General features: G+C 41.0%; 2 protein-coding genes across 3 annotated transcripts; both read right to left on the bottom strand.

Moving 5' to 3' along the window:
• Positions 1-54,542: 54,542 nt before the first annotated feature.
• MATN1 (matrilin 1) lies at positions 54,543-67,297 on the bottom strand. Its single transcript, XM_072136882.1, has 8 exons — positions 67,138-67,297; positions 65,389-65,735; positions 62,058-62,280; positions 60,059-60,184; positions 59,564-59,968; positions 58,988-59,140; positions 58,824-58,904; positions 54,543-55,623 (listed from the first exon to the last, which is right to left on the bottom strand). Exons 1-8 carry the CDS (start codon positions 67,226-67,228, stop codon positions 55,571-55,573), a joined length of 1,479 nt encoding a protein of 492 aa, XP_071992983.1. The 5' UTR covers positions 67,229-67,297; the 3' UTR covers positions 54,543-55,570.
• A 5,474-nt stretch (positions 67,298-72,771) lies between these two features.
• LAPTM5 (lysosomal protein transmembrane 5) lies at positions 72,772-137,511 on the bottom strand. 2 transcript variants are annotated; one of them, XM_072133097.1, is made up of 8 exons: positions 137,357-137,511; positions 118,381-118,471; positions 97,941-98,017; positions 90,062-90,194; positions 88,696-88,820; positions 85,897-85,986; positions 84,175-84,273; positions 72,772-73,524 (listed from the first exon to the last, which is right to left on the bottom strand). In XM_072133097.1, the coding sequence occupies exons 1-8, from the start codon at positions 137,441-137,443 to the stop codon at positions 73,450-73,452; spliced, it is 777 nt and encodes a 258-aa protein (XP_071989198.1). In that variant the 5' UTR covers positions 137,444-137,511; the 3' UTR covers positions 72,772-73,449. The 2 variants fall into 2 exon arrangements, with proteins under 2 accessions (XP_071989198.1, XP_071989199.1); XM_072133098.1 differs by having other exon boundaries at positions 97,941-98,014.
• Positions 137,512-144,179: the final 6,668 nt, after the last annotated feature.

Raw genomic sequence — 144,179 nt, 5'->3', positions numbered from 1 at the left:
TCACCATCTTTCTGTAAAGATCAGCCCTACTCTGCTGAGACTGGGGACAGGTGACAGTGTCTTGCTGGGGTGACATAAAACTGGCAAAGGCCTTGTAAAGCGTACCCCTGTCAGTGCTGGACAAGCTCCCTGCTCGCCTACTCTCCCTTGCTACTTGTCCCGCAAAAGTACGCCCTCTGCCGCTAGCGCTGTCAGAAGGGAAATACTGTTTCAGCTTGTGCACCAGGGCCTGCTGTTATTCATGCATTAGTTAACCAAAAAAAGAACCTCAAAAGAAAGAGGGGTCATCACCCAATGTACCCACTCGCTCGGCTCAAAGAGCCACTGCTATGCACCAAAAGAAGAGGGCGGGAGTATAATAATCATATAGACAGAATGTAAAATTTCAAAGTTTTATTTGATACAATGACATAAAAAATATATGTAGATGTACGAATTACAAAGACAAATTATCGTATGGAGAAACCAGAAAACATATCACATAAGAGTATGACTGGCTACAAAATGGGTGGATATAGAAGCTACCACAGAGTGTGTGTGCACCTGGTAAGGGACTAATGCCAGAAAACCCATGAGGACAATACCAGTTATAACATGTCCTCATAGATATACTAATAGTATTGGCAAACACAAGGGATATAAGTATATGATGGTACTACTAGAGGTGAAGATATGAGTGATCACCAACAAGGATTAAATACAGAGGTTAGCGGACTGGGGATAAGGCAGTGGAAAAAGTTGCATAATAAGAGAATCTCTCCCACAATTAAGTGCATTAGTCGAACCCATGTATACCTTGTGTCATCTTGCCAGGAAAAGCACAGACACGCCGCGGTCCAAGAACCTCGACGTACGTTTCACCCTGCGGCTTCATCAGGAGGCCCTCAGTCTGCTCCACCCTCGGACTTCCTGCCCTGACAACAAGTTCACCACTGTCTGAAAACCGTGTCTCCTCATCGTCCGAGACCTCTTTACACACTTCTTCCACTACGTCAACAATGTCATCATCACCCACAGACTGTGACCGGTGGAAAACCTGGGCATCGGGAAAGAGCTCAGCAGCAACCGGACAAGTGGTTTGTGACTCTTGGAAGGGTCCAGAAAACAGTTCCTCAGAGTATGCCGGTTCAAATGCCAAATTTTCCTGGGAGGGGGCAGACTGGGGGGAAGGAGGCTGAGGTGGAGGAGCTGGAGGAGTGCTGATTTCGGTGACATGGGTGGACTGCGTGGAAGACTGACTGGTGGACAAATGGCTAGAAGCATTGTCCGCAATCCACGACATCACCTGTTCGCACTGTTCTGGCCTCAACAGTGCTCTACCACGAGTCCCAGTAACTTGAGACGTGAACCTAGGGAGTGTAGCTCTGCGGCGTTCCCCTGCTCCCTCATCAGCAGGTGGTGTCTCACCCCGCCCAGGACCACGGCCTCTGACCCCTGCAGTACTTGGACGCCCAAGCCCTCGTCCTTTACCCCTACCCCTAGTCCTCGGGTTCAATATTTTCAAAATTAAAGTGTAAACTGTAAATTTTTTTTGTGTTTTTTTATTTTTGGTGTTTTTGTATTTTTTTTGTTTTTTGTGTTTTTGTTTAACAAAACGATCAGAAGAAATCACACAGCAACCACAGAAGATGATGATGATTGCTATAGCTAGTTTCTAACCTACACTGACAGCACACAACAGGATTTTGTGCTGTGCCTGTGATGACTTTTAGTTAAATAAAACGTTTGCAAGTCTCCCTGCAAATTCGTCACAATATGGTACTAGCTGCACTACTAGTGCCAGCAAGGCCAGCCACAAGCAAATAAAATAAAAATAAAATATATAACGCTATTGTAGCCCTAACAAGGGCTGTTGGGTTCTTGTAGACTCACTCATGCCTAACAGTAAGCTAATATAACACCCTAACGCTATCCCTGCAGCAGCAGCTCTCTCCCTAATGGCATCCAGACAGAGAATGATGCAGCGCGGGCAGGGGTTAGTCTATTCCAGGGTCACCTGATCAGGCCAGCCAACCACTGTTATCGACGTGTAAGTGTCCCACGTGATGCTGGGTGGAGTGCAGAGTCTCCTGGCTTGTGATTGACTCTGTTTCTGGCCGCCAAAAATCAAAACGGCGGGAGATGCCATTTTCTCGAGCTGGCGAAATATTCGTCCGAGCAATGAGCAGTTTCGAGTACGCTAATGCTCCCCCCCTACCCTTGGGAAACAGCTTCTCCATTTGTCCTTTTCAAATATATGAATAACTCCCCTCACTCGGGATTGGCTGTAGAGCAGCAGGGGGCGTAGCTAAGCTAAGTGATGGGTGTTTTCATATATTTGAAAAGGACACATGGAGAAGCTGTTTCCCAAGGGTGGGGGGGGGACTGCTCCTTTCCAGCCACTCCCAGTGGACGAGTGCCTAGTGACACTGCAGATGCTAATGAAAGGTACAATATAACATATCTTTTTTTCTGTAAAACCAATTTTTAATACAAAAACACTTTGGCAGAGTATGTACTATGCTCTGTGGGGACTGGGGGAGTGCTAAAAATGGGTCTCCTGGTGACAGGTTCCCTTTAAAGGAAATCTACCATTTGATTTCATGCATTTTGAACCGAACATACCTTGAGAATGCTGTAGCTACAATGATGCACAGGCATGTCACAATTTTAAAATTCAGGACCTTGGGAAAGTTGGGCTGCATACTGGCTAACACATTACACTGAGCTTCCAGAACTGTCCAGACAGGACTAATCATCCCAAGCTGGATCACTCATACACAGCAGCTAGGGATGGTGCAGCCATTGATTACTTCTTACTGTCAAGCACATTCAATGATTACATCTTTCTCTGAAGCAGTGTATACTTGATGTAAGAGGAGAAGTGCTGGAGCCAGTCACAGAAGCAACAGAGCCATATTATCATAATTTTATAATAATTTTTTAGCAAAATCACTCAGCACAGGGATTAATATGATTAACAAGATATGATTCTGCATCAAAGTAGCTACAGCATTCTTAAGGTATGTTTGGTTCATAATTAGAGATGAGCGAGTATACTCGTCCGAGTATACTGCTCGGTCGAGTATTAGCATACTCGGACCGGCTCGTTACTCGGACGAGTATCTCGCCGGCTTGAGATCGAGCAGTAAATTAATAAAATAAATTGAATAAAAGTATTTTTATTGTAAAAATAAAATATTACACATGTTTGCAGATGTTTTACTTGTAAGAACACATTGAAAGAACAATATTCTTCACATTCCAGATGTTCGTGCACATCTCCTAATTTAACGGGAGACACGCGTGAACACCTGCAAAGTGAAGAATAGTGTTATTTCAATGTGTTCTTACAAGTAAAACATCTGCAAACATCTGAAAATATTTTTTTTGCACTGTTCTTTTACTGTTCAGTTTTATTAAAAAAATGCTCGAGTCTCCCATTGACTTCAATGGGGCTCGTTATTCGAGACGAGCACTCGAGCATCTGGAAAAGTTCGTCTCGAATAACGAGCACCCGAGCATTTTAGTGCTCGCTCATCTCTATTCATAATGCATCAAATCAAATGGTAGGTTTCCTTTGTATTATAGAGCAAGATGGATTGAGCGTTGAGTTGCGGCAGCTTACATTGGAACTGGGGTTGAAGGCAAAATGCTTTCTGGACTTGTATAAATAATTAAAATAGAAGACAGCTCAGACTCAAACTTTATTTTATATTATGTGATGTCATTTTGTCTCTAAGCCTTTATTTGAGGTACTACAGCTATTAGCAGGGGACTTTTTGTTCGTCAGATGTGCTCCATGTAAACAGGCAGTGCTTGCCTGTAGCTACATTGAAGAGGAGCTTCTGCCTGGGACAACACTGAAATACATAATATATCACAATACTTCAAAAGTAAATGTGTTCTCTATAAACTACCATATTAGAAAAAAAATGTTATATTTTTGGAGTTCAAAAATAAAAAAACATTAGCTTTTCCAAGTAGAACAAACAAAGAACTGTTCTCACAGGTCAGGTAGGGTTGGCGTATCCGAGGTTAAGTGAAAATACACACATTAAACATTCTACATTCACTTATAACTGAAGATAACTCTTCAAGCTGATTATTTTATTTTAACCATATTTACTTCTATAGGATTTTATTTATTACCACAATCTATAATGCCTAATGATGTCTCTCCTTGCAGCAGAGGGATAATGGGACACAGAATCTTTTTTTTTCATTGTTAGTTCAAGTAGAAGTATTTCATGTGAGTAGAATAGTGGATGTTGGAAAAGTAAGGAGCAGAAGTTCGGTGCATTAAAGAGAATCTGTCAGCAACCTTGACCATCAAAAGCTAGACACTTTTGAAATCACCCTATGTGAGTCTGCTCTGCATCTTCCTTAGTACTGAGTCTGGAATATTCCTCCACAGCCATCCCTTACAGCATGAGGGAGGGGGGAATGAGGAAGTTCATTTTACTTCAGCAAATCACACACAGCCAACATCTCTCCCTGATTCCCTCCTTCCTCAGGAATTCTTTTCAGTGAGCCACACACAGCCAAGGACTCCATCAACTCCCTCACCTACCCCCCTCAGGACTTGCACACAGCCAACATCTCTCTCAAAGCATATTTTGACAAATACTTGGAGAGCATGAGTGAAAATTTCCATTCAAAACATAGTCTATGACATTCCCTGGTTCACAGGAAAAGTTTTTAATGGTAAATGGTAAATGCAATGGTACAGATTCCTTTGGTAGCCATACATTCAGATTTATAAATTAACCTACTGCATCTTCCTTGATTACAAAAAAATTCTGGAAACCACACATAGGGAAATGTAACATAAGTAACTATGGTGTAAAATGATCCATTACTCTTCAATTTTATGGGTACATTTCATATTATGGATCTATAATAATCAAGACATCCCTTTGTTATTTTCTTATCGTTAAGCATAGCCATCAAAGCAGGTCTTGCAGTTAGCTGCTAGATACAACACACATCAGCAGTCTTCATTATTTTACATAAAATGCTTAAAAACCCTTTCAATAACTGAAGACTTTTACTCCAGCAACTCAGCAAAGCATTTACATCTTATCCCCTTGGTTTCATCAGCTTCTCTGTTCCTTGTTGTCGGGAGCATACTTTAGGGATCGCAATATATTAAAAAGCAAAACTGAATTCCAATGCCACAAAATCTCAATTTCAAATCATTATCCTACCTCTTATTATGTCCACAGGATGCATGTGAATCATAAACATTATGGCCACTACTAAATTAATCCCAAATAGGATTTCTCTCTCTCCAAGGTGCCTGTCAGAGTAGAGAGAATCCTGCTGACTTTGATTTATGATCCGCACATTAAATAAGTGATATTATCTTCCCTGCCCACAGACCTACAGTTTTATTATATCAATCCCGACAAAATCTTATAATAAAGAGATTTTTGATGGGCTATTAAAAGTAGAGGGGAAGAGATTAAATAAGGTTTTAAATGAAAAATAGAGATTTTTATTAACCACTTCTCTGTGGGTCTAGAAATTAAAGTAGTGCACCAGGAACTGCAGACTGCTGAAGGCTGATGAGTGGTATACAACAGGGTGTGGGTTACCTTATGGCAATAAGTGCAATGCTGCTGTTTCTGATTTTAAGGAGGAAACCGCTTGGAATAACAACTATAGTTACTAGATTGAATCATTTTAATCTTGGTATTTATCAACTGTTTATGGCTAAAATTGAGTAATGGGGAGGCAACACCTATTAACCCCTTCACGCCAGCCATGCATAAATATACTTCCTAATTATAAATGCACTATACAATTAGGACCTATATAATATATATATATATATATATATATATATATATATGAAGCTGGAATTGTCAGTGTGTTGCTCCAGTATGTTTGTAAAATGCATACAGCATTGGTGAAACAACAGTTCCAGGTTGAATTTTGGTACAAGGCAATACTGCTGAGGCAACCAATCAAGCAGCTTGCAGCTGATTAGCCCCAGCTAAATGGCCAAACTGGACAAGTGAATCTTTCTGTGAAGAGATCCTTATTCCTCTGCAGCATTTTCCTACAGTTTTGTAGGGGGGTATGGACAGCTTTGATGGCTGACTCTGGTTGAGTCACTGGTCAAGAAGCCTCAAGAGGGTCTCTCTCTTTCCAGGGTTTGATCAGATTGACATGCTAGCTCTGGAAAGGATTCCACTTCCTTGGTAGAAGTGGAATCCTCAACCATGGGGACTAACACCAGTACACAATCTACAGGTTTGAACTGTCTTAAATTGCCAGACCTAGTATAGAAACTTGCATGTTACTCTTGTGCAGAAAGAAGATGCTCCTTCACAATTGGTATCAACCTGGACAACCTCACCGGCATCTGAGATTTACTCAACCACACTCTTATAGGGCGTAACCTCACTTTCCCAGATTTATTTTACCACATCAAAGAGACCTCTGGGGTTTTTGCCTTGAAGTAATTCAAACCGGGAAAATTCTGTGGAGGATTAGTGAAATTTTTTCAGAACAAAAGATATGGTAAAAGGCAGTCCCAGTCCAGCCCATCCTTCTCTACCACCTTTTTTTTTAGCATGGCCTTCATTGTCTTGTTAAATCGTTCCATGAGGCCATCTGTCTGGGGGTGGTAGACTGATGTGCGCAACTGGGTGACTTTCATCACCTTACTCAGTACCCTCATCACAGACATGAACGGGGTTCCCTGGTCTGTTAAGAATCCCTTGGGAATTCCTGTTCAGGAAAAAATGTTGAAAAAGTCCCTGTCAATATTTTGGGAGGAGGGCTTCTGTAGGAGAACAACTGACTTCACTAAAGGCCCTACCAGTTCCATTGCTATCTTTCCAAATAGGACCGCAATAATTGTTAAAGGGACCAGAGGGCTGTGGAAATGTGCTACTGGTGATGTTACCTAGCAAATATGGCAGGATTGACATTAATCTATGATCTCCAAGTAAAATCCTAACCAATAGTCCTGCTGTAGTACCCCACTCAAGTGCTTTGGCAACCCTTAGGTGACATCTCAATAACTGGGAATGAGCCATTTCCATAACCATATGCCTATATGTCCCAGGGAATAGTAGCTTCTTCACGATCTCATCCTTGATCTTAGTCACCCGGTCCTGATTCAGGGCAAAATGTGGGAACCTGTTGTCTGCCTCAGGTTCTTGAGGTCCCCTATTTAAGGTTAAAGAAAGCATCCCTTTTAAGGTCAGGTCCCTGAGTTGGGTGGTACCAAAATTTGCCAGAAATACATTTAAGTCAGGGACAGTTTCCTATGAAGTTTATTCTTCCTCATTGTCCCCTATTAGGGTAGTCACAGGAAATCCTAGCGTTTCCTGAGGATTCTTATCAACAGCGCTGACTGGGTACTCTGGGGAACTTTGCAGAGCTGCCTTAACTCATAAGTCCCAGAACAGGGGGCAATCATATCTAACTATGACATAATACATCAATTGTTTAACGACCCCCACGTTGCACAACACAGTACCCTGGCCCGTCTCAAGCATAACTTGAGCCACTGGGTAAACCTTGGTGATCCCATGAATGCATGTGACTTTCCCTTTTTTCTAGGGACTATAACATGAGGCAGAGTGGCTGAGATTAGAATGACCCAACTCCTTGAGTTCCACTGATGATCAGGGTACACATGAGACACTCGCATCTGCCTGGCATGGCACTGCTGGTAGGCTGAGCATAAAAGGAACTGCAACAACTGACAGAGCAATTAATGGGCTCTGTGGTGAAGGGACACTGGGCCTCCATATGATCTAGAGTGTGACATCTCCAGAAGATGACCTTTTGGGGTATCCTGTTGGTCACTGGTTTGTGCCTCTTTTGACCTTGGTGCAACCTTCTTAAGGGGTATTGGGTCCCAGTCTCTGACTATCAAAGCCTCCCGGTATGTGGACTTCAGGGATTTCTCAAGAGTGTGGAACCTTAACACCAGTCCCACTAGGTCATCTTAATTCTGGGGGTCACCCTGTGCAGCCAAGCGCTGTATGGTAGGGGGAAGAGAGTACATGAAGCGGTCCACAACCACTCATTCCACCATGTGAGCTGGATAGCAAGTCTCTGGTTGCAACCAATTCTGTACTAGATGCAACAGATCAAACAGCTGTGATTTTGGTGGCTTGTAATTTGGGGTACTTGTTGGAATCCTGCAACACAAAGTCATAATATTCCTTTTGAGGCTCTCCAGTTAAATATGGAGTCAGGGCTGATGTGGTGGCAGCTTCTCCCAGTCAGTCACCCACTCAAATATTTTGAGGTGCTGCTCAATGTCATCCTCTGGGGTCCTCTTCTGCAAAGCTTCCCTTACAGTCTTTCTGATGATCATCATCTTGGTTTGGCAGAGCTGGTCTCTCCCAGGTGCTGGCGGTGTCTGCCAGTAGTGACATCTGCTGGACAAGGAGCTTATTGGTCTTCTGTTGGGCTGCATTAAGAGGGTCAGCGGGGCAAGCGCAAAAGTGCCAGCATATGATAAATAACCTCCTATGTGAGTATAAAAAGTGTATATACTGTACCCATCCTCTCCTAGTTACACCCCTCTAGTGTTTAAACCCACTATAAGGTCATTACTTACCTCCTCATAGAAGCCGGTCAGATTAGTATGACAGTACAAATCCAGTACCAAAAGCCCATGCTGATGCTAAGAAATATACATATGTACAGTGAGCTACTCCAGGATAGTATCTCTAATAAACCCCTCAAATATTTTGCCCACAACCCAAGCTAAACTCGCAGTTCTGTAGTTTCCAGGATTATTTTTTGATCCTTTTATGTATATTTGCACCCTATTTGCTATGCTGTGTCATTAAAAACAGTTGAGAAGATTCAATATTGAATACATTTAATAGACTGTCCCACTTTCACCATGACCCCTGGTTATTCTTCAGAGGGCCCACACTTTACATTTTTAGTTTCTTATCATATATATATTTGCAAAAAATTTGGGATTACTTTTACTTTTCTTGCTTTTGACTTTTTGCTGCATTTATCTGTTTTTCTTTTTACAGAATTTATTTTCTTTTCATACAATCCTGTAATGACTCATTGCTACCGTTGTGATTTAGCCATTTAAATGCCTTATCTTTCTTGTGTCTTATTTTTGAAAATGTCCCATATTTTTTGGGCTTTTGCTCTTGAGAAAATGGTCCCAGTTTATGACATTAAGGTCTCCCCTTAGCTGCGGAAAATATGCCCTCCTGAAGTTGCTGCCCTGTTGTTTTTTGATATTGCCAAAAAACTGCTGCCTTTGTAGGACCTAAAGGTTACTGCTTCCCAGTTTATATCGGGGTAATTGAAGCCCCCATAATAAGTACTTTTCTCTTTTTTGAGGCCACATCTATTTGACTTCATCAGGTCTTATGTGGGTTCAAGTATACTATTATTATTCTTTTTTTCCTCCCCTTAACTCCACCCAACATTTTCCTCACTCATGTTAATCTGCAGGATGGGATTGAGGCAAGATTTCCATATAAACAAACCCCTCACTCTTTTCATTTATACCATCATTTCTAAAAAGACAGTAACCATCTATGTTAACATCCCAGTCATAGCTATTATACGCTCACTGATAACCACTATATCATATTTGCACTCCAACATTAAGGCTACATTCACACTGACGTATGGGGGACGTATATACGGCCGACGTATATACGGCCGATATACGTCCCCCATAGACAACAATAGGCGCATGGCGCCATACAGGAGGGCCATACGGGAGCGGTACGCCGCCGCACACGTGTGGCGCCTTACCGCTCCATACCCCGGAAAAAGATAGGACATGTCCTATCTTTGTCCGTAGTACGGCGCCGTGCGCCATAACTTCTTGTGGAGAGGGGCGGGGGAGAGCTGCGCTCACCTCCTCCTCCTCTCCCCATGCACTGCCGTTGCCCGGTACGGTACGGTAGGGGCGGGCAACGGCAGTGTGAATGTAGCCTAAGAGTTCCAGTTCCTCCATCTTGTTTGTGAAGCTTCTGGCATTGGTGTTAGTGTACATACACATTATATGGTTTTCCCTATCCCTAGTCCTTTGGTTCTTCTTCACTAATCTTACTCTAGCCCCCATTCCTCCCCCATGTACTGTAACCCTTCCCAGTTCCCTATCTACACTGTCCTGCTCTGTACAAGAGTAGTTACCCTCCTTTCCGGTTTCTAGTTTAAACACTCCTCCAACCTTCTAACCATATAAAACAGCTGCACGCTCCACAGTGAGATGCTGTCCATCCTTAGAACCTGTAGCCGAGAGCAAAGTCAGACCGGTACAGTTGTTACTCTATACAGGCACAATTTAATATCCAATGCAATCTATTGAAAAGCTGGAAGAAATACTCCAAATGCAGTAAAATTCACACAAAAAAATGCAGTTGCTCCATTTTCTCATTCTCTTTCTTCTTTGGTCTTTGGGTCAGTACTATGATATAAATTTTAATACCTTTAAAGCAAATGCCATTAATTCAAATTTATTACAAGATGGGAAATGGGGGATTTGGAATTTTTTCTGTCACAATGAATATTTTAATAGATGGACCAATCATTGCTTATGATTGTAACATGCCCCCCCTTACAGAGTCATGCCACTCCATGTTTGCCCGACCAACATAGAGAACATGGCACACACCAAATTGAATTTCTTTGACTTTATTTTAGTGAATATTTCACACAGTGGAGCCTTCACCGTAATAAATGAATATAAATGGTATATTTTTATATAGATCTGAAATAGTTCACGACGTTTTGCTCATCACGACCTTTGTCAAGCATGATCTGGCCTGAAATAAAAGGATATGGGATTAGGTTAAGGCTGAGACACCAACAAAAGTGAACAGCTATTATATATACAATATTTACAAGATATTTACAAAATGTAGCCAATAGCTTGAGTAATTAAAGAATTTAACATATTAAGAAGGTCAGATTATTATGAGGTGAGTACTGACCTACTGAATGTTGTTTACATATGTGTCAAAGAACCTAACGGTCATATCATAGAAGAGGTTCCATCATAGCATATAGTAAATATCAGAAATAAGAGGTGAGAAATGTTAAGGAGGTACTGAGGACAGGGAGTAAAGCGGTATGGTACAGTGGGATGGTGTGGGATGGTAATACTTACAATGTCTGCAGTAGTAGGTAGGAGAGAGGTGAGGCCGCGTGTGACCTGAGCCGGGTCCCGGCTTTAAATAGTGTCGGCGCGTCTGGCGGGTTGGAGGGCGCATGACCGGAAGTAGGGTAGGGGGGAGTCATGGCAACGTGATGCTCTGTAATAGCAGATAGGCGAGACACCTCGCGGCACCGGAAGTGGTGTGTGTCACGATGTGTCGCGGTCAGGTGCATGCCGCTCAGAGAGGAGAAGGTCTGGGAGGCGGCATTGTGTGAGGAATAATGTATAGGAGTGTGAAGGGAACAATGTAGTGTAAGGTAGATTGTAAGATAGAAGCTGAGCTGGTCTTGTAGGGTATGTAACTGGGGGAAGTATGTGTGGACTGGGTAATATATGAAGTAAAGAAGGTAGGAATAGAGAGTTAGGAGCAGAAAATATAAAGGGGGATAAAGAATGAGCATAAGCATGAAAAATATAGTTTCAGCTAGGGATATGATATGCCAGAAAATTGTTGTAATATTTTATCACAATCTATGTGGTGGTTAACACTATGTGTAATTTTTACCATCACCAGAAGTATGTGGAGAAAACACGATACTGGTTCTATGAAGTTCAATCATTGAAGGTACGGTCATAAGCTCTATTGAGTCCAAGAGGTTCGATGGTTTGTAAGGTATGGATCCAATATGCTTCACGGTTGCGTAGTAACGCTATCCTGTTGCCACCTCTCCGAGCGATTTCCACCTGTTCAATAATCTGATAGCGGAGTTGCGAGGGATGATGATGGTGACTGATGAAGTGTGCCGGGACTGGTAGTAGTGTCTGATTTGTCCGTATGGTGGACTTGTGTTTGCTTATCCTATCTTTCACTTGAGTTGTGGTTTCAACCACATATAAAAGTCTACACGGGCATTTCAGAAGATATACAACGAAACAAGAATTGCAGGTAAAGTATCCCTGGATTGGGTAACGTTGACCAGTCCTAGGATGGCAAAAATATTCACTGCGAATGACCGCAGAACATTGACTGCAGTCCAGACAAGGGAATGTACCCTTTTTCGGAGTGACAAGGAATGTCTGTTGGGTTTTTCTAGAGAAACTCCCAATGTCAGCGCGTACTAGAGTGTCTCTCAGGTTTCTCGTGCGTTTATGGCAGATGAGGGGGGGAGTTGGAACTCCTGGATATTAGGATAAGCCTGTTTGAGTAGTGCACAAAACCTATAGAAGCAATTTGGGCTGTAGGAAAGAATGTACAGAGGCACAACAGTGCTCAAAAGTGCAGCAGGGCACAAAAAAAAATGAAAAAAATTTCATATGCTCAAAAATAGCAAGCACTACCAAAAAAGAGGGGGAGCATATAATGCTAAAATGGTCAGAGTTTATTGAGTACAATTTAAAAATAAAACATGTAAACAGGGTGGTTACAAGGCATAAAATATGTAGGTGCAGCAAATACACATATAAAGTTGAGTACATTCATAAAGTGCATGGTGCAAGGCCAAAAAATTGATGCATAGTAACACACGTTATATTGCATGTAAATGGCGATGCATACAAAGTGCATACAAGCTAAAGTGACAAATGTTACCTGATGGCAAGTAGTAATACAGCACAAGGGGTGAGAGGCTGCCCAGCACCTCCCCGACACGTGTTTCGTCTGGAGAGGACTTTGTCAAGGGGTAGTGCTAGAGCAAGTTGCTGGGAGATATATGTGGCTGGCTGACCAATGGATGCAGTGAATACACACCTGCGTCTTATGAACAAGCGGGGAAAGGGTTGTGGCGCATGATCAGCGACTTAGGTGCACGGACGGGCAGGGGGCAGGACAGAAACGTCATCCGGAGCAGTCATGTGATCCGGACGATGCAGTGACCAGCCACCCATCCGCGCATGCGCCCAGCGGTCACTGCGCATGCGCATATTCCACCAGAGTGGTCCGGACGCCATTTTGGGAAAGGGCAATGAGGGAGCATGAGTACAATAATAACTAAAGTGAAGTCTATTACGAACATAGATACAAGACACCATGTTGGCGATACAAAGGGCAGGAACAAAATCTGCATAAAAATGTAAGAAATGTGTGAGGGGCAAAAATTGTGTGTGAAGGAAGTAATGAGGAATGGAGAATAAGTACAGGTAATAGACGCCTGGCTGATGTGCATGGGGGTGCAGTGAATGAGTGCAGGAGTGGGGTGAGAAAGTGAAAAGGAGAGGCAAGGATGGGGTGAGATGGTGAACAAATGTCAAAAAATTGCTGCGCAAAAAAGAGTGAAAAAAAATGATGTGAAAACATGGGGTGAAAAAGGGGGAGAAGGGGGAAAGGGAGTCTTGATGAATCGGTGAAACACAATCCATAAGGAATGTCCAGTTGCTGAGAGATGGGAACGGAGTTGGAGGAAAAATTCAGGTTGATCAAGGGCTGCAAGGACAAGGTCAGTTCATAGAGATGCATCCAGCAAGGTGTTAACGTTCTATAACACAAAAAAGGACAAACATGTGAGTATGTTAAAAAATAAGTAAACATTTTAAAAACAAAGAGTGCACCACAAGAGGCGAATACGGTTATGGCAGAAAGATGCAATTTAAAGAAAAGCAGCAAACCCAAAGTTTTCATTTAGACCTTGAGGGGACACCGTTTGAAGTGTCCAAATCCATTTGGATTCCAGTTGTAGCAGTCTGCGTTTTAAAGCTCCCCCCCGAAGCTCAAGATTAACATGATCAATGCCAGTTACCTTAAAGCCGCTCGGGTCCGAATGGTGGGCTTGTCTGAAGTGCCGGGGAATGTGTTTCAGTTTGAGGATATCTTCTACACCATCCACTGAAGAAGCTGGCAAAATACCTGTGACATGTTCCCGGGTTCTAGTTTTCAGATCACGGGTTGTCATACCAACATAGATCTTCTTACAAGGGCAGGTCGCATAATAGATTACGCCCCTGGTAGTGCAGTTGATGGGCCATGTGATCTTGAATTGTTTGGTTCCATCAGAGGAAAGAAAAAAGAGTAGTTTTCTCCACATTCAGGCACGCTATACATTTGCCGCAAGGAGTGCTACCCCATTTGGGTGGGGGTGCACCAAAAATCCTTTTTGGTGGATCAGGAATGAGATAGCTATGTACGAAAGTATCTCTAAGATTACGTGCCCTCCGGGAAACAAGCGATGGATATGGAGTCAGAATTTTACCCAAAATGGGATCAGAAGTGAGGATCGGCCAAAATTTGTGAAAAATCGCTTGCATGTCACGCCATCTATTATGATAGGTGGTCACAAATCTTGGGGGTTGAACAGTATGAACTGGTTTCTTTGGATACAGCAAAGTAGTGCGGTCCGTGGCACAGACTCGTTTGTATGCCTTAGAGATGCATCTTTTGCTGTAGCCACATTCAAGAAACCTATTAGATAGGTCTTCTGCTTGTTTTTCAAATTCATCTGTTGATGAACAAATTCTTTTCATTCGTAAAAACTGGCCGATCGGAACTGCATTGATGGTTTGCATGGGATGTGCAGAAGTCACATGCAGCAAGGAATTTGTTGATGTCGCTTTCCGAAAGACATCTGTTTGGAGATACCCCAGAGAGTCCTTGATGACCCGAATGTCCAGGAAGTCTATGGAATCAGAGTTGGAAGACCAAGTCAGCTTGATATTGCATGAATTTTTGTTCAGCTCTTCAAAAAAACTTTTTAACTGAATATCGTCCCCCTGCCAGACGATGAAGATGTCGTCGATGTACCGCGCCCTGAAAAGAACGCGACACATCGCATCTCCACCATCTGACAGGAAGAGGTCCCTCTCCCACAGCCCCAGGAATAAATTGGCATATGAGGGGGCACAAGCCGCCCCCATAGCCGTACCCTGGAGCTGCAGGTAGAAGGACCCGTTGAAAGTAAAAAAATTTTGGTTGAGTGCAAACTCGAGAAGTGAAAGGATAAATGAAATTTCATTATCATCGTATTGGGACAAATGCAAGAAGTATGACACGGCTCTAAGACCATCTTCATGTTTTATGGATGTGTAGAGGTACTTCACGTCACACGTCACGAGAAGCTGTCCAGGATCAAGATGGATCCCTTCCAGCTTTCGTAACAGATCGGTGGAGTCCTGTAGATATGATGGGAGAGTCTTGACCAGGGGCTGCAAAATAGAATCAATAAATTTGCAAATATTGTCAGTGCAGTTACCTCGGCCAGAGATGATGGGTCTTCCAGTCGGGTACTCAATAAACTCTGACCATTTTAGCATTATATGCTCCCCCTCTTATTTGGTAGTGCTTGCTGTTTGAGTAGTGGCCAGTGCTTTTTAATGGTCCTAAGTCAGGAGGGGACACGTGGGATGGTAATGATGAATAAAGGGTATATGTTTGGATTTATTTTCAGATCTGATATCTTTTTGTATTGGTAATCTTTTTTCTGTATCTTTGAGGATATTTAGAGGGTATCCTCTCTTTTGAAATTTGGCTGACATTTCGGTCAGTCTCTCAGTCTTTTTTTGAGGATCAGTGACTATTCTGTTAACTCTGTTGAATTGTGATATGGGTAATGATTTCTTAGTTTGTGTGGTTTCACGTAAAGATCAATGGAAATTCTTCCTTGTGGATCTTGGATTACCAGGGTGTCCAGGAAGTTCATTTGATGTATATCATGATGTAAGGTAAACTGTAGTTCGGGTGTAATAGAGTTGAGATAGTCGTGGAAGCTTAGTAGGGAGTCCAGTGAGCCCCTCCATACGCAGAACACATCGTCGATATATCGACGCCAGTATATTGAAAATTGTTGGAAAAGTTTGTTATTGTAAATGTGTTCATCTTCGAAGCAAGCCATATATGTGTTGGTGTATGGAGGGGCTACATTGGATCCCATTGCTGTACCTTGGAATTGAAGGTAGAACTGGTCACCAAAGAGGAAGAAATTGTTGTGGAGAATTATGTGCAGGAACTCAAGAATGAGTTCTTTTTCGTGTCCTGTTATGTTGTTGAGTTCTAGGAGTTTTCTGACTGCCTCTATGTCCTTGTTATGAATAATGGATGTGTATAAACTACACACATCCCAGGTGACCAAAATTGAGGGTTGTGGAAGAGGAGACAGGTTTTTGATGGAATCTTGAAATTCTGAGGTGTCTAGTAGGAAGGATGGAGTTTTTTTGACCAGGGGAGTCAGTATTTTTTCAAGATAGATTGCAAGGGGTGCCAAAATCGAGTCGGTGGAGGCTACAATAGGTCTCCCTGGAGGCTTATCAAGTCTTTTATGAATTTTGGGAAGGGTGTAGAAATCCGGAGTAATTGGATGATGGTTGGTGAGAAACTGAGATCTCTTGAAGTCTATAGTGCCTAATGATAGGTATTTTGTAATGGTGTTATGGATAGAGTAGGCTATCTGAGGTGTAGGGTCCCTGGGAAGTGGTTGGTATGTGGTGGAGTCACTTAATTGGGATTGTATCTCATGGACATAGTCTGTTTTGTCCATAACAACTATGGCACCCCCTTTGTCTGCCGGTTTGATAGTGAGGTTCTTGGCATCTTGTAGGTTAGCTAGAGCTTGTCTTTCTAGGGGACTGAGATTTGAATGGTGTTTGTATTTGTTCTTTTTGATGTCCTCAGTTAGTTTATGTACATCGGTGTTGACCAGAGAGATGTAGGTCTCGACTGGATGTTGATTGGATGGAGGGGTGTAGTTGCTTTTGTTACGGAGTCCCAATTTGTCTATGGTAATGTTGGAGGTGTTGTCAGAGGCTTTGCTGGTGTAGGGTGTCTCTGAAAAGTGGGTTTTAAGATGTAGGGACCGAAAAAAACGGTGTAAGTCGTCCTCTAGAAGGTGATGGTGTTTAATGGGGTTGTGGGACAGAAGCTAAGACCTTTACTCAGGACTGCCATCTCTGTGGGGGTTAATGTCTGTGAGGAGATATTGACCACTTCTTTGCACTCACCTGAGATCGGGTCTGGGATCGGGGAGGAGGTGGTTGTCTTCTTGTGTCCTTGTCTCGTTGGTCGTTTGGGTCTGGTTGTGTGCAAAACTCTGGGAGTTGATGAGAAGTGGGAGGGCGTCTGTGGCCTAATAAACGCTGCTGTCTTGAATCGGTGGATCTGTCGCCACTTGACGATCGTCGTTGGTATCTTTGTCTTTGTCGAAATCCCTGAAAATTGGAATCTTGCTACTTATAGACCCTCTTTTGTTGGTAGTCTTTGGAGTCTCTCAAAAATTTCGCCCTTTTCTTATTTTCTGTTTTCACCCGGAAATCTGTTATTGTTTTGTCGATCCTTTCCTTGAGTTTTGTCCAGTCGTCAGGTGACAGGGACGTGCTTAATTGTTGTTCGATAGATTTCAAGAGATTGGAGGTTTCGGCTATTTTGATTTGAAGAGTTTCAATGGTTAATAGTATTAAGTCGAATGAACATTTGTTCAGAATACTTTCGAATTTTTTACAGAAATCTGTTTCCTCCTTGAAGAGAGTAGGATATAAATTACAGCGAAGGGATCTGTTCCACCTTATAGTATTCTGTAAGGGCTGCACAGTGTAGTTTATATGCCGTGAATTTTCTATATTCTCTTTCAAAATCCCTGGCTCGTATTTCGGAGCTAGGGATTTGGAGAAACTGGCTTGTCAGTGTCACCTTTTCAATAATCTGGCTTACAGCTTCTTAATTGTACGAAAAGGTATTAGTAGACATCTAGGCGTAGGGCGTGCTGGTCCTAGGTGAGAGAACTTGACAGGTAGAAACAATAGTAACCGCACACCATATATGGGTGGTGCTCAATGTAGGATTCTCAATCCATCCATAATCAACATCCTTCCATCCATCCTTCTCACACAGAGCACCCTCCTCATTTAATCAGCTCCTGTGTTCTGCACCTCCTCACTCAGTTATCCCCCCCATTACCTCCAAAATGGCGCCTACTTCAGGTCAAAAATTCTTTAAGACAGATCTGGCTGTAAGATGTCTAAGATGGCATCTGAAGTAGAATCTGACTCTTCTAAAATGTTCTTGGTACACTATAAGATCTCATTCTGTCCCTGGTGTTGTGAATAATGAAGGTTGGGATTTATAGAGAAGATGGTTGTCTAACGTTAGGAAAAAGTTAAAGGGGTTGTGTCACCATAGCAAATGGCTGTAATTGGGTCCAATGCATTGTGACAAGTACTTTCACAATTTACACTTATTACAAAATCTGCAGGCTTACAGAGATAACTCTTTTTGTCCTGGTTTCTTGCGCCCTCTAGTGGTAGCTGTGTCCCGTCCTGAGCTACAGCTGATCTACAGCTGATCTGAGTCTGCGCTCAAGGAATCAGCAGCTGCTCTGCACTACAGATCACTCCACAGGCTCACAGCTCCTCTCCACACTGAGAGATCAGCTGACACACTGCAGCCAATAGGGAGTGAGAGAGGAGGAGGGGCAGAGATTGTGCTGTGATGGATCATAGCAATGTAGCAGCCCTCTCCTCCCTCCACCATTAGTCAGGTCACACAGGAGGCTGCAGAGATAACACAAGTAACACAAGGCTGATCTCTGACCTCTCCTGATGCAGTGCTCCTCCTACTCTCCACCATTCACGGTCCCTCCATGCTACCCTGCAAAGGAGCCCCTGTCCCTGACAGGGCTAAAGATCAGTAACATGTGAGAAGCTGTCACCTATTTATCTATCCAAGTCCTATTATCTATCACCTGTCATCTATCTATCCATCTCATATCTATCCATCTATCTCATATCTATCTATCTATCTATCTATCTATCTATCTATCTACCTATCTATCTATCTCATATCTATCTCATATCTATCTATCTATCTATCTATCTATCTATCTATCTATCTATCTATCTCATATCTATCTATCTATGTATCTTATAAATATCTATCTAGTGATTTAGTTGCAATTCAATGTATTCTCACAGCATCATGGTCGTCAGGCGGACAGTAAAGTATAAATATGTCGGAGGTCTAGAAAAATGCAGGGACGGCAAACTCCATGCGTATCCTCACTTCGAAGTGACTTCCTCAGGGGTAAGTGGCACTTTGGAATGACGATACACGTGGGGTTTGCCTCCCCTGCACCCACCTAGACTTCCGCCATGTATGTCAGCCTGACCGACCATGATGCTGTGAGAATACATAGTACATGTGTACTATGTGCAGTGTCCTGTGTAGTGTGCAGGGGGCGCCAGATTCAGGATTTCTGGTGCACGTTCTTCATGAATCTGGTGCCCCCTGCACTGCTTTGACAGACTCCACCAACTTTTTTTGGTGCACTTTTAACATGGGGCGTATGACACATTTCTATTGGACTTCTATTGGATCAGTAAATGCAGGGACTATTTGAGCACAGCAGGTGGAAGGAGACTCTGAAGGCTGAGCGCTCTGTAGCACTGAGTTGTGCAATAACTGCCGCTGTCAGTGCTGTGCATGTGCCTGGCTAGGCCCCTCCCACATCGGTTTCTGTATGGAGCAAAATAGAGGCTGAACAAGCATCATAATAACAAATAGAAAGGTATCTTTAATTCCAGGTAACCATTACAAATAGATTTTTGAAATATTTTAACCTCTTTGACAGCTTTTTGCAGTCAATTGTTTCGTGGCATAACCCCTTTAACAGTAATCCAATACAAAACCCATACATTTCCATCACAGCTCCAGTTTTTCAGAGGCTTGAATGTTATATCCATCTACACTGCAATGTAGGAACTGGGAATGTGATCGCACAACTACGCAGATTTGCCTTCCAGGGGTTTAAATAGTGGCGGTCACATCGACTGTAATCCAGTTTTACTATAAACGAAAAAAACAAATCACCGGATTTTTTTTAAAGAATTTGACAGAAGACGACAAATAGTGCCTTTCTGTTTTCTGTTAATTTTGTGACTTTTAGGGAGTAGTGGAATGGAAGTCCTCCAAATGGTTGACTATTATTACATAATGTACTGCAAAACATAGCTGCAGCAAAATGATATACAGTCAATGACAAAAATCCTATTACATATAAAACTAGCGTTCAAATGAATGTCAGTTCCTGCTCTTCAGAAAAATATCAGAGATTCTGCCAAAAAAGTACAGTTAGAGGGTATGCAGACTGAGCAAACAACGCAGAACAAAGAAATCCTATTTAGCTTAATGCACTCCTTCCCAAAATGACTCCTGAAAATAGCTTTCTTTCGCACATTTTATTTAATTTTGCAATCAGGTCGTTTCCATATTTCAACATTCATTGCATATGAACAAGCAGCACTGGAGCCAGAATTTTGCTTAACATTACAACTGTTAGCCCAACTGTTAACAAAACAAATCATTAGAACTGGGTGAGGCAATGAGAGTTTTGGAAAGAGCCGGACTCTCTATAATGTCAGTCAGAGGCCAGGAACTGCAATTTTTGAAGACGCCTGGGGTTACAATTATATCATCCCTTCCACAGGAATATTTTAGGGCAGCTGGTGTTTTGTGAGAGGGTCTTGCAATCGATGTAGGACCTTTGGTATTATTAAGATTCTGGAGGGCAGCTGTTTTCTGTAAGATGATATATGGAAGGGCAGCTGCTGGCTTTTAAAAGAATCTTTACAATGAGAGGATAGCTGGCATTTTTAACGAGGATATCGAAATGAGTCTCTGTATGTCAGCAGTACAAGGGTTAAATATTACCCTGTGGCTGCTGCGGTGGCAGTTCGCAATTAAGAGGTTAGCTCCCGATTAATTAGGTGTAATTATTGATTTACATGGCAGTCAAAATAATTGCCTTCCCTTTTATTACATCAATTTTTCTCCCTTCATGGTCTCCCTCACTGCTTTCTTTCCTCCTCCCATCACCAATTGTTCTCCTCTTTCTGGCATCTTTCTTTTCATTGCTTTCCTTGATTGTCTTCTTCTCATATAAATTTTAGCGCCTACAGCACAGATAGGGGTCAGATCCTAATAAACTGATGGCACCCTTTCCACATACGAGCTCTCTTACTGCGCTCTCCTTATCTCGATTGTTGTACGCTTTTAGGATTTTGCAAAGGAAACAAATATAAACCAAAATTCACCCATAGGCTTCTCCAGAACTGCTCACAAAGAGTATTCTGGGAGATCTTGGGTTGCATAGTTCACAGCAATGTCTCTCTAAAGAGCTTTGGATATAATACAAAACTCAAAAACTCAGCGGTTTTTGGCTCTTAAAATGCAAAGGTCACAGACATAGGGCAAGAACAGAAATATTGGAGGTTGTACTGCAGTAACATTGAAAAATAGGAAAAATTGTGTGAAATAATTGTACAGAGAGATAAAAGAGCTAGCTAAAGCACTTTTCTGAATAGATAAGAGGAGATGTGTCAACTGCATGGGGCACAATGTACAGGGTGGTTATATAAATAGAAAGGAGAGGCTCAGTGCGTGGTCCTGAAGAAAAGAATAGACACACTCTTGCCAGAATTAGATCTCTAGACATTAACAATTACAAATGCTCAATTATACCATTTTAATTATATATATATATATATATATATATATATATATATATATATATATATATTACAATAGTACCTCTATCTACCTAGATATGAAAAATAATAAATCCCAGCAAAGACCTATGTGTGAAATTGGAGGGATTTTATGAGATGCGGGAAGATAATATAGTTAGTGATAGAAAAAGATTAGGGGAAATAAGTATTACAGGGGACAATCTAAAGAGCCAAGATTATATCTGGGGATTGTGGTTCTCTGTGTCCATCAAGTGGCCACTGGAGGAATTACAGCTACAGACATGAGTACATGAATACAGTCCCGCAGCTCTCCAGCAGCTGCAAGCATTTTCCATTTGTTTCCTAAGAAAGCAGCATATGTGGATATGACAGACCCTCTCAGCTGAATGACTAGCTTGAGGCAGGGCTCTGGCCTGCATGGTTTTCAGTCTATTTTTCTTTGACTTGTTTCCAATGAAAAATGGTGTAGTCGTCCTCATTGTTTCATGAGTAAGACTCTCAGCATGTGGGGAATTAATTGACAGAGAAGTTGGCTTTGGACACCTTTTCTGTAAAACTAAAATGAAACATTAATCACGTCTAACCAAATAGAATCGTAAAGTGATTGAAACAAAAAGGCAGCCATTTCTCTTCTGGGAGCATTGACGTCTTCTAGACTTACTGAATCAAAAACGTTCAAAAATCTCGGCTGGGTGATGTGTGTTTGTTGACTTTTACACTGTGAGTATAGCTTCAGGTAAGCTGTGAATAGAGTACTTGGTACTGTACTGGAGGTGCCAAGTAAATAATGGATGGAGTACTAAATACCAGGGGCGTAACTTGAGGGGGTGCAGAGGTTGCGATCTCACCCAGGCCCAAGAGGCTTAGGGGGCCCTTATGGTGTCACTTTCCCATATGAGAAGACTATTACTATAAACCATACATTATATTCGGGGGCCTGGCACAGACTTTGCTCTGGGGCCCATCAGCTACTAGTTACGCCACTGCTAAATACTGTACTGGAAGTAACCACTATTTAAACAATGAGTAAAGTACTAAGTACCATACAGGAAGTTCCAAGTAAACAATGAATGGGGTAAAAACAGGAAGAGCCAAGTATATAATTACTGGAAGTAGCATGCAAATTTGCGGCCGCATGTATGTTCCCTCAGACGGCCATGTGAATGAGCCCTAAATCCTAGCATCTGCTCCATGCGCTGAACTCATAACTCTACATCGGAGCATCCCATGAGGAAGATACAGTGATTTTTAAGTGTGACATTCATGGGCACCCTGATCCCAGTATTTACCATTCCATCCCCAATGAGACTTACAGAAGCTAGGATCCGATGATTTCAATGCTTTCAATGCCAGCACCAATGAAATCAATTCATACTGCCTGTGATCTTAAAAGGTGAATATAGCTATGTGTAAAGTCAACATTATGGGGGTCATTTACTAAGGGCCCGATTCGCGTTTTCCCGACGTGTTACCCGAATATTTCCGATTTGCGCCGCTTGTACATGAATTGCCCCGGGTTTTTGGCGCACGCGATCGGATTGTGGCGCATCGGGGCCGGCATGCGCGCGACAGAAATCGGGGGGGCGTGGCCGAACGAAAACCCGACGTATTCGGAAAAACCGCCGCATTTAAAAACCGAAACTGTGTCGCTTGGGGAGCGCTCACCTTCACCTTCTATGGGATGGTGCATTCCGGGGCGTTAAGATTATTTTCGGCGCTGCAGCGCCACCTGGTGGACGGCGGAGGAACTACCATCTTAAATCCCAGCCGGACCCGAATCCTGTGCAGAGAACGCGCCGCTGGATCACGAATGGGCCGGGTAAGTAAATGTGCCCCTATGTCTGAAAGACATGAATTTGAATACTTTGATTATTTTATTGAAGTTTTTTAGGGATTATCTAGACACTGCCCATTCAAGAGATTATTGTTGTTTTTTTAGCATTTTAATAGTAAATAACATTAATGTAATGTAGGTGATAACTCTATAATATACAGCCTCTATGAAATAGATGATTATATGGAAGCACTTATATACTGTAAATGAAAGGACACAGAATACCTACAATGGTGGTCTTGTTTATTCCTATTACTAATATTACAATAAATACAAAGTAGATGTTTTGCTGCATGCTTACACCTTGATCCTTCCATTATCAAATTCCTGCTTGCCTTTCAGAGGCTAATTGAAACTACTATGAGCGGAGCACTTTAATATACTCTTTAATGCACTGTTTAATGTACTCTGCACATCTTGTGCTTAAGGCACTTTACTATAAAAGGTAGGATTCTTTACAACACACATCACACTCATCAGGATGTTATTTTATCTTGTTTCATGATAGAGTTTATATGATGACGGTACCACTTAGAGGGATTTTCTGTTTTTATGCAATTACATCTAATCATTGAAAGCAGATTTGTTATAACTGACCTAAAATTAGACAAGACAAAGCTAAACTAGACACTAAGAGAAGTTTGCCTCACTTCTGTGCAGGGTGCGCAATATTCAATTATCTGGCGCACCCTGTACTGCACAGGCCGTGCAGCAATTTTTTATGTACAGCGTGAGACTAAGCACTTACACGTCCCTTAAAATGCACATTTTTCTTTCTTGTCAGACACGGTACAGCTGCAACACAAAACTGGCGCAGACACTTTATAAATAAACGCGTAATCTCCAAAAACCTTCTGGCATAGCCAATTTAATAGATCTGGAACAATGGGGGACATTTATCATATGCTAGCGCTCGTGCGCCAGCGTATGATAGCCCCACCGCTGCATATTCGCATATCAAGATTATTCTACGCCAGTGCGCCGGCGTGGGGACAGTAACGCCTTCCCAGGGCCGATTCTGGCCTATTTGCTGCCTGAGGCGGAAAATGAAATTGCTCCCCCCCCCCCCAAAAAAAAAAAGCCTAACCCCTGGTCTCCTATTACTTTTGGCTACTACAATCTGATCAGAAAATTGCTGTCAACATTACTAACAATTGATAACAATTAGTGGCATTTAGTACCTTACAAGTGATAATGTTGAAGGGAACTTCCATACGACTTCTCCCAACCATGGTTTATCACTGTTGAAAACACAACCAGATGTATTCAGCTCTGTGCAGCCCATCTCCACACTGTGCCTATAAAATAACACAGTCACTTACAGTATGTCACCTGGATAACAGTGCTTCTAAAGTATGTATACCCCTCACATCACAACTGACTACACTGTCCTCCATATATAGAACTCACACTGTGTGTGGCCCTCCTAAAGTATTATAGCATACAGGCAGTCCCTGGGTTACATACAAGATAGGGTCTGTAGGTTTGTTCTTAAGTTGATTTTTTTGTTAGTCTAAACTGTATATTTTATCATTGTAACCCCAAACAAATTTTTTTTGGTCTCTGTGACAATTGGATTTTAACCCCTTAAGGACGCAGCCATTTTACAGCTTAAGGCTCAGCCCGATTTTTTGGATTCTGACTTGCTTCGCTTTATATGGTTATAACTTTTGAACACTGTTACTTATCAAAACGATTCTGAGATTGTTTTTTCCCCACATGTTGTACTTCATTTTAGTGGTAAATTTTGGCAGATAAGTTTTGCGTTTATTTACAAAAAAAAGAAAATGTGATGAATTTTTTGAAAAATTTGCCATTTTCGAAATTCTAAATCATCACGTTTTCAGGCAGATAGATTTACCAGCTAAATAAGTTGCTGAATAACATTTCCCATTTGTCTACTTTACATTTTCATAATTTCTGAAATATCTGGATAATTTATTTTGACGTCACGCGGCTTGCAAATAGAATATCGCTTTTCCGGATTTTCAGAATTGACTATTTTGGGGATAAATACAGTTTTGAATGAAATTTTACATATTTAGCATCAAAACCCCCTATATAACCAACCCATTTTCAAATCTGCACCCCTCAAGCTATCAGAAACAGCTTTTACGAAGATTGTTAACCCCTTGAGATCTTCATAGTAATTGAATCAAAATGGAGGTGAAATTTAGAATGGTCATATTGTTCCCTTATACGTTCATTTAGCACCAAAATTTACACATTTCCAAAATATAAAAAGAGAAAACCCACCATACAATTTGTTCTGCAATTTCTCCTGAGTACAAAGACCCCCCACATGTGGCCGTTACTTGTTTTATGGGGGCACAGCGAGGCGCAGAAGGGAAGGAGGGCGCTGCAGCTGCCAGGAATTTAGTTTCCTCATTGGCCCCTTTTGAAGGCTATAAAATTTTCGCTTTTTCGTTATTGGGGCCATGTGACGGCATTTTTTTTGCGGGATGAGATGCTTTTTCCATTGTTACCATTTTGGGGTTGGTATCACCTATTGTTGAAAATTTAGGAACTTTTTTTGAGGGCAGGAGTAGAAAAGCATCAATTCTGTACTGGATTTTTGACTTTTTTTTTTTTGGTGTTCACCGTATAGACTAATAGTCATGTTATCTTTATTCTATGGGTTGATACGATTACGGGGATACCAGACATGAATATATTTTCTTACGTTTTACTAAATTTGTCAAACAAAACCCTAATGTGGGGAAAAATCTATAATTTTTGTATTGCCATCTTCCAAGTGGCATAACTTTGTTACGTTTTTGGCTACGGAGCTGGTTGATGGCTTGTTTTTTGCGGGACATGTTGTACTTTGCACCAGTATCATGTCTGAGTACATATGGTTTTTTGGTCGCATTTTATATCATTTTTTGTGGGATTGAAAAGGTAAAAATCATAATTTTTGGAGGGTTTATAACAGTTTTTTTTTACGGCGTTTATCGTGGGGGTTCAATAATGATTTACTTTTATTCTACGGGTTGTTACGGACGCGGTGATACTATATATGTGGGGTTTGTTTTATGATTTAGACTTTTTTTTTGAGTTATATGTCTCTTTATATGTTTTGGGGGTTTGGGGCATTTTTAGTGATTTATGACTTTATTTTTTTATTGAATAACTTTTTTTTTTTACTTTTTCACTTTTATACCATGGGACATGAAGAAGCAATCTTCTGATTGCTTCTTCATGATAATATTCTGCAATACTCATGTATTGCAGAGTATTATCAGTGTCAGCCTATGCACTTGCATAGGCTGGCACTTTGCCAGTAAGATGACGTCACAGACGCCATCTTACTGGCAATTCTTGCTAGTAACTCTGGGGTCCAGATCGGACCCCAGAGTTACTATAGCAACGATCGGCGCCCCCCGAAAACGGTTCGGGGGGGCCGATCGTGGGGGAAAGACCCCCCAGATACTTGTTAGATGCCGCGGTCGCGCTGACCGCGGCATCTAACGGGTTAAGCACCCGCGATCGGAGACAACTCCGATCGCCGGTGTTACACTGGGGTGCCGGCTATTAGTTACAGCCGGCACCCCGTGTTTCCCGATGCCGGTTCGGCTCTGATCCAGAGCCGAGCCGGCATAGGAGCCGTGCGCTACGGAGCTGGTTGATGGCTTGTTTTTTGCGGGACATGTTGTACTTTGCACCAGTATCATGTCTGAGTACATATGGTTTTTTGGTCGCATTTTATATCATTTTTTGTGGGATTGAAAAGGTAAAAATCATAATTTTTGGAGGGTTTATAACAGTTTTTTTTTACGGCGTTTATCGTGGGGGTTCAATAATGATTTACTTTTATTCTACGGGTTGTTACGGACGCGGTGATACTATATATGTGGGGTTTGTTTTATGATTTAGACTTTTTTTTTGAGTTATATGTCTCTTTATATGTTTTGGGGGTTTGGGGCATTTTTAGTGATTTATGACTTTATTTTTTTATTGAATAACTTTTTTTTTTTACTTTTTCACTTTTATACCATGGGACATGAAGAAGCAATCTTCTGATTGCTTCTTCATGATAATATTCTGCAATACTCATGTATTGCAGAGTATTATCAGTGTCAGCCTATGCACTTGCATAGGCTGGCACTTTGCCAGTAAGATGACGTCACAGACGCCATCTTACTGGCAATTCTTGCTAGTAACTCTGGGGTCCAGATCGGACCCCAGAGTTACTATAGCAACGATCGGCGCCCCCCGAAAACGGTTCGGGGGGGCCGATCGTGGGGGAAAGACCCCCCAGATACTTGTTAGATGCCGCGGTCGCGCTGACCGCGGCATCTAACGGGTTAAGCACCCGCGATCGGAGACAACTCCGATCGCGGGTGTTACACTGGGGTGCCGGCTATTAGTTACAGCCGGCACCCCGTGTTTCCCGATGCCGGTTCGGCTCTGATCCAGAGCCGAGCCGGCATAGGAGCCGTGGTGGATATATCCGCCACTGAGCGCTAAGTCACTGCGCTCCGTGGCGGATATATCCGCCGCGGAGCGCGAAGGGGTTAAAAATGTTGTGTTGTCATAAGAATCAGGATTAATAATAAATCTTCATTACAGACGCCTGTGATAACTGTTACAGCTGATCATTGTAGCCTAACAATTGTAACCAACATCCAGGGGTCCGTTTGTAACTAGGGGTCATATGTAAGTCGAGTGTTCTTAAGTAGGGGACTGTTTGTATACTAGATTCACCCTTAATAAATTAAATAAATATTGTAATAAATTAATTTTCCAACATAAAGCCCTCAAGAATAAATTCAAGTATTTACAGCACCCCCTGCTATTATATATACAGGGTTCCCCTAAACTGATTAGATATAGCACCCCCTGATAAATTATTACATATACATCATATACAGAACCCTTAATTAATATATAGCCCCCTAAGGTTTCATTCCCATAATACATTTGCATTGTGTTTTGAAATCTAAAAAAATATATTGTACAAAATTCATCACTACATATAAATAAAAGTTAATTATATAAGCAATAGCATTTGTGTTCCCTTTTAACATTAGTATTAAACACATGCTTTTACTTATAAGATGCATAAGTGTCAAAAAACAGTACTAATATATGTTACCGCAACCTCAATAATATATTGTGATTTTATTAATATACATCCCATTGTTATATATTTACATAAAGCTCCCCAATGAATTTATATAAAGCACCAGCATAATAAATATATATATATATATATACACTCACCGGCCACTTTATTAGGTACACCATGCTAGTAACGGGTTGGACCCCCTTTTGCCTTTAGAACTGCCTCAATTCTTCTTGGCATAGATTCAACAAGGTGCTGGAAGCATTCCTCAGAGATTTTGGTCCATATTGACATGATGGCATCACACAGTTGCGGCAGATTTGTCGGCTGCACATCCATGATACGAATCTCCGGTTCCACCACATCCCAAAGATGCTCTATTGGATTGAGATCTGGTGACTGTGGAGGCCATTTGAGTACAGTGAACTCATTGTCATGTTCAAGAAACCAGTCTGAGATGATTCCAGCTTTATGACATGGCGCATTATCCTGCTGAAAGTAGCCATCAGATGTTGGGTACATTGTGGTCGTAAAGGGATGGACATGGTCAGCAACAATACTCAGGTAGGCTGTGGCGTTGCAACGATGCTCAATTGGTACCAGGGGGGCCAAAGAGTGCCAAGAAAATATTCCCCACACCATGACACCACCACCACCAGCCTGAATCATTGATGCAAGGCAGGATGGATCCATGCTTTCATGTTGTTGACGCCAAATTCTGACCCTACCATCCGAATGTCGCAGCAGAAATCGAGATACATCAGACCAGGCAATGTTTTTCCAATCTTCAACTGTCCAATTTCGATAAACTTGTGCAAATTGTAGCCTCAGTTTCCTGTTCTTAGCTGAAAGGAGTGGCACCCGGTGTGGTCTTCTGCTGCTGTAGCCCATCTGCCTCAAAGCTCGACGTACTGTGCGTTCAGAGATGCTCTTCTGCCTACCTTGGTTGTAACGGGTGGCGATTTGAGTCACTGTTGCCTTTCTATCAGCTCGAACCAGTCTGCCCATTCTCCTCTGACCTCTGGCACCAACATCTTTTTCGGACCATTCTCTGTAAACCCTAGAGATGGTTGTGGGTGAAAATCCCAGTAGATCAGCAGTTTCTGAAATACTCAGACCAGCCCTTCTGGCACCAACAACCATGCCGCGTTCAAAGGCACTCAAATCACCTTTCTTCCCCATACTGATGCTCGGTTTGAACTGCAGGAGATTGTCTTGACCATGTCTACATGCCTAAATGCACTGAGTTGCCGCCATGTGATTGGCTGATTAGAAATTAAGTGTTAACAAGCAGTTGGACAGGTGTACCTAATAAAGTGGCCGGTGAGTATATATATATATATATATATATATATATATATATAGCCCTCTCTAATTTACAAACATATACTATACTATAATTAAAGAGTGCCACCTTAAACATTAATATATAGCACCCCATATCCACTCACTCCCCAGTTAAATTATATTTTGGCACCTGTTCCACTCAGTAAAATTATATAGAGCCCCCCTATATTCAGATAACCTTAGTTTAAGTTCTGTCCCTATAGACAGATTCAGCCCCCCAGTGTAATTACATACAGTACCCCATAACCACCAGTTTAATTCAGATATGGCCACATATACAGCCCCTTACCCAGTTTAGTCACACACTGTACCCCTTAAACATCCCTCCTACTCCCCCAGTTTAATTAAAACCCGGACTCCAAATGCAGCTTTCTCCCTCCCTAGTTTCATTATGCACAGCCCTAAACATGTTGAACATGGCCAGCAGAAGGAAAAAAAGAAACTAATACTCACCTGTGTTTCCCACGCCGACACTATTGTTTTCTGACAGGTCCCAGCTCCCGGCTCCGTGCAGGAACACAGGCTGCAAGTGATGACGTCATCACACGCCGCCTGGATCCTCCACGGGAATAGAGCTCACCTGAGTTATAGAGCTGCCGCTGGAACGTCTACGGCATCTGTGTATGCAGAGCGGCGCAGCATCAATCTGTCTCTCTGCGCCGCTCTGTATACACAGATTCCATAGACGTTCCAGCGGCAGCTCTATTACTCAGGTAATAGGTAAACATTATGAACGGCAATTATGCCGCTTACTTCGGGGGTTTGTCATCTGCCGCCTGAGGTGGGATTTTCATCCCGCCTCATGGCAGATGCGGCCCTTCCCCTTCCACACCCCCCCCATGCTCCTTCATGAAGGTGGCGGATTGTGGCAAATAGTCGCTAATGCTAGCAATAGGCTAGCATTTGCGATTATTTCAGGGCCTCTGTGCCACGTCAGGTCCTGATAAATATGCCCCAATGACTGTACAACAAGTGCACACACTGTTACACTGGGATTTACTTTAAACAGTTTCAAATTAATTGATTCATGGATTTATTTGTACCAAAAAAGTGGTTTGTTGAAAGAGAATGGTGTGAATTTGTATCTGATAAAACTAGCTAATCTCCCCATCTTTGGTCATTGAAAGACATAAACAGTATAACTATTTGTGTGATATTAATTTTGCTATGATCGGTAAAAGTTTGCAATTGATTGAAAATCAATGCAAAAATCCAGACAAAAGCATAAAGTTTCACATAAGTAAAACTGTTGCTTACCTTTAACTGTATTCCTAATTTTATGGTATATGTTTTGTAGGACAGATTATTGACTTATACATCATAGTGGTTCAGGATCATAGATAGACATAATGTTATCCTGCATCTGTTATAGGTTATTTACAGTACATGTAATAAATACTTCATTTAATACCTAGTGATCAAAAGCTATAGGTAGGAGGTATATTTTTAGCTACTTCATCACTGCTCCATGTGAATTTCTGTGAAAAAAGTTGACTCTAATTTACTGGTAACAACTTGTGAAAAGAATTTATAGATACAACTGGGGGGGGGGGATCAGTTTTTTGCATGTTCATGTTGATGCATCTGATCTGCTGTGCACATACTGTTATTCATCCCTTTCAAGTAATGCACATGTATATAGGCAGAATAATCCTTTCCTTCTGAGAGAGGATTGAAGAGCACAAATAGCTACGCCAATTGAAAAGAATCACATCTACTCCTGCTGCAGAGAGCATTGTGTTCTGTTACAATCTCAAGAGGATGCTGGAGGATGGGACAAGATAAATATATGGATGTGCAATATGGATAAATCAAACTGAGCTTCATGTAGCTGCTTGTGATTGTTTAGTTGTGTTTACAATGTGTGGGGAAGCATTTTGAAATTCTTCATATATATAATAAAGTTTATTATGCTCTATTATAATATCAATTACAATATACTAAAAAATAGTGTATTGTATTTTTCTCCTGTCGTCATGTGATCTCTAGACCCATGTTGCCATCAGCTACTTAAACTTTTCTGCAAATTTACGTTACCTACAGTGAAAAATAATATGAATCATTCATAAAAAAATCTCTCAGATGGAAAAGTCAGACTGCTTCAAAACTATGGGACTCATTTACTAAGGGTCCGTCGGACGCATTTCCGTCGGGTTTCCCTACAATTTCCATTTTTCCAAATGTGGCAAATTGCCCCGGGATTTTGGTGCACGTGATCGGATTATGGCGCAACGGTGCCGGCTTGCACGGAACAAAAATCGGGGGGAGGAGGGCGTCGGGCAACCCGAAGGATTCGGACAACGCGCAAGATGTAACATTGAGAACTGTGTCGCAAGACACTCACTTACAAGCACCGTGAAGAAGAAGGTGAACTCCGGCGGACTTTGGCGCGGAAGCGACGGATGCAGGAACTCAGGTGCACGATCTTAGTGAATCGCGGCAGACCCAAATCCTTGTTGGACAATGTGCTGCGGGATCGGGACAGGACCAGGAAAGTAAATCTGCACCTATGTATGTAGTTATATCTCAGCTACAACTATGAATGTGCTAATGCTAACTGGTATGGTCCCATTATAGGTGTGATGTGATTACAGTTGTGTAAAATATACATAACAAGCGGGCACCACCATCAACAGTAAATGTGTATTGTCTGCAATATGTATATCAGCATGTGGCTGCATGGATACAATGCACTATATAAAATGTATAACAGACAATACAGACATGGACAACTGTAGAAAAATGTGTCCAACCTTTATTTAAAAATATACCACAGTGATGGTATACAAATACAAATGATTTAAAAGAAAAAAAATACAATTGACAGAGTTAGCTGCACCCAAATATGATGTAGCTTCCCCCCACCCAATTGAAAATGCTTGTATTACAATATCATCAAATATGTACATGTAGGCCAAAACAAAAAAAAACAGAAATATATTCCAATAGAGAAAAAATTAAGGCATAAAAGGAATGTACAAAATATGTACAAAAGTTCTAGGCATGTAATATATACAGGATGAGGTGTATAAATGATGTCAAAAACAAATACAAATGTAAAATTGTTGCCACCTGACATAACGGGGGAGATTTATCAGAAGTGTATGATAGCAGAACTGTTCTAGTTGTCAATGGCAACCAATCAGGGCTCAATTTTGATGTTATAAATAACGCTGATAGGCTGCTATGTTCAACTAGACCAGTTCTGCTCTCAGACACTTCTGTAAAACTCCTCCATAGAGTTTTAAGAAAATACCACTTGGCCAACAATCACCTTATGGCCGGGTCACCAAATCTAGAATCATCCGATATGGAAACCCATTGTCCACTATTGGAATGTATTTATGCTATTTGTCCTACATGCACAAATTTTGTAATGTTGTAATACCATTTTGGTGGGTAGCTGCACCATATTTTGGTACAGCTAGTTCAGTCCATTGTATTTTAATTGTTTTTATATTGGTATTTTTATACCACCCCTCTGGTTGACACATTTTTCTACAATTGTCCATGCATGTATTTCTTTTCTTTCTTTTATACATTCCTTATTTTATTTTTAGTCTTGCCACAAGAGGGTATAAATGTTCGTCTCCGTGCAGTCCTATAAAGAAGGCTTATAATGGATGTAAGATCTGGGCAAGTGCCTAGGTGGCTCAACATGAAAATATACACTCATAGTATAGCTGAATCAAGTGACACCTGGAAGACAATGCACTTGTATACATTTTGATCATCACTGGACTGACACAGGCAGGATGGTTTGGATGAATTGTTCAAATCTAGCTGTTTGGAAACGTTGGGAGAAGTTGGCACGCCAAAAAGAACAAGCTACCGATGGCCCAGACAGAAGACCAGTGGTAAGGAGTTGACCTCCTGACAAGCACAAACAGCTCCCACAGCTCTGCCCTGATTTTTTTTAATGGAGTAGGTTTAAGTTTTGTGTCACAATGTCCCTTAAGTGTCCTGCCATTGACAGTTAGGAACCACCCCCCTTTCAGTGCTGTCAAGAATGAGAAACCTTGATGTCCAGAAACCAAGTTGTTTTTAGTGACAAATTTAAGTTCTGTATAAAATTCTTTGGGGTCAGATTAGAATATGGAAGCCTCGTAGTGAATGTTTTAATCTTCCCTTTTGTGTTGAGTGAAGATTGTCCCAACTCATGATGTGATTAGCTTGGGAGCAATAGCTTTAGGCAGTTAGTCAAACGTTGTTGTGAACAACTCAGCAAAATGTGCAGGGCATCATCGGGGCCTCTTGTTGCTTTTCCATGGAATAACGCTTTCCCACATGAAGGAATGGTTTCCCAGGAATGTTCTTGCCAAACTCAACGCTTCCTTGGCCTTTTAGGTGACCATATTTATCATCAACCTTATGTTTATGGTACTCGAAAAGTTACGGCAACATATATGTTTGAAGGATATACAGCCCTAGCTGCCATATATTTGGGCAAATGTGACACAGGATAGCATACCTAACCTTGAGGCCTCCATGCCCCAATGTATTTCATCTGTTTCTTGACCAGAAGCTCTCTTCCCCAATAAGAATTTCTTTCCTCTGTATATTTCCTATATTTCCTCTACATCATCATTACATTTACACACGAAAAGCTTCATTTGATTTCTACAACCCCTTTTTATTTTTTTGTCAACAAATGTGTTTAGAAATTGTATAGACCCAGCTATATAACCCCTCCCACAGAATCCTATACATGTGCCTGGCTGGAAATGACAGCTATTCTACCACTGCAATAGCCATGGCAGTAATAACAGAGTATATAGTGACTGGGGGAGTAACATTGTGACAGGTATAGCACACTGCAATTGAACAGCAACAACCAAGCCCTTAAAATAATCTTCACCATTTCTTTTCTATATATAAATAAAATGAACAAAATCACGGCTGTATCGCTCCATCTATAAAAAACCTGCCCTATAAAAATAATAAATTGATTGATTTGAAAATATTACATAATTCCAATTATTCGGTCCCCTTTAAAAGAGGATAAAATCAAATCTAAAGCTATATTAATCCATAAATTGCACCAATGTAAACTTACTTATTCCACAGGGGAAAAAAAGCTGTCATTCAGTTCCACTTACCATAATCATAGCAAAATGTTATTTTCTCTGTCCACTGAACTGTACACAATTTACAGCCTAAAAAGCAAAGTTAGAATTCATATTTTCAGTTATGGCTCTTGGAATATGAGGAAGAAAAATGTAAATAGTATATACAAAAGTGACACTTTTCACCTCTGTAGGCTCATTTTCTAATTCTCAGTTGGCTCAAAGCTGATGGCTAGAGACTAGTTGCTATGATGTCTCTAATCCACTGCACACAAAAAGTGTAGGCTGAGAAGCAGCAACAAAATCACATGGGTCATAGAGAGGTATTGAGCAGGCACTGATGTGAATAAGGTACTTTGGTGCTTATCTTCCATCCTGCTTACTAAGGCTACCAGCACACAATGGTAAACTACTGGGTCCGAACATTTACTACTGGGTCCGAACACCGCATTTTCGCCAGATTTTGCATTTTTGCGCTGAATTGCCCCAGGTTTTTAGTGCACGCGATCAGATTATGGCGCATCGGTGCCGGCTTGCATGCCACCCAAGTCGGAGGGCAGGGATGTCGCACAACCTGACTGATTCGGTCAAACCACGATATTTAAAAACCAAATTGTGTCGTAAGATCAGCATTCACATGCACAGGTAAGAAGATGTTGAACTCCAGCGGACCTCAGCGGGGGAAGCGACACATGCAGGAAATTGGACGCACAATCTTAGTGAATCGCGGCAGACCCGATTCCTCATCGGACATTCCGGATCGCCGTCATTAACGAGACGGGTAAGTAAATGTGCCCCAATGTGTGCATTTCCGTTGGCCACATACAATGGTCCCGTGGACTGTAATTGGTGTGTGAATACTGCTCATATGCTGACAATAGAAAAATACTGCTTGACCCGAAACTTGGGCTAGGATAAGACCTGCTCCATCTTTTACAGCTCAGGCAGTCGGCTTACGCACGGGTGTGGAATCCACAGCCATATGCATGAGCCTATAGAATTAACTGATAAAATGTCTCATGTTATGTTTATAAGCCCTCAGTCCTTCCCTGAGCATAGACTTGTATTTAATATTATACCTCTATGAGATATAGTCTCTCTGGTACACATACATATATTCGGAAGAGATTGTAGAATACTTGTCAGTGTAAAAAGGATGGTGAAAGAGGACATTATAAAGATAAAGAAAGAAAGAAGCATTTTCAGTAACTTTTAGTTTTTTCAAAGTTTATTTAAATGTTAGTTTTTAATTAGTTCAGGTGGCAGAGAATATGGTTACCGTATTAATTATTGTAATATTTTACCCTTTTCCTTTGCACACATTCATTACTCCTGAAATGTTTCTACTGAAGTAACAGGTTATTGATCATTTTGGCGGCTAGCACACAATTATGGGCACTGGAAAAATATTGTGTTTTATGTTTTCTACATAGTAAAATAATATCAGAAACAGTAAAATACCTATTGTTTATTAATGATATCTGAACAATCTTGCATGGTTGAACTTTATGTCATCAAAATCCTGACTACATAGAGAACCTTTTAATGCAATGGGTCTTGGGATACCCCTTCTCATCCAGAGAGAGATTCATGCTGGGAAAGGCAATTAAACACTGTAGGCTCCTGCCTCAAAGATCTCTTAAAATTATAGCCCCCCCCACTTCCAGCTGACAGTGTAGAATAAACACTAGTCCTCCTTCACTGTGTGCAGAGTAATTAGAGAGCCATTAAGATCTAATTAAAAATTCCCTTGCTCTTTTCCAGACTCTGTTTTCTGTTCCTCCAGAATGTATTTAGCTGTAGAGCGTAAATATTGTTCCTCCCTCAAGGCATTGGAAATGTGAATGGTAATGTTATTCTCAGCAGGAGTCTGACAGTGATCGCTATACACTGACATCTTCTACAGAGCGACATGGCAGGTAAGAGTTGTACTCCACCTGTCCTATGATGCCACACTCCATTTACATGCATTTCTAAAGAATTATAAATGCACAAATGCATTGAACTTGGATTTCATTAGAGTGGGGCACATTTACTAAGGGTCCACAGCCGCGAATCCGTCGGGTTTTTCCCGAATATTTCCGCTTTGCGCTGTATTTCACTGGATTATGGCACACGCGATTGATTTTTGGCGCAATCGCGCCGACTTTCGCGCGACAGAAATCGGGGGGCGTGGCCACCGGACAACCCGAAGGATTCGGAAAAACCGCAGAATTTAAAAAGCCATTTGTGTCGCAAGATCAAGCACTCACATACACCGGAAAAAAGCAGGTGAACTTCGGCGGACCTCGGCGCAGCAGCGACACCTGGTGAATATCGGCGCACGGACCTTAGTGAATCCCGGCAGAACCCGAATCAGCGCCGGAGAACCCGCCGCTGGATCGCGACTGGACCGGGTAAGTAAATGTGCCCCAGTATGTTTTACAAGTGATCAAACTAGTTAATGGGCAGAAATAAGAAATGTAACCCAAAATGTATTCATGGCTCAGGGAGAAAAAGTTCAATAAGCTATGAAGCTAAGTGCTAAATCTCTCTCCATAACATTTGGATGAGTGGCCAGTTGCAGAACCTGTAAAGTAATCTTTTGTTTCTCAAACAGGACTTCTAACTGGGGGAGATGACTAGAGGAAATATAGCCCCTAGGTTTTAGGAACTGATACTATATAGTCAAACCTGAATCCTGGTAGCGGCTAGAGATTTATGAGCCTTAAGTACAACAATACATTTCAAAGATCTGCTCATCTGTTGTGGTGTTTAAAGGAAATCTACCATCAAAATCAATAATGGATAAACCAGGGACACTTACTCATAGATCCTGATACTGTGACTGTGGTAATCTTCTTATATTTGTCATCCATGGCAGCTTTCCTTCTACAATAATAATTTTAAAAAATATACACTAATGATTGTGATTGTGTGTGTGTGGGGGGGGGGGGGGCTCTGGGGTGTGCTTAGTGTAGCATATTCACAGGTTGAGTAGTTGAGCAGAACATGTTGCGCCCCTCCTCCTCCCTCTGCCTGTATAATCTAGGGGGAGGGGAGATGTGCTCTGCTCATTGTAACAACCAGTGAAAAACATTAATAATCGGCTCTGGAAACAACCCCCAGAACCTACAATCTTAAAGGTGTTTTTTTTTTTACAATGAAGGATGCCATGGATAACAAATATAAGAACATTGCCACAGTCATAGTGCCTTGAACTATGAGTAAGTGTCCCTGGTTTATCATGATGGATTTTGATGAGAACTCTTGAAAACCCCAAGGGGACCTGGGCAGGAGTAAGAAAAAAATACTTACCCTGCACTAGCTCCCCGTTCCATCATCATTTCCACAGTCTATTCACTGACTCTTCCAGTTGGACCAGAAGAGACATGGCCTACTGCAACCAATCAGTGGCTGCGGTGGGTACAGGGCGCCAAAACTGGGCCTAATGTGTGTTTTTACCCGCTATATGACCCACAATATTATACCCTCTAACAGCAAGTATACATTCAATATTGTCTTTTTCACCATGTTGACATATATTATGAAGAAGACTGTGGAGGAAATGCTCCTTAGCTTTAGTCACTATAGTCCGTGCTGCTGGGCCCCCTAATACTTTGGTGGCCTTACTAGCCATTATGGCTGCCAGTAGTAGTAACATTCTTGTTTGGAAGGCAGACATGGTTCACTGACACTCAGTAAATGAGACTACACATGAAAAGTGTTGCAATAATAATACTGTATGCAACAACTACTTTTGTATGTATTGCAAACTGTGAGACAGGAAGAGACAGCACAGACATCTTTCCTTGCTTGCAGATGGACTGATAGCAGTACAGACATGTTATCCTGTATGCTGAGAGTTCTGTTCATAAATAAAGTTCTTTTTACTATTCCACTACTGGAGAATGATCTGGATAATCTGCAACTAACACAAAGGCTAGACAGTGACTACAGTACGTATCTAAAAGAAGTCACATCTAGGGACTCATTTTGGATGATTCCTCTCCATCAGGCTCAATACTTTATTATATCTTTCCCTGTGGAGAAGGGTATAATGGCCCGTAACTTAGTGGCCTTTGGGATCTCCTGGATTATGGCCTAGGGTCCAACTGCAACCCCTGTAATCCTTATAGCTGCACAACTGACCAGAGAGCAGAATTCCCTAATATGTTACAGGGATTCAGTTTCAGAATTTTATTAGAGGGAGAGGCTGACAATGTAGGATTATCTCTGGGGCAGCCCTGTACATAGGGATCCCTGATGTTAGAGATGGGGCGCACAACCTGGTAGACAGTCTGGCACAGGGATCACTCAGAGGAAACATTGGTAAAGCATTTAACTTACAGTCCTTTATTGTAGTCTGGGCAATGGCCACAACAGCAGCAAACTTCAGCTGGGTAGAGCTGGCTGGTTGAATGTGGTTCCTCAGGAGCACACTCAGCCTGGATTGGTATCTTCAAGCTGGAGGAAATAGGTGGCTGCTTTAGCAGCAGGTAGTTACAGACTTGGGCACAGACACCTCTGCTTCAGGAACTCTGCATCTCTAGAAGACCTCCTGGACTGCCTTCTAGTCAGCACTCTAGTCTGACCTGAAACTTTCCAGCCATTTTCCATAACTTTTCCAGTTTTATAACCTTTCCTTGTGAGGTAGCAGCTCGTTATCCAAGCAACTTACTCTTTTCATTACAATATTATAACACATTCTATTGGTCAAAACATACATGTATCTTTTAAATTGCTCCTCAGACAGATGGTGAGCAGCTGCATTACCATTATCCAGCGCTTGAGATTCCTAGTTAGTTGATCAGGCTCCTAAAGGAATCTATAGGGCATGGAGAGTGTTTTAGTTTCGCAACACCAGGTTAAACCCTTGCATTGGCAGGGGTGTTGCAAGACAAACTTATTTTACTTAAAAAGAACCTACCATTGAAATGAACCCACCCAAAATAAATGCAAACAGTATATCACAGCTGACACTACACTCTAACACCTACGATCGGAGCCGAGTGTTAACCTTACAAAGTGCGGTCAAGTATGTAAGGGGCATGTAAGAGGCTTCCCCCTAAAGATCAGACCTACGTCACTTTCCGGGGATCTGATCCTTTTCTGGGCAGTCCCAAAGTTTGCTGATGGGTCTGACTTTAAACTGTCTGAGCATGCCAGAAGGTTTACACTGCTTTACAATATATTAGTCTTGTGGAGCAGTGTATTGGACTTGAACTAGCGATAAGAGCATCAAGTTCAAGTTTGTTTAAAGCAAAGAAAGTAAAAAAAAAGTTTAAAACATTGCAATGAATAAAAAAAATTAAAATAAAATATGGGCCCCTAAAATGTCACTTTCCCATACAAACACTTAAGTACAAAAACCACAAATACACAAAAAACACATATTTAGAAAAATAATAAAAGTTCTGCAACTGAAAAGATGGTGATTCTAAAATTAACAAGATTTTCCCAAATTTGTTTTTATATAGTGAAATTGAATAAAATACACAAAAATTTGGTATCACTGCGTCTGTAAGGGCCGTTTAAAAAAATTAAAATGTTCCAAAAAAAGATTCTTTTTAAATAATACTCTTAAAAATTATTTGAAAGTGATTTAAAAAATGCTACACACTCCATATTAAGACAACTAAAAGAACATCTCTTCTCGCAAAAAATAATCCCTTAGCCAGATTTGTCGAACGAAAATAAAAAAGTTATGCATTTGAAAAGATGGTGATGCTAAATTTAGCATTTTCTCTAAAATCACTTGAAAAAAAAACAATCTGTATCCGTATGAGGTATTTTCACAATCATGCCAAACTATAAAATAAAAATAATGTATTATTTTTATGGTATGGGAATGGCCAAAAAAAAAATCTTACCAAAAATTCATGATTTTCGTTTCCTCCACCAACAAAGAGTCTCAATAGTCTCTTATCAATAAGCTCCAAAATTATGTACAATGAAAAGTGCATAAGGGTAGAAAAATAAGCCCTTTTATGTCCACATTGAAAAAATGAAAAAAATAGCCTTTACAATTTGACAATGTAAATCTGCTCTGGACAGTGATCCTTTCATTCTATGCCTGGCCATGTGCCCTTACAGCAGGTTACCACCACATATGGGGTATCAAACTTTGTGGAGAGTTTTTTCAATTAAGCCATTGAGAATGTTTAAGTTTCCGCTCAAAATGAATGCATTGTCGAAATATATTACAATTAGTAGACCGAACCTCCATTTTGTTTTATCCCTAAAGGGTTAACAAACTTCTCAAAAGTGCTTTTTCATACATTGAGGGGTGTAGTTTCCATAATGGGGTAATTTACAAGTCTTCATATTATTAAGGTATCTTACAGTCAATTGAAATTTGAGCAGGTCCATCCAAATACAGGTTTTGGCGATTTTCCAAAAATGAGAAAAATGGCACCCATTTTCTAAGCCCTATAACATTCTTTTAAAATATGTAGAATATTAAAAAGCCATTCCAACATAAAGCAGACATTTCGGAAATGTAAGTTATGAATTCATGTGGGTGCTATGACTTTTTAAAAATTTTAGCAAAATTTCTGTTTTTCATAACTAAACACAAAATAAATCATGCAATTTTTTAAACTACAGGCAGTCCCCGGTTACATACAAGATAGGGTCTGGAGGTTTGTTCTTAAGTTGAATTTGTATGTAAGTCGAAACTGTATATTTTATAATTGAAGTTCTAGACAAATTTTTTTCTTTTGTCCCAGTGACAATTGGAGTTTCAAATTTTTGCTGTGATTGGACCATGGATTATAAACAAAGCATCATTACAGACACCTTACTGCTGATTATTGCAGTCTGGGACTAAAGCATCCAGAGAGCTTCACCACAGGTCACAGTGGGCAGAGGGGTCCGTCTGTAACTATGGGTTGTCTGTAAGTTGGGTGTCCTTAAGTAGGGGTCCGCCTGTAATCTGAAGTACCATGTTTCACAAGAAAACAATCTCAAAATCCCCTGCATATGTTAAAGCTTTCCAAAGCTAAACTACTTATAGTGAAACAGGGCAGATTTGAAATATAATGCTGTATCCTAGAGGTAAAAATAGACCTATAGGTTATAAACATTGCCCTTATCCCTAAATGGTTCCTTTCCATGGCTGCACTTGCTGTATTTGTGAAAATGTGTTGACAGGTTCCCTTTACTAGCTTGTATTGCTGCAAACATTAAATCAGTCTTATCAGCAAAGAAAGTAAGAAAAAAAATCAACTTGTCATCATCCATAAACCAATAAGCTCTACAAAAATAGATCTGAAATGTATTATTATTATTATTATTTACTTTAAACAGAGTCCCCTAGTAGATCATCAATGGCTATGAGTCTCTATACACCTGCAAAGCAGCCTTAATTGGCAAAGTCTATGCAAGGAGAACTTTTCTCCCTGACCCTAATCAAAAGCCTCTCACTTTGCTAAACCAGTTACTCACACTGTACTGAAAAGACACGACCATGTTCCTTCTGGAATAGATATACTGGTTTGGCTTTAATCCCACATCATGTCATTAGGCTTCCTGAAAGTCATGCTTGATGATAAGGGGGCTTCCTTACGAGATAGAAAAAGGGGCATTATTTTCCTTGCCCATTCTGGAAAACTTATTTGCATATATTCACTTAAAACTATTATACAATAATTGTTTATTACATTAAGGTTAGGCTGGTTTGAGATTTGCTAAAATAGGGTGTAGAATCTTCATGTTGGCTATAGACAAGTCCTTATACTGAAATGTTAATTCAAAGACTTTTGTGTTACTCTTCACAAGTTAATGGCCCACATTTACTAAAGTGCTTCCACCAGTTTTTTGGTGGACCTTGCACATTCTTTCTTGTGCAAACTGCTTGCACATGTATTTAAGAAGTGTTCCAGACACACTTTTGGCGTGGCTGCACTATACCCAATGCAACACTAATTTCTGCAGTGAAATGGGCATTTTAGTGCTCAGTTGGAGCACTAAACATTTAACATGCAAAGTCTGACAGAGGTGTGTTGCACCTCCCATGTACGTGCCCCCTGTCGGAGCAGTGCAGGGAGTGCCAGATTCATGAAGAATGGGCTCCACTATTCATGAATCTGGTGCCCTCTGCACAGCACACAGGCAAACTGCACATGTTACAGTTTGCACTGTTTTTAGTAAATGTGGGACAATTCTGCCAGATTTAGCTATTTTGCATGCTTTCCTACACAATTTTGCATATTCTGGGACATTTAATTTCCAAATTAATTGCATACCAATCCAATATGCTATAGCCCACTCTCTTCAAAAAAGGAATTAAATGAAACAGAACTCATTGGGGCACATTTACCAAGGGCCATATGCCAGTTTTCTGGCGGACCTTGTATGTTCTTTTCAGTCCAAACTGCTTACACAGGTGTTTAAGAAGTGCATGCGACCCATTTGCACTATTCTTAACAGAACACAAATTTCTGCACTGAATAATAATGTACTATTTTTAGAGGATGAGGAGTACTAGGAGGTGTTTATATCGTCCCCACAGACAATTGATAATGTCTATTTTGGACCAACTGAAGAGACAAGAACATTTGAGTAAGGTTTGAAGTATATGTCTTAAAATCAAGGACCGCACTGGCTGGATTGCACAAACTGACCACAGGGCCAAGTACGGGATTCTTTGCATCACAGTGATATATGTTGCAACTAGTCCCTGCTCCTCCAGTAAAACAGCAACACTGTTTGCAATAGTTGCAATTGGGACAGGTAGAGTCCACCATCCAAATCAATTGTGAAACTAAAGTATTTAATTCTCGTAAAATCCATTTCCATGGAACGACACATAAGGACAAATCTGTGCATCATGATAGGGTTACCCTATAAAATTATAGTTTAAGTAAGATATTCTTAGTCAGGATTTAAGACCTTAATAGACCTTCAAACTTACAAAGGAATCAAAGGTGTCTTTGCATAAAGTGTAATATGAAACAGCGCAAACACTAGTTTACAATTGTTAAGGATATCACACTGTCCTTGAATGCCATCTTACATACTGTCAGACATTTTAAAGACTCAGCATTCATTTCACATAACTTAGTGTAGTGAAAACTAAAGTTTGGGTGGGGTTCGCCCCTCAGCACACAAAGACTTAGCGCTCGCTAGCACCACCTAGGGGAAGGTATCCAGGTGAACATCTGGACATTTTGTTTATGTGAAGACTGGATAAAACTTTTGTTTTATTTTGCACTGAGTATCTAGGCCACAGGTGTCTAGTCCAGGAATGTGGTGGTCTCCCCAGTGGTCCACTATTAGGCCCGGTTAGACTCAGTCATGAGGGGAGCCCCTCATGTGTCAGTAGCTGCAGCCAGCGATCTGCTCAGCAAGGCCAGTGAGTTGATCCTAGACCCTAGATCCCTCAGTTACTGTGCAATCCCCACATACCTTGCACAGTGTCCTCACCCCAGTACAGCCCAAGCATCTGTGCAAAGGCCAGACAGCTCAGACTCCAGTGTGCACTCCTGATGCCCCAGGATACACTGAGAAGGTGCACAGCTCTGAATCCTTCATTCTGTCGCCAGTCTTCCAGGATTCAGAGAGGGGGGAGAGAAGGGTTTTTAACCCTGATGTTGAGTTTTTTTCTCATAGATGGCTCCAGGTCTGCGGAAGAAGACAGACGGTTCTACACTGGATATACAGTGGTCAGTGGCGCACATGAGGTAATACAAGCAAAACCACTCCCAGCACACCGGTCATTGCAGGAGGTGAAGTGACGGCAATCAGGGAAGCGCTACAGCTGGTGGAAGGTAAAAGGGCAAACATCTATACTCAAGGTATAGTTGTGGGGTCTAAACATGTCTATGAACCCATATGGAAGGCTAGAGATTTCCTCACCTCTGCAGGGACCCCCTTTAAGCATGGCATGCTGGTTAAAGAGCTCATGGATGCTCTCTTACTTCCATAAGAGGTGAGGATAATAAAAGTAAAAGCACACACAATTTGGTAACTCCACAAGCCAAGGGCAAGTATGTGGCGACAGGATGGCAAAGTCAGCTGCACAGATAGAACCCAGAGACTGTCCTGAAGTCTCAGCGGTGAGTTCTGAGCTGGAATAGTTTGATCCACAGGTGCTCCAGTCCCTGGTGGCCCGAGAGTCATCAGAACTGAAGGAAGTGTGGAGGAAAGCTGGAGCCCAGATGCCGATGGGACCTGGATGCTGGGAGCCCTGGAGCCCTGCACCCGACAGTAAGTCAAGTAGCCCACGGACACACACATATCCAAAATGGCCATGCTAGTGCTCATAAACCACAAGTGGTTTGCCCCGAGCATTACTACCCCTGTCACTAGACTAGTGAAAGCCTGTATAGTCTGTGCCCGCCACAACCCGGGTGAGGTGATAAAGACTCCACAGAAGGTGACACCCAAGCCGCTGTATCCCTTCCAAAGACTGCAGATGGATTTTATCCAGCTACCAAAAAGTGGTACGTAGGAATACGTGCTTGTGTGCATTGATCTCTTTCCAGGGTGGCCAGAAGCTTCTCCCATGACCAAGGCTACTGCCAGAGCTGCAACCAAGAAGGTGGCGATTGAGATTTTTCTGCAGGTTTGGACTTCCGGAGACCATAGAATCCGGTCGCAGAACCCACTACACTGGACAGGTAAAGACTTGAAACCATGTCCCTCCTGGGTGTAGAACAGGCCCTGCACACCCCTTACCCTTCCCAAGTTAGTGGTGGGTTTGAGAGACTAAACGGCACTCTTAAGTTAGAGATCCAGGAGGCCATGGAAGCATGGAAACCATGGCGCGAGTGCTTTCCTGCTGCCCACCATTCAGTTAGGACCACCCTTAACAGACAGATGGGATTGTCCCCTTTTGAAGTACTTTTTGGCTGTGCTCCCAGACTAGGCCTCTACTTCCCATAGACCCTATAGCTGATGGCAGTAAACAAGGTGGAACAAGCCACAGTAGAGCCAAGCCTTGGAAGCGGTCCGCAAAAGTGTTTCTGATTCCTTTTTCAGATCCAGAAAGAGACCTCAGGATGCATAACCTGAAGCCTGGAGACTACGTGGTGGTAAAGAGACACCCCAGAGAGAGAGCCAGGAGCCTTGCTTCGACGGTCCTTTCCACGTCCTGCTGACCAGCGCCACGTCTGTTAATCTAAAGGGAAAGATTTGTGAATTATATCGGAGATGCTTTCCAGAACCGCATGGCTTTGGACATGAACCTTGCTGAGAAGGGAGGAGTCTGTAAGATGGTGTGAGTGGCTTGTTGCATGTACATCCCGGATGACATTGACCCCTATGGATCCATTACCCATGCACTTGAAAAGATTGAAGGACTGTCCAGGGAACTCAAGAGAAACTCTGGGGTGGACACTTTGTCCTTCACTTTGTAGTTGGGGATTGGAAGGGTTTCCTTTAAGTGGGGGTGATATTGGGGATTGTGATGTAATTTAATTTTACTCAATTATGTAATTTGAGTATGCAGGCCTGTAACCTCCGAGTGACTGGCCTCCAGGGGATCTGGTGAAGAGTTAACAAGTCCAGCAGGTACCTGGAGTTTGAGGAGGTCACCCTGGACAAAATTACAGGCCATGCAAGACTCAAAAGGGGGGAAATGTTAAGGATATCACACTAGTCTTGAATGCCATCTTACATACTGTCAGACATTTTAAAGACTCAGCATTCATTTCACATAACTTAGTGTAGTGAAAACTAAAGTTTGGGTGGGGTTCGCCCCTCAGCACACAAAGACTTAGCGCTCGCTAGCACCACCTCGGGGAAGGTATCCAGGTGAACATCTGGACATTTTGTTTATGTGAAGACTGCCAATGGTTCTACATTCCTTTGTGTGCTTACATCCAATAGTGTTGCATTTCCAGGGTCAAACCACCCAGTAGTATTGCCCGCTTGTGTATTTGCACACCCCTTGAAGAGTGTGTTATGACTTTCCAGATAAGAGTTTCAGTGCAAAAGAGAATAAAGCAGTCTTGAGCTAATCTTCAGAAAGGACAGTGTGTCTTTCCCGGTTTACTCCATTCCAAGCTAGAATACAAAGACTCTATAATTTGAAAGTCACCTTTACAATGAGGAGGGGAGTTTGAGCCCCAGATAAAAATCTATAAGACAATCTTAGTCTTAAAAAGTATCTAGCAACCTAAATATGTCAGCATAAGGGGGGGGGATAATTCAGAATGACTTAATATTCTTGATGCAATGTGTAACAACACACTGAAAAATAAACTAAAGTCTTTCAGGGAAGATTAGTTCAGTACATACCATTGTTAAGACTACATGTGGTATATGCCTATTCCAAAGTGTATAAAAGACAACGATCTGTTCAAATAAAGTGTGCTTTTTGCTCAGTCTAACTTTGAGTCTGTGCTGATTGCATGTTGCTTGTGAGCTCCATGAACTATTTAATAACTTGGCTTCCGTCCAATATACTCACTGCACTGGTCGACTTCAGACCAGACCCCACAGTTTCTGGCGTCCCTGGGTGGGCTTATATTTTCCCAGACATTACAATTGCAGTGTGATAAAATCACCAGTTGTGTTCAGAGCCTCCAAAAGATTCTCACAATGGTACATAAACAAGTCTATGCTTTCATTCCATATCCGGACAACTGAGAAGGAACTCATGCCCTTCAACCAGAAGATTGAGTAGTGATTAAGAGACATTCCAAAAAGCCATTGGAGCCGAGATTTAATGGTCCATTCCAAGTCCTCCTCACCACAGCCACTTCAGTAAAGCTTGAGGGAAGACCAAATTGGATCCATGCCAGCCATGTCTCCAAACAGAAGCCTAACCAAATCACTACAAGATCTTACGTTATTCTTGGAAGAATTGGTAGAAAATTCTGCTATCGATGACACCTTTTCAAAATAGGTTGAGCCATAGTTGGGAAAGTGAAACTGTCTGTTTATCTCACTGATGGTTGTGGCAGCAATACTTGTGACATACGGATGTTGCTGTATCCCTTGCTTCAAAGGACTTCTTCGACGATTAACCTCTATGCGCACCAGGACGTTATAGTACGTCTCCAGGGCTACTTGCTAAGCGTACGGGGACGCACTATAACGTCCTGCTTCTGGCACCAGCTCACGAACGGAGCCTGCACCAGAAGCAGTGGCTATCAGCTGTCTATCACAGCTGACAGCCTGTGCTAACACCCGCGATCGGAGCTGACTCCGATCGCAGTTATTAACCCGTTACACGCCACGGTCAAGCATGACCGCCGCGTGTAAGGGTGTTTGCGCTATGGATCGGATCCCCCGCGCCACTTACCTGCGTATCCTATCCACTTCTGGGCAGCTCCGAGGACTGGCATGTGCCCCGGAGCTGCCCGGTCTCCTTCTGGGTCTGACTGCAAACTGTCTGAGCATGCGCGAGCATGCCAGACAGATTACACTGCTCTACAATAAAATAGTATTGTAGAGCAGTGTATTGAACTCGAACCAGCGATCAGAGCATCCCTGGTTCAAGTTCAAGTATGTATAAGTAAAAAAAAGTGAAAAACACTGAGCACTACACATTAAATAAAAAAGAAATACTGTATATACTGGCGTATAAGACTACTTTTTAACCCCTTAAAATAATGGCTACAGTGGGGGGTCGTCTTATACGCCGGATATACGGGGGCCGCACTGTGTGAGGTGTTTTTTTTCCCCGTCAGCGCGCAGAGAGCCGCTTCCTGGGACCGCCGCGCATGCGCGGCAGTCCGCCTCTCACAGTCATAAGAAGAGGCTTAGTACGCGCTGACGGGGCGGCGCGCTGTATGCTAATGCAGCCCCCCTGTCACAGCGGTCGGCATCACAGAGCTGGGGGTCACAGGCGGCACTTACAGAAGCATGTCGGATCTTCATTAATATCGCAGCTTACAGTTATGATCACCAGGCACTTGCTCTCTTGTTTGTTTTGCAAAGTTTTAAGCAGACTTTTTTTCATTTGGGAGAGGGGTAGTCTTATACAGTGAGTATATACCAAATTCTATATTTTTAGGGCAGAAGTTGGGGGTCGTCTTATACGCCCAGTCGTCTTATACGCCGGCATATACGGTACATTAAAATATAAGCCCCTAAAATGTCACTTTCCCATAAAAACACGTAATAAAGTATAAAAAACACAAAAACACAAAAAAACCCCGCATATTTGGTATTGCCGCGTCCGTAACAATCTGTATAATAAAACAGAATCGTTACTGGACCCGTACGGTAAACGCCGGAGAAAAAAAAACGCAAAAATGTTCCAAAAAAAGATAATTTTTAATTAATACCCTATAAAAAATGCTCTAAAAAGTGATTTAAAAAATGTTATGCACTCTAAAATAAGCCCACTCAAAAGAGCAACTCTTCTCGCAAAAAAATAAGCCCTTAACCAGATTTGTTAAAAATAAAAAAGTTATGCATATGAAAAGATGGTGATGCTAAAATTAACAAGATTTTCTCCAAATTAGTTTTTATTCAGTACAATTGAATAAAATACACAAAACCCCCACATATTTGGTATCCCTGCGTTCGTAACAATCTGCATAATAAAACAGAATCATTATTAGAACCGCAAAGTGAACCTCGTAAAAAAACCCCCAAAAAAGCTAAAAAAAAAGATAATTTTCAATTAATACCCTAAAAAAAATCCTCTAAAAAGTGATTTAAAAATTTTTATGCACTGTAAAATGAGACCACTAAAAAGAACAATCCTTTTCGCAAAAAATAAGCCCTTAAACAGATTTGTGAGGCGAAAAAACATTCAGTAAAAATGGGAAAAAATAAAAAATCTATATAAATGAGGTCTTTTCGTAATCATGGCGACCCATAGAATAAGAAAAATATACTATTTTTACAGTATGGTTAACGACCAAAAAAAACCATAAAATTTTTCCTAAAAATTGATGATTTTCATTTCCTCCACCAACAAAGAGTTAATAAAATCTCACCAATTAGCTATAGATGCCCCAAAATTACCTGCCAGAAAAGTGCATCTCATGTGGCAAAAGAAATAAGCCCCTATAGGTCCACATTAAAAAAAGAAAAAAAAATAGTCTGTACAATGTGACATAGCAAATCTGATCTGGATGGCGCCTCCTTCTCTTCTATGCCCGGCCGTGCGCCTATACAGCAGGTTACCACCACATATGGGGTATTGATGTACTCGGCAGGAATTGGGTATCAAACTTTGTGGAGCCTTTTTTAATCCATTGTAAATGTTTAATTTTCCACCCAAAATGGGTGTATTGTGAAAAAATATTACAATTTGCAGACTGCACCTCCATTTTGTTTTAACCCCTATAAAACACCTAAAGGGTTAACAAACTTCTTAAAAGTGGTTTCTCATACATTGAGGTGTGTAGTTTCCACAATGGGGTAATTTACGAGTCTCACTATTATTTAGGCCTCTCACAGTCAATTAGAAGTTGAGCAGGTTCATCTAAATACGGGTTTTGGTGATTTTACAAAAAATGTGAAAAATGATACCTAAATTCTGAGCCTCATAACATTCTAGTAAAATATGTGGAATCTTAAAAAACCATGCCAACATAAAGCAGACATTTGGGAAATATAAGTTATGAATTTATTTGGGTGCTATGACTATCTGCATCAAAAGTAGATAATTTAGAACATTGAAAATAAAGAATATTTCCAAATTTTTGACAAATTTTGGTTTTTTTTCATTACTAAACGCAAAAGATTTCATCAAATTTTTAAACTAATTTGAAGTACATTGTGACACGAGAAAACAATCTCAAAATCTCCTGGATATCTCATAGCGTTCCAAAGCTATAACCACTTATAGTGACACAGGCCTTAAGGCCAAAAGAGGCTGCGTCCCATAGGGGTTAATAGATACAGTGATTAATAAAACTGTCTATAGAGTAAGAATCAAATCTTTCTAAAGAAGAATTATAATTGAGAATAAGAGATATTCCTCCTTCACTTTGGGGAATTCGGTGAAGAAAATAATGAGAAATCCCGACAGTAGCCTTTTGCTACTGAAGTACCTAAAGCAGGGAAGGAAGCATCATTTCTTCTCTCAAAAGGGGGGCTTGATAGGCATACCCTATAAATTATAGTTCAAGTAAGGTATTCTTAGTCAGCATTTAAGACATCATTTAGTAACAGACCTTCAAACTTACAAAGGAATCAAAAGTGTCTTTGCAAAAAATGTATTTCGAAACAGTGCAAACACTAGTTTACAATCTTAGTCTTAAAAAGTATCAAGCAACCCACCTGTGTCAAAATAAGGGGGGGATATTTAAGAATGACTAAATATTCCTGATGCAATGTGTAACAACATACTAAAAAATAAACTAATGTCTTTCAGGGAAGATTAGTTCAGTATATACCATTGTTAACTATCTGTTCAAATAAAGTGTGCTTTTTGCTCAGACTAACTTTGAGTCTGTGCTGATTGCATGTCGCTTGTGAGCTCCAAGAATTATTTAATAATTCGGCTTCCGTCCAATATACTCACTGCACTGTTCGACTTCAGACCAGACCCCACAACCACATGGTCCTTGGATAAACTTGTCTGCATTGATTTGCCTTTCTATTCTTCAGGATGTGGAGCAGTAAATATGTGTTAAGTTATCTGACTCCATTGGTAGTCCCCATCCTATCAACAACAGTGCCCACATTTGGGTGGGGTTACCAAGATATACCAATAACTCATGAAAGACACCTGACTGAAATCCCCCAATACCTACTCTCTTTACACATTCCCCTCCTTCCCCATGTCAGAAATGACCTTATAAGGCACATGAACGTAACGGGGACCATGATCTGGCCGAAATCACAATCCCCATAGATGTCTTTGGCACCAGGTCACAGTGTGGTGAGTACAAGCTATTGCACTGCACCGTGATCATGCAGGGAAAAATATAGGACATGTCCGGATGCTAGTCTTTCTATGGAGAGGGAAAGTGTGAGGAGCGCTCACCCCTCCTCTCTTCTCCACACAGCTAGATGTTTTCATGTGCAGGAGGCCTAAAACTGGTTGACTCCATTCATGTTTCCTAAGCTGAAATTGATTGAATTGAAAAAAGCACTAGCGAGGCATCCAAAGTGTTATAGTTTGAAAAATCTATGTGAGATTTGGATCAAAAATTCTTGCCCTATAGGTGATGAAGAAGTCTTTCTTCATATAGATATATATTGTAATCTCTGACCTCTTTAGTAACAGATGTTGGCATGGCCGGGACGTGGGGTAGGCGCGGGTAGGCCATCGCCTAGAGCGCTACCCTTGCCTCCCATTCTGAGACATTATCCTGGCCCGGGGCAAGATGGGTATATACTACATAGGGCTGGCTATATACTACATGGGGAAGGCTTTATACTACATGGGGGCAGGATAGCTATATACTACAGGGGGCAGGATGGCTATATACTACAAGGGGCAGGATGGCTATATAATACATAGGGGTAGGATAGCTTTATTTTACATTGGGGCGGGATAGCTATATACTACATGGGGGCAGGATGGCTATATAGTACATGGGGGCTGGCTGGTTATATACTAAAGGGAGGCAGGATGGCTATATACTAAATGGGGCAGGATGGCTATATACTACATGGGGGCTGGATGGCTACATACTACCGGGGTGCTGTCCTGCTATACTCTACATGGGGCTTGCTATATACTACAGAGGGCAGGCTGGCTATATACGCCTTGGTGGCTGGAAAGCTATATACTACATGGGAATGGCTATATACTACAGGGGGGCAGGATGGGTATATACAACATGGGGAGGCTATATACTATATGGGGGTGGCTGGCTATATACTAAATGGGGCAGCCTATATACTACAGGGTAGCAGGATGGTTATATACTACATGGGACTGGTTATATACTACATGGGGCTGGCTATATGCTACAGGATTGGCCCTAATTCGGCCGTGTGGAGGGGGGTGCACAATTTTTATTGTCTAGGGCACCAAAATGCCTCATCTCGGCATTAAGATATGGATTAAGATATGATTAAGGTATTATAGATTTCAAACACACTACATGTTGCCTGGCTCTAAACACTGACTTAACATTCTTAAAGATGTCAGTGATAGCTGGACTGCTATCAGTAAGGCTGCATTCACACACATGTATGGGGGACGTATATACGGCCGACGTATATACGGCCGATATATGTCCTCCATACACTTCTATGGGCTCACGGCGCTCTACGGGAGCGGTACGGTGCAGCACACGTGCGGCACCGCACCGCTCCGTAGCCCGGTAAAAGATAGGACATGTTCTATCTTTTCCCGTATTACGGCGCCGCGGCCATATATTGCTATGGAGAGGGGCGGGGGTGAGCTGCGCTACGTGCTACGCTGCGGCGGGCACACGGCAGTGTGCATGTAGCCTAAAACAGTAATTTTCACCAGGACAAGGTCTGGAAATAAATTCCTTCAGAGGCTTTATAGAATACCTTGTTACCTGTCTAGCTTTGGTATTGTACTGTATAAAATGTCAATGAGCTTACCCCCACGTTTGACAATATATTTTAGTCCAATGAATAATGAAATTCCCTCTTACAACCACTCAGTGTAACTGTCCCTTTAAGTATCTTAATGCTACATGTGTGCCCTCATCTACGACATTGTGCGAGAGCTGTGACTGTTTGATTAAGACAAGCTCGGTGTACTCCAGCTGCAGGGATTGTGTGTTTTGGGTTTAATTAGGGCCTTAATCCGCACATCAATCATCAAAGTAATGTTCCTGGCTTGCACTGTAGACATCTACATATTTTACTATGTATGTATTAATCATCATTACACAGTTCTTTAATGTATATGAAGAAGAACTGGGATCAGTGTATTAATAGTACAAGTGAAATATGCAGCAGTAGCACATTAAGTATACCAGATTGTTGGTCAGATATTAAAGGGTATTATATCAATGGAAAATGATCTATTGACTGACAGAAAGCACAGCAATAGAAAACTGAGAGGTATTAATACAGAAAGCATATAACAAAAATGTTATGACTATTATACAAGCAAAACATGCATGCAATGCAGTATCTAGTAATATTGGGCAGCATACCCTTGAGATGTTGAAATGGATATATATATATATATATATATATATATATATATATATATATATATATATATATATATTGCTCAAAAAATAAAGGGAACACTTAAACAACCCACTATAGCTCCATATCAAACTTCTGTGAAATCAAACTGTCCACTTAGGAAGCAACTAGTGGCTTAACTACCCCCGTAGCAGCTGTAGCAGCAGCTACTGGGCCCCGCCAGCTTCGGGGGCCCAGACCCCCTTCCCATTACACAGCCGCAGCCGATGTCACAGCCGCTGATGTCAGAACCCAGCCCCCAGGGTTCACTGCCGTTGAAATGAACGGCACCATGCCCCCTGTGCCAAAGACGGCACTGTGATGTCCAGGCACAAGCCTTCTGCCTCTTATCAGATATTTGATATTTAAATTTGTTTCTGTGCTCCACGATCAATCCCATTATGTCTTAGCCCAGCATCATTGTATAAGTTTATATAAAAGTGTCCTAACACATGCATGGAGAGTTTCACAGTCTAATGTGAATATAGACTAATAACTTGCTCTAACATTCAAAGAAATATGAGTTTCTCACACCTAGAGCACAATTCCTGGGTCAATATTTTTAATCCTGAATTTAAAAATATCACCACAATAGATTTATGTGTGTCTATGGAATGTTGTACATTACCTCACAAAACAATTCTTTCACAAAGGATAAAACAACTGACGTACACCAACATTCATAGTTTTATATGATCAGACAGCTTAACAATAAGACAAGAAATTATGTTTTCATTTACCATTTATCTTCGCAGTGAAATCAGTTTAACATTTTAAATTAACTCATTTTGACAAGCAGAATGTATGATTCATGAGGAAAGAGAGTCAAAGATTTACTATAAAAAACAAATATTTATATTATATATACATTATATATATTATTTTTTTTAACAAGGAAAAGCAAATATACCTTTCAAAATTAAGTCTACACACATTTAACAATGTATGTATGGACTTGAAGATGTGTGTCATCACATAAAAAGAAGCAATGCAAGGACACAAATACTGTGCAATATTTTATATTCCTGCTTGAAAGCCTGTTCAATAGATGAACATATATTAATGTGTGCTAGAATATAGTGTAATATGGTTGCAATGCGTATTCTGGAGGCAACATACTGTGTATGATAGATTGTCATTCGGCATCTTTGGCACAGCCTCTGGGTTATAGACATAGAAGCTTCTTGAAGCTATTTACCTTCCAACCAATAAAACATAAGTTAGTACTGGAGTCTCTGGTTTGGGTAATGTTTGATAAATATGAATGTCTAGAGTAGTTAATAAGTATTTACTTATATATACACATATTTTAATGTATTACTTTATAAATGTGTAATTATTGGACATACATGTATAAAAATATATATCATATATAGACATTTGTCTATATACATACTTTATATATATGTGTGTGTGTGTCTAGGCACTTTGTACATCTAAAACAGAACAGGCAGTATCTCTTTGGCTTCATTCACAGGGTGCATATACCCCTCATCAGGATCTTGACAATAAAGCTGGTAGAATCCAATACAAGTTGGCAGACGAACACCCATGGTGTTTTATCATTCAGTTCAGGGATTGAGGCTCTCATTATCTGGGCAAGAAGTAGGGAATGATCTTTAGCCTCAGGAAAATAAAGGGTTAAGAAGCCCTAGGAGGAATCCTGAACCTTAAAGGAGCAAAAGGACTGGTTTTCTTCAGACAGTGATTTTATTCTCCAGAGCAGCGATTTTCTTGGACACAGCTTCGAGTGAGAAAGGAGTTAAAGAAAAACTGATAATAATTCTCTAAATACATTACATTTAATTGCAATCAAATATTCATGCATGCAAGTGGTCTGTACAATTGATGATAGAATTCATAGATGTTTGTACTAAAATCCCACAGTAAAACCATTCTTAGTAATTCATTTAGACTACTCCTGAGCCATTACATTATAACTAAAGGGTTCCATTAAATGATGTCTGAACTTTACCTCTAGTACTCAAGGGCAGATGCAATAGGCCAGCTATCTTGTCAATTTTACTGAATAGCCTGGAACAAAACAGTCATTATCATTAAAGTGTGTACTATATTAAAGACATCTCAACTATTCTTGGAGAGATTTGATAAATCAAAATAAACTATACTCCCACTCATGGCCCTGTACTTCTTCTGGTCTATGGGTGGATCATTTATTTCCTTAGGACTAATAAAGTTGATATTTCATTGTCAACTAAGTGAACTGTAAAAAAACAGAAACCTCTTCTTTTCGATCTACAGATATTACATAGGAAGGAAGCTAAAGCATTCAAAATAACAGCTTGGTTGCACTCTGCTAACAGTAATGTACTGCTATTTTGAATTAATTTGTGACAAATAGGTTTTCTCGCTGTGAAATAGATTTATTGTGTGTTAATTTTTTTTTAACCATGTCTGCCAATGGGAACTTCTACCACCAGTATCAGGTATTGTAAACCAAGCACACTTATATACTGGTGTGCTTCCGCTCTGGCAGGATCTGCTTTTCCTTTAGCTTTGTATGCCCTGTTTTTCACAAATATTATGCAAATGATACTAAGGTGCTCCAGAATCCATAGCTGTTAATTGAACCTGGAGCCCCTCAAGCTCATTTGCATATTTTTTCAGCATGTAAGTGTGCTTGCTTTACAATCTTTGATCCTGCTGTTCGATTTCCTTTAAGCAAATGTTTGCTTGGAAATTATAAAATTCTAATTATGAAGACTATAAAAAATTTTGAGAGAGACTGTTGAGCCAGGCACCTACACAAAACGTTATCAATTAGTTGTCGAGAAGAAATTGTGGCTGCGTCTAGCCCTAATATGGATAATTATTCAGTAGAATTGATGCAATTAATTGGGAAAAAAAAACGGGGTGAGCAAATTGTCATGCTACATCCCTATTAGAGACAGTACTGGATTCATGAACATTTTATTGGAGATAGGACAACACGTTTCAATGCTGAATTGGCGTCTTCATCAGGTCCAACACACAATGGGGGATATTTATTTATGATCGCCCCGCCGCTGCGAATTTGCAACCCGATACATCAAGAGGCTTATGCCTCTTGATGTATCGGGCTGCCAGTTGCGCAGCTTTTATCCTACGCCAGGCAGGGCCTGGCGTAGAATAAAACGCAGCCGGCGACTTTTCACATATGAAAAGTCGCCGGCAGCAGCGAGTGCGCAGGCGTGGGGACAGTAACGCCCCACGCCGGCCCACTCCCGTCCGGCCGCGCCCCCCCTTCATGCCCCTTCACGCCCCTTCACGCCCCACTGGCGTGAAGGTGGCGGATTGTGGAAAATAATCGCAAAAGCTAGCAATAAGCTAGCATTTGCGATTATTTCAGGGCCTCTGCGCCACTGGCGGTGCGCAGAGGTCCTGATAAATATCCCCCAATGACTTTGTATGCAAAAAGCAGAAACAAAACAATCAATGAAATTAGTTGATGTTGGTAAAGTAAAAAATAAAAAAGAATAAAAAGAAATTATTTAAAGGTAATAAAAATCAATGATCACAGTCATACATAGGTTATTTTGGTTAAAAGCATAGGGAAAGCAATGCATAATAAATAAATAGTTAATGAGTAGATAGATACTTTAGATAGGTAAAGGTAGATCTGTAAGTACATAAATGAATCAATCAATCAATCGATACACAAATAGAAGAAAAATTAGTTAGTATATATGTAGATTCATGAGAAACACCTGAGCATATATATAAATAAATAAGTAAATCAAGAATGCATAAATCTATGAAAAGGGGCAAATGTGTATAATTGATTGTCCATCATAATGGGAACACATTACAATTGGTAATAGAGAAAGATGTATGGTAAATGAAACCTAGGATAAGGGGAACGCGCATGTGCATCTCGAACAGATATGGAAAGTGATTTAGAGAGTAAATGAACCAATAGAGTGTGTGTATATATATCACGATCTACTTAAAAAATAGATAGAAGAGTAAATGGATGGATGAATACTAACATGTTTACAGCGATACATAAATGAATGAATAAATGGTTGAGTGAATCAATAGAATAAATAAAATAATAAATAGAATGAGGTTCTGGCACAATGAAAAGGTTAAATTATAAGAGTTAGTTCCCTGGTAGGATAGGGAGTATGCCAGCTATATATCTATAGAGCAATCCTGGTGAGTGGGGAGGTGGGAAGAAACTATGTATATCTGTGATAGATACACAGACTTCCGTGTATACAAATACACATGTATAAGATGTATATAAAAAGCAGAAATTCTATGGAAACATGTGGGTGTTACATACGTGTGGGTGTACAGATATGGGAAATAGGATGCAATATAATGTTCATGAATCCAATACTGTCTCTAATACGGATATGGCTTGTCTATTTGCTTACCCCGTTTTTTTTCTCCCAATTGATTGCAATAATTCTAATTATATACAGGAACCATGTGTCAGAAGTGTCGAAAACTCAGGAGGCAAATTTCTGGAGCATGATTCGCCAATTAATAAGTGGTATAAAGATGAATATAAGATGAATATACAGTATTGACTGTCCCAAAGAGCCTGTCTAATGATAAATAACCACATATAGGTATTTCTACTCCATTGTTCTTCACTTCTTCACATCTTATTAACAAAACCAATAATTAAATAAAAGTAATATGTCCTTTCATTTATGCATAGTGGCATTATTATTTTGTTTGGCAGATTTTTCTGTGCACAATTGTAGCCACTGGTTGGAACTAATATTTAACATTCTGTTGTGATATCTATATGTAAATATCAAGTAGTGGTAGTGAATATATATATATATATATATATATATATATATATATATATATATATATATTCCTAGGTTTTTCATCCAAATACCTAATTTCATACCAGATTCTGCTTTATTCTCCATCAGACTGGCCTAGTATATTGTATTCAATATGGCTACATATTTATAAAAAGGATATTCTTTCTTGTTAATGCCTGGATGAGTTCTTCCACCTTGGTCTGAAACTTGACAATGGCTTCACATTCACAGGGGTTTTCTTCTGATAGTTTAAAAAGATAAATGTTGTTAGTTATTCTGGCAACAGTCTAGAATCTCAGCTACAGTAAACTGCATGGCACTTACCAACACAGATCTTCATCTGAAGTTTTTTGCCAATTTCCTTCATGGCCTTGAAATCAGCTGTGTAGAAATAGTGCTCATTCACAGGTTCAGAAGCAATCATCCGTAATTCATCCTCCACAGCATTGCCCACTCCAACTGCATACATCTTGTAACCTAAAGACGAGTACAAGTTTAAGCAACCTTAAAGGAAACTTACCATGAGGAATCTACCATCAGAAGTAGATCTGATGGTAGATTCATCCTGCCTGCCATCTGTAGGAGCCTCTGCAATTAATTTACATATTACTAAAAGAACGTTATTAACAAGTAAGGTTAGGTTTCAGGATTATTCAATTATAGATTAGGGCAGAGGCAGGCAGATCTACTTCTGATGGTAGATTCCTCATGGTAGGCTTTATTTAATGTAACAAGGATTTACAGTTTCATCGTGGCAATTTGTTCTAAAAGAAAATAAAATGTCATAAAATTATGTTGAAGTGGGTATACAGATATGCCCAATTTGTTCCTATTTATGGCTTAGCTTGAATGTCTGCTTTGAAGACTAATCCATAATTGAAGGTCTTAAGAATGCCTTACCCAGTTCCTTAGCTTTCAGTGCAGCATCGTTGATATAATCCTGAGAGCGTCCATCAGTAAAGACAATGCCAACTTTAGATACACCTGGTCTTCCTCCGTTGGAGATGGTAAAGGTGTTGTCAATGAGATACTTGAGAGCCTGGCCAGTCATGGTTCCCTTCTCCATGTAAGACATCTTTTTTACAGCTGTCTTAATTTCCCTTTTGTTGTTAAATCTGCCCAAGGGAAATTCTTGCCTTACAGAGCTGGAGTACTGGACAAGACCAACATGTGCCTTGTTGTCACCAACATCTACAGACTCTACAATCTGATTGATAAATTGCTTGACAAGTTCAAAGTTTTCAGGGCGAACACTTTTAGAGCCATCAATTAGGAACACCAGGTCAATGGCTGAGGCACCACATGCTAGAAAAACAGAAAAAAACAATTAAGAAAATGCCATCATAATCATCAAAAAAACAATTCTGTATCACTTGTGTTTTATTTTATTCATACCATTGCAGGTCTTTCCATCGTCATTCAATGTATATCCTTCCCTGCAGGCACAAGTGTAGGACCCAGGGCTGCTAACACAAATTTGCTGACAGTCATGATCTCCAGTGGAACACAGATCAGCCGTTTCTGTATTAAAGAAGCAAACAGATAAGTACATGCTAAAAGAAGAACAGGTAACTATGTCTTCTAATAAACATATGGTTTTAACACAGGGAAACTTCTATTTCTCAGCAAAAGCTGAGACTATGCCAGATTAATCCTTGTGTCTGATGCTGGATGATTAATCTGGCTCAGAATAAAACTGGCAACTCTGCACCTCCTATTAGTTGGTCTAGTTTGTGGCTCCACAATATTGAATATTCTGCCACCTTTTACCGATGACATGCCCTTTTTTCAGGTAAGTTACATAGCAAACATGCTTTTATCTATTCTATACACTATTTAGTTCTAGAATTATGCCATTTTAAACTTTACCTTTAAAAACATAGCAGAGAGACGCATGCGGATGATGAAATTACAAAGTCTACGTCTCAAGTGGGAGCCTACATCATTAGTGGGAGGGTCAATAGAGGAAGGATGTGGGAGGTGATTTGGGCTGAGTAATAATGAGCGGTGGGACAAGCCTCTTGTGGATTCAAAAGAGTGGGTGCCCATTACCAGAAGTGCAACCCTGGAACCTATGAGTACGCGCTGGCGGGGAGCTAGGTAAATTTTAGAAGTGCAACTAAGGAGTGTACAGAATAGATAAAAGCATGTTTGCTATGTACCGTTGAATCCTGTCACCAGTGAAAAAGAGTCCTCTGATGACATATTCCCTTTAAGAGGTTACAATGAACAACATACTATTGTAGGAAACCAGCAAGCTGCAGAAAGGATGAAGAAAGGACTCAATGCCACTGTCATTTATATGATAAGATGTGGCTACAACATTTCTAAGAATTTAAATTATTGCAAAGCTAGAAAGCAGAAAACAGCAAACTTAAGTGTAACCCTGGCATTTCACCTATTTGTGAGTATTTTAACTTTCTAATTTTTGCTATAAGATTGTCTATTTCTCAGCTATAACTGTGGTCTGCAAGATACCATAAATGCTACATTATTTATAGCTGATTTCCGCTGATGCCCTCAACTACAATGATCAGCTATAACAGTTATTAAAGGTGTCTGCAATTAATATTTATTGTTAATCCTGGTTCTTATGACAATCCAACATTTTTAAAAATCCAATCGTCACAAAGACCAAAAAATTTGGCTATGGGTTACAATGATAAAAATTACAGTTCCGACTTACATACAAATTCAACTTAATAACAAACCTACAGAACCTATCTTGTACATAACCCGGGGATTGTCTGTAATATGTAACATTACTATTGCAGCCAGTGAGAAAAACAATAACATCTTTGAGTAGAGAACTTGCAATACTTTCCTAATTTCATCACACAAAGATTACCCTTTATGCAATGATTAGCTTTAGTGTTTTACCAGATGCAGTTTTCTTTATCTAGTCTTCACATATCAGATTGTGTCATTCAATAGGTTCCTTCATTGTGGATAAAAGCTGGTCCTGGTCATGTGATGATCACACAGGTGCATGGCTCTCAGTAATGCACCGCTAGTAGCTGTGCACCTGTTTGATAATCACTTGACCCCTGCAGGCTCCTATCCACAAAATGAAGGACACCATTGAAAGACAGGAAGAAAATGTGAAAAATATACACAATTAATCAGCTTCTATTCATTCCTGCAAAAACCAAATGTCTCAGTCAGTTGAATGGTATAACAATAAAATTTGCCCTTAAGTATTTGTCTGTGATCACAGGACTCTTTAGAGTTCCATCTAAATAAAAGCACATGATTAAGGACACAAACAACTTAGCAGATGTCCTTTAGTATGATATTTTATCAGAACTAATATGTATACTGGGTGAAGAGAGAAATCCAAAGAAAATACACAGGGTGCCATCAAACTAATGCTATCCCTGTTTCTATTACTTACCGCAGAATGCTTCTTGGAATTTCTTGCTGAGTTTCTCGATCACACTGTAGCTCTCCACATAGTCCACATGTTCATCTAGGGGCTCACTTGCAATTTGACGCAGGGTGGTCATATCAACACGTCCAACTCCAATGGCAAATAGCTCTATTCCACTTTCTCGTGCTCTAGCAGAAATGTCCTTTACACCATCCTGAGGCCGACCATCAGTTACTACAATGGCAACCTAAAATAATGAACCAGTACAACATATTGAAAACAGTCCAATATAAGGCTGCAGGACATTTTATTAAGGGGACTGCAGAGCATTTTATTTAAAAGGGGCTGCAGGGCATTTCATTTACAGGGGGGCTGCAGAGCATTTCATTAAAAGGGGGGCTGCCGGGCATTTCATAAATAGGGGTGCTGCAGGGCATTTTATTCTTTGGGGGGCTGCATCTGGCATTTCATTAGTAGGGGGGCTGCTGCAAGGCATTTTTTACGGGCATGCATAGGGCATTTCATTACTGGCAGAAATTTGTCTGGAAGGGCATGTACAGCCTGGAGTGAAACGATATCCAAATAAACTAGAAAATAACAAAAGAATGTGCTAGATGTGGCTCTCTGGTATAAAAATATCATAATCTTTATTGAAGACAATGGAAAGTACATACAAATGTTGAACCCATTAAAAAATGTAACATACATCATACACAAAAAGGTGATCATGGTAGCGAACACCACTCACTGTTCAACCACAGAATAGTGGTTAAAGACCCTACATGTGTGGTAAAAACTCCTCAGAGTTTTATAGTAAGTGACACAAGTATATGGCCTAGAAAATCAAGTCCAAGTAGATGTGCCAAGTTGTGGAAGAGCATGAAAAAAATCAATCCTCATTTTAGAGTAAAGGGGATCTACAAAAGAAGTGTCTGTCCACCTGTAAATCCAAAAACAGATGAGCACTATACAAGTGTATATACGATACCAATGGCTGAAGACGAATGACGGACAAACTAGGCTGGCAGATAGATAGGTGAGAGGACCTAAACAGGGGTGGGAAGCTCCCTACAGATATTGGGGATCATATACTAAGGACTCGAATCGCGCAAATCTGTCGGGTATCCCGGCGATTTCCGAATTCCGCCAGGATTTTGCCGCACGCGATCAGATTTCAGTGCAATCATGCGCCGGGTTGCATGCAACGGAAATCAGGGGGCGTGGCCATTGGAAAACTCGACGGATTAGGAAAAAACGGTATTTAAAAAAAAAGTGTCGCTTGACACACACTTGCCTGGACCAAGAAATAGAAGGTGAACTCCGGTGAATTCCAGCAGACCTCAGCGCAGCAGCGACACCTAGTGGATATTGGCGCACGGACCTTAGTGAATCCCGGCCGGACCCGAATGTGCCCTATTGTCCTCAAAGATTTAACGCTGAGTAAGTGATCTTTGACAACGATGTGGAGAGCTTTTGTCATTCGTGTTCAGCTTTTGTTCAGCGGTATTGTATATACACTTTTAAAGTGTAAATAGGTGGACAGACACTTCTTTTGTAGATCGGCTTTACTCTATATTGAGGATTGATTTTTTTCATGATCTTTTACAACTTGACACATTTACTTGGACTTGATTTTCTAGGTCATATACTCGTATCACTTGTTATAAAACTATAAGGATTAGACCACACAGGTAAATGGTTTTAACATGTGTATGTGCTTTGCATTGTCTTTAATTAAGATTGCGATATTTTTTGATACCAGGGAGCCGCATCTAGCATTTCATTACTGCAGAGGCTGCTGGGCATTACATTACTCAGGGAGATTATGACCAATGCATTCTGACCCTAGGCTTATACTCGATTCAATACATTTTCCCAATTATATGTGGTAAAATTAGGGGCCTCAGCTTATACTCGAGTATATATGGTATGTGTTTCAAATATATGTTCAGTATAAGTCAATAGATGACTATTCTATACACAATTGAGTACATTTTATCTGTACACAAATGCCCAAGTTGTTAACACAGATTATTTTTTTAATGTTTATTTCTTGTTTGTGTTAGTCACAGATGTACTATATCATTATAGTATCAAATACTGGAAATGACATTTATGGTTTCATAATTCTACTTACAATCTATTGTAATATTCTTCTATTACTAATACCTGACTTTCTACTGTCATATAGTCTATGACATTTATTTTAACCATACTACATTAGTGACAAAGGGTTTCGTATTTTCGGCTGAAGCTATACTACACCTCAATAGGGGTCCGCTCCTAGTCTAACCAACAGTTCTGGCTGATAATTCCTCTGACAAGTCTCTGTTAAACTTTATCGGAAGTACATTCCTCAAGTCACTGCTCTACAGGTAGGGAGATATGACTTTCATTGAAATACAAGACATTTTCCTACCTGCTTCAGGCAAGTAGAAATGTCAGAAAGATGTTTGGGAATGATTTTTGTTGTTTTCTTTCAATATTATGTAAAAAACTGTCTTTAATGAATTAAATAACGTCAAAGTTTTATACTAGGCATAGGCCACATTAGACACGTTTTCTTTAGACAATTCCTCCCTTAGGCTGCATTCCCACACATGTATGGGGGACGTATATATATACGGCTGACGTATATACGGCCAATATACGTCCCCCATACACTTCTATGGGCTCATGGCATGCGGCACCGTACCGCTCTGTAGCCCGGGAAAAGATAGGACATGTCCTATCTTTTCCCATCTTACGGCGCTGGGGCCCATATGTTCCTATGGAGAGGGGCGGGGGTGAGCGGCGCTCACCTCCTCCTCCTCTCCCCGTGCTGCTGTGTGCCCGCTGTGCTACGGTGCGGCGGGCACATGGCAGTGTGCATGTAGCCTAATGCAGTGTATTATTACATATTAATTCAAGTATTAATAAATATCTCTTAGCAAGATTACACTACCATAACCAATGGTAATACAAAGAAGTAACAAATCCCAGAAGTATTATAAGTTATTTGTAACTCTAAAGAGCTGCTGGGTTTTATCAGAATTGAATTAATTACTGTATGTTTAGTGCTTAGGTAGAAGTATGTGCTGGCTGGTTCCCCTCTGGCGTTTCCTACCTTGCTCACCATCACTGACAGGTTTCTATTCATTCTAGCATATTGCTCTGGTTGTGCCAAAGCAGGACATGGTGATTATGGGACCTATCACTAAATCTTGTTTGACCCAACAAAGTGTGATGGCTTTGCCAATTAGCCTTCTTACCCCCTACTCAATGCCCTCTTCTCCTACTTATAGACACAATCATAAGCTGCAAAGATACTTGGCATCCACTACAAATAAACATAATTTATATTTCTATTACTTACCTTCTTTACGCCTGAAGATTTCAGCCTTGCTCCTTCTCCTTCAGTGAAGGCATGGTTTATAGCATATTGAATCGCAAGGCCAGTCATTGTTCCAGTGGACAGAGGCTGAATCTTTTTGACTGCCTGAAGTAGTGCAGCCTTAGTCTTGTGGGTTTTGAGGGAGAATTCATTTTTGACAGAGCTGGCATAATTCAAGACACCAACTCTTGTGTTATTTACACCCACATCCAGAGATTCAAGGACCTGAGACAAGAAAACCTTGACCTGTTCAAATTCAGAGGGTCTTACACTACGAGAGCTGTCTACGATGAATACCAAGTCAGTGGGATGAGTCCTGCAATTGGGGCCTTTTTGGGAGAAGAACAAAAAATAAATGCAAATCTATGTAAAAGCTGTCAGAAAATTCAACAACACTTTCCATTCATGTGTAGCAGGTCGTAGACTGCTTTGACCTTACTGTCTACATTCACCATATCACAGCATTAAACCAATAATTTACCTGACACACTTTTTTAAGTTTACTAACTGTATTACTCCAGCATAATAAGTAATGCAATTTTCAGGAAGATGCATAAGGAACAGATGGCTAGATCTTTGGAATAGGCATTTTGACAGAGAGACAGTGTTAATAATATAATCCTATTTATATGTTTAGCATTTTAAAGCCAAGACTATGTGGGTTTGAATGGAGAGTGGAATCTTTGCGTTTTTCCACCAATCATGCAGAATTGAGGATTGATAGCTGATCCACATGTCATTAAATGTATATACATACGTCTTCTGCATTTAAACTTAGTCTTGTAGATTTCATTGATATGGCTGTTTGAAAAGCATGACATATAATTTTCATGAAACAAACTTGAAAGCCTGATCTCTGTAATTGGCACCTGGTTCTAGAAATCTGGCAGATGTTAATAGCTTGTTTATTTTGAGTCATAACCAAGCTGAAAAGTGTTTAGAGACTCCAGTCTGCAACAGTTCGCTGAGTAAAGTTTTTTCCTGGTTTGATGCACGAGTCTCAGAACCTTGGCCACAGTGATACAATTTACATGCAGAGTTTTTACAGCTGAATATTTTATGTAATTTATCTTATTAACTACAACAAAAACTTTTTTACTCTTAAAAATTGCAGAAACTATAAGTTTAGTTTTCAAATACTTGATCATACTTTTAAGAACTTGCAATCACGAGTTATAAGCAATTTTTAGGATTCACTCTGCCTTCACGTCTTCATTTATTGATCACACAATCAATAAATGTTCTCTATAATTTTCATGATGGCAGCTCATATTCAAAGAGGACTGATAAGTTTTCACTTCTATCCTTAACATTTACTGTTTCAATCTAAATGTCTCTATAATTTTGGATGTTACTTCCATAAAAATAAATTCACATTGCAAAAAAAAAAACTCTGATATGGACAGTCAACCACATATATGAGTAAATGTATGCAGAAAGTTTGAGCAGAAGGTGATATCAACTTGTCACTTGTATCACAAAATGATAAAAAAGTCACCATTAGAATTTATGTTAGACTACTCTGAAATGAAATTTACATAAATTTGATAATTCTTCAGTTTTATAACTGAAAAATAAATATGTAATCGCTTAAAAATCTACCTTGTTTGCTCATCATAAATAAACAGGTATGGTTCACCTTATTTTTATCTTCTACACTTTAATTTCCATTATCAGTAATCCCAACCTTATATTACTCATGTATCAAATGTTTTGAAGTGTTGCACTCACCTCTTAGCTGCTGTGGCACTGCTTCCACTGCAGCATAGCTGTAGCAGCTGAAGAATAGGGCAGTGAAAAGTAGGCACAGAGAGGTCTTCATGATGTCTGCAGAGGAGTCAGAAGGCAGAGTGAGAATGATGGAGTGGGTAATTTGTGTTCAAGGTATCCTACCTACACACCTCCAGGTGTACCTCCCAGTTAAATGACAGGAAGAGGGGTGGGTGGAGTTTGGCATCAGGGAGGTATATATAGAAGGAAAGGATCAGTGTGCTTTCAAAAATATTGGCTTTCAAAATATTACGGTTAACTGGGTAAACTTTTTTACAAGATGGAAAAAGTTTTATATAACAAGACATTAGATCTAATGTGAAGTGGTCAAACAACATTATGTCTCACCTCGCCGGAGATAACGTGCATGTAACATTGTAAAATATAGAGGTGGCTGTTCATCTCCCCAGCATTGAAGCTTTGGGCTGAACAGCTGAGCAGGTTAGCACACCCAGGGGACCTGCTGTCTATGATACAGTTCACCAGTCTATGATATGTAAGAGCAGGAATGAAAAATGTCTGTTTGTTATAAGCAGTGGTTCTGCTATTACTGGGTTAATCAGGTGAAAGCTAACTAAATGAGATCCTTTCAGTGTGACTTATAAAAGAAGGCCTGTATCTGTTGAGAAGACATAAAGGTCTCTGTTCAGCTACAGGGCTAACGCCAGGCTTTACACACAAAGTATCTCCATGGCTTAATGCCCCACAATTCATTGCTACTGTCGTATAGCGTAATAACCCACTGCCAGCCTTAAAGTCGGATTATATAAAGTGTCTGGAGTTATGGCACATAGGGAGTTAAATTAGTATTTCGGAAACACTTTATACTACTGAATGGCTGTAGTGTAGTACTTTACTTTTATTCGACAATCCAAACAAAACAGAAACTGTTCTTATGTTCTGTGTATATGTAGCATACAAGACTCCCTTTCTGCGCAGCAGTTAAACCAGTTGCTTTAATCATTGTGTAGATTTTTACATTTCCTCCTCCCTATCTAGGACTCTGCCATCTCCAGTGTAACTCTCGTAAGCAAGCTACGCTGAAAAAATAAAGTGCTGAAAAAAAGGTGCTAAATGTGAACGGTCCTGTCTTAATGGCAGAGCAAAACACGATATACTGTAGTATCCTGAAACTAAATAATACATATAATGCTGTGCTTAGCAGATGATGCTGCATATTACCACTTCTTATTAATAACTCATTATTCTATACAAGCTATTACCTTGGAGCTAGATGTCACATAATGCTTATTTATGCCACTATATTGTCTTACAATGAAATTATATATTAATAAGATGGCACTAGGGAGCCTTATCCATAGGCATATAAAAGTTATCTAATTTGTTTGTGTTATTATTTTGTAATATAAGTTTGAGTATGACATTAATGTCCAGCTTTTCCCCATCTTTTACCAATCCTAGATCTCAACCTGGAGATAATCTTAAAGCAGTGATGTCCAGTAGCTGTAGACCCCCCCCTTTCCACCTACACAATGAATCTATGACTGTGGAGATCCCTGTAAAAGCCAGTTATGGTACACACTGGAGCAACACAGCCAACTAACTGTATTATTACTTTAGGGGTTTGAATAATTAATTGTATATGCACCTTTAACCCCTTAATCACCAGGTCATTTTTCGTTTCCATGTTTCACTCTCCACCTTTTTCCATGTAAAGAGCTGTGTGCGGACTTCGTAGTGATGGTATTTAATATGCCATGTTCTGGGAAGTGGGAAAAAATTCCAAATGCAGTGAAATTGGAAAAAAAATGCTTTTGCACTGTTTTTTTGTGGACTTGGTTTTTATAACTTTCCCTGTACTCCCCAAGTGAGATGTTTTCTTCATTCGTTGGGTCGGTAGAATCACAGGGATACTAAATTTATAAAGGTTTTATATAGGTTTATAAGGTTTCAATAATTTAAACCCATCTGTGCCACAAAACATTTTTGTGGCATGAGCTGACATTTTCTTTGCTACCATTTTGGGGACTGTACAACCTTTTGATTACTTTTTATTAAATTTACTATGTGTTGCAAAATAGCAAAAAGTGTCGTTTTGAAAGGTTATTTGAAATTTTTACTTTTTTTTTTTCACTTTTTAAATTTTTCTATTTTTCAGACCTCCAAGGGTACTTTAACCCTAGGGTGTATGATTGATCCTACTATATATTACCATACAACAGCTTTCTCTGCTCCTAATGTCTTTGGTAGTTAATATAAGCCCTGCTCTCAATTAGGCCATTGCTATAGACAATGAGGCAGTGGTAAATGTTACTGTGCGTTTAAAGCAAGTCAATGAGTACTGGTTGAGATCTGTATAGCAATGGCTACATCTTTTATGCTTAGGTTTATACAATCAGATTCAGAGTCAATGGAGGAGTGCAGTCAATAAAGCTACATTGAGGTGTACTCCCTAAATGTCGGCAGCATGCAGGTGATCTTTTTTCAATTTTCTATTAAACTGCATCTTGCCAAGTTGAAAACAAATGCCATACTGTTTGTTTTGTCCATAGCTCCATGTGGCAGCCAAAAGTGCCCTTAGAATAGAACTTGGCAGCAACCATGGTCAGGTGTCAGGACAGAGACCACCAGGAGCTATGGAGCAGTTAGAGGGGTTTTCCCACAAAAGAAAATTCTCAAATTTCAATCCCCTAGAGATGTTTACACTTTAACCCCTTACTTGACAATTTGACTGTTTTATCCCCTATCACTCCCTAGGCTGGTCAGTGCAAAATTCCATGGTATGCACGGGTCTCTCTAAGCAGACACATTATGATCCACCTAGTTCTGTGGGATGACAATGTGGTTAGATTATCAAGTTACATGTGTATATACAATTTCATCTGGCTTCTGACATTGTACTAACACACTGACTAGAGATGGGGGAATTGATTCTAATGATTCCAAATTCATTTAGAATTTCAGGAAAAATTTGATTTGTCACAAATCCGATGTTTACAGTGATTTGTGGGATCAAATTTCGAATTTTATTGGATGGGGGTAGTGTCCCTCACTGTGTAACTATATTCTTCACTGTATGGAGGTAGTGTTTCTCACTGTATGGGGTAGTGTCCTTCACTGTATGGTGGTAGCGTTCCTCACTGTATGGGGGTAGTATTCCTCACTGTATGGCTGTATTCTTCACTGTATGGGGGTAGTATTCCTCACTGTATGGTGGTAGTGTTCCTCACTGTATGGTGGTAGTGTTCCTCACTGTATGGTGGTAGTGTTCCTCACTGTATGGGGGTAGTGTTCCTCACTGTATGGGGGGTAGTGTTCCTCACTGTGTGGTGGTAGTGTTCCTCACTGTGTGGCGGTAGTGTTTTTCACTGTATGGTGGTAGTGTTCCTCACTGTATGGTGGTAGTGTTCCTCACTGTATGGTGGTAGTGTTCCTCACTGTGTAGCGGTAGTGTTTTTCACTGTATGGCGGTAGTGTTCCTCACTGTATGGTGGTAGTGTTCCTCACTGTATGGTGGTAGTGTTCCTCACTGTGTAGCGGTAGTGTTTTTCACTGTATGGCGGTAGTGTTCCTCACTGTATGGGGGTAGCGTTCCTCACTGTATGGGGGTAGTGTTCCTCACTGTATGGTGGTAGTGTTCCTCACTGTGTGGCGGTAGTGTTTTTCACTGTATGGCGGTAGTGTTCCTCACTGTATGGGGGTAGCATTCCTCACTGTATGGGGGAAGTGTTCCTCACTGTATGGTGGTAGTGTCCCTCACTGTATGGTGGTAGTGTTCCTTACTGTATGGTGGTAGTGTTCCTTACTGTATGGTGGTAGTGTTCCTCACTGTATGGCGGTAGTGTTCCTCACTGTATGGTGGTAGTGTTCCTCACTGCATGGCGGTAGTGTTCCTCACTGTATGGCGGGAGTGTTTCTCACTGTATGGCGGTAGTGTTCCTCACTGTATGGCGGTAGTGTTCCTCACTGTATGGGGGTAGTATTCCTCACTGTTTGGCTGTAGAGTTCCTCAATATATGGCGGTAGTGTTCCTCACTGTATGCCAGTAGTCTTCCTTACTGTTTGGCGGAAGGGATACCAAATTTGTATAGGTTTTATAATGTTTTCATACATTGTAAAAAATTAAAACCTCCTGTACAAAAAAAAGAAATAAATAATTTTGCTCTCTTGTGGTGCCAATAACTTTTTTATACTTTGGTGTACGGCGCTGTGGTTTGTGTCATTTTTTGCGACTTTTTAAGACGTTTTCAATGCTATCATTTTAAAGACTGTACGAACTTTTGATCACTTTTTATTGAAATCTTAAAATTTTTCAAAATGACAAAAAAGTGACATTTTCAACTTTGGACGCTATTTTCCGTTAGGGGTTAAACACAGTGAAAAACTGTTATTATATCTTGATGGATCAGGCATTATCGGACATGGCAATAGCTAATGTGTTTATGATTTTTACTGTTTATTTTTATTTATTTTATTTTATTTTATTCTAGGGAAAGGGGAGTGATTTAAATTTTTTGGTTTTTTAATTATAATTTAAAAAAAAAAACTTTTTTTAGGGTACTTTAACCCTAGGTTGTCTGAACAATCCTATCATCTACAGTAAGGCAGTATATGAGGATTTCCCTCATTCATTACAATGTGCTGATCACTGAGGCAGCCTCGGGCCTTTGGAAGCTTTGCCGGTGCAGATGTGCGGTTTAACACGTAACAGGGAGCAACAATCGTCACCAAGATGATGGCGCCCATGTAGGCGATCAACTGGAAAACACCCGCAATCGCTGCTAGGGTGTAACCGGTAAGTGTTTGTTGCAATATGCAGCAAAGATTTACCGGCTATGGAGAGGGCTCAGCCCGTGAGCCCTCACCATGCACCCGCACCCGGCATGTGACGTACCGTTACGTCACATGCTGTGATTCGATTCGGGTTGAATCGAATTTTGATAAATTCGTCCATCTCTAACACTGACACTTAGAAAGAGATGAGACAGATCAGAGATGGTGAGATGTATGAAATGCCTATTACACATGGGCATGGCAGACAGAGGCTGACAGACTTTTACACTGTCAGCTCTACAGCAGGAATGATAAAGAAGGTTGGACTTATATCTTTGAGATGCTGTATTTTGTTAATAGCAATGAAGTAGAGAATGTGTCATTTTGTTATCCTGAGTAGATATAAGAAACTTTAAGGCAAAGTCTATCATGTCAAGGCGGCGGTCGGCTCAAACAGGCCTCAGCCCCAGCGGCCCCCCAAAGGTATGGGGGGATATCTGCATCAAAGGTGTTATGATATTCCGGGGAAACCGGTGAGGAACATATACCACACGCTCTGCCTCAAAGTCCAAAATGTCTAATGAAGCACACTTTTGTTAACATTGGAACATCTTCCTTGTGAATGCTCAGTTTCAAGATTTAACCCCTAGGGGTACTTTGAAGTTTGAAAAATGTTGTATAAAATTGTATAGTGGACTACACATTTCTATATAAAGATCTCCAGTAAAGTAAATAATATTACAATATAATTTTCTATATTTGTAATCTGTATAATTATCCATAATTTACCCAACATAATGTTCACCCATGACTGGTCGTCAGAGATGACTAGCAAGATAACAAAAAACAAGGAAATGCATGTGACTGAGAAAAAAATGTTTATACACAATAGAGAAATACCATAGGGTCAATAGTAAGAAGACAGAAAAGAAATTGCAATATTGTTTTACATTATTAGCAATAATTTTTTTAAGGAAAATTTTGTAAGCTAAGGAAAGTGTAAGCTAAAATAACAATTGTTGCAAAAATTGTTGAAGATTAAAATTCTCAGTGGTAAAACTACCTGTACAAATGAGAAATATAAGAATATTAAATAGTCTGACAATCCCGTGTCCTTAAGAGTAAAGCATCTTGTTTTAAGTAAATGAAGCAAAAAGGGACATTCCATCATTGATCACTTATCTACTGGATAGGTAACAAATGCTAAATACATGGAGACATAATGTGAGATGGATTTTGGTAAAGCTTATCCACTGGACCTGACCTCATTGTTATGTGAACCATTTTGGAACTGACAGGCTGCACATATAATCACATCCATTAATAACTTGTATTTGTTTTATATTGTGACTTCATCTTCAGATCAATTTTCAATTTCTCCTTGTTCTTCAATGTATTTCTTTCTTTTCTTTAACAAAACAGTTAATACATAACCCTGCTGTCGTTTATGCTTGTTTGTTTTCAGTGAATGGATCATTCCATGACTCTCTCTGTACCAATTAGAAGATGAAAGGAGGCTTTTAACCAAAATGCAGAGCTTTACACAACAGAGTATGGTGGGGGTAAATCTTTGGACTCCAGTTTAGTTGCCTCAGTGTAGGATGGAAGTGCTGTCTGCAAAAGAAATGGATGACACATTTGAAATGATTAAAGTGTTATACATTATGATAAAATCATATATATATATATATATATATATATATATATATATATATATATATATACCAAGCAACCCCGGAACCCCAGATCCTGACAATATATATGTAGCTTATTCACAGCACACACATGTGCGTTCTGATAAGGAAAAATTGAGGACTCTTTCCAACAGACAATTACATCAGGTTAAAACCTTCCCATACTATTATGGCGAGCGTCAGGTGCATGAAAAGGGCTCACAGGCTTAGTCCTCTCCATAGCCGGTAAGTCTTTGCTGCATATTGCAAAAAAGACTTACCGGTTACACCCTAGCACCCATTGCGGGTGTTTTCCCATTGATCGCCTACATGGGCGCCGCCGTTTTGGTGAAGATTGTTGCTCCCCGTGACAACATCGGGGAGTGGCGTCTGGTCGTCTTATGAAGACTTGAGGCTGTCTTGTTTTAACCCATTCATTACAATTTGCAATTTGCCCATTGTAATGAATGAGGTAGAAAATCTCCATATATTGCCATATTGTAGTATAGCAATATATGGTAGGATCGATCAGACAACCTAGGGTTAATGTTCCCCAGGGGTCTAAAAAACAGTAAAAAAAAAAATAATTTTTTTAAAATTATAATAAAAAACCCCAAAAATTCTAATCAACCCCCTTTACCTATAACTGATATAAATATAAATAAACAGTAAAAATCATAAACACATTAGGTATTGCCGCTTCTGAAAATGCCTGATCTATTAAAATATAATAACTTTTTTTAATGCGTTTAACCCCGTAGCGCCAAAGTCACTTTTTTGCAATTTTTAAAAATATTAAAAATTCAATGAAAAGTGATCAAATGGTTGTACAGTCCGAAATATGGTAGCATTGTAAATAACATCAAAAGTCGCACAAAATGACACCACCTACAGCTCCATACACCAAAGTATAAAAAAGTTATTGGCACCAGAAAATGGCAAAATCAAAAAAAATTTGTACAGGAGGTTTTAATTTTTGTATGAAAACATTTTAAAATCTATACAAATTTATACAAAGTTATCCCCGTCATCACACTGACCCAAAGAATAAAGTAGACATGTCATTTGAGGCCCATAGTGAAAGCCGTAAAATCCAAGCCCACTGAATACCATCACTATGAGATGCAGTTTGTTATGCAGAAAACAAGCCACCACAGAGCTCTTTACATGTAAAAATAAAGTTATAGTTATAGATTTTTGAAGGTGGGGAGGGAAAAATGGAATTGAAAAAACAAAAAAGGGCCAGGTCCTTAAGGGGTTAAAAGAGCAGCTGCAAAAATGCCTTGTCATAGCAGCAGACAAGTTTTTGAGGCTGCTGGTGCCTCCAACGTCCTCTTAACAACAATTGATCTTATGACACAATTTGAATCTTAAATCCCGCTCAGTGTCACAATCAGTCAGATCGTCCGATGGCCCACCCCCAGATTTCTGTCGCATGAAAGCCGACGCAGCTGTGCCAAAATCCGATTGCGTGTGACACAATCCCGTGCTAAATAGCTGTCACAGCCCTCCAAGCCCCGAAAATGTTGGGAAGTCAGATGGAAATGTGATCCGCGGACCCTTATTAAATAAGCCCCTATGTATGTTGAACTTTCTCAGAATAACCCCTGCCTCACAAGATGAGAACCTTGTATGGAGCCCCAAACCAAGGAAGATTGGCAGTCATCTAGTGTTTCATCTATTTCCTAATAATTGTGCCAACAGTTGTTGTCTTCTCACCAAGCTGCTTGCCTACTGTCCTGTAGCCCATCACAGCTTTGTGCTGGTCTACAATTTTGTCCCTGGTGTCTGTAGACAGCTATTTGGTCTAGCCCGTGGTGGAAAAGTTGAAGTGTGAATGATTGAGTGTTTGGACAGGTATCTTTTATACAGGAAACAAGTTAAAACAATAACATTTAATACAGTAAATGGGTGCAGAGTAGGAGGAGCTTCTTAATGAAAAATGAACAGTGCTGAGAGCAAGAAGTCTTGGTTGTTGGTAGGGGATCAAATGCTTTGTATAAGTATAGGGTGGGAACTGCATTGGTCACAGCCAGTATATAGGTAGTCAGTCACCTTCCCCCCTAGTATATATACCTCCAGCCCCTGCCCTCAATATAAAGCCATCCGGCCCCTGCTCCCAGTGTATAGCCAGCCAGCATTCCAACCGGATATAGCCAGCCCCCTTCCCCAGTTTATAGCCAGCCCTCTGCCAGTTTATAGCCAATCCCCTGTCCATGTATATAACCAGCCAGTATTCTTCCAATATAGCCAGCCCCTGCCCAAGTCTATAACCAGCCCCAGTTTTCCCAATTCATAAAAAAAAGAAAGTCAATACTCACCTTGACCGCGCAAGTCTTCTCTTCTTCGGTCAGGCAGTAGCAGGTCATTGTCACTTTGATGTCAGCAGCGGCTGAAGTCACAGCGTTTGCGCCAGAGCATTACAAGCACCTGCTGCTGCTGGAGTGAACAAGAGAAGACCTGCAGGGGTGTCGCAAAGGTGAGTATTTTTTTTTTTACCTGAGTATAAGCCAAGTTTGGGTTTTTCAGCACATTTTTTGGTCAGGCAAAAGAAGGTTCTTGTCACTTTGATGTCAGCAGCGATTGACGTCACAGCGTTTGCGCCGGAGCATCACAAGGACCTGCTGCTGCTGGAGTGAAGAAGAGAAGATCTGCAGGGGTGTCTGAGAGGTGAGTATTGACTTTCTTTTTTTTTTTTACTTGAGTATAAGCCAAGTTTGGGTTTTTCAGCACATTTTTTGTATACTGTAGTATATGCGGCATGAGGTAGAATCATGCCATGGTTTGAATGTTTCCTAGGGCATGTAGAAACAAACATTTGAAGCAATTTTTTGAGAATTTTTTTTTATCAGATATGAGTCATGCAAATGATAGTAAATAATAAACTCTGTAATATCCTTCATTAAAGGGGTATTCTCGTCTCGGCATTCACATTCAATTTAATTAATCTTCCATATATATGCATTTCTTCAATTAGATGTTATTAAAAAAAATGTACCTGTGTGAAGATAATTTCTCATAAATGTAGCGCTGTGGTCCCTTAGAAACAAGAGTGTGTCCTATAGTGATTGCAGGTAGACACAAAGGGTGTTTGTATATGAAATGTCTGGGAGTTACTGCACGTCCTACAGCCGTCCTGTGGTAATGATCGCTGAAGCCAGGTGGTCAGGCAGGGCAGGGGGGGGGAGATGTGTCCCAGGAATATAATAATGATGCAGAGAGCAGTGACTCTCTGCATCATCAGTGCCTGTGTTGGAGTTTTGCACCAATTTCCCATAGGGGCCACAGCCATGCAAACCTCACAGCCACCAGCACTGATCGGGTGTCGGGCCGCAGTATTATCAGATGCACGGAGGATCATCTCTATAGGCTGGACGCAGACAGGAAGCAACATGTGCTGAACTTGTCACCTCCGTGAGATGTATGATGATCCTGTGACCCTATGTGAGGAGGTTCTGAAGGACAGTGTGGTAGGAGTCAAGCCGCTGTGTGTTCCGTTAACCCTTTGCTTTCTTTCCCTCCCCCCACATTCAACCACCTAAATATATTGGCAGGTGGCCTTGTTTCCCAACTATGTCCTTGCTATCATCCCATCAATGCTTCCTTTAAAACATTAACCTTGAGGGTGCGTTCACACATGGGCCCCCATTTATTAAAGCGCTTGCACCTGTTTTCTGTCTGTACAAACTTTGTGCACATTTATTTATAAAGTGTCTTCTCCAATATTGTGTCATGGCTGCACTGTGTCCACCACACCACAAATTTCTGCATGTAAGGGGGCATTCTGGTGCATAGTTCGACTATGCATCACATTGATTACTACGACGCGACAGAATTGTATTGCACACTCTATGTTAAAGGTGCACCAAAATAAAGTTGGAGACACTTCATGAGCAGTGCAGGGTGCACCAGATAAATAAAGACTGTGCGCCACTATTCAGTAGTCAGTTGTACCCTGCACACTCCACAGGCAAACTGCACTTAGTGCACTAATTTTGATAGATGTGGCCCACAGTCTTTTGGGAGTGTGTTTGGATGTTTGTGTAAGAACGTATGTGTTTTACATATACCATGTGTTTAGCTGCTTCGAAAGCATTTTCTTTCATTGTATGTAAGCATTTCATTCTTTCATTTTCTTTCAAGTGAAAATGTTAACACAGCTGCTTACACTTCCGTCAATGCAGAAAAATGCTTTTAAAGCAGGCAAACACATGGTAACATGAAAAACTCATGGTGGGCTAAGAGCAGGGGGCAAAAGATGGGCCGTAGGGCAGTTTCTCTGAGTCAAAATCTGGGAGGTATAGAAAAAGGGGCTCACTGAAGCTCTGTCGCCTAGGGGCGTACTTAAACCTGGAGCCGGCCCTAAACATAGCTCTGAGAGACAAAGTAGCTGTGTACCTGTGTGACATCACAATGCTTTCCTATCCTCTGGAAGTAAACCATGAAGTTTCCTATAGAATAATAGCAATCAGAGATCTAGAAGACCCACAAGGAATTGACATAGAAAGTACACTCACCGGCCACTTTATTAGGTACACCTGTCCAACTGCTCGTTAATACTTAATTTCTAATCAGCCAATCACATGGTGGCAACTCAGTGCATTTAGGCATATAGACATGGTCAAGACAATCTCCTGCAGTTCAAACCGAGCATCAGTATGGGGAAGAAAGGTGATTTGAGTGCCTTTGAACGTGGCATGGTTGTTGGTGCCAGAAGGGCTGGTCTGAGTATTTCAGAAACTGCTGATCTACTGGGATTTTCATGCACAACCATCTCTAGGGTTTACAGAGAATGGCCCAAAAAAGAAAAAAACATCCAGTGAGCGGCAGTTCTGTGGGCGGAAATGCCTTGTTGATGCCAGAAGTCAGAGGAGAATGGGCAGACTGGTTCGAGCTGATAAAAAGGCAACAGTGACTCAAATCGCCACCCGTTACAACCAAGGTAGGCAGAAGAGCATCTCTGAATGCACAGTACATCGAACTTTGAGGCAGATGGGCTACAGCAGCAGAAGACCACACCGGGTGCGACTCCTTTCAGCTAAGAACAGGAAACTGAGGCTACAATTTGCACAAGCTCATCGATATTGGACAGTAGAAGATTGGAAAAACGTTGCTTGGTCTGATGAGTCTCGATTTCTGCTGCGACATTCGGATGGCAAGGTCAGAATTTGGCGTCAACAACACGAAAGCATGGATCCATCCTGCCTTGTATCAACGGTTCAGGCTGGTGGTGGTGGTGTCATGGTGTGGGGAATATTTTCTTGGCACTCTTTGGGCCCCTTGGTACCAATTGAGCATCGTTGCAACGCCACAGCCTACCTGAGTATTGTTGCTGACCATGTCCATCCCTTTATGACCACAATGTACCCAACATCTGATGGCTACTTTCAGCAGGATAATGCGCCATGTCATAAAGCTGGAATCATCTCAGACTGGTTTCTTGAACATGACAATGAGTTCACTGTACTCAAATGGCCTCCACAGTCACCAGATCTCAATCCAATAGAGCATCTTTGTGATGTGGTGGAACGGGAGATTCGCATCATGGATGTGCAGCTGACAAATCTGCGGCAACTGTGTGATGCCATCATGTCAATATGGACCAAAATCTCTGAGGAATGCTTCCAGCACCTTGTTGAATCTATGCCACGAAGAATTGAGGCAGTTCTGAAGGCAAAAGGTTTGCGTGGGTTTCCTCCGAGTTCTTTGGTTTCCTCCCACATTCCAAAAACATACTGGTAGTGTTACGTCTTTGCCTGTATCGTCTTCTGTCCGCGGTATGCGGCTTAGAAGGCGTTGAGGTTGTTCAGTCTTCCTGTGTGTGAACTGGGACTGAGATTGCTGCAGGGTTGATTGTTGCACCACACCCGCTTCCCTGCAGTCTAGCAACAGTTAACCTGCTGTGAATGACAGATCTCTCCTCCAGTCACCTTGAGGGGAGGTTCCCCAGTCACCTATATTACTTCCCAGCACAGGTTCCCCAGCGCTGGTAATATTCGTATTTTTCAGCTCCCCAGTCCTTTCAGCGTTTTGTTCTTATATTGACTTCTCTGGCATTCTGACTTTGGCTTTCGTTACTTACCTCGGCTTTCGCTTTCTGATTCTGCTTATATATTGCTCTCTCCGTTGTGACCCGGTTTACCTGACTTCGCTACCTGTGTGTATTGTTTGTTTGTCGTGTTTTTTGTCTGCACTGTAGCCTAGGAAGGGATCGTCTTTGTGGTTGTCCCTTATCAATAGGATACCGGAGGCAAGTAGGCAGGTGACAGCATTGGGGGGCTCAGACTTAGGGCTCACTGTCTGGTTAGTTGCCCCTGAATCCCCGAGCCATCATTACAGGTAGGTTGATTAGATTGTGAGCCCCATTGGGGACAGGGACCAATTTGGCAAATTCTGTTCAGCGCTGCGTAATCTTTGTGCGCTATACAAATAAAGAATTATTATTATAGAGTGAAGTCTTTAGACGCTTTATCAGCTTTCTTATCTGATCTGCTACAGATGTGTATGGGAACAGAATATGCTTAAATAAGGAAGAAAGGTAGTGACAGGAACAAATTTCTTTAATAAAGTATATTAAAAAGATTACTTTTATCATCTGCACTTTTGATTTTAAAAAATTAGTTGAAAGTTTAGTCACATTTTAAATAAAACTCAATGCCACACCTAAACCCTACTACATGATTACAGTTTAAAATAAAGGTACAATATTATTATTGTTGGATCTACAATTGTCAGGAATCAGGGGTATTGGACCACTGGACCAGAGGGGACGATGATATAAGCTGACGCCTGGGAGCGGAGTCTAAGTGGTACCTGGTTCACCAGAGCCTGGCACAAAGCGGGTTGGACCTGCTTCGGCGTGGTACCACCAAGTCGATCCACAGGGGCAACTCTGTCCGTGGTGACGGACAAGGCGTACTACAGAGTTATAAGGCAAAAGTGTGGTCGGGGACAGGCAGAAGGTCGAGACAGGCAGCACAGGATCCGAGTCGGGGATGTAGTGGTAGGTAAGGACAGGCAGCAGAGGAGCAAAGTCAGGAACGGAATCAAGGTCACAACGGGAAATTAGTATAATCGCAAAGAGCACAAAGATCTGACAGGGGACACAGGAAGGGGCTTGAATATATCAGGGCAGGCAGCCAGCCAGCACCAATTATCGGTGCGCTGGCCTTTTAAATCTTACAGAGCCGGTGTGCGTGCCCCAGGGCATAGGGATTCATACGCCGGAGCATGGGAACGTGGAGACTGCCCCTGGAGCCAGCAAAAGTAAGTTCGCGTGCAGACTTGCTCCGGGGGCAAAGGACGGCACACGGGTGCACATTCGATCCCAGGATATGGGTCGCAGGGGCACCCGTGAAAACAATTTTGTAGGACTTACATGTTTTATCATTTAAGGAATGATTGTATAAATAAAAAAGTGGAAAGGGTTTGTTTATATTTGAAATCTTGCCTCGCCTTTCCTTGCCCATCCTGCTATATGACATTGGAGTGGAAAATGAAAATGTGAAGGCCCTATGGGGGAAGATAAGGGTAGGAAAAATGAATAATAAAATATTACTAGGGATTTGTTATAAGGTTCCAAATTTAATGGAGGCAGCAGAAGAACTGCTGATAAGTCAAATAGGTGTAGCCTCAAAACAAGTACTCATCATGCGGTCTTCAATTACCCCAATATAGACTGGGGGTAGAAACCTGCAGGTTCTTCAAAGGCTACAGGTTTTTGTCACCAGCAAAAGACAATTGCCTGTTGCAACTAGTCCTGGAGCCAACAAGAGGGGGAGTCCTCGAGAACCTTATTCTAACCAAAAGACCTGACAGAATATCAAAATTACATGTTGGGGGAACCTGGGTAATAGTGACCACAATATCATTGATTTTATATTATGCTTTACTAAGATGGCTAGTAGAGGGACAACAAGCAATCTAAACCTCAGGACCTTAAAGGCTTATCCCTCCATATCCACAATCTATATATAATATTAAAGGGGAGATTCTGTCTCCCTGTTTAATATGACAGCAGAATTTTGTTACTCGGTGTAAGGGTTCCCAAGATATAGGTGTTTAAAGTGTGCTGTCTGCCATCACTTGAAGGCAGAATATAGAAGAAACGGCAGGAAACACTTTCACTTTGCAGAAGTACATGCATCCTCTGTGTCTGTAGCTGAACCTGGGAAAGGGCGATGGAATAATGCGGTACATATTTATAATATTGTTTAGTAAAAGTTACTACTTATTAAAAAGCACTTTAATTGGAAAAATGACAAAAAAGCTTTTTTTTCACATTTGTAGTCAATCTTTGGCAAATTTTAAATATTTATAAATATTAAAACTACTATATCAGGATAAAGTCTCACTTGTCTTAAAAAAAAACAAAGTAAAATATGTTGATATGTAATGCTTTTGCAGAGATTTAGTTATTTAAAGGGCACCTACCACCACGATTCTACCTATAAAGGTAGAACGGGTGGTAGGTGGATGAATGGGACGTAAGGATAGCCCTTTTTGGGCTAATCCTTACGTCCCGGCTATCCTATTGTAAAGTTTAATTAGTTGATATGTTAATTTAATTAAGCGGCTACTGGGGCGTGGAGTAGCCGGACATGAGGCTACTAGTCGCGGCTACTCCACGCCCCAGTAGCCTTGTTCCTCCGCCTACCATGTAATCTTCGGCGCGCAGCTCCTCGTAGCTGCGCGCCCTCGTGCGAATATCCTGCGTTCTGCGCATGCGCAGGACGCAGGCCTACGGGTGCGCGGCCGTAGCTCCGAGGCCGGCGCTACTGCGCATGCGCAGACGCTGGGTGCTCGGACGAGGGCGCGCAGCTACGAGGTGCTGCGCGCCGAAGATTACATGGTAGGCGGAGGAACAAGGCTACTGGGGCGTGGAGTAGCCGCGACTAGTAGCCTCATGTCCGGCTACTCCACGCCCCAGTAGCCGCTTAATTAAATTAACATATGAACTGATTAAACTTTACAAAAGGATAGCCGGGACGTAAGGATTAGCCCAAAAAGGGCTATCCTTACGTCCCATTCATCCACCTACCACCCGTTCTACCTTTAGAGGTAGAATCGTGGTGGTAGGTCCCCTTTAAATAAGATCAGAGCAGAATGTCAAAAATTGACCAGGACATCGGTCCTTGAGGGGTTAAGGACAGGTTGTTTTCCACAGAACTGGTGCATAGCAAATGTGGTGCCAATATACAAAAAGAATCAAAAATTGATCCTGGAAAGTACAGACCTGTGAGATTAATTTTGGTTGTGGGGAAGTATTTGAGGAGTTTGTCAGAGATGTTATCCTAGATATCTCACTTTACATAAACGTATAACCCAGCCTCAGCATGGGTTTATGAGCTATCGGTCCTGTCAGACTAATTTGATTGGCTTCCATGAGGAGGTAAGTTCCAGACTTAATCTGGGGGACTCTGAAGATGTTGTATATCTGGACTTTTCCAAGGCATTTGATACAGTGCCGCATAAAAGGTTGGTACATAAAATGAGACTTTTGGGACTAGGGGAAAATCTGTGTATTTGGGTAAGCAAAAACAGAAGGTCATCAAAATACAATGACAGATTACTAAATTTGTGATTATTCTGTTTAGAAAAAAGACAGCTGAGGGGAGACCTCATTATAATATATAAACATCTGAATGGTCTCCAAAGACCTTTTTATACCTAGGCCTGAGGCCAGGGCAAGAGGACATCCTGTAAGCCTTACTTTACTGTAAGATCAGTGAGACTGTGGAACTCTCTGCCAAAGGAGGTTGTTATGGCAGACTCTATGTACATGTTCAAGAGAGACCTGCATGCCTTTCTGGAGAATGAAAATATCATGGTTATGGGGAAACATTTGTTTAATTCTTAAAGAGGACCTTTCACCCTCAAAAACGGTACTAGGAGCTGCTTACTAAAGTAAGCTTCTAGTGCTTAAACAAATCCAGCAGTGTTACAATACCAGCGTTATCGGAAACCTCCGATAACGCTAACAAACACTGCTGCACTGTACACTGGAAATGGCGGACGGCTCTCAAAGGGGTCCTGCGCATTCATGAGGGGGCAGGACTAGGGGGCGATGACTGCCGCATGACGCAGGGCAGTCACCGCTTGGCCTATGAAGGGGGCTGGGCGGTCCAGGGAAAAGGCAGCGCCTCGGACATCCCCCTCATGAATACAGCGGACTGCTTTGAGAGCGGTCCGACGTTTCCAGTGTAGAAGGCAGCGATGTTTGTTAGTGTTATTGGAGGTTTCCGATAACTCTAGCAGTGTAACACTGCTGCATTTGTTTTGGCAGTAAAGTAAGCAGCTCCTAGTGCCGATTCTGAGGGTGACAGGTCCTCTTTAAATAATGGACTTGATGGACTTGCCTCTTTTTCCAAACTTATATATTATGCTACTATCATGTACAGGCAGTCCCAGGGTTACATACAAGATTGGGTCTGTAGGTTTGTTCTTAAGTTGAATTTGTATGTAAGTCGGAACTGTATATTTTATCATTGTAATCCCCACCTGTATTTGTTTCTTTCTTAATTTCTTTATTATATCAATTTTAAACACCTCCTATACTTTCTATCCCAGAGATGGTTTCAGTGGTCAGTACCTTTGAGATTTCTTTCAGAAAAAGCTTATCCTTTGATGAATTCTTTCCTATATAATGTGAACTTTTGAAGACTTTCCAGATGCACCAGATCATGAGGGCCTACAGAAAAATGCAACATGTTTTGGACATGTAATAAATAATTACATTTTACAAGCATTTCATGTATATTTAAGTTCACATATTGACATCATAATTGATCATGTTTTTATAATTAACAACAATATTACAACACATGATTACTCTTTACAAGATTAAAAATGTGGGGGAGATTTATCATAAGTCTCTTAGAGCAGAACTGTTCTAGTTGTCCATGGCAACCAATCAGAGCTCAACTTTCATTTTACCACAGCTATTTATAAAATTAAAGCTCAGCTCTGATTGGTTTCCATGGGCAACTAGAATATGTTTTCCTCAGAAACTCATTAATCTCCCCCTTTATTCAGATTTTATCAAAGTGACAAAAACTGAACTATGAATATTTTCTGAAATAAGAAAAAAAAATACCTCTTACATGTTGTTGTACCCATAAAACAAGTTAAATACCGGATATGGACTTTAATCCTATTTATAAACCCTGGGTACAATTTTACAAGGAGACTACAAGATTCCCTGTTAACAGACACAGTGACAAACATGGAACATTTGCACTGCTTTTGCCCATAAACAACTTTTTAATCCAATTAAATGTAAGGTAAGTTTATGTGACCCAATAAATAATTTGCTGTTGGAACAGAAATCTTTATGTGCAGAACACACTGAAGCGTCTTACATGGCTGAGCAAATATTTTGTCATTAATACTGTCAGTCATATGAAAAGCAACATCAGCATTACTTTCACCCATCACAGGTTAATTAGACAGACTGGCTCATTATCTAAAATCCAACAAACAAATAAGACCCTTTTCTGAATTAACCATGTAATGGATTTACAGCTTGCCATTAACACTGACTATGTGATAATTTCTCATTTCTCAATAGGGTATTATCATCATTGAGAGGCAAAATCTGATGCACATTAACAGCAACTCTACAGATCATATCCATTACTGTGAAAAAATACACCATGGATATATCGTGCGTCAGCGCTTGATATTAACTCAGCTCCTTTCCTCACTCAAGATATATAAAACGGCCTCTTCATATATTTGGTGCACGGTCGCATGACTGGACAATTCTACACCAGAACCTCTCTGGCATAGAATTATCCGATAATTTGTACCATGCCACAGCCCGACACTTGACGCAGAGTTGGTGTAAGGGGTAGAGTGGTACATTCCCCCCCCCCCCCACTGACTTCATGTAGATGTATAATACATTAAACCCCTCTGCTGAAAAGCACTAGAATTAACCAATGAGCCACTGTGCTGCCCATTATTAGCACTAATATTATATATGCCTGTACAACTTGCAGTATTTTGTAATAAATGTATTGTTGCAGGAACTAGCTGGAATGAATAGTCTGAGCTTTAGCGTTTTTAGAGAACTTCACCCATTTGCTGTTGGCCTCTTAACAACATAGTGCTGGACATTAGGCTGTGTTTCTTTCTACCAGCGACTTGTGCTTTGCTGGTGATAAGTAAGGGAGTTTATGAAGCGGACATGGTATATCTTCCTCTTGCTAATTGCATTGCACCAAGTTGCTGAATCATCTTTCTCTCGCTTACTCGGTTTAATTAAACAGCTCCATGTAAAGTTTAGAAATGTATATTCAGAAAATGTTACCTTGTACAAGATCACAGCAATATGGAGAACCGAGCAGATGATGATTTCCTTGATGTATTTCTCAGATGATATGCTTGTGGAAAAGTAAGTCTAAGATAAAGAGAAGAGTTTATTGCAATTTCAACCCATAAACAGAATTGCTAATGCATTTTATAATCCCATAGATTTAAGACAGATAATAAAGAGCATGCTTCCACACATCTGAAGTGCCTGGAATATTGATTTACTCTGCTGACAATATGGAGTTCATCATTTATTTTATATTCGCTTTCACTTAGAATTATAAGCCACATGAAGCAAATAATTAGGATATAATGTACCTATAGATGCAGCAGACATGCATTTTTCAATGGTCTGGTATCTCATTTGGCTAAGCTCATATTTTTTAACAACTGCAGTGGGTAAACCTACAGATTCATCCAAAATTGGCTCTCTATATATGGACTTTTTAAAGTGTACAGTATATTAAACAATAAGATCATTTGGAAAAATTCTAACTGCACTGGCATCAGTGGAACAACAATTATTAAAGGTAATAAATACCAATAAGTGTACCCACTTCTCTGGTAACCGATCCCTATGTAATTCAAGCAATAAATACCAACAAAAAACATATGAGATCACATGTCATACTCGAAGTACCAAAAATAAATTCAAAATATACACCTTTATTAAATCATATAGACAATCAAAAATTGGACATTAAAAGCATACACATTAAAACCACAAAAACAAACAGCATGGTGGTGGTCAGTCTATTAACCATAGTAAAAAATACCACGTCATAGTAGTTTACAACATCAATCCATAAGTATGAAAATAAGGGCTATACCGGGCACAGAAAATATAAACTCAATATCAAATCAGACACAATGTCAAAGTAGTATACCTGTGCCTCAGACCAGATTAGCCCCAGACCACCACCACAGCACCCCGACGCGCGTTTCGCCGTCGCTTCCTCAAGGGGGTGTGTGGTGGTGGTCTGGGGCTAATCTGGTCTGAGGCACAGGTATACTACTTTGACATTGTGTCTGATTTGATATTGAGTTTATATTTTCTGTGCCCGGTATGGCCCTTATTTTCATACTTATGGATTGATGTTGTAAACTACTATGACGTGGTATTTTTTACTATGGTTAATAGACTGACCACCACCATGCTGTTTGTTTTTGTGGTTTTAATGTGTATGCTTTTAATGTCCAATTTTTGATTGTCTATATGATTTAATAAAGGTGTATATTTTGAATTTATTTTTGGTACTTCGAGTATGACGTGTGATCTCATATGTTTTTTGTTGGTATTTATTAATTATTAAAGGTAATCTTTAATACATTTTGACCATGCAAAGCTGCAGATAATGCAGTGAATAGGGCCTTGAGAGATGTGTAAACATACATTTGTGTGTGTGTGTAGTAAGTAGCAACAGGACTGTTAAAAGGGACATTTTAATCCAGATTTGCACCTCCTGCTGAAGATCTTTCTGTTCTTTGCATTGAATTGTTCCACAGCCCATCCCCTCTCTTCTGAGTGACTGTTGTAAGTATTTAAACAAAATCCTTGTTTTCAGGAGATGTAGACCTGGATTATTACTTTACTTTTTACAGTCCTGCTCCTACTAACACACAAAAAGGTTTGTTCAAAACTTCTGACAGATTTCCTTTAACTCCTTGCTACCAAAGCCACGTTTCACCTTCTTGACATAGCCCTATTGTTCAAATCTGACATGTATCATTTTATATAGAGTTAACTTTGAAAAGCTTTAACATACCCTGCTGGTTTTTTTTATTTTGTTTATTCATGAAACGTTATACTGTATGTTAGTTGAAAAATTTGGGTGATGTATTTTGCATTTAGTTATGAAAATAATGGAAATTTGGTGATAATTATGGAAAAATTGCTATTTTCGAACTTCACAAATTCCTGCTTTTCAGGAAGCTGGGCATAAACCCCAAATAACTTAATAACTTACATTTACCTAAAGTCATCTTTATATTAGCATGATAAAAGGCTTATAACTATACTAGTAATTTTTCAGATTTTCATGAAAATTGCCAAAATAAATGTTTTGAGAGATCAATTTGACATGACTTTGAGAAGCCTATATAAGATAAAAACCCCTTTGATGATTTTTTCATTTTAGAAACTACACCCCTCAAAGAATGTAAAGCAACTTTTATGAAGTTTATAAACCTTATAATTATTTTACTGGAGTAAAAACAAAATCAAGTGCCAAGTGCCAATTGTCTGGTATCAAGGGATAGAGGGGCATGGCCTAATGTCATGTGACCAGGGTGACATCATCACAGGTCCTTTAGCCTCTTAACATTAGCGAACTGTCCCCAATGCACATATCTGACCACATAAAAAAATCACAGCATGCCTGCATACACCTCTAATCCTCTCCATGCAGGCTGTTATTGTTTCATATGATATAATATGCTGTGATTTCATGAGATATATATTTGGTGAAAAGTTTGCTAATGTTAGGAAGCTAAAGGACATGCAATTATGTTACCCTGGTCACATGACATTACAGCTGCATGCAGTGAAAGTATGGGGAAGTGCTGGTAAATGTAAGCTGAATGCAGACAGGACTTCAATATAAATGTCTTTATTCTGAATGGTCATGACTATAAGACATGTTTGTTTTAAATAAAGTATTTCCTTTTTATTTTCTTTTAAACCTGTTTTATTACTGTACTAGAGAGGGGTGTTTTAAGCGGCTTGCACTTAATTTTGTCTTTATAGAAAACATTGCAGTGCATAGAAAAAACATTTATAAAAATATCCATTACATACAATGTAGTTTGTAGGCTTCAGGTTTAAGTAGGTAGGAACTTCAGCATAAGAACTGCAGTTGATCATCAGTCTCAGGAACATCTCAAAATATCTCCGTACTGTTGGCTGAATATCCACCTGGGATACTGCCTGCAAAAGTAAAACTGATTATAGAAAACCTGAATATAAACATATACCCCTAGGTTATGCCACAGTAACATTAAAGTACTCTTTTTGAAAATTATTTTTTTAAGAAATCAATTAGTGCTGCAAATTTTCATCGACTGAAGTCCATACTACATTGTACCTCAATTTATTTTAATGCATATTTTAGTTTTTTTTGCCATTAATATTACATTATGTTAGAGTCTATTAAATATCATCAAGTCACATGTTTTTATTTGTGATGTTTGTTTTTATTTGTGAAGCAGGGTCACGGCAAAGAAGAGAACTGAGAAGAGGACCACTGTGAACTGGGATAGGAAAAGAAAAGATAGAGGGTAATTTGGGGCATAACAAAAAAGGCAACATTATAGATAGGGTACTACAGGAAAAGGTGCATAAATCGAAAGCTAGGGAAATAGGTTGTATTGTAAGTGGAGTGCTACAGAGAAGGGGGCATTATAAGAAGGCCAACTAGAAAAAAGGGAGCATTCTAAGGAGGAGCTACAGAAATGCAGATATTATAAGTGGGGTGTCATAGGTAGATGGCATTACACTTTGGGGGGACTATAAGGGAGGCATTATATAATGTGTGGAGCAGTATCTTGTAAAAAGTATTATATCTTGTAAAATGAAAAAAGAAATAAGTTATGTTCCCTGATAAAAAATAAGTTGGAGACCACTGCCATAGTTTGGTTCAGAAATTGGCCACCTGTCAGGGATATCCTCTTTCATTTTTAACATATATCATTCTTGGATGATATTTTGTTTTTGGTGATACTTTGTGAAATCTTCAATGTACAGTAAAATACTGGAGATGTTCTACACAAAACAGTAGAAACCTTTCAGCATATCTGCACCACATATTATAGCCAAAAAGAGATTAACAGGAACAGAAAAAGGAGTAATTTCTTATTTTTCAGAAGTGGTACTACTCCTGCCTATACAGTTGCTGCCTGTTATATCAAATATCACAATTATACTTCCTTACAGTAGACCAAGGCCTAAGTATGAAACTGTGTCTTGAGGAAGATTTTATTAAGTATCATACAAACATTTTTAAAAACCACTTAGTAGTGAGAATATATCACGGATATCATGCATATTTATAGCTGGTGCCAGAATCTGGCATAGAACTCATCTGAGTGCATAATCCTTCTAGTAAATCTGGCACACCATGATAAGTGCGCTCAGAGGTGATAAATTTCTCCCAAATTAAGTCAACTTGCCTCATTGCTTCCAATGAAAGTAGCTTGCTTGGTGGGTATGTAATAATCACTGGTAAAGAACATCAGACAACTCAACATAAAATCCATTATCTGTAAAGCCATAAATGGCATAACCAGTCTTCCACATTTCTAAAATAAAGAAAACTAAGTAAATAAAAAGTGTAACGTAAAAGAAAAGCAGATCAATATTATGGCATGTCTTTATAGTTTCACCTACCAATACAGTCAAGACTTGAAATCATATTTATAGCTGGAAACCACACTGCTAAATATATTTAAGTATACACGTAAATTCAAACTGAAAGCTAAAACATTCAAATTGAGAACTCCTGAAAATAAAAATAGAATATCTTGGTTTTGACAGGAAAAGAGCTATGAAAACAATTTACCGTATATAGAATAATTTTTCACAATTTGCAGATTTGTAGATCAAATTAAAAGATGGACAGTTTTAAAAGAAGGTTGGGATTTATTGAGAATTAGAATATACACTCTGCAGGTACACCCAAATCATGTCATGCATCATACACATAGGATATGGAACAACAATAAAAATAGAAAATCTAAAGAAAAGAAACTATCCTTATACATTGTGTTAAATATTTTCTTATTAGAGTAGCAAGGTTATTCATGTTGGGTAAATTTCAGACCTATATACATATAGTTATTCCTTGGAGTTTTTGAATATGCTGTAAAGCATACCATAACTATACTGTAATGCAAATAATAGAGGTGTTGCAGTTACGTTTTACTGACATCTTTTTTGAGCAATTTGCAAATATCCATAATTTAACAATTCAGATTGTGGCTATTGACACATGGTTTTGACGGATACGTGTTTTTCCTTAACTCTACAAAAGCTCATTATAGATTGCTCTTACAAAACACTGCTTCCCAGTCCCTGGTCTTCAGTAACTTTTAAAGCATAGATCAACAGAGCAAACACTGTGTAGATATTAAGCCAGCAAGGCAGGTGGGAGATTACAATGTAGAGACATGGAAAATTCAGACCTCAATGACCAAAACATTACCCAACTGAATGTATTATCTGCACCCATCAGATCCTTGTGGAACATAACATACTCCCTCATCTCCAGAAGTCCCATAGTTGGTGAATGGAGTAGAAAGACAGTTGCTTAACCTGAAAATGTATTCATCCGGGTGAATGAGGCCTCCATCAGAGGGTGTTTGACTCCTGGCCACAGCAAATTATCACTTATTTTGTTATCCAGTGGGTGTCGCCATCTTGCCTGGGATCGCTGCTCCCCGATGACGTCACGTCAAAAGTTATAGATTTTTGAAGGTGGGGAGTGAAAAATGGACATGAAAAAACAGGAAAGGGCCCGGTCCTTAACCGGTTAATATTCTCCTCAGCTAAGACTATTCCTGAACTAGCTTCTTTCCCTTGCCGATAAGCCTAGTAAAACCATCATGTAAACGATGCTACAGAATCACAGACAGAAGAGGCTGCTGGTCTCTGCTTACTCTGGAAGGACGACAGGGGGTCATGTAACAGTGCTTATCATGTGTGCCTAAGTGTGTGCTGCTCTGTGAGTGCAAAAGTCTCCTACACAGAATAGTGAGGTAAAATGTCTTCTCTGTTCTCTATCAGTCTCTACATCCCAGTATGTGATTCTGCAGAAATTTATCTTTGTCTCTCTGCTCCTCATGTGTCATACACTCCTCTGCAGCTACTACCCCTTACCTTCTGCTCTCCAGACACTTTCTGCACATCATATGATAAAAGTTATTAACCCTTAGTGCACAGACTATAAACTTCATGTACTGTAACTAATTTACTGCTGGTCTCCACTATTTATTATATTCTCCATGATAGTCACAATATACTTCCTCTATGTATACTAAGCAGTGTTCGGTGGATTTACTTGTAGGAGTCTCACTGGATTTACTGCTTGGGTGGGTATGATCACACAAATTATATAGGTTTTATTGTGCCATATTCTGCCGATACTTCAACATACAACGTATGTGCAAGGTGTCTTTTATTTGCGATAATTGGTACCATTTTGGGGACTGTACGACTGTACTAATCATATTCGACATTTGGGCAATATTTTCTGTTGTGGGTTTACTGCTGGGAATAACCGTTTTCATATTTTGATATATGAAGACTTTTAGGACACAGTGATATTTAACATAATTATGATTTTATTTGTTTGTTTAATATTATATCAGTTTTTTTTACTTTTCTTAATTTTCTTATAATAACTATTATTTAGACCTCCAGGGTACTTTAGCCCTAGGGAGTCTGCTTGCTCCTACCATAAACCAATACCAATACCAACAATACAGTATTGCTGTATGTGAAGAATTTGTTATAGATCCTTAAAAGTATGCCACTGGCACACTGTTACAGTGTTTCTCCAGGATGTTATATGGAAGTGATGATCGAATACATATCGTATTGTGCCATACTTAGGGTGCACCCCAACAAGACACTGATCCAGGAAAGACATGCTCTTAAATGACATGCATCTATCAACGATTCAAGTAACTGTAGGAACTAGTGGTATAGTGTTGCTTCTATTCCCCTCGTCCCCTCATCCCCTGATAATCTTGGTTGCTCTCCTCTGCACCTGTTCCAGTTCTACTATTTCCTTTTTATACACTGGTGCCCAAAACTCCACACAATACTCCATGCGTGGTCTGACCAGTGATTTGTGTAAGGGCAAAACTATGTCCTTATCATGAGAATCTAGTTCTCTCTTGATCCATCCCATAATTTTATTTGCTTTAACAGCAGCTGCCTCGCGCTGGTCACTAAAATTTAGTTTACCATCCACAAATTCCTCCAACTCTTTTTCAGCTTCTGTTTTACCAAGTAATTGACTGTTTAGAACATAATTATACTTTTTGTTCCCATGGCCCAGGTGCATAACTTTACATTTATCTACATTAAACCTCATCAACCATTTCTCTGCCCATTCCTAAAGCTTCCACAAATCCTTCTGTAATACTATACTATTGGCCTTAGTATTAATACACAGCATAGTATCATCTGCAAAAATTTAAACTTGACTGTGTAAACCCACTACAAGGTCATTAATAAAAATATTAAACAAAAGTGGCTCCAATACTGACCTCTTTGGCACTCCACTGGTAACGTCAACCCTGACTGCCCTCTCTTATCACTAAGCCAATTATTTACCCACAGCAACACTGTGTTAAATGTCTTTGAAAAGTCAAGATCCTTCCACAGCATCCCCCAGATCCAGTCTGGAACTTACTTCCTCATAAAAACCAATCAGATTAGCCTGACAGGAACGATCTCAAATAAACCCATGTTAATGCTTGGTTATAAGGTTATGTACAGTGAGATACTCCAGGATAGCATCTCAAGCAAATCCCTCAAATATTTTCCCCACAATAGAAGTTAGACTCACGGGTCTAACTTAATGGTATGTCTATCACAGTACAAAGTTCATGCAGAACCGAGGGTGTATGCCATTTGGCCTCGGTGATTTGTCTTAGTGGTTGTACCTCTTTCTGGGTTAAACTGTTCACATTCCAAAGAGGATATACATCATGTCTTCCCCCAGGAGATTTTCACAAGGCGAAATTCAGTAGATTGGCCCTTTCTTCATCTCCTTCTACCATGACCCCCAGGTTATTCCTCAGAGGGCCCACACTCTCAGTTTTTAGTTTCTTATCTATTTCTTATCCAACATTTGTTAAAAAGTAAACATTTTTCGGTGCTTTTGTCTTTGAGAACATTGTGCCTATAAGGTCTTCCCTTGGCTGCTGAAAATTTGCCCTCCTGAAGTTTAAATTGTTGTTGCCCCTCTACTAATGCTCTTAGTAAAGTGTAATACAAAATCAATTATATTATGATCACTATTCCCCAGGTTCCCCCCAACATGTAATTTTGATACCCTGTCAGGTCTGTTGGTTAGGATAAGGTCCAGCAATACCCCCCTCTTGTTGGCTCTAGGACTAGTTGCGACAGGTAATTGTCTTTTGTTGTTAAAGAGAACCCGTCAGGCAAAATAACCCCCTAAACTAAATATATTTTCATAAACTGCCATTAGAGAGCATTGCCTCTATCCCTTCATTGTACCTCTACATGCCTGTAAACCTAAGCAATGAGGTCCTAAAGCTGTATGCAAATGACCTGTGAAATGTCCAATGAGTCATTAGCATATTCAAGCTGTCCAGCTTATTCATGAGTGGGAGGCACAGCCACACCCCAGTGCTTGACTGACAGCCTGTATAATGATGTGAGGCTGTATAATGATGTGCTTCCTGGTGCTGGCAGCCACACCTCCTGCAGCCTGTGTGTGTTTAGGAGAGATACTAATTTTACAGAGCTGCCCTTGGCAGGAAAAGGTACCCATATCCGGACAAAAACAAATAGTAAAACGTCACTTTTATTATAACTATCTAAGATAATAGTAGCATTGCTACATGGTTCTCCGTGGAAGAAAAAGTGCTTTAAAAACACAGTGGGACCCAGTTCTCTGGGCCTATAATGTCCAATTTAGTATTAATATATGCTGTAGCATACAGGTAGCCAACACATAGGGTTGTGGGCACAGGGCTGTATATAAGGCGTTTATTTTCACGCTCAAAATTATTTCACATAATATGAAAGTTAATCAGTAGAGGTGTTGTTGTTACAGCAGTAGGAGTATTGAAAGTGACCCCTATTGCCTTTAAATGTGGTTCGGGTGACTCGAAGACCTAAGTAGGTGGCCACTGGCTTAATGACCTGATGCTTCTATTATTTGCTACATGGGCATGTAGTAAGGTCCCTACAGTAGGCTCATGAGATGTCACTCCTGGTATGAGGTGTATACCATATACTGGCTGCTAGATATTCCCTCTACTGAAAACAATGAATATAGTATCACTAGTGAACTGTCACACTATGTACTTTATCTGGCCCTATAAGCTCACATCCAACTGACACCTGTCGCTACTAGTATAATAGTAACAGCACGCTGGAACTGCGGACACACTGCTATTTAAAATGTACAGATCCTAACATTAGCCCCCCGACATGTTTCGCCAGAGAACTGGCTTCATCAGGGGTTCCGGCTAATAGTGATCGCGGCGTGATAATGCTCGATATTTAAAGATAAGGCCCCTCCTATCGGGTCTCAAGTGTCCAATAGGAAATATGCATGGAACCCATTCCCCGTATATGACTAGTGCTGATAGGCACAGTTAGTTGAGTGACAGCAGTGTATACTCAAGGTGAGACAGCAGGCGGGTATCTTGTCAGAGACTATCATTGGCTTACCCGTAACGGCTGGCGTCCACTAGCGACACCCCGCGGAGAGAGTCAGCTGATGATATGTCAGCTGACAATGTTGTTGTTGTCATGTGGCGATGTACTCTGCGCATGTCAATGGGCAAATGCCGAGGTCCGCTGGTGGAGGTAGTGCGCATGCCAGTGGACTTAGATTGTGATGAATATGTGTACTACCAAGGTTGGGTTGATAGCTGTGGCGCCAAGGATAGTAGCTGTGATGCCAAGGTAAGTATACATATGGCTAGATCTCGCTATGGATTAAAATGAAGGTAGACAATTCCCTCCGGATGTCTTAATTCAGTTATTGATGGTGCATATATTTAGATATCATACTCATATCCAGAATATTTATGGCTAATAGACAGCTATCTATCCATAAGAAAAGGGGGATGATACTATGAGTAGCAATCAGGATTGTATAAGGCGCTTATAGCTATTTTGTGCAAATACCGCCGTCAGTCCTGTTGAGTATAATTGTTTATGTTACTTTGTTCATACAGTTTACTCTAGTGTGCCAGGGTATCAAATGGTACCCTTATACAAAAAGAACAACTGTTCAATGGAGGCTTGCTCATACACGAAATGGGATGGAGAAACCGCTAATTAGTAGAACATTAGAGTACAAGTGGGGCTCATAACACATGGTTTGTGCACCGTACTTTACGTAATAAGTGAAAAGTAGAGAAGGTCAAAAAGAATGGGGGGGGGGGGTTATGTACAAAAAGTATCTCATTATTATAAATACGCTGCAAAGGTAAATCCCTCATTCAGGCCTATTGGGTTTAGGGATTTGAGGCGATGTATCCATCTAGCCTCTAGCTGTAAAAGCTTTCGGTCAATATTGCCCTGACAGGGTCCAGCTTGGACTTGGTCAATGGCCCAAAATTCAAGGGTATTTACATTACCTCCATGATGCAATCTTACATGTCTAGAGATGGGAGTATCTTTGTTGGTGGTAATTGAGCTGACATGGCTTGATATCCTTCTTCGTAGTTGTTTGGTGTGTCCTTAGTAAATTCGTGGACAGGTGCATTGTGCCACATATACCACTGCTGAGCTCTTACAATTCATGAAATGTCTGATCTTGATGGTCTCATTATTGGCTGGGTTTATAAAGGTTTTGACTCTGGGCATAAAGCGACAGAACGAGCAAGTTCCACATGGGTAAGACCCAGGGATTGGGTTTCATAATTGGTAAGTAGATGTCGAGGGTGTCTTGAAGTGGCTGTGCACCAAGAATTTACGTAGATTCGGGCCTCGACGGTATGTAATTGCTAGTCTCTCAGTGAGTGTCTCCCTGAGGTCTGGATCCGCTGTAGGTATCGGCCAATATCTTGATATGATCCTCTTAATGTGGTCCGCATACGCGTCGTAGGTTCCTATACATCTGATGTCGGCTGTTGTACTTTGTTATGGAAAAGAGTGTCCCTTTTAGTGTTTTTAGCCCCAGCATATAGGAGAGATACAACAGCTCCAGGATGCAGTCATGTTATAACAGAGCATGTCAGGTACTTGTGTAGCTGATGTCTGTGTCTCACACATGTGTATTAGGAGGATGCAGCATGTCAGCAGATGCATCACACACACTAGCAATGCTTTACTATACATTACACACAGACCTGAGCAGGGAGAGGAGAGGGGAGGGGGAACAGGGGTGACATCACTGCCCCTGACCATATGACCAGCCTCATTTACATAATAAAGAAAATATGATTTTACAATGATTAATGTATGAATTGACTAGATAGAGGCTGGGATGGATCCTTGTGAGCTGCTCTAACAGGTAGTAGTGGCAGGACCCCTGAGGAAGTCGCAGTTGGCGACGAAACGCGTGGGGTATTATCGCCCACATCACCCTCTATGCACGCTCTGTCCATTTCAAACTTTCCTGGATGGGTAATTATGTACCACTGATCAAATTATTGTTCACAGAGTGTGCCTTTCGTTCCTATAGCATCATATGCCTATTGTTAAAAGGGAAATTATACATACTTATTTCTTATTTTTCCATGAATTATCTCAAGTTCCCACTCAATTATTACCTTTGATAGGAACTATAGGACAACATTTCCAGTGTCTATTTGGGTGATGTGTTGTGTATGGATCTATTGTGATCTCAATACATGGGTCAAAGATATATGTACGTATGTACTTTTTAGGTGTTTTTATATGTTTGTTATGTGTGGTGTCAATAGTTAATAAAGATTTGTAAACATTTTTGGCCTATACACACTTCTCTTGGTTCTTCTTGTTTGCTCAGTAGTGGCAGGACTGGTGACACAGACCTGATGACAGGTGTCCTTTAACAAAAACCTTCTACCTATGAAGGACCTGCAGGTTTCTGCCTCCCAGTTAACATTATCCTGGGAATTTAAACTGCTGTTTGCCTGTGTGGAATTGTGTACATGTTGAACCGGTGGGTCCTGCGCTTGGCTCTTACATAGTATGGAGGGGGCCCAGCCTGTGAGACCTTTCCATAGTCTCTATAACATACTAATATGTCAAAAGTCGTTAAGAGGTTAAAAGGGAAATCGCATATGACAATTTGGTAAAAATTATAATGACATCGGAGTTAAGCTTTAAGCTATGCATTCACCTACCATCATAACACCAGTCACTAATGAGAGGCTGATCAGAAACAGGACCGCAAGCAGGAGGTAGCTTGACATTTTGTCTGCTGAAAAATAGGAACAGTAAATGTAAAAGTTTTTATTCAATATAATGTCACTCCACTTCAATTAATAAATTCATTATTTTATGTATGATATTGCAAGTTTTTATGATAAAGGTAATATGTACAAAAAAGTTCAGTTAAGTTAGACAATCGATAAGATGTAATGAGAAATAGACTTTTCTTTACGTATTCACTTCTAATGCACATATTGTAGATCTGATAAAACTAGTCTTTTATACACAATTTGCAGTTAGTATAACTGTTAATGCGTAGTTATTATTAAAAATGTAAGGGAATAATAGGTGAATTATGTTTTAGAAATGTGTAATGTGCTTTGTAGAAATCATTGTTATGTGTGGTTGTTCTTGATATAAAGTGAACTATTAGTTTATCATTTACTGAATAGTTGAACTGTGTAGACAATAAAATATTTGGAATGAAGAAGGCGATAATGTTTGTAATTATCAACTGTTTCCATCCCTTCCGTGGCAGTTTCACAACTGGGCATTATTTCCTTATGGCAAAGACTTTGCTCTGTGTCCAAATATTGTGGCCAAGATAGAGTGCCATACCAATATACAATACCCAGGACACATCCCACAAGTTTCTACACCCTCCAGAAGTAGAATTGTCTGGCCACATGATCATAAGGCCACTTGATATATCATGTTTGAGCAAAGGGGCAGATCAAGGGTTATATCAAGCCTCAAAAATCCACCCGCCTATGTATATGGTATAGACTTTATGCACTTTAATGGAAATCTAGCTTGAAAATCCAGCATGATAAAGCAGTGGTCCCTTACTTCTAAACCCAGGCACTGTGGCTGTGGTAATCATTAGAGGTGAGCGAACATACTCGTTCGAGCTTGATGCTCATTCGAGCATTAGCGTACTCGAAACTGCTCGTTGCTCGGACGAATACTTCGCCCGCTTGAGAAAATGGCATCTCCCGCCGTTGTGATTTTTGGCGGCCAGAAACAGAGCCAATCACAAGCCAGGAGACTCTGCACTCCACCCAGCATGACGTGGTACCCTTACACGTCGATAGCAGTGGTTGGCTGGCCAGATCAGGTGACCCTGGAATAGACTAGCCCCTGCCCGCGCTGCTCGGATCATTCTCTGTCTGGATGCCGCTAGGGAGAGAGCTGCTGCTGGTCAGGGAAAGCGTTAGGGTGTTCTATTAGAATAGTGTTAGGCAGGAGTGATTCTACAAGAACCCAACAGCCCTTCTTAGGGCTACAATAGCGTTATATTTTCCTTTTTTTTGTTTGCTTGTGGCTGGGCTTGCTGGCATTAGTAGTAATCTTGCAAAGCAGTGTGCTTTCAGTGTAGGCTAGAAAATAGCCATAGGAGAACCCCAACGGCTTACTTAGGCCTACAATAGCGTTATATTTTCCTATTTTTTGTTTGCTTGTGGCTGGGCTTGCTGGCATTAGTAGTGCAGCTAGTACCATATTGTGAGGAATTTGCTGGGAGACTTGCGACCGTTGTGTTTAGCTCTTAGTGACACACATATCCACCTCAAACACCGAAGTGGGACAATTTATGAGGGGTTTGATTTGAATTAGGTATAGTCTGCTGATTTATTTTTTTTTTACGTTTCTTTCTTTTTATAACTAGAGATGAGCGAACACTAAAATGCTCGGGTACTCGTTATTCGAGACGAACTTTTCCCGATGCTCGAGTGCTCGTCTCGAATAACGAACCCCATTGAAGTCAATGGGAGACTCGAGCATTTTTCAAGGGGACCAAGGCTCTGCACAGGGAAGCTTGGCCAAACACCTGGGAACCTCAGAAAAGGATGGAAACACCACGGAAATGGACAGGAAACAGCAGGGGCAGCATGCATGGATGCCTCTGAGGCTGCATAATCGCACCATTATGCCAAAATTATGGGCAACAGCATGGCCATGACAGAGTGACAGAATGAAGCTAGATAGCATCTAAAACATCCAATAATTGACCCTGACACTATAGGTGACGGCATGCAGAGGCAGCGGCAGCAGGCTAGAGAGTGTCATGGCGACATACCCTAAATGGACTCAGGCTTCAAACCAATGGGTGGCAGAGAGGAACCAAAGGAGGTGAGCAAGAAGCGCTCAAATAATATCGGTACATGATAAAAGTTTGCCAGTATATTTTGTGGATTACACAGCAGGGTGGCGACAAAGTTAACATGGAAGCCATGAAAACAACCCAAAATTCTGCCTGACACAGCTCGTTTGATAAGGGGACGATGTATGGAGGCAGTGAACTAGTAGTAGATTAAAGGTGCTGCAGTTAAAACTATGTTAGTTGGATCTTGGCATGGAGCTGGCGCTCCGCTGCCAGGCGAGCTTTCGCCAATCCAAGCCCCTGTCTATAGGCTACTCCCCAAACAGCACTTCTAAGAACCTTTTGTATAAGATCAAGTGTAGTAGCGTTCTTATAAGTTTAGGATATGGCGGGTGAGGGGAATGTAAACAGATGCGCAAGAAGCGCTGAAATAATATCCCTAAATGGTAAAAGTTTGCAAGTATATTTTGGGGATTACACAGCAGGGTGGAGACAAAGTTAACAACTTTGATGTGGAATGCCCTGTAATAGCTCTTGGGCGGTGTGCCTTTTATCGCCTAGGCTCAGCAGTTTCAGCACCGCCTGCTGTCGCTTAGCGACGGCACTGCTGCTGTGCCTAGAGCTACCGACTGATGGCGCCATGCCCACGGATGGTAATTCGGAGGAGGAGGAGGTGGAGGAGGGGTGGGAGGAGGTATAGTAGGCCTTTGAGACCTGGACCGAGGTAGGCCCCGCAATTCTCTGCGTCGGCAGTATATGACCAGCCCCAGGGTCAGACTCGGTCCCAGCCTGCACCAAGTTAAGTGTAGTAGCGTTCTCATAAGTTTGGGATATGGCGGGTGAGGGGAATGTAAACAGATGCGCAAGAAGCGCATGATGCGCATGGAGCTGGCGTTCCGCTGCCAGGCGAGCTTTCGCCAATCCAAGCCCCTGTCTCTAGGCTACTCCCCAAACAGCACTTCTAAGAACCTTTTGTATAAGATCAAGTGTAGTAGCGTTCTTATAAGTTTAGGATATGCCGGGTGAGGGGAATGTAAACAGATGCGCAAGAAGCGCTGAAATAATATCCCTAAATGGTAAAAGTTTGCCAGTATATTTTGTGGATAACACAGCAGGGTGGCGACAAAGTTAACAACTTTGATGTGGAATCCATGAAAACAACCCAAATTTCTGCCTGACACACCTCGTTTGATAAAGGGACGATGTATGGAGGCAGCTATATGGACGACTTTTGGAGGTAGCAATGGAGACAACGTGTGGAGGCTGCTATGGAGACAATTTAATTTGGATAGTGCCTGTATGTGGCAGTCCCAAACATTTTTCAAACCAGAGGAGCAGGTAGGTGGCCCTCCAGTAAAATGGGATAGATTGAGTGCCTGTATGTGGCAGTCCCAAAAATGTTTCAAACCAGAGGAGCAGGTAGGTGGCCCTCCAGTAAAATGGAATAGATTGAGTGCCTGTATGTGGCAGTCCCAAAAATTGTTCAAACCAGAGGAGCAGGTAGGTGGCCCTGCAGTAAAATGGAATAGATTGAGTGCCTGTATGTGGCAGTCCCAAAAATGTTTCAAACCAGAGGAGCAGGTAGGTGGCCCTCCAGTAAAATGGAATAGATTGAGTGCCTGTATGTGGCAGTCCCAAAAATTGTTCAAACCAGAGGAGCAGGTAGGTGGCCCTGCAGTAAAATGGAATAGATTGAGTGCCTGTATGTGGCAGTCCCAAAAATTGTTCAAACCAGAGGAGCAGGTAGGTGGCCCTGCAGTAAAATGGAATAGATTGAGTGCCTGTATGTGGCAGTCCCAAAAATTGTTCAAACCAGAGGAGCAGGTAGGTGGCCCTGCAGTAAAATGGAATAGATTGAGTGCCTGTATGTGGCAGTCCCAAAAATTGTTCAAACCAGAGGAGCAGGTAGGTGGCCCTGCAGTAAAATGGAATAGATTGAGTGCCTGTATGTGGCAGTCCCAAAAATTGTTCAAACCAGAGGAGCAGGTAGGTGGCCCTGCAGTAAAATGGAATAGATTGAGTGCCTGTATGTGGCAGTCCCAAAAATGTTTCAAACCAGAGGAGCAGGTAGGTGGCCCTGCAGTAAAATGGAATAGATTGAGTGCCTGTATGTGGCACTCACAAAAATTGTTTCAAACAGAGGACCGGGTAGGTGGCCCTCCAGAAAAATTAAATGCATGAAGTACTATAGCAAGAGCCAGTGGGCCCTGTCAAAAAATAGCCAGTTTCCTCTGCTTTACTGTACAAAGAGGAGGAGAAGGAGGAAAATGAGGAGGAGGAGGAGGAGTGGATCAATTATTCAGGTTGAGCTTCCTTCACCTGGTGGAGATTGGAAATTCTGAGAAATCCAGCCTTTATTCATTTTAATAAGCGTCAGCCTGTCAGCGCTGTCAGTCGACAGGCGTGTACGCTTATCGGTGATGATGCCACCAGCTGCACTGAAAACCCGCTCGGACAAGACGCTAGCGGCAGGGCAGGCAAGAACCTCCAAGGCGTAGAGCGCCAGTTCGTGCCACATGTCCAGCTTTGAAACCCAGTAGTTGTAGGGAGCTGTGTGATCATTTAGGACGATGGTATGGTCAGCTACGTACTCCCTCACCATCTTTCTGTAAAGATCAGCCCTACTCTGCCGAGACTGGGGACAGGTGACAGTGTCTTGCTGGGGTGACATAAAGCTGGCAAAAGCCTTGTAAAGCGTACCCTTGCCAGTGCTGGACAAGCTGCCTGCTCGCCTACTCTCCCTCGCTACTTGTCCCGCAGAACTACGCACTCTGCCGCTAGCGCTGTCAGAAGGGAAATACTGTTTCAGCTTGTGCACCAGGGCCTGCTGGTATTCATGCATTCTCACACTCCTTTCCTCTCCAGGGATGAGAGTGGGAAGATTTTGCTTGTACCGTGGGTCCAGGAGAGTGAACACCCAGTAATCGGTGCTGGAATAAATTCTTTGAACGCGAGGGTCACGGGATAGGCAGCCTAGCATGAAATCTGCCATATGCGCCAGAGTACCAACGCGTAAGAATTCACTCCCCTCACTGGCCTGACTGTCCATTTCCTCCTCCTCCAACTCCTCCAACTCCTCTTCTTCTGCCCATACACGCTGAACAGTGAAGGACTCAACAATGGTCCCCTCTTGTGTCTCGCCAACATTCTCCTCCTCTTCCTCCTCATCCTCCTCCACCTCCACCTCCTCCGATATGCGCTGAGAAACAGACCTCAGGGTGCTTTGGCTATCAACAAGGGAATATTCTTCCCCCGTCTCTTGTGACGAGCGCAAAGCTTCCGACTTCATGCTGACCAGAGAGTTTTTCAACAGGCCAAGCAGCGGGATGGTGAGGCTGATGATGGCGGCATCGCCACTGACCATCTGTGTTGACTCCTCAAAGTTACTCAGCACCTGACAGATATCAGACATCCACGTCCACTCCTCATTGTAGACTTGAGGAAGCTGACTGACCTGACTACCAGTTCTGGTGGAAGTTGACATCTGGCAGTCTACAATCGCTCTGCGCTGCTGGTAAACTCTGGATAACATGGTCAGTGTTGAATTCCACCTCGTGGGCACGTCGCACAACAGTCGGTGAGCGGGCAGTTGGAGGCGGCGCTGCGCTGCCCTGAGAGTGGCAGCATCTGGGCTGGACTTCCTGAAATGCGCACAGATGCGGCGCACCTTCGTGAGCAAATCAGACAGATTGGGGTATGTCTTGAGGAAACGCTGCACTATCAGATTTAACACATGGGCCAGGCATGGCACATGTGTCAGTCTGCCGAGTTGCAGAGCCGCCACCAGGTTACGGCCGTTGTCACACACAACCATTCCCGGCTTGAGGTTCAGCGGTGCCAGCCACAGATCAGTCTGCGCCGTGATGCCCTGTAATAGCTCTTGGGCGGTGTGCCTTTTGTCGCCTAGGCTCAGCAGTTTGAGCACCGCCTGCTGTCGCTTAGCGACGGCACTGCTGCTGTGCCTAGAGCTACCGACTGATGGCGCCGTGCCCACGGATGGTAGTTCGGAGGAGGAGGTGGAGGAGGGGTGGGAGGAGGAGGAGGCATAGTAGGCCTGAAACACCTGGACCGAGGTAGGCCCCGCAATCCTCGGCGTCGGCAGTATATGAGCAGCCCCAGGGTCAGACTCGGTCCCAGCCTCCACCAAGTTAACCCAATGTGCCGTCAGCGATATATAGTGGCCCTGCCCGGCAGCACTCGTCCACGTGTCCGTGGTCAGGTGGACCTTGTCAGAAACGGCGTTGGTCAGGGCACGGATGATGTTGTCTGACACGTGCTGGTGCAGGGCTGGGACGGCACATCGGGAAAAGTAGTGGCGGCTGGGGACCGAATACCGAGGGGCGGCCGCCGCCATGAGGTTGCGAAAGGCCTCGGTCTCTACTAGCCTATAGGGCAGCATCTCCAGGCTAAGCAATCTGGAGATGTGCACATTAAGGGCTTGGGCGTGCGGGTGGGTTGCACTATATTTGCGTTTCCGCTCCAGCGTCTGGGGTATGGAGAGCTGAACGCTGGTGGATGCTGTGGAGGATCGTGGAGGCGACGATGGGGTTTTTGTGCCAGGGTCCTGGGCAGGGGGCTGACTAGCAGCTGACACAGGGGAAGGAGCAGTGGTGTGCACGGCCGGAGGTGAACGGGCTTGTTGCCACTGAGTGGGGTGCTTAGCATTCATATGCCTGCGCATACTGGTGGTAGTTAATCTAGTAGTGGTGGAACCCCTGCTGAGCCTGGTTTGGCAAATGTTGCACACCACCGTCCGTCGGTCATCCGGTGTTTCCTTAAAGAACCTCCACACTTCTGAAGATCTAGCCCTCGCCGCAAGAGCCCTCACCACGGGAGCTTCACTAGTTGACAGTGGCGCTGATGCACCAGCTCTGGCCCTGCCTCTCCGTCTGGCCCCACCACTGCCTCTTCCAACCTGTTCAGGTCGAGGACTCTCCTCCGTCTCAGAAGCACTGTGTTCACCCGGCCTCTCAACCCAGCTTGGGTCTGTCACCTCATCATCCTCCGATCCCTCAGTCTGCTCCCCCCTCGGACTTCCTGCCCTGACAACAACTTCCCCACTGTCTGACAACCGTGTCTCCTCATCGTCGGACACCTCTTTACACACTTCCACTACGTCAAGAAGGTCATCATCACCCACAGACTGTGACTGGTGGAAAACCTGGGCATCGGAAAATTGCTCAGCAGCAACCGGACAAGTGGTTTGTGACTGTGGGAAGGGTCCAGAAAACAGTTCCTCAGAGTATGCCGGTTCAAATGCCAAATTTTCCTGGGAGGGGGCAGACTGGGGGGGAGGAGGCTGAGGTGCAGGAGCTGGAGGAGTGGCGATTTCGGTGACATGGGTGGACTGCGTGGAAGACTGACTGGTGGTGGACAAATTGCTCGAAGCATTGTCAGCAATCCACGACATCACCTGTTCGCACTGTTCTGGCCTCAACAGTGCTCTACCACGAGTCCCAGTAACTTCAGACATGAACCTAGGGAGTGTAGCTCTGCGGCGTTCCCCTGCTCCCTCATCAGCAGGTGGTGTCTCACCCCGCCCAGGACCACGGCCTCTGACCCCTGCAGTAGTTGGACGCCCACGTCCCCGCCCTCGTCCTCTACCCCTAGCCCTCGGGTTAAACATTTTTAAAATGAGAGTTATAACTTTATTTTTTTTTTTTTACTTTTTTTTGTTTTTTTTTGTGTTTTTTTTTTTTTTTTTTGTGTTTTTTGTTTTTTTTTGAGTTTTTAAAACCAAACAATGCTATCCTATTGCTATGGCTATTTTCTAGCAAAGTATCAAAGCACACTACTATGCCAGATGAGATGACACTGAGTTATTGGCTAATAGAAATCCAACCCCTACTGAATTTTGCCACTTCGGCCTTTGCTATGGATATGTGCGCCACTAAGCGCAGAACACAGCGGTCGCAAGTCTCACTACAAATTGCTCAGAATTGGCAAGTACATGCACTGCAGAAACTACAGCCACCAGCAGATCAACCAGAAATCAAATATATAGAACGCTACTGTAGGCTTCAAGAAGCTGTTTGTATTCTCCTATGGCTATTTTCTAGCCAAGTATCAAAGGAAGCACAGTACTATGCCAGATGAGATGACACTGAGTTATTGCCTAATAGAAATCCAACCCCTACTGAATTTTGCCACTTTGGCCTTTGCTATGGATATGTGCGCCACTAAGCGCAGAACACAGCGGTCGCAAGTCTCACTACAAATTGCTCAGAATTGGCAAGTACATGCACTGCAGAAACTACAGCCACCAGCAGATCAACCAGAAATCAAATATATAGAACGCTACTGTAGGCTTCAAGAAGCTGTTTGTATTCTCCTATGGCTATTTTCTAGCCAAGTATCAAAGGAAGCACAGTACTATGCCAGATGAGATGACACTGAGTTATTGGCTAATAGAAATCCAACCCCTACTGAATTTTGCCACTTCGGCCTTTGCTATGGATATGTGCGCCACTAAGCGCAGAACACAGCGGTCGCAAGTCTCACTACAAATTGCTCAGAATTGGCAAGTACATGCACTGCAGAAACTACAGCCACCAGCAGATCAACCAGAAATCAAATATATAGAACGCTACTGTAGGCTTCAAGAAGCTGTTTGTATTCTCCTATGGCTATTTTCTAGCCAAGTATCAAAGGAAACACAGTACTATGCCAGATGAGATGACACTGAGTTATTGCCTAATAGAAATCCAACCCCTACTGAATTTTGCCACTTTGGCCTTTGCTATGGATATGTGCGCCACTAAGCGCAGAACACAGCGGTCGCAAGTCTCACTACAAATTGCTCAGAATTGGCAAGTACATGCACTGCAGAAACTACAGCCACCAGCAGATCAACCAGAAATCAAATATATAGAACGCTACTGTAGGCTTCAAGAAGCTGTTTGTATTCTCCTATGGCTATTTTCTAGCCAAGTATCAAAGGAAGCACAGTACTATGCCAGATGAGATGACACTGAGTTATTGGCTAATAGAAATCCAACCCCTACTGAATTTTGCCACTTCGGCCTTTGCTATGGATATGTGCGCCACTAAGCGCAGAACACAGCGGTCGCAAGTCTCACTACAAATTGCTCAGAATTGGCAAGTACATGCACTGCAGAAACTACAGCCACCAGCAGATCAACCAGAAATCAAATATATAGAACGCTACTGTAGGCTTCAAGAAGCTGTTTGTATTCTCCTATGGCTATTTTCTAGCCAAGTATCAAAGGAAGCACAGTACTATGCCAGATGAGATGACACTGAGTTATTGGCTAATAGAAATCCAACCCCTACTGAATTTTGCCACTTCGGCCTTTGCTATGGATATGTGCGCCACTAAGCGCAGAACACAGCGGTCGCAAGTCTCACTACAAATTGCTCAGAATTGGCAAGTACATGCACTGCAGAAACTACAGCCACCAGCAGATCAACCAGAAATCAAATATATAGAACGCTACTGTAGGCTTCAAGAAGCTGTTTGTATTCTCCTATGGCTATTTTCTAGCCAAGTATCAAAGGAAGCACAGTACTATGCCAGATGAGATGACACTGAGTTATTGCCTAATAGAAATCCAACCCCTACTGAATTTTGCCACTTTGGCCTTTGCTATGGATATGTGCGCCACTAAGCGCAGAACACAGCGGTCGCAAGTCTCACTACAAATTGCTCAGAATTGGCAAGTACATGCACTGCAGAAACTACAGCCACCAGCAGATCAACCAGAAATCAAATATATAGAACGCTACTGTAGGCTTCAAGAAGCTGTTTGTATTCTCCTATGGCTATTTTCTAGCCAAGTATCAAAGGAAGCACAGTACTATGCCAGATGAGATGACACTGAGTTATTGGCTAATAGAAATCCAACCCCTACTGAATTTTGCCACTTCGGCCTTTGCTATGGATATGTGCGCCACTAAGCGCAGAACACAGCGGTCGCAAGTCTCACTACAAATTGCTCAGAATTGGCAAGTACATGCACTGCAGAAACTACAGCCACCAGCAGATCAACCAGAAATCAAATATATAGAACGCTACTGTAGGCTTCAAGAAGCTGTTTGTATTCTCCTATGGCTATTTTCTAGCCAAGTATCAAAGGAAGCACAGTACTATGCCAGATGAGATGACACTGAGTTATTGCCTAATAGAAATCCAACCCCTACTGAATTTTGCCACTTCGGCCTTTGCTATGGATATGTGCGCCACTAAGCGCAGAACACAGCGGTCGCAAGTCTCACTACAAATTGCTCAGAATTGGCAAGTACATGCACTGCAGAAACTACAGCCACCAGCAGATCAACCAGAAATCAAATATATAGAACGCTACTGTAGGCTTCAAGAAGCTGTTTGTATTCTCCTATGGCTATTTTCTAGCCAAGTATCAAAGGAAGCACAGTACTATGCCAGATGAGATGACACTGAGTTATTGCCTAATAGAAATCCAACCCCTACTGAATTTTGCCACTTCGGCCTTTGCTATGGATATGTGCGCCACTAAGCGCAGAACACAGCGGTCGCAAGTCTCACTACAAATTGCTCAGAATTGGCAAGTACATGCACTGCAGAAACTACAGCCACCAGCAGATCAACCAGAAATCAAATATATAGAACGCTACTGTAGGCTTCAAGAAGCTGTTTGTATTCTCCTATGGCTATTTTCTAGCCAAGTATCAAAGGAAGCACACTACTATGCCAGATGAGATGACACTGAGTTATTGCCTAATAGAAATCCAACCCCTACTGAATTTTCCCACTTCGGTCTTTGCTATGGATATGTGTGCCACTAAGAGCTAAACACAACGGTAGCAAGTCCCCCTGCTAATTCCTCACAAAATGGTAAAAGATGCAAATTAAAATAAAAAAAGTAGAACGTTATTGTAGCCCTAAGAAGGGCTGTTGGGTTCTTTGAGAATCACTCCTGCCTAACAGTAAGCTAATAGAACACCCTAACGCTTTCCCTGACCAGCAGCAGCTCTCTCCCTAGCGGCATCCAGAGACAGAATGATCCGAGCAGCGCGGCCAGCGGCTAGTCTATCCCAGGGTCACCTGATCTGGCCAGCCAACCACTGCTATCGACGTGTAAGGGTACCACGTCATGCTGGGTGGAGTGCAGAGTCTCCTGGCTTGTGATTGGCTCTGTTTCTGGCCGCCAAAAAGCAAAACGGCGGGAGCTGCCATTTTCTCGAGCGGGCGAAGTATTCGTCCGAGTAACGAGCAGTTTCGAGTACCCTAATGCTCGACCGAGCATCAAGCTCGGACGAGCATGTTCGCTCATCTCTATTTATAACTCAAAGTCATCAGGCACAGCACAAAATCCAGTTGTGTGCTGTCAGTGTAGGTTAGAAACTAGCCATAGCAATAGGATAGCATCGTTTTGTTTAAAAAAATAAATAAATAAATAAAACTAAACACAAATAAAAAAAAAAAAAATTACACTTTAATTTGGAAAATGTTTAACCCGAGGGCTAGGGGTAGAGAACGAGGGCGTGGACGTGGGCGTCCAACTACTGCAGGGGTCAGAGGCCGTGGTCCTGGGCAGGGTGAGACACCACCTGCTGATGAGGGAGCAGGGGAACGCCGCAGAGCTACACTCCCTAGGTTCATCATGTCTCAAGTTACTGGGACTCGTGGTAGAGCACTGTTGAGGCCAGAACAGTGCGAAGAGGTGATGTCGTGGATTGCGGACAATGATCCTAGCCATTTGTCCACCAGTCAGTCTTCCACCCATGTCACTGAAATCAGCACTCCTCCAGCTCCTCCACCTCAGCCTCCTTCCCCCCAGTCTGCCCCCTCCCAGCAAAATTTGCCATTTGAACCGGCATACTCTGCGGAACTGTTTTCTGGACCCTTCCCAGAGTCACAAACCACTTGTCCGGTTGCTGCTGAGCTATTTTCCGATGCCCAGGTTTTCCACCGGTCGCAGTCTGTGGGTGATGATGACATTATTGACGTAGTGGAAGAAGTGTGTAAAGAGGTGTCGGATGATGAGGAGACACGGTTGTCAGACAGTGGTGAAGTTTTTGTCAGGGCAGGAAGTCCGAGGGGGGAGCAGACTGAGGGATCGGAGGATGATGAGGTGACAGACCCAAGCTGGGTTGATAGGCCGGGTGAACACAGTGCTTCTGAGACGGAGGCGAGTCCTATAGCAGAACAGGTTGGAAGAGCCAGTGGTGGGGCCAGACAGAGAGGCAGGGCCAGAGCTGGTGCATCCGCACAAAATGTTTCCCGTAGTCAAGCTCCCATGGCAAGGGCTAGATTTTCAGAAGTCTGGAGGTTCTTTAAAGAAACACCGGATGACCGACGGACTGTGGTGTGCAACCTGTGCCAAACCAGGATCAGCAGGGGTTCCACAACTACTAGCTTAACTACCACCAGTATGCGCAGGCATATGAATGCTAAACACCCCACTCAATGGCACCAAGCCCGTTCACCTCCGGCCGGGCACACCACTGCTCCTTCCCCTGTGTCATCTGCTAGTCAGCCCCCTTCCCAGGACCCCGGCCCAAACACCTCATGTGCGAAAACCCCATCTTCGCCTCCACGATCCTCCACAGCATCCACCAGCGTTCAGCTCTCCATACCCCAGACGCTGGAGCGCAAAAGGAAGTATAGCGCAACCCACCCACACGCCCAAGCCCTCAACGTCCACATCTCCAAGTTGCTTAGCCTGGAGATGCTGCCCTATAGGCTGGTAGAGACCGAGGCCTTTCGAAACCTCATGGCGGCGGCCGCCCCTCGGTATTCGGTCCCCAGCCGCCACTATTTTTCCCGATGTGCCGTCCCAGCCCTGCACAAGCACGTGTCAGAGAACATCATCCGTGCCCTGACCAACGCCGTTTCTGACAAGGTCCACCTGACCACGGACACGTGGACGAGTGCTGCCGGGCAGGGCCACTATATATCGCTGACGGCACATTGGGTTAACTTGGTGGAGGCTGGGACCGAGTCTGACCCTGGGGCTGGTCATATACTGCCGACGGCGAGGATTGCGGGGCCTACCTCGGTCCAGGTCTCAATGGCCTACTATGCCTCCTCCTCCTCCCACCCCTCCTCCACCTCCTCCTCCGAATTACCATCTGTGGGCATGGCGCCATCAGTCGGTAGCTCTAGGCACAGCAGCAGTGCCGTCGCTAAGCGACAGCAGGCGGTGCTCAAACTGGTGGCGGCTCTGCAACTCGGCAGACTGACACATGTGCCATGCCTGGCCCATGTGTTAAATCTGATAGTTCAGCGTTTCCTCAAGACATACCCCAATCTGTCTGATTTGCTCACGAAGGTGCGCCGCATCTGTGCGCATTTCAGGAAGTCCAGCACAGATGCTGCCACTCTCAGGGCAGCGCAGCGCCGCCTCCAACTACCCGCTCACCGACATGCCCACGAGGTGGAATTCAGCATTAACCATGTTATCCAGAGTTTACCAGCAGCGCAGAGCGATTGTAGACTGCCAGATGTCAACTTCCACCAGAACTGGTAGTCAGGTCAGTCAGCTTCCTCAAGTCTACAATGAGGAGTGGACATGGATGTCTGATATCTGTCAGGTGCTGAGTAACTTTGAGGAGTCAACACAGATGGTCAGTGGCGATGCCGCCATCATCAGCCTCACCATCCCGCTGCTTGGCCTGTTGAAAAACTCTCTGGTCAGCATGAAGTCGGAAGCTTTGCGCTCGTCACAAGAGACGGGGGAAGAAGATTCCCTTGTTGATAGCCAAAGCACCCTTAGGTCTGTTTCTCAGCGCATATCGGAGGAGGTGGAGGAGGAAGAGGAGGAGAATGTTGGCGAGACAGAAGAGGGGACCATTGTTCAGTCCTTCACTGTTCAGCGTGTATGGGCAGAAGAAGAGGAGTTGGAGGAGTTGGAGGAGGAGGAAATGGGCAGTCAGGCCAGTGAGGGGAGTGAATTCTTGCGTGTTGTGACTCTGGCGCATATGGCAGATTTCATGCTAGGCTGCCTACACCGTGACCCTCGCGTTCAAAGAATTTATTCCAGCACAGATTACTGGGTATTCACTCTCCTGGACCCACGGTACAAGCAAATTCTTTCCACTCTCATCCCTGGAGAGGAAAAGAGTGTGAGAATGCATGAATACCAGCAGGCCCTGGTGCACAAGCTGAAACAGTATTTCCCTTCTGACAGCGCTAGCGGCAGAGGGCGTACTTCTGCGGGACAAGTAGCGAGGGAGAGTAGGCGAGCAGGCAGCTGTTCCAGCACTGGCAGGGGTACGCTTTACAAGGCCTTTGCCAGTTTTATGTCACCCCAGCAAGACACTGTCACCTGTCCCCAGTCTCGGCAGAGTAGGGCTGATCTTTACAGAAAGATGGTGAGGGAGTACGTAGCTGACCATACCATCGTCCTAAATGATCACACAGCTCCCTACAACTACTGGGTTTCAAAGGTGGACATGTGGCACGAACTGGCACTGTACGCCTTGGAGGTTCTTGCTTGCCCTGCCGCTAGCGTGTTGTCCGAGCGGGTTTTCAGTGCAGCTGGTGGCATCATCACCGATAAGCGTACACGCCTGTCGACTGACAGCGCTGCAGGCTAACGCTTATCAAGATGAATAAAGCCTGGATTTCTCAGGATTTCCATTCTCCACCAGGTGAAAGAAGCTCAACCTGAATAATGTATGCACTCTTCCTCCCCATTGTCCTCCTTCTCCTCCTCTTTGTACACTAAAGCAGAGGAAACTGGCTATTTTTTGCCAGGGCCAACTGGCTCTAGCTATAGTACTCTATGTATTTAATTTTTCTGGAGGGCCACCTACCCGGTCCTCTGTTTTAAGCAATTTTTGGGAGTGCCACATACAGGCACTCAATCTATTTCATTTTTTCTGGAGGGCCACCTACCTGCTCCTCTGGTTTGAAAACTTTTTTGGACTGCCACATACAGGCACTATCCAAATTAAATTGTCTCCATAGCAGCCTCCACATGTCGTCTTTTTAGCTGGCTCCACACGTTGTCTCCATTGCTACCTCCACACGTCATCGCCATAGCTGCCTCCAAAAGTCGTCCATATAGCTGCCTCCATACATGGTCTCCTTATCAAACGAACTGTGTCAGGCAGAATTTTGGGTTGTTTTCATGGATTCCACATCAAACTTGTTAACTTTGTCGCCACCCTGCTGTGTAATCCACAAAATATGCTGGCAAACTTTTATCATTTACCGATATTATTTCAGCGCTTCTTGCGCATCTGTTTACATTCCCCTCACCCGCCATAACCCAAACTTATAAGAACGCTACTACACTTGATCTTATACAAAAGGTTCTTAGAAGTGCTGTTTGGGGAGTAGCCTAGAGACAGGGGCTTGGATTGGCGAAAGCTCGCCTGGCAGCGGAGCGCCAGCTCCATCTCAAGATCCAACTAACATAGTTTTAACTGCAGCACCTTTAATCTACTACTAGTTCACTGCCTCCATACATGGTCCCCTTATCAAACGAGCTGTGTCAGGCAGAATTTTGGGTTGTTTTCATGGATTCCACATCAAACTTGTTAACTTTGTCGCCACCCTGCTGTGTAATCCACAAAATATACTGGCAAACTTTTATCATTTACCGATATTATTTCAGCCCTTCTTGCGCATCTGTTTACATTCCCCTCACCCGCCATATCCCAAACTTATAAGAACGCTACTACACTTGATCTTATACAAAAGGTTCTTAGAAGTGCTGTTTGGGGAGTAGCCGAGAGACAGGGGCTTGTATAGGCGAAAGCTCGCCTGGCAGCGGAGCGCCAGATCCATCCCAAGATCCAACTAACAGTTTTAACTGCAGCACCTTTAATCTACTACTAGTTCACTGCCTCCATACATCGTCCCCTTATCAAACGAGCTGTGTCAGGCAGAATTTTCAGGTGTTTCACCAGATACATAGTGGAACTCGGCCCATCTGTCGCCACCATGCTGGACACCTGAAGTTGCTATCATAGCAGCACAATATGGATGCCCCATACTGTCGCTCTTAATTAATGGAACCATTTCCGTAAAAACAATTAAAAATAGAACCACTATGCTATTCCATTATTCCTAGGTGAAATATTCAAACGACCCGGCCTGCTTTGAAAATTATCATTTTTTCAAAGTAAACACTTCTGGCCCCCAGGCCCATTTTGGGTGGGGAGGAGCTGAGAGACAGGGGCTTGGACAGGCGAAAGCTCGCCTGGCAGTGGACCGCCAGCTCCATCCCAAGATTAGGCAGCCTCAGAGGCATCCATGCATGCTGCCCCTGCTGTTTGCTGTCCATTTTGCCTCCACAATCCTCCACAGCGTCCACCAATGTCTCATTTCAACTCTCTATACCCCAGACGCAGGAGCACGAGAGGATATGCAGCACATCATCCCCTTATCAAACGAGCTGTGTCAGGCAGAATTTTCAGGTGTTTCACCAGATACATAATGGAACTCGGTCTATCTGTCGCCGCCATGCTGGAGACCTGAAGTTGCAATCATAGCAGCGCAATATGAATGCCCCATACTGTCGCTCTTAATCATGGAAGTCGTCTCCATGGCTGCCTCCACATGTCGTCCCCTTATCAAAAGAGCTGTGTCAGGCTCATTTTTCGGGTGTTTCACCAGATACGTTATGGAACTTGGTCACTATGTCGCCACCATGCTGTGTTATCGACTAAATATACCGTCAACCTTTGGTTCACATAGGAAATCATTTCAGCGCTTCTTGCTCACCTCCTTTGGTGAAGCCTGAGTCCATTTAGGGTATGTCGCCATGACACTCTCTAGCCTGCCGCTGCCTCTGCATGCCATCCCCTCTAGTGGCAGGGTCAATTATTGCATGTTTTAGATGCTATCTAGCCTCATTCGGTCACTCTGTCATGGCCATGCTGTTGCCCATAATTTTGGCATAATGGTGCGATTAAGCAGCCTCAGAGGCATCCATGCATGCTGCCCCTGCTGTTTCCTGTCCATTTCCATGGTGTTTCCATCCTTTTCTGAGGTTCCCAGGTGTTTGGCCAAGCTTCCCTGTGCAGAGCCTTGGTCCCCTTGAAAAATGCTTGAATCTCCCATTGACTTCAATGGGGCTCGTTATTCGAGACGAGCACTCGAGCATCGGGAAAAGTTAGTCTCGAATAACGAGTACCCGAGCATTTTAGTGCTCGCTCATCTCTAGTAATCATCTTATATGTGACATCCATGGCTTCCTTTTAAAAGCAACTTATAAAAATATGCCAATAATATTGCACTTTTCATGAAAAGGCTATGCTTATCCATTTAGTTGTACTACTGGATGTATGACACATGCCTCATGGGACCTAAGATATGAATACTGCTCTAGTTTGTACCTGATTCATTGATATTGCTTTGAACTTTGTCATCGATCAATTTCATTAAAGTTTATTGAACAGAAAAATATGCCAATAAACCTGAAAAGCTCTGGGGGGTTTTTAACAGAACCCATCTGTGCTGCAGATTCAAAGGCTTTTACTCCCTCCTCCCAATGTGAGCTAAAACTTCCCTTGCTGCTGTGATATAATATCTAAGGGGAGAAGTTCTAAGGAAACAGATGGGAAGGCTGAGACAGTATAACAGTCTATAAAGCTGCAGCACTGATTGGTCTGGTAACACCCCCAGTATCCCTTCAGCATCATTAGCATAATTGGAAAAATTGATTTTAGAAAGAAGGAGGCAATTGATAACAATTATAAGAATATTACCACAATCATAGCTTTCTTATTTTTTAGCTTTCCTTTAAATGGCACAGATTCCTGTGTCATTTTAGCCATTTATCTGTATGTTCCTGTAATATCCACATATTTCAGCTTTTTCATGGAGGAATATATTAAACTGTATATTAATTGCCCTGTTACCTGTGAAGTTGTGACCATTACCTATTGTAAACAGTCCCTCATCATCTACAGATCTGTGATACTTGTTTATGAAAGCCTGTCTTACAGAGAATTAGATGACTGCTGAATTAATTATCATAAAGATCAAACATTGAAAGTCTGAATTTTAGCATATCTTTTTTAAAATACATATATTGAAATGGAAAATTAAAAAAAAAACTTAAAAATGTTTTCACATGAATGATTGATATAAACAATGGATCTTTTTCAGAAACCACAGATTTCTGATTTAGCAATAAGCCATTGCTTTTAATGTGACAAGTACACTCCAGAAATATATTTGCTATAGGTGCTGGAAATTTGACTTAGTCTGATGAGATGAGAGATTGTGGAATAAGCCAGATTCTATCTCACAATATTTTCTTTGTTTTCATTGAGTTTTATTGTTTTATTACTCTTTAGAACATTTTTATGGAAACAAGTGGGATTAATCAGTAATTGAATCCCAGTATTTGGTTAAAAGCCTGTTCTTTGCTTGTTCTTGGCCTGAATATGTGCTATTTATTATATGCTGCTTCATTGTTTGTCTTTAATAAGGATGTGGTAATTGTAGCACCAACTGTCTGTGCATGTTACAGAATTATTGCTATAAACTGTTATTATGATAATGATGAGCTGGCAAGAGAGATTGTGTCTGGATTATAAAGTATTTTCCACACATAAGAGCTTTAAACAGGTTTTTTATTGATTTTAGACAGTCAAGATGTTTGTCATTGATTTTTGTAACATGATGGTGATTGTATATTGGCTAATGTAAAACCAGATTTGCTTTATCTCATTAAAAAATTGTTTAGATTTTATTTATTTAGTCATACTCCGTCTGTGATTGTTTTTCAATTAAGTTTACAGAAATGACTTCAAATTGCAAATCCATATAAAGTGGTTATTTTGTACTTGCTACATCTAATCCTAATGAGCTCGAGAAATGGGGGAGATTCATGTATTGTAGTTTGGAAAAAATGCTTGCGTGACCTGAAAGATTGATGTAACTGTATATAAAGCAGATCTATTAGTCTATTAGTCTATTAGTCTTTTCTTACTATTATTAACTTGCTACTTCATCTTCTTAATATACAGGGGGTCTAGGTTTCACAACTGCAAAAAGTAAACTTTGTGTGGGGCTTCTGTCTATAATGGCCCATATTTTTTTTAAACATGCGCATTTGATCAGGGTTTTACATTTTAACTTACTTAAGTTAAATCCAGAATATATCCATATACTTCAACTAAATTTTAAGTGCTGCCACAGGGATGGAGATATGTAGAGAATTGGTATGAAATGATCTGGAGATTTTATGTGTTTTTGACTTTCAAACACTGATGCAAAACACTGGGAAGCGAAAGGCTGGAAGCACAAAAGATCTAATAAAAAGGTCCTAGGGACTTCTTGTTGGATCAGAGCTGATGGTGTCACATAAACTGTACATATTAACTAGAATATTGTCCATTTAAGGGCGTCTATTCGATTTTACCTTAAATGGCTAGCTGTTTGGCTCATATTTATGGTAATTATGACATATAAACAACATATGTCATAGTAACATGATAGATGTGGATCCCACTTCTAGGACACGCACCAATCTTGAGAATGGGGGTCTACTGACCAGCTTGTCATGGCTGGGTTGAACTCAAATCGAGGTGCATGTGTGGCCATAGCATTCAAGCTTATGGGAGCTATTAAATAGTTCAGCATGTGTGAGCTGCGGGTTGCTACTTGATCTTTAGGTGGCTGTAGCTTTATCCCTAATTTTCTTGACTTGTGATGAGGCCAACCAATCTTAAAGGGACTAATCAATATTCAATACCACTTGACTGCTAGCATAAAATTTACTACAAGTTGCATTTGATAAATCTGCTGTATAACAGCTCAAAAGTTTTACAGTGTTTTTCTCCCACATTTAAAATGTAAATGAAAAGACTAAAAATATAAAACATTTGGCACAAATTAGCCTAATTTTCAACAGTTTGACAACAGCGCTCTGGATTTGATAAATGATCTCCATAGCTTTTGATGTATACATTGCAAAAGGTCTCTAACAATTCTAGTCCTTATATTGGGCATAAAAATACATGTCCAAGATGTTATTTTACTCCAGTTCACTATACATTGCTTCTATGGCAGAGTAATTTAGTGTTTAAAAGAATAGAAATTACTTTCTTTGTTTTATCCTCTTTGCAGCCTATTAGGAACAGAACATGTTATAAACTCTCTACAGTTTTTGTTTTAGCGATTGAATCTATCCATAGAAACTAAGCACAAACTTGTGCATTTTACGGGCCACAAGCAACAGGCAGTGTACACTGCACCATGAGCGTTCCCAATAGAAGTCAATGGCATCATGAGTTAGTATGCAGTATGTGTGGCTAGCTCACGGTCATAGAACATTAATTTTTTTCTATTTTGCAAAAGGAAAGGGCATAACAAAGCAGCATTTTAAATTTACTCACGAACTCACCAATGTAGTTAAAATTACTCAGCTCAATACAGCAATTCTTCTCCTTTCCCATCTCTAAAGAATATTTGATAAAGAGTATAATACAGATACCCTGTAAAATCAAATGAAAAAAAGGTTAAGGAAAAAATTATGAAATAAAAAATATAGTACTGTATATTATATACCACTTAATTCATTAGACCGTACTTTATTAAATAATTGTAAAGAGAATAAGGGCCTTATTATTGTCTGGAATCTATTCTACTCTTGTTGATTATAGTATTACAAAAACAACCAACTCATTTCAATATGGTTGATCTGAAATACCAGGGGTGGCACATGGACAAGCATGGTACTGTTTCTGGAAACAGAGCTTTTTGTATCCTAATATTTGAAAAGAGCCACATTAGCCCCAGAAGCCTATATTTGGTTGAGACACATAATGGGGCACATTTACTTACCCTGTACTGGAGTACAACCCAATGCACTGTGCCACGATTCACTAATATCACGCACCCGATATCATGAATGTGGCATACCCCGCTCAGGTCTGACAGAGTTCACCATCTTTTTAATGGTGCATGTAAGTCTTTGGGCTTGTGACACACCCCCTAAAATATGTCCCATGTAAGCCAGCGCACCTGCACCAAAGAAATCGTTGCGTGTGACACAATCGCAACGTACCCGCCACTTAAAAACCTGTGCAAGCCAATTTCCCATTGAAAATAGGGCACAGTCCCAAAAACATGCATCGCAAAGTGGCACAAAGCCTTAGTAAATGTGTCCCAATGAGTCTTACCCTAAGGCCTTACACACATGACCATTTTGTGGGCCCATGATATGGCTGCACAATTTGCGGCCACATCACAGCCCCATAGAGGTCTGTAGCAACTGTTTATGGTGAGGTGACTCAGCCGTGAGAGTTTCCCGCTTGGCACCTGGTTATGGTGAGGTGAGGGTCTCCCGCTGTGAGGGTCTCCCGCCTGTCTGCTACGCACTGGAACCAATTCCAAAACAGCCGTGTGCAATGGGCCTAGAAGTGGCTTGGAACTTTGCTCCACTTAACGTTTTTGGCAATCGGCGATCCATTGTCATGACAGTCTTGGATCACACAAAAATCTGAGGCTGTCATGTTTTAGACTATCTATTGCAATGTAGTATGGCAGTAAATGGTAGGATAAATCAGGCAACCTAGGGTTAAAGTACCCTAGGGGGTCTGAAAAGGAAAGGTAAAAAAAAAATAAAGAAAGTTAAAAAATAATTACATTAAATTTAAAAACCTAAAATTTTAATTATTTTTTATACAGTAGGTTTTAATTTTTGTAACCTATACAAATATGGTATCTCTGTGAATTGAAATTTGTTACACAGAAAACAAGCCCTCATACAGCTCTTTACATGAAAAAATAAAAAAGATTTTTGAAGGTGGGGAGTGAAAAATGAAAACGCAAAAATGAAAAAGGGCTTTGCCATTTAGGGTTTAAAGATATGGTAATAGTTCATTGCATTTCATTAAAGGCTTGACCACACAGAAAAGGTCACTTTTTTATTTTTTGTTGTATTATAAGAATAAATATGCCCTTGTACTTTTAGAAAATATAATTTCCACATGTACAGCACAGCATAGTAAATCATGTGGTTAAACATGTTGGGTGTTATTTATCATACGCTGGCACTCCTGCGCAGCCTGATATATCCAGAGGCTTCCATTTCTTGATGTATCCGGTGGGGTCCTGCACAGAGCTTATCTAATAAATGCAATTAAAAGTAATAAACGCAACCAGCGACTTTTCAAATATGAAAATTCACCGATTGAAAGGACAGGAACGCCCAGCACTGGCCCACTCCCTGCCAGCCGTGCCTGGCCCCACTTCACGTTCCCCACTTCAAGTTCCTCCATGCCCCACTGGCGTGCAGGTGGTAGATTGGGGAAAATAATTGCAAGTTCTAGCTATAAGCTAGCATTTGCAATTACTTCAGGGCTGACGTGACACAGAAGCCCTGATACATATCCCCATTATGTATATCATCATGTCTCAAAAAGCCTTATCTAGAAAAATTCTTGGCTAACAATTTATATTTTAATACTGTGTTTCATGGATGTAAGAGGAAATCAAGTACAGTTTTGTACATACTATATGGACACCATATGATGCTCTAATGTGGAACCTAGAGAAAGTGGTTCCATTTCAGGTTGGTACCACTCCTTCAAAGTAGGACACCCAAAAAATTTTTCTAAACTAAATTTCTTATTGGTGGCTTAACATGTGAGTTGTTTGTGCCCTTCTGGTCCTCAGCTGTGTCATGTGAGCAACAATTAAATTCTCTAGCCCACACAGATTTCACGCTACACAGAGCTAGATTGTCCTTAAGGTGCTCTCATAGATATAAATGAAAAGAATCACTTCCGGTGACATGCTAAAATATTCTTTGTACTACTTTAGCCAGTGGTTAAAAAGATGAAAGTCGAGAGTCCCCAGTTGATGGTTTTAAATCTCAGAGAGAAAAGAGGGTTTGGGAATACAAGAATAACACTTGACACTCTCAGAAGAGGAATGAATTTGTCAGGTGGATTTAGGTATTTTTATGACTCTTAAGGAATCTGTTCCTCAGACCTGGTGGGGTCATCACAGCCATGGACCAGATCTTAATCAACCATCTCACTCCCCAAGTACTAAAAAATTTACTGGTAATTGTGTTTACTCATCTCTTCTTACTTCAAACATATCCTAATTTGTCCAATTGTGAATTATGAATTTGTGTTGTATTTAGATATTGTTTTATACTATGCCTGATGAAGAGACCAGAGTAGGCTTGAAAGCTTGCAATTGTCATTATCCTTTTGAGTTAGCCAATAAAAGGTATCATCAACTGAGGATTCTCAACTTTCATCTTTCCTGTGATACATAAGTTTGGAGGATTGCAGCAGACTGCTGTTTTGGGTTATGTTTAATTGGTTTCTAATTACAGTCTCTGTTTCACACTCTGTGGTGACTTTGTTCTTTAGCTGCTTTGTACTTCAGTCCTGGAGTTTATATTCTTTAAGCAAGTTTTTTTTATGGTGGTACCAGTTCTCGAACAGTTTCTTTGCATTATTAAGTCTCTGATGACTTTTTCACTAGCAGTTGTTGTCTGACTGCATAATCTCATGTAAAAGAAGAGTGAAGAAAAAAATACCTTTTTGAGACTGAGTATATTTGATGGTGCGCTTTCGAGAATACTAGTTCTCTTCGTCAGACATGATCTTAACATATTCTTATGTAGAAAGTCCTAACCAGCCAACTCCCTGCCTCTGTCTTACTACCAGTGTTAAAATTGCTCATCATGTTACTTCCATTTCCACACATAACTAAGGCTTCTAAGACTCTTCTCACGATGTGAATGTGCTCTTAAAGAACATTGGGCCCCCCTCAGTTCTACAGAAGTGTTCACTATAAATCCACTCAGTCTTAGGTTTCTCATAGATGAGTGGCTGGTTTTCCATCATAAGAGATGCACTAGGAACTTCTAATCATTCACCTCTTGTAATGTTTGACTAAATTCACAGATTCCACTGATGTCCTACTATAAAAAGACACATCTGGCTTAAAGTTCTCAGATTTTATATTTGATAATCACTGTCAGGCATTAATTTTACTAAATACCCTCATCAACGTCTGCCTTTTTCATGCATATATGCACACAGATCACCACTAACTGGAAATGTTTTCACCTTCCGTTTTTGTGGTAATAGAAAAGTTTCCATTCTCAGTTAAACTTCACCTCCCCAGGGGAATAAATACGTAATCTTTGAGACAAGACACTCATCTGTAAGATAGCACCTGCGATCACTAAAGTAAACTACAGGCAGAAGTTGCTACAACATGCCGGCTATGTATATACAGTGCCTACAAGTAGTATTCAATCCCCTGCAGATTTAGCAGGTTTGATAAGAAGCAAATAAGTTAGAACCTTAAAACTTCAAACAAGAGCAGGATTTATTAACAGATGCATAAATCTTACAAACCAAAAAGCTATGTTGCTTAGTTATATTTTAATAAATTTTAAACATAAAAGTGTGGGTCAATTATTATTCAACCCCAAAGTTTAATATTTTGTGGAATAACCCTTGTTTGCAATTACAGCTAATAATCGTCTTTTATAAGACCTGATCAGGCCAGCACAGGTCTCTGGAGTTATCTTGGCCCACTCCTTCATGCAGATTTCTCCAAGTTATCTAGGTTCTTTGGATGTCTCATGTTGACTTTAATCTTGAGCTCCTTCCACAATTTTCAATTGGGTTAAGGTCAGGAGACTGACTAGGCCACTGCAACACCTTGATTTTTTCCCTCTTGAAACAGGCCTTGGTTTTCTTGGCTGTGTGCTTTGGGTCATTGTCTTGTTGGAAGATGGAATGACGACGCATCTTAAGATCCTTGATGGAGGAGCGGAGGTTCTTGGCCAAAATCTCCAAGTAGGCCGTGCTATCCATCTTCCCATGGATTTGGACCAGATGGCCAGGCCCCCTTGGCTGAGAAGCAGCCCCACAGCATGATGCTGCCACCACCATGCTTGACTGTAGGGATGGTATTCTTGGGGTCGTATGCAGTGCCATCCAGTCTCCAAACGTCACGTGTGTGTGTGTGGTTGGCACCAAAGGTCTCGATCTTGGTCTCATCAGACCAGAGAACCTTGAACCAGTCTGTCTCAGAGTCCTCCAAGTGATCATGAGCAAACTGTAAACGAGCCTTGACATGACACTTTGAAAGTAAAGTAAAGGTACCTTGCGTGCTCGTCTGGAACGGAGACCATTGCAGTGGAGTACGTTACTTATGGTATTGACTGAAACCAATGTTCCCACTGCCATGAGATCTTCCCGGAGCTCCTTTCTTGTTGTCCTTGGGTTAGCCTTGACTCTTCGGACAAGCCTGGCCTCGGTACGGGAGGAAACTTTCAAAGGTTGTCCAGGCCGTGGAAGGCTAACAGTAGTTCCATAAGCCTTCCACTTCTGGATGATGCTCCCAACAGTGGAGACAGGTAGGCCAAACTCCTTGGAAAGGGTTTTGTACCCCTTGCCAGCCTTGTGACCCTCCACGATCTTGTCTCTAATGGCCTTGGAATGCTCCTTTGTCTTTCCCATGTTGACCATGTATGAGTGCTGTTCACAAGTTTGGGGAGGGTCTTAAATAGTCAGAAAAGGCTAGAAAAACAGATAATTAATCCAAACATTTGAAGCTCATTGTTCTTTGTGCCTGAACTACTTCTTAATACTTTAGGGGAACCAAACAGAATTCTGTTGAATAATAATTGACCCATACTTTTATGTTTAAAATTTATTAAAATTTAACTGAGCAACATAACTTTTTGGTTTGTAAGATTTATGCATCTGTTAATAAATCCTGCTCTTGTTTGAAGTTTTAAGGCTCTAACTAATTTGCTTCTTATCAAACCTGCGAAATCTGCAGGGGGTTGAATACTACTTGTAGGCACTGTATATACATAGCCGGCATGTTGTAGCAACTTCTGCCAGCTATATCTACTGTATAGTTATGACTTTTGCAGCATTTTCAGTATTTACGGCCTTCTCTGCTACTGTATTTCATAGCTACTGCAGTTCCTTTCACTATACACAGTTGTATTGCAATGCACAGTGATATCTTGGCATACTACTTACACCTTAGTGACTATAAAACACTGTCTTTTTGTCACTTTGTACTTTATTGGTCTGAAACACAATAATAAACCAGAATAACATATTTAAAGGGGTGAATTCACTTTAGAGCAAATCTATCATCTGGATGTACCATTTTTTTTTCTAGCTCCAGCATGTTGCAGAGGCATATTGCTCTTCTATTAACCCCTAAGGTGAAACAAAAGTGGAAGTGGAGCATTTTAAGAAATCTAAAAAAAAAGTCCACACTATTTGAATTCTATGGTTTATATAACAGAATGTAATAAAAAAAATAAAATAAAATAAGGGAAATAGGTCAAACTCTGTTTTATTATTAATTTACCAAAAATAACGTAAAATGAAAGAGCCAAGTGTGAGAAAATAAGTACCTCCCATGTATCAGTAGGTTGTAGAACCCCTTTAGCCTAAATAACTTGAAGTCTTATAACTTGAATAACTTCAGTCTCTATAATATCAGTCTCTATCATTATTCTAGTATACTGATTGGCTGCAATGGGTCCACTTACTCATAGTACTTCCAGCCCAGCCGCAGCAGGATTCCTAAAATCCCTTTTATAGCCAAACATATTGCTTTTTAAGCCATGTTCACTCATATTTTCTTATTTATGTCATCTATAAGAATATCAGAATTTTTTTAGATTTTCTTTTAGGTTTTTTATTTGTGTCTGCCTTTATTGACATCAATGTTAACCAAAAATGAAAAGAAAAACTGAAATATTGCCTCTTTTAAAAAATGTTTTGTTTTGTACAAAAGAGACTATAGCAGTCAATGTCATACTTATGAAGACTCCAAATGCTAATAAGTATTCTATTTATTTTATCAATGTGATAAAAAGATATAATAAATGGACAATGGCGTTTACTGCATGAAATAACCATTTTACTTTAAAATAAATTATTCACATATGATTATGTGAAATATTCCCTGATGTCTAAAAACCATAGAATTCAAAGAGGATGTACTTTTGTTTTCTCATGACTGTGTTTTCTCTTACAATCATGCATGATAAATGAATTGACAAATATTTACAAATCCCTGTTTTTTCATTAGGGAGCCCTCTTCATAGATATCCAGTGTTTGCTGCATTGTGAACCACGATCTGTGCTGTTAACTGTGTACTCCCAGGCAGTGACTCCCAGGCATTTCATTAAGCCACATCTGTTATGGTCTGCAGATCAGGAAAATCACCATACACTACATTACAGTTGTATTGCATTATATGGTATGAACGATTAGACATCCTAGGGTTTGAGTACTCGGAGGCCTAATAGGCATTTTACAATTTTTTAAAAAAGTTGAAAAGATAAGTTCAAATCGCCATGCTTTCCTTAGATCAGAAATATGAATAAAGAAATGTCAAAATCACTGCCTTTTCACCATTTAAAAAATTCAATAAAAAGTGATAAAACTTCATTCCCAACAATCGTAGCATTATATTTTATTTTAACTTTTTAGTTGTCTTAAAAATTATAAATGAATTTGGTATCTCTTTGATAGTACCAACTCAAAACATAAGGAGGAGATGTCATTTATATTTGGAATTAGTTTTCCAGCTTCCCAGTACATGGCATGGAATATTAAATACTGAGACTAAGAAGTGCAATTTGTTATACAGAAAACAAGCTTTCAGAAAAATCAAAAACCTATTTTAAAGAAGAGGAGCAAAAAACTGTACCTCAAAAAAGGACATAGTTAGGAAGGGGTTAAAATGGTAATCCTACTATGAAATGACTGCAAGACAAAGGAAAGTTAGAGCAACCATAACTGTAACTTCTAATATTGCAAATCTCTTACCCATGTCTGGTAAACAAGTTTTCACCCTTTTTCATCCATAAATTATCCACTGGGATATATTACACTATGAGGCACAATTCTTTTTTTCCCTTTTTCCTAAATACTGTTAACACATTCTTTGATGCTACCTACAATGTATGAGCCTCTTCATGAAACATTTACCTGTTCTTACCCTGCAGCTTTAAATGAAATTAATACATTATTCTACTCTTTCAGAGGCTTACTTTCATTCTTTTCTTGTTTTCACTCGCTGCTTTGCAATACCAGTCATTCTACCTTAGTCTTAAGGCAAGGTTGTAAGGCTCTTTAGTAGCATTCATAGTATCATAACAAAAATAACCACAACAACCTCCTGCAGGAGAGAGTTTCATAGTCTTGCTGCTCATACAGTAAAGAATACCTGTCTATGGCAATGGTAGACCCGCCTCCATTCTAGGTGTAGAGGATGCCCCCTTGTCCTGGTCACAGATATAGAAATAAAAGATATTTGGATAGATCCCTGTACTGTCCATTTAGGTTTTTGAAATTGTAATGAGGTCTTCCCTCAGCCATTTTTTTCTAAGCTGAATAAGCCCAAGTTTAGTAATCTACCAATGTATTCTAGTCCCCCCAATTCCCTAATAAACTTGTTTGCTCCCATCTGCACCCTTTACAGTTCTACTATATCCTTTTTATACACTGGAACCCAAAACTGTACACAATATGCCACATGGGGTTTGACCATCATACTTTTAGTATTTTTCTCCATTATACTATTTCTCTGAACCAGTACCAACTGCCTTATAAGCATAGGGATGACTATGGAAATTTCTGGTAAATGTCCAAATGGAGATGAAGATCACAATACATTTCTCTACAACAAGCTGCCAGCTTTAAAAGTTTGGTGTCAGTGGTTGACCCCCCTTTAAAGCGAAATATGAAACATCTAATATGACAGCATGGATTAAGCTACATCCTTTTCTGTCTTTAAAAACATAGGCTACAGTTTGTGTGGTTCTCTTAGTTCCTGTCTTGGTTAGACTGCGAACTATATGATATGTGGTGATAAAAAGTCCTCTGTGACATGTAAAACAGCTTTAGTCTACACAGTTGGGTCCCTCATCTCTTTTAGAGCACCATTTAGCTACCATATTCATGGAAAATGTTGGCAACAGTGCAAAGCCTCTAGTCCTCATGGAAACATAGAAAAAGTGAACATTTATCGACGAAACCTTCACACATTGGGCCACATGTATCACTCATGTATCACTTTTTTCTGTTGTTTTTGTGCCTTTTCATACTGGTGCACCGTTTTTGCACCATTTTTGCGATTAAGCACCAAACTAGCTGCCCAGTAAAAATAACCATGTTTCCCTCATGTTTTGTTGCTCCTATTGATATTCGTCACTAGCTTCTTTTCATTCTGGCGCAAAAACGGGTGCAAAAACAGTCCAGCCCGAAGGTAATATAAACTGAGAAGTAAGCACTGAGCCCCTGTGCAGAGCAGCTTATCCCCAGCAGCAGAGCTCAGCCAGACACTGCAGAAACTAGTACAGACATTTGCAGATAGTACAGACAAGTGTCCCCCTTGTAGCAGGATGACCCCACTGGTATCTGAGGAGGATACTGGCCAGAATTACTGGGGGCATCAGAAGATCAGCACCAGAGGATCCCCTCCAGGAGAAGTCACTGCTGAGGAGATCACTGGCTGCTGGGTGTCACACACCTGGGTGCTGCTGTGAGTGTTATCTTCATTCTGGGATTTGGGAGAAGCAGAGAGGAGCTTGTAGCAGGATCACATGTAAGTTCCCGAATCTAATATTGCGCCGAAACTGTGCCAAAATTGCGCCAAAACTGTATTAAAGTAAAGTGTTTAATAAGAGGCAGGAAATTAACTGATCACAGATGGTTGTAGCTTGTGATAATTCTGGTGCAACAGTGCGCCAGAATTTAAGTGCAACTACTACACATGTGGCCCTATGTCTTTTTTTGTTGTTGCTGTAATATGTCAGAAGATCAGGAAGATTGTTTTAAACATTACACTCTACACAATCTCTGTTTGTAGCTGCCTTTAATGGAAGGGAACCTGTCATCAGCAATTGCCATAATAAACTACTACCAGAATATTGTCAAGCAGCTTAACCCCTTAAAGACGTGGCCCTTTTTCGTTTTTGCATTTTCATTTTTCACTCCCCACCTTCAAAAATCTGTAACTTTCTTATTTTTCTATGTAAAGATCTCTGTTTGGGCTTGTTTTCGGCATAACAAATTGCACTTCATAGTGATGGTATTTATCATTCCATGCCATGTACTGGGAAGCGGGAAAAAAATTCCAAATGCAGTGAAAATGCTGAAAAAATGCATTTGCGCCGTTTTCTTGTGGGCTTGGATTTTACAGCTTTCACTGAGCACCCCAAATCACATGTGTATTTTATTCTTTGGTTCGGTACGATCACGAGGATACCAAACTTGTGCAGGTTTTATAATGTTTTCATACATTTAAAAAAATTAAAACCTTCTGTACAAAAAAAAAATTCTTCATTTTGCCAAGTTCTGGCACTAATAACTTTTTCATACTTCAGGACATGGAGTTGTGGGTGGTATCATTTTTTGTGACTTTTGATGATGTTTTTAATGCTATCATTTTGAGGACTGTTTGGGCTTTTGATCACTTTTTATAGAATTTTTTATATTTTTGAAAATTGCAAAAAAGTGGCATTTTCGACTTTGGGCACCAATTTCCATTACGGAGTTAAACGCCGGGAAAAATAGCTAATATATTTTGATAGATTGGACATTTTGGGACACAGCGATACTTAATGTGTTTATGATTTTTACTGTTTATTTATATTTATATCAGTTCTAGGGAAAGGGGGGTGATTTAAACTTTTCCTTTTTTTACTATTTTTTCATATTTTTAAAAAAAATTTTTTACATTTTTTTTTTACCATTATTTTAGATCCTCCAGGGTAATTTAATCCTGCAGGGTCCGATTGCTAATACTATATACTGCAATACTACTGTATTGCAGTATATAGCTATTTTACAATAATTTTTAATAGCCTGCCCTCTGCTCGCTGTTAGAAATTATTGCACATGGCAAGCCTACGAGTCTCAATGACGATGACGTTCCAGGGGGTGGCGATCGGCCATCCAAGATGGCAGCGCGCATCTAACGGTAAGTTAGGTGCCGCGGTCGGGTTCGACCGCGGCACTTAAAAGATTAACTGCAGCGATCGGTGCCAGCACCGACTGCGGCAGTAACAGGCGGGTGTTGGCTGTTTTATACAGCCATTACCTGGTGTGTATGGAGAAAGCTCAGCTTGTGAGCTCTCCATACACCCTTTGCCGCAAAAGGATAATATAGTTCGTCCTTGGTCGGCAAGGTGTTAATACCTTCTAGTTTTTGTTTCTTTCATTGTCCAGTGTGGTGGCATCATCTCTAAAATCAACTTTGCATTGAGATGTAAATTGGTTGAGAGTGAGAGTTTTACACTGAAGTCTGAACACCTTCTCCTCTATTACAGTGGGTTTAGTGGCACTTATTGATCTCTGTCACACCGCCTTGGGTGCAGCCACAAAGGGTCTTAACACCAAAAAGGGCCCCAATGAGAAAATTCGAAAAAAGTTTTTTGTGTATGTGGGCACGCTCAAAAACGGTCTCGGAAGTGAATCACAATATTTCAATATTTAATACCACATTCAAAGTATAGATAAAAAGTATAGATAAAAACATTCACAATGGTCTTGATATAATAACAGATGGTTGAATTACTACATGTACTGGAATTTGATTATTGCTCGATAGCTCTGACAAATTTGAAGTGTGTATACACTTATGTGTTTACTGTAAACTTATGTGTTTACTGTGGACTGGTGTGTTCACTGTGAACTGTAAACTTTTGTGTCCACTGTAAACTTATGTGTTTTACTGTAAACTTATATGTTCACTGTAAACTTGTGTGTCCACCGTAAACCTATGTGTCCACTGCAAACTTATGTGTTTACTGCAAACTTATGTGCCCACTGTAAACCAATTTGTTTACTGTAAACTTTTGTGTCTACTGTAAACTTTTGTGTTTACTGTAAACTTTTGTGTTTACTGTAAACTTATATGTTTACTGTGGATATCAGATAAAACAACGTTACACAAAAATCAATTGAACTTGCATGTATGAAGAAATATTAAAATGTCCAAAAAGTAAAAGACAAAAAACAATAATCAATAATGAATGTCCAAAGTTGTGAGTCCTAAAAAATAAAAATAAAAAATAAAAAGTAAAAAGTAAAAGTCACTTTTACTTTTTACTTTTTATTTTTTATTTTTATTTTTTAGGACTCACAACTTTGGACATTCATTATTGATTATTGTTTTTTGTCTTTTACTTTTTGGACATTTTAATATTTCTTCATACATGCAAGTTCAATTGATTTTTGTGTAACGTTGTTTTATCTGATATCCACAGTAAACATATAAGTTTACAGTAAACACAAAAGTTTACAGTAAACACAAAAGTTTACAGTAGACACAAAAGTTTACAGTAAACAAATTGGTTTACAGTGGGCACATAAGTTTGCAGTAAACACATAAGTTTGCAGTGGACACATAGGTTTACGGTGGACACACAAGTTTACAGTGAACATATAAGTTTACAGTAAAACACATAAGTTTACAGTGGACACAAAAGTTTACAGTTCACAGTGAACACACCAGTCCACAGTAAACACATAAGTTTACAGTAAACACATAAGTGTATACACACTTCAAATTTGTCAGAGCTATCGAGCAATAATCAAATTCCAGTACATGTAGTAATTCAACCATCTGTTATTATATCAAGACCATTGTGAATGTTTTTATCTATACTTTTTATCTATACTTTGAATGTGGTATTAAATATTGAAATATTGTGATTCACTTCCGAGACCGTTTTTGAGCGTGCCCACATACACAAAAAACCTTCTCCTCTATGACTGACATCCTGCATCAGACTCCAGGAGATCTGGTTAGTGATGTCTCCGGATGCAGGACCATCAATTACAGTGAAGGTGGCTTTCTGAGAGAGCTTGCTTTCAGTGTTAAAATCTCCGCCTTATTGACTTTATACAATCGGCTTACATTTCAAATTATATATCAAATTTGATTTTCTAGACCAGTGATGGCGAACCTATGACATTTTTGGTGTAATGTGCTGTCCCTGTGTAATGTGCTGCCCCTGTGTTAATGTCCTGCCCCCAGTCCCTGTGTTTCTGCCCCCTGCTTACCTGTCCGGCGCCACGTTGGTCCGCCCACCGTCTGCAACTCCTCCGGCTCCTCCAGGCTGCAATACGCGCTTCTCGTCACGTGATTGAGGTGACCTGACGTCAGGTCACGCCAGTCACATGACCCGAGGCGCGCGGTGCAACCTGGAGGAGCCGAGCCGCCATTATCGTCAGACCTGCAGTAAAGCTACAGGGAAGAAGACATCACTGGGTAAGTATATAAGTTTATTATTATATTATATTTAAAGGGAGGTGGCTAGGGGTATTTTAGTAGTAAGGGGAGGCGGCTCAGGGTATTTTAGTAGTAAAGGGAGGTGGCTAGGGGTATTTTAGTAGTAAAGGGAGGCCGCTAGTGGTATTTTAGCAGTAAAGGGAGGCCACTAGGGGTATTTTAGTATTAAAGGGAGGCCGCCAGTGGTATTTTAGCAGTAAAAGGAGGCCGCTAGGGGTATTTTAGCAGTAAAGGGAGGCCGCTAGGGGTATTTTAGCATTAATGGGAGGCCGCTAGGGGTATTTTAGCAGTAAACGGAGGCCGCTAGGGGTATTTTAGTAGTAAAGGGAGGCCGCTAGGGGTATTTTAGTAGTAAAGGGAGGCCACTAGGGGTATTTTAGTATTAAAGGGAGGCCGCTAGGGGTATTTTAGTAGTAAAGGGAGGCCACTAGGGGCATTTTAATAGTAAAGGGAGGCCGATGGGGCATTTTATTAGGGAAGGCCCCTAGGGGCAATTTAATAGTAAAGGGAGGCCGCTGGGGTATTTTAATAGTAAAGGGAGGCTGCTGGGGTATTTTAATAGTAAAGGGAGGCCGCTGCTGGACATGTTATTATTAAGGGGAGGCCGCTGCTGGACATGTTATTATTAAGGGGAGGCCGCTGCTGGACATGTTATTAATAAGGGGAGGCCGCTGCTGGACATGCAATTAATAAGGGGAGGCCGCTGCTGGACATGTTATTAATAAGGGGAGGCTGCTGCTGGACATGTTATTACAAAATTAGGTTTTTTTCTAAAGGTGACACAGCACCCGAGTTATGCTCGGTTTTTTGCCGAATTTTGACACACCAAACTCAAAAGGTTGCCCATCACTGTTCTAGACACTGGATTATGAAAAAAAATATGATCTGGATGGTGTTCAGCTTCTTGACAACACACCAATAGTGGTTTATTAGGTCAATTTCTGCTTACAGGTTCCCTTTAATGACTCCAATGTAAAAATAAATCTACGTTATTTGCTTTCCAACAATATGGATATGAATTCCTATGGATATCCAAAGGAACACAGACTGAAAATAAAGACCATCAGAGGAAAGAAATAGCAGTGCAAACACAGACTTGAGTTATTATATGTTCAATTTACAATATATTTAATGCTTCCTGCTATTATGTTCTGGGAATAAATACTTTATTTTTAACAAGGTACAAGAAAGAGATAACAAATATCATGAAATAGCAGTTTCACTTTATAATAAATTATTCAGTCATGATTGTAAAGCGCAATTTACAGGAATGAAGTGCACTTGTGTTTCTTACATTGAGTTCGAGATTGGTTTTGATAGAACTACTGTTTCTCAGGAAACATATTAGTCTATTTTTGTCTAATTTTGAGAAATAAACACTACACAATGGGGCAGATTTATTTTCTGAAAGTCAGAATATTTCTAGTTGCCCATGGCAACCAATCACAGCTCGGATATCATTTTACCAGTGCTCATGAATATTTTAAAGGGGAGCTGTGATTGGTTTCCATGGGCAACTAGAAATATTCTGACTTTCAGAAACTTGATAAATCTGCCCCAATGCATTAGATAACCTGAAATCTAACGTAACATGTCCTAACATGTCTTATCTTTTCACGGCATAAGGCGTAGTGCGCCATGTATCCCGCCATGTATCCCTCCTCCTCCTCTCCCCGCACGCTGCCGTGTGCCCGCCGTGCCACGGTACGGGGGGCAACGGCAGTATGAATCCAGCCTAAGGCAGAGGTTTCCATCATGATTATACAATGAAGAAAAATGTTAAACATTCACATACTTTTTGAAAAATCATTTAAATTGGTCAAAGTATATGTACATAAACAAAAAAAAGCAACGGACAAAAGAACGCAATGGGTGACACGTTTCGGATTTTTGAGATCCTAGTACTTACTCATACCGCACTGTTCTCACAAACTGAATGAAACAGCAACTAGAGTATACATCCAACCACTCTATTTATTAGTATCGGCATGGCTGTCACCAGCACCCTTATTGACAGTAAATGTGAGTGTTGGAGATAGCCAAGCACTGTGCTCGGCAATGTCAGGAACTCCTGCAGTGTTGAATGGAACAGAAGGATGCAATGATTACATTCTTATGAACTGTGGGGGTCTGTTCTTATGTATGATGGATGGATCCCTATGATCAGATTCTCATCTCTAATAGATCAAAGTTGGTATATGCCCAATAAAAACAATAACAAGTAAGGTAAAATCATTTATTGTTTTGTTACAAAGGCACATATCAAGGAGTGGGATTTATTTTTTGCAGCAAGTGACTAGATAGTTCTTAAATAGCAAGTGTAACTATTTCAGAAAGTTTTACTAGCTAGGGTAAAAATAAGCACTATTTGGTAACTGTTTCAGGACATCCCAAAAACTACAGGTCTTATAGGAAGTTCCAACTATCCAGCGATTAATACCGATCAATATGACTTTTGAATGCCCAAGGCCAGTCAATGAGAACATCTTGCCAATAGGGACTAATATATACACACCAATATACCAGGATATATTGTGGGCTAAGATAAGAAAGTGTGAGAAAAGTTGGACTTTGTGGTAAAGGGTCCTTTAACTCTGTGAATACATCCCTAAGATTGAACCTGGGATGTTTTTGCGAACAACTTTGAATTTGTCTCAATTAGCATTGCTTAGTCTTGTTGCTTATTATTTTGTTTGCTTGGCTCTTGCAGCTCCCATCAACTCTTCGATTACTTGACTACTAAAGAACCTACAATGATGACATGATCTAGTAAACTAGTCTGCATAGCAAAGAGAGGTGTTCATGTCCTATAAATTGAGGTATCTTTTAATAAATGTCAACATGATGTGTGTGAATGCAGTATTATCAGCGGAAGAGATGGCACAAGGGTACACAATGGACAGAGGAAAAGCAGTATAATGTTCTGATTAAGAGAGCTTAGTATAAATGCCACTTTGACACATGTTTTAACATGTACTTTAACATTGCAGCAGACAAAGTTAAACCATCATGGTAATAATAAACCCTAATGGTAGTAACTTCTTTTATCAAGATTATACTTTATGACACTGTTTGAGGGACAAACAATTTTGGTTGCTCCAAATATTTTTCAAAAACAAACAAAATTGACTTCTGGTTTCCCTTTCACTAATTTGACAATTGTTTAAGTAATGGAAGAGAAAATAGTTCTAACTAATACATTGGAGAAGGGGAATTTAGATTTTCACTATGTCAGAAAAATTATCAGAATATAGTTTTTATTCTATTCTTCCAAATGTTTCAAGCAATAACATTGAATACATGTATAATTAGTGTTAAAAGCAAGTTAATATCTATTATCTAATTTTACTCTGGTAATTGCAATAGAAAATGTAGTAAATTAAGGAATCACAAGCAAAGCTTTCATATGTTGTTAAAGTGGGTAATAAAGGCAGATGAGTTGTTATGGAAAATTGATTGAATTTAATTCACCTTTATGTTAGTACATTCTAAACGAATATGAAGAAATGCTTAAAGTGGTCTGTGCTGTTGACTTTGGAATATTAGAGATTTACTTAAGTGAAAGATCTGCATTAAACAATAAAGAATGTTTTCATTTCACATGGATACAATGCAAAAGAGGTCCACTTTTGCGACAAGGCACAATAAATGACCCCAACTGACTCTGAGATATTGTTGAGCAATTCTCTTCATAATAATAGTTTATTCATTTGAATAGGAAACATTTAATACTATGTGTGCTAGCCTCCCACATCTTTACTTGACCCTGTGATCAGCAGATCACTGGGATTCCTTCCTAACTAAATGTATATTATAAGCATTATTGATGCATTATTCTGTGTAATTGTATATTAGTATGTAGCATCAATTATCATGTTTTAAACATCTTTTTAAAGTTTGGTCCAAATAAGTTTGGTTTAACTAAACTGAACTGACATCCTAAATTCAGTACAGTTGAGATGGGTTTTGGACAGTAAATCTGCCCAACACCTGGACCAAGTTTATGAAACTTAAAGGGAACCTATCAGTTAAACTACTCCCCAATAACTAAATATATCTTTAAAAACTGATATTATATGTCAATAAAACTATCCCTATATTGTTGATCCACTTGCCTGTAAAGTTTCACTGTCTATTTGTAAAGTTAACTCTATGACCATCTATGTATCATGTTGGGAAGGGGCTTGCTTTTTCTTCAGCTCTGCTGCTCCATTCAGATGCTGGCTTTTTGTGTCTCGATGTAGAGAAATCAGCTCCCTCATTCACCCCTCCCTCAGGAAATCTCGACAGCGAGGCACATACATCCAGTTTCTCTCTCATTCCTGAGGAAAGGGGAAATGAGCTGGAGGTGCAGATACACAAGAGCAAAAACATGAATATGCTGGACTCAGCTCAAAGAAAAGATGATGATAGGATTCACATGGGGTTATTTGCAAATATGGTGAGTCAACTTTATGAATGGATTTGGAACTGGGGATGAGAATTTGGAGATATTTGTACTGCTGTATAATAGCAGTTTTTAAAGATATGTTTAGGTTAGTGCGAGCTAGTTTAACTAATAGGTTCCCTTTAATAGCTATATGCAACCAACATACCCTGTAATAGTGGCACACCGGTGGTAGAGAAGTTTGGAGAGAGATGTATGATATAGTAGACACACGCTGCTAAGAGCCACAATTGGAGCTGACACTGATTGCATTGTAACTATTAACCTGTTAGATGTGGTTAAACCTAAGCATTTAACCTAAACATCAGTGGGTATCTCTGTGATTTTACTGGCCTAAAGTATAAAATAGATGTAATTTGGACCTAACTGTGAGAGACAAAGCAATGATAAAAGTGAGCAAAAGTGGAACACTTTTTGGTAAATTCCATCCCATTTGGAATTTATTTCCAGCTTCCTAGTATTTTAGATGAAATATCAAATGTTGTTAAAAGGAATTACAATTATTACTACAGATAAGAAGTTCTCGTATGTCTGGCTCTGCAATGGCTTTAGGCGAATAGTGGGTTAACTATGACTCCGTCTTTTCCAATGGGCAAGGTATCAAAAGTCCAACAAAACCATTTTGTACCAAATTTAGAGTCTCATGTTTTATAATGACATGTGAACCAATTATATAAATCTGCTTGTTATACACTAAAATGATCCAAAAACATACATGTTCTAATAATTTGAATGTCTCACAAGGGTCAATGTTAAATACAATACAAGTATTATCAGTTATGCGTCAGTGTTGTGTTTTACTTATTGCTATGTGTTACTTCCTTTTATAGTTAACACAGTTTAATAAATAAATAGAATAATTTAGTTTTTTGACATAACATTTCATCTGTAGCGAAAAGTTCCCCAGTATTTCGTTTCCTGGAAAGGTGATATCACAGTACAATTCTTTCAATTGATATGCATAAGAAACTCATAGGCAGAGCAATAATCTGAACTCATTTCCCCAGCGTCCTTATATCCTGTGCTTTTCATCAGATATGTTCTTATTACAATATATATGGCTAAATTAATTAGAAAAATACAATGAGTTGATGTGATAATATATTCTGCAGCACTGAGTAACACGGCAGCCACCAAGAAGCCTCAACATTCTGAGGACATTAGGCATATGGTCCTGAAGAAAAGACTGGTCAGTCCTGAAAATGGTGATTGAAATGTATTACGGTAAATGTTGCTTTACTAATATTGTAAAAAATGACTTATAATATAGAATTTTGGCAATGTAATTCAGTACCCTGCAAAACATTCTTAACACATTTCATGCCACCTATCATTATCAGTTCTACGTGACTTTGGCATGTGATACAACATCAGTACCTACCCTTTTGATTTAAGTTAGACAAGATGTGTAGGATGAAACAGTGTGTAAGATGGAAACAGAAAACCTAAAATCATGCAGTATTAGCAATACCATATAGAATAAAAGAAAAATGTGATGTTTATTATTATTATCAAAGTGTCCATTGTTATGTTGAGGTATATGAAACAAAGGTGTATTTTTATAGGACTGTTTTTTATTTATTTATAAAGACTAAGTAGAAAATTACTCACCACATGATATATGGCCAAAATTTTTGTGAAAAATTCAACCTTAATGCCTTTGGATTTGGCTTCTCCTTTGGTGAGTTCTGGTCTCATGTTTGTTGTTCGTTGTAGTTTCTGCTGGGTCACTGTTTTTCAAGCAGAAATATACTTAAAGACTAAACCCAACTTCCTTCCTCTGCTCACACCCCTTTGCATGGATGAGTCAAAATGTGTGAACTTGTAAAGATACAATTATTATAACTGCATATGTTAAAAAAAACATGTGGTTTACCCCAAATTATTCATATACAAATCCCTTGATATTTATGTGTCTGGTCTGCTGCATAAAGCAAGCACATCTGCTAATATTCTCATGGCCAGCACTTTTTTTTTTTGAACCCTTACAGGACAGGCCTTTTTTGTTTTTGCGTTTCTGTTTTTTACTCCCCTAATTGCAGAAGAGATGTGTTAGGGTTTGTTATCTGCGTGACAAATTGTACTTTTTAGTGGTGCCATTTAATATTCCATGTAAAGTGCAATGAAATTGACAATAAAAAAACACATTGTGGCATTTTCTTGTGGGCTTTGTTTTTACGAGTTTTATTCTGCGCTCAAAATGGGATATCAAATTTATATAGGTTTTATTAAGTTTTAATAAATGAAAAAAATGTAAACCGACCGCGGCAGTAACAGGCGGGTGTCAGCTGTATTATACAACCGACACCCGCTGTGTATGTAGAGAACCCCCGCCCGTGAGCTCTCTCCATACACCCCCCGCAGCACGGAAACTTTCTCTAAGGCAAGTTTTGATGGCATTGTGTTCAGGCGCTGTGACATGTTAGACATGCTTAGTCCCTTAGATAGCAGAATAGTGGAAACCTCCAACAAATTACCCTATTTTGGGACCTATACTCCATGGTGAATTTATTATTTATTAAGGGGTACCATAAAGATTTTAACACTGTGTATGTTTCATAGAATGCATTAACATTGGCCTATAAAAATAGTGTATCACACTGTTACACAGTGTGATACAGAAATATCCCACATGTGGTTAAAACTTCATTAGGGGTGCTGAGTAGTGTTCATAAGCAACAAAGGGTGATTGAGAATTTGGAGGATGCATTAGCTGGACTAGATTTCAGGTCTGTGTTGCATTTGCAGACCCTGTGAGATACCAGAAAAGTAAAATCAATAAGAGGATCCCATTTTAGAAACTATACCATTCAAATTATTTGTTAAGCAGTATAAGTAGCATTTCCTCCACACTATTATTTGAAAGGATTGATTAGCAATGGCCTCTAACAAAGAAAAAAGAAAATGTTACATCAGACTCTAGATTCTGCACTATATGATCTCAAGGTGGGGGGTTATTTTAGAAGGTTCACTCTGGGGCCCTAGTCTTTGTTAATGCTTAACCTGGGGTGTAGTCCTACTCAACTTCAAATGATACTCCAAATTATAGATCTTTATATGTTTTACCAATTTTTCTGAATTTAAACTAATTATACCTTGTGGAACTGTGTGTTAGCTTGTTTGGATCTGTACTTTTTATTTGCACCATTTTGGAGTTGATATGACTTTTTGATCAAGTTTTATTCTATTTCATATGTAGATTATATTTTGATTATTTAAATTTATCATATATTTATGTAAAGGGTTCATCTTATTTAATTGTAATTGTTGAACTACTTTTTACATGTTTCTCCTTTATTTTTGTCCTTCTATAGAACTCCATATCTGCAGCTAGTACTATACTTTTATGCAATTTTCATGTCCTTATAGAAAATGGAAAACTAATGGAGAGTATAGGGGTTATTTATCATTGTTTTTACACGTTTCTTTGGTGTAAAAAAGTCTCAAAGTAGTTGCATTGAGGTTTTTTCAGACTTTTCACTGCTAACTGCTAAAAAGTCTCACAGGATTATTTAAACCTCTTCATTAATCTGTAATGATCTGTAAAGATAGAACTACTGCTAGTGCAATACCCTGAAAAGCCAGAATTAAGACTTGAGACTGTTGCAAAAAGTGTCCTAAAAAGTCTCATAGTCACTCTAGTCCTCTGCTGGTCTATGTGATGAGACCTGTGCAATTTGAGACTTTTTTGAGACTTAAAAAAAAATAATAAATATAAGAATATTTATTAAAGGGCCAAAATCATTTAAATGAATCTGATGGGCAACAGAGCTCCAAAAGAGCTGGTCTATTGATAAATAACCCCCTATGGATAAAAAATTTTGCACCAGGTCTGACCTGGTGATAATTTCATCCCAGCAGCAAAGGATACCTCTGGAATTACTAAAAAGTCAGACCCTCTTAATAAATACAGCGTGCAATATGTGTCAGGATTCGGATGTGTGGATCCACTGGACCACTGCAAAGAAAAAACGAAAAGACAGAGGGCGGTGCCTTGGGTAATACCTCACAACATGTTAATAATCAAGGTCCCACAGTGGGGCTTCTCACCTTGCTGTTTCTCGGGTTGAAGCAAAACATAACAACTTGGAACTGGGAAGGGGTTTTCCGATGATCCTCAATAGTTGCCGGTGGAATGTCGCCAAGATCATGTGTTCGACTCAGCTGCCGAGAGCCCAGAAAAAACAGTCGAACATCCCAAAAATATGGGGTCCCTGAAGGAATATGGAGTACAACAACGTGGGCAGTATAGGACCTGGCAAACAGAGGCCAGACCTATTGGCGCTAAAAACAGGCACTGCAGGAGGTGGAACTAGCCAACACTTGTTACCGGAGTCTAAGTGGCACCTGGTCTTCACCAGAGCCTGTCGCAAAGCGGGATGGATTTGCTGTGACAGGGTACCAACAGGTCGTTCCACGGGTGCGACTAGCCCGCTGTGGCAGCCAAGTTTGAGGTACCTTAGCAGGAGACCGTCTCAGGGTCAGGTCCAGGCAAAGGATCAGGGCAGACAGCAGAGATGCAACAAGGTCAGCAACGGAAGGTCCAGGCAGATGGGAACAGGAACACAGGCACACAGGACACTGGAACACAGGAGCAGGAACACACGGGAGCAGGAACACAGGTTACAAGGTAACACAGGAGCAGGAACGCAGGATACATGGGAACACACAGGAATGCAGGAGACACAGGAACGTAGGAATATTGCTGCAGAGCTTTTCCTGAGGCGGTGAGGCACAAACATTCAGCAGGGTGTAATGGGAGAGGCAGGTTTAAATAGCCTTCTGGGAAAATGGCCAGCACCAATTAATGGTGTACTGGCCTTTTAAATTTCCTGAACCCAGCACGCGCACGCCCTAGGACACGTAGTGAGGACGAGATTCAGGAGCGGGGACAAGTGAGTGGCGCTGGCGCTGCGCCTGGGGGCAGTGATGGGCAAGGGAGAGCTCGCGACCCGCGATATGGATCACGGCAACACCGTGACAATAGGCCAGTGGGGCGAAATTAAGACTCGCACTCAATACACCATTCTTGATGCAATCCGCTCATTGGGGGCTATTTATCATTAGACCAGCTCTTTGGGACAGTTCAATGTCTATTTTTGGAGCTCTGGTACCCATCAGATTCATTAAAGTAGCTTTAGCCCTTTAATAAATGTTCTTATGGTTTATTTTCTGTCTGGGATTTTTTTATTAAAAATTCCCCAAAAAGTCTCTAAATGCATAAAAACTCTCAGTACCTAGACCAGCAGGGGACTGGAGTAACTATAAAGACTTGTTATGGGACTTTTTACAAAAGTCTGAAGTCATAAATCTGGCTTTGCACGGAGTTGCACTAGCAGTAGTTAATATTGTAAAGTGTTTTATCATTAGAAAAGCTTTAATATGCTTCAGTCATAAAGATTATGTGACTTTATTTTATACGGATTAGAGGTGGAAAATGATCTATGTTGCTAACTGGATACTGTAACTATAGAGATGAAGGATTTATGTTTTTTCCATCAGTGATCTAAGCAAAGGTGGTTTCAATATGCACATTTAAGGTGAGCACCCTAATTTGAAATGTATATGGGGAACTTTCAAATCTCTCTCACGAGGGCAGATGTTAGTGGTAATAAGGTTCGGTCAGCTGTATTATACACTTATTTAAAAATCCATCATATACAAGCTTTTTGAAGGAAACATGCGTTGAACTTAGTGGATAAAGTAGATGGGAGAAAGACTTGTAAGTGGGCCAGATGTGATGTGTTGGAACTGTCCTCATCGATTCCCCATAATTTAGCCATACAACATCTGACATTCCTGTTTGAAAAGTACAGTTAACCAAAGTTATACCAAAGAAATTCAAGTTTATATTGATGGTCACTGAAATTTTGTGAGCTCAGACATTTTTTAATATTTGATAAACAATATTATTTACAAGTGGTGGGAACCCCTAAGGGAGCATGTTATTTCTAGAGATGAGCGAGCACTAAAATGCTCGGGTGCTGATTATTCGAGACGAACTTTTCCCGATGCTCGAGTGCTGGTCTCGAATAACGAGCCCCATTGAAGTCAATGGGAGATTCGAGCATTTTTTAAGGGGACCAAGGCTCTGCACAGGGAAGCTTGGCCAAACACCTGGGAACCTCAGAAAAGATGGAAACACCATGGAAATGGACAGGAAACAGCACGGCCAGCATGCATGGATGCCTCTGAGGCTGCTTAATCGTACCATTATGCTAAAATGATGGGCAACAGCATGGCCATGACAGATTCACCGAATGAGGCTAGATAGCATCTAAAACATGCAATAATTGAGCCTGACACTATAGGCATGCAGAGGCATGCGGCAGCAGTGGCATGCAGAGGCAGCGGCAGCAGTGGCAAGCTCGAGAGTGTCATGGCGACATACCCTAAATGGACTCAGGCTTCACCAAAGGAGGTGAGCAAGAAGCGCTGAAATGATTTCCTATGTGAACCAAAGGTTGACGGTATATTTAGTCGATAACACAGCATGGTGGTGACATAGTGACCAAGTTCCATAACGTATCTGGTGAAACACCCGAAAAATGAGCCTGACACAGCTCTTTTGATAAGGGGACGACATGTGGAGGCAGCCATGGAGACGACTTCCATGATTAAGAGCGACAGTATGGGGCATTCATATTGCGCTGCTATGATTGCAACTTCAGGTCTCCAGTATGGCGGCGACAGATGCACCGAGTTCCATTATGTATCTGGTGAAACACCTGAAAATTCTGCCTGACACAGCTCGATTGATAAGGGGATAATGTGCTGCATATCCTCTCGTGCTCAAGCGTCTGGGGTATAGAGAGTTGAAAGTTGCGCATGGAGACATTGGTGGACGCTGTGGAGGATCGTGGAGGCAAAATGGACAGGAAACAGCAGGGGCAGCATGCATAGATGCCTCTGAGGCTGCCTAATCTTGGGATGGAGCTGGCGGTCCGCTGCCAGGCGAGCTTTCGCCTGTTCAAGCCCCTGTCTCTCGGCTCCTCCCTACCCAAAATGGGCCTGGGGGCCAGAAGCGTTTACTTTGAAAAAATTATCATTTTCAAAGCAGGCCGGGTCGTTTGAATATTTCACTTAGGAATAATGGAATAGCATAGTGGTTCTATTTTTAATTGTTTTTTCGGAAATGGTTCCATGATTAAGAGCGACAGTATGGGGCATCCATATTGCGCTGCTATGATTGCAATTTAAGGTCTCCAGCATGGCGGCGACAGATGGGCCGAGTTCCACTATGTATCTGGTGAAACACCTGAAAATTCTGCCTGGCACAGCTCGTTTGATAAGGGGACAATGTATGGAGGCAGTGAAGTAGTAGTAGATTAAAGGTGCTGCAGTTAAAACTATGTTAGTTGGATCTTGGGATGGAGCTGGCGCTCCGCTGCCAGGCGAGCTTTCGCCAATCCAAGCCCCTGTCTCTCGGCTACTCCCCAAACAGCACTTCTAAGAACCTTTTGTATAAGATCAAGTGTAGTAGTGTTCTTATAAGTTTGGGTTATGGCGGGTGAGGGGAATGTAAACAGATGCGCAAGAAACGCTGAAATAATATCGGTAAATGATAAAAGTTTGCCAGTATATTTTGTGGATAACACAGCAGGGTGGCGACAAAGTTAACAAGTTTAATGTGGAAGCCATAAAAACAACCCAAAATTCTGCCTGACACAGCTCGTTTGCTAAGGGGACGATGTAAGGAGGCAGCTATATGGACGACTTTTGGAGGCAGCTGTGGCAATGACGTGTGGAGTTAGCAATGGAGACTACGTGTGGAGGCAGCTAAAAAGTCGACGTGTGGAGTCTGCTATGGAGACAATTTAATTTGGATAGTGCCTGTATGTGGCAGTCCAAAAAAGTTTTCAAACCAGAGGAGCAGGTAGGTGGTCCTCCAGAAAAATTAAATAGATTGAGTGCCTGTATGTGGCAGTCCAAAAAAGTTTTCAAACCAGAGGAGCAGGTAGGTGGTCCTCCAGAAAAATTAAATAGATTGAGTACTGTAGCTAGAGCCAGTTGGCCCTGGCAAAAAAATAGCCAGTTTCCTCTGCTTTAGTGTACAAAGAGGTTGAGAAGGAGGAAAATGAGGAGGAGGAGTGCATAAATTATTCAGGTTGAGCTTCCTTCACCTGGTGGAGAATGGAAATCCTGAGAAATCCAGGCTTTATTCATCTTGATAAGCGTCAGCCTGTCAGCGCTGTCAGTCGACAGGTGTGTACGCTTATCGGTGATGATGCCACCAGCTGCACTGAAAACCCGCTCGGACAACACACTAGCGGCAGGGCAGGCAAGGACCTTTGAGGCGTACAGCGCCAGTTAGTGCCACATGTCCAGCTTTGAAACACAGTAGTTGTAGGGAGCTGTGTGATCATTTAGGACGATGGTATGGTCAGCAACGTACTCCCTCACCATCTTTCTGTATAGATCAGCCCTACTCTGC

The sequence above is a fragment of the Engystomops pustulosus genome, chromosome 2 (assembly GCF_040894005.1).
Source record: "Engystomops pustulosus chromosome 2, aEngPut4.maternal, whole genome shotgun sequence".
NCBI lineage: Eukaryota > Metazoa > Chordata > Amphibia > Anura > Leptodactylidae > Engystomops > Engystomops pustulosus.
Note: the sequence above shows the minus strand (reverse complement) of the source record. Positions and strands in the feature narration are given on the sequence as shown.

Coding starts and splice junctions, on each gene's coding strand:
- MATN1 (XM_072136882.1), bottom strand. CDS start 67,228: ATGAAGACCTCTCTGTGCCTACTTTTCACTGCCCTATTCTTCAGCTGC. Junction 60,185..62,057: donor ATTCCAAGAAGCATTCTGCG/GTAAGTAATAGA, acceptor TCTTTAATACAG/AAACGGCTGATCTGTGTTCC. Junction 59,969..60,058: donor CGATGGAAAGACCTGCAATG/GTATGAATAAAA, acceptor CTGTTTTTCTAG/CATGTGGTGCCTCAGCCATT.
- LAPTM5 (XM_072133097.1), bottom strand. CDS start 137,443: ATGAGACCAGAACTCACCAAAGGAGAAGCCAAATCCAAAGGCATTAAG. Junction 118,472..137,356: donor TTTTGGCCATATATCATGTG/GTGAGTAATTTT, acceptor TTGATTTTACAG/GGTATCTGTATTATACTCTT. Junction 85,987..88,695: donor TGAAGCCTACAAACTACATT/GTATGTAATGGA, acceptor TCTTTATCTTAG/ACTTACTTTTCCACAAGCAT.